This window comes from Embiotoca jacksoni, unplaced genomic scaffold (genome assembly GCF_022577435.1).
Source record: "Embiotoca jacksoni isolate LCO1_2020_lvr unplaced genomic scaffold, fEmbJac1.0.p SCAF_2, whole genome shotgun sequence".
Classification (NCBI taxonomy): domain Eukaryota; kingdom Metazoa; phylum Chordata; class Actinopteri; family Embiotocidae; genus Embiotoca; species Embiotoca jacksoni.
The window spans coordinates 3440736-3574439 of NW_027185340.1; the positions used below are offsets into that span (position 1 = coordinate 3440736).

Below are 133704 nucleotides of genomic sequence, written 5' to 3' on the forward strand. Positions count from 1 at the left end.
GGGGACTGTGAGTTTACAGTAATGTCTACATCTCCATTTTAATAGCTGCACGAACTTGTTTTTTTTTGTTTTTTTTTTTTCTCCAGGCCGATAATTAAGTCTAAATTTTTTTCGTGTATTGACTTTTTCCAGGACAGTTAGAAGACACACATTTCCTTCACTATTCACAACGTATGCCCGCTCCCACCCCTTCTCCATCAGGAAGTGAGCTGTGCGGCTGCGCTCTTGTTCTGGATCAGCTGAGTTTTTAGGATCCCGCCCAGTCATGACCACCAGCCGTCGTACTCCGGTGATGGTTGTCTTCACTCACACATCCGTGGGACAAAACAAGTCCTAAATGTTCTTCTCCTCGCCTCGCTGGCGTGGAAGATGCGCCATCGGGACCGGACCCCGTCTTCTCTTCGAGTCTGACTGCCTTTTGGAGCGAGTGTTGCCCGGCGCATCCTGCGCTTGCTTCTCCGCTGGTGAGTCATTGATGCACCTGATCGTTAGCTCATTTTGTTTACCGCGGTACAGTTTGTGCCATTTTAGTCAATATTGGAATAATAAATATATATATATATATACACACAAACATGCCAATGAAGTAATAATAAAAACCTGAAACAAATACATGAAGCCGTAAATAGGAGAACATCACAGACCTCTCTGTCAAGGCCAATTGTCCACTATTGGGCTATAATGTGGAAATCTGCAACCCCAACCACTTTATATGGCCTATCTGTGTGTTTTTTTTTTACAATTGTGCATTTACACTGGTTCTGGTTTTCGCCTGTGAAACCACTGCACATAACGGTTGCATGCTGTATTAGGTTTGAAGTACATGTGTATCCCAAATAATTACCTCTCCACGTGAGTATGGGCTGTTATATGGAGTCATCGTATATCCAGAATGGCCTATGTTTTGAACTTTACTCCTCTCCAATGGGTTTTTAAGATGGATGGCATTCAGTAGGCAAAATGCCTCATCTTGCAGTGTCAATGAAAATGATGTGTGAATCCGCTCTGTGGTTCAGACCTGCAGATTGAATGGGTCCTCCTAACAAGTTGAATGAAAATCAGTCTGGCATGTTTTTTGTAATCAAACAAACTAACCACACTGAAAACATTACCTCCTTGGTGCATGTAAACGTACAACTATATTAATCTTATTTATTGAACTATATTGACTCATTTATATTTACATATATTCATTGCCTTAGTTATTTAAGGATTTACTTCCTCGCCCTATTTACTGTATTTGTTTCATAGAGGTATTTATTTATTTAAGGATTTATTTCATATTGACCAAAATGGCATTCCATACCAGCTAGCTGTACTCAAACATATTTGACAAGTGTAAAATATCTTTCTTTGGTCTTTGAGGGAGTGATGTTGTTATCCAGTCTGAGCTCGTGCAGTTACATAATATGCTCATCGTCAGTAGGCTCCACTGATGCTACAGTAAACTCGCTGGCCAAAAGCTGCTGCAGCCAACTGTTACGTGGCCACAGTTCATGCTGCATTCACTGTCCCCCACACTGTCACATTGAAGCCTATTGTAGTGGTGGTGTCAGTCAGGTGACGCAGTCCACGACGGGGTTTGATGCTTATTCTATGCCATAGTGTGCGTGTGCACCCTCAAAGCACACATTCCTGTGATGAACAACTGCCTGTAGAAATGCATGGTTTTATCGCACTGTGGTTTTGCTGATGCACCCAATGAGGAAGTGAGAATGAACTTCTTGTTCTGCTTGACCTACACAATTTGATTATCAAAATGGCACAAGTGATTTAGCAGGGTTTAATGCTCATTTTCCTGGATAGTTGCACACTTGTTAGTTGCAGGAAGGATTATGAATATAACATCTTGAAAACATCTGTGTAGAATAGGATCACTTCAGCAAGCCAGTTGCCATTGAGGATTTTACTTCTGGCACTAATGCACCATGATATTGATTTAAATAATGTTGGTGGGGAGAAAAGCACATTGGAAATTATAATACACCAGCAACAAGGATTGTAGCCAAGATTTAAAAACTGAGGTCACGAGTCCAACATGTGCCTTTTGTGCACAAACAAGTGTGTGTGAAGTAATCAGTAGGAAGTTACAACTGCAAAGATCATTTGTAGATACCTTTTTTTTTTTTTTTTTTTTTTAAGTGATAAGTAATGAAAGATCTTCAGATTTAATAATGTTACACACATAACAAAATGTTAAATGCATAAAGCAAGTGTCTGTAAGCAATGAAATCTCTGCAATCAGAGTTTGTAATAACATGTATCACGTATTGGTAAAATGTGTTATTAATCACGTGACACCAGAAACCCCAAAAACACAGTAATAAACTGGCTATATTTCTAGACTTGCCTTTTACCGGCGGCTGGAGCCTGTCCCAGCTCGCTTTTGGGCAAATTCACAACTAAGGGTAATTTGTAGAATCACCAATTACCCTGAGATGCAAGGTTTTTTTGGACGGTGGGAAGAAGCCGCAGTACCCAGAGAGAACCCACGCAGGCACAGGGAGAACATGCAAACTCCGCAAAGAAAGGCCGAGGCCCGGAAACGATCCCGGAACATTTTGTCTGAGGCGACAATGCTAATCACTGCACCACTGGGCCGTCCTGGTCACATCTCATCACCAACAATTCATAATTTATCAAAGCTGTTTAATATTTAATTATATGACGGCTGCACCTCTCATGTTTGAATATTTGCATATTTGATGAGGTACCATAGTGTGATTATACTGACCGACACCATGTGAGGCGCAATCAGAAGTTAATCGGTTACTTCAAAGTATTTTATTTTCGGGTTTCTCTCATTCATTAAGTTAAGAAATAAACACAACTCATCCTCTCTCATTCAATGGGTCTCTCGTATCCGAGATCTGCTTTAGGCAGTGTTTTTAAAAGTCCTTTTAAAAAAAAAAAAAAAAAAATTATGTATTGAGTAATTGTTTATTCTGTAAAAAGCTATGAAAAAGTCCTGTCACATGTTATCAGAGCCCAAACTTGTGCCTTTGAGTTGCCCTTTTTGATTGAGCATCAAGGAAGCGACTGTATTAGATGCATACAGTCAAGAAAAAGAAATGGATTAAATGTGTGAATCCTGATATTTTTAAAGCTTTAACCATTAAATGTTGCGTACTTGTGTTTTGTAAATGACTTAAAAGATGAATCACGTCCTAAATTGCTTTTGATTATTCATCAGCAGATTGTTTCAGCACTACTGCAGTGTCATCCTGAGCACGTGTTGTTGGCCTTCAGTGATAAACCTCTCGGCTCAGCCCCGGGGAGTCCAGATGTCTGTACTCCTCTAATCCTGCTGTCCTGCTCCCCCACCCACCTCCTTGTTTAGCCACATTCAGATACATCACATGCACATGCACACTCATATTGTCATTTTGCAAATTGTTTTATTCTAGATCTCGTACATTTAGCAGTTGGGGACTTTGTTTCTAAGTTTGTTGTGTTTGTTGCTTACTTTTATTTCTCTGAACCTTCTTACAACTACAGTAATATAAACAAAGTCTCCGCGTCTACATTTAATGTGAGCGTGATGATGCTGCATATAAAATCATACCTGCCTATGTATTTTTCCTCATCCATTCCTTACAAAGCTGTTTACCATCTCGTTTCTTTTGTTTGCGTGACCTTTAAATGTACCCTTTGGTCCAGTTAGGTTAGGTTAGGTTAGGTAGTTACTTTATTAATCCCCAAGCGGAAATCTTTTCGCTACAGCAGCATACAGGAAGCAATAAGATAATAATATAATAATAAAAAGCAATAGCAGTTCTTGTCAGCGTTGTCTGCAGCCACACAAGGCAGGTACTTTAGCATCAAACAGTAGACATAGAAAGTTAGCAACCAGCTGATGAGGCAACAAAAAAACATTTAACTTCCCAGCAATTCCCGTCTGGTGGAGACCAAAACGGAAAAGGAGAGTGAATATTGAATTTCTATTCAAAGGCAGGGTGAAATGAAACTCATAATATACAGTATGCTGACATTGCCCTGTCTGCTGGATGTGGAAAAAAAATCACTGCTTTTAGCACGTTCCCTATAACAACACTAGAAAATGATAGGAGATCAATGTTGGCACTCAGGAGTTCAAGAAAAACAAATCAATGAATGCTGTTTTACATTCAAAGTTTAACCCTCTGTGTGATTGTGCTCAGTCCTTAACTTGTTTTTCTCTGGCAGTGCTCGCAGGGCTGCAGGGTTTGTGTCAGAAGGATTCCTTCCTCGTCTGACTGAGAGACAGGTCAATGAGCCAAACACTGACCGGTCATGAATGAGGACATTTGTCTCCACTGCCTCAGAGCATGTGTAGGGCAGTGAACAGAGCTAATTGGCTAGTTATGTTTGCGATAAACAAGCCTCAGAGGCAGAGGTGTATCCAGACGGTTTCACACAGACTGATCTTTTTTCCTCTCATTTTTGTTTTCCAGACATATTGTGCTGAACATGCTGGGATCAGACTAATGCAACATGGATCCTGAGGAGTTAGAACTGCAGAATGACTACCGTTACCGTAGCTATGCGGCAGTCATTGAGAAAGCGCTACGAAACTTTGAGTCCTCCAGTGAGTGGGCCGATCTCATCTCCTCCCTGGGAAAGCTCAACAAGGTACAGTATGATGCCTGAAGCCACAGAAATAGTGCAACTGTCCTTGACCCCTTTACCAGATATCTTTTTCTGCTTATGAATGATCAGTGTTGGAGCATTTAACTTGAACATTTTCTTCTTTGCTGTTGATACTTTGAAAGTGTCAACTTCACAGCAGCTGTGTTTCAGTTCTCTCTAGTTATGGGGAAGTTCTTGTTTCTCATTGAGCCTCCCTCTGTGTAATACAACTTTATGACTTTAGTCTTCTGACCAGGCAATACAGGTGCCACTGTTCTATTTACTTGCAGAGCAGATGTTGACTTCAGAGTGTCTGTGCACATTAATGTACAAAAGTAGGTCCTGAAAGAATGTGAAGGAGAGATTTTATCTGATTAGCATGAAACTGTACAATGATAATATGCACAAAATCCTGTTTGTCCAATGTATCTTTATGGGATTTTGTGTTTTGTTAGATGAATCTCCCAATTCTCCCTTACAGTATTAATTCTTTGGTTAATGGTCAACAGAGTTTATGTTTTATTTTCTCTCTCTCTTCTCTCAGGCCTTGCAGAGTAACCTTCGCTACTCACTCCTGCCCAAAAGGCTGATCATAGGGAAGCGTCTGGCTCAGTGTCTGCACCCTGCCCTGCCCAGCGGAGTGCACCTCAAAGCTCTGGAGACCTACGAGGTCATCTTTAAAATCATCGGGACAAAATGGCTGGCCAAGGATCTGTTCATTTACAGGTAAAGAAACTGGCCTGAATCTTCTACTGCTTTAAGGAGAGTGCTGGTGTTTTTATGACTTAACTTATGTATGTGTCTGTTTTGTTTTTTTAGCTCAGGATTGTTCCCACTGTTGGGCCATGCAGCGATGGCAGTGAAGCCTGTGCTGCTGACATTGTATGAGCGTTACTATCTCCCGCTGCAGAGGGCTTTGCTGCCGAGTCTTCAGGCCTTTATAACTGGACTCCTACCAGGCCTGGAAGAAGGGCTGGAGGTCTATGACAGGTACATTATTCAATACTGTTTCTGTCAAGAGAAAGAAGGAAGAAAGAATCTCAAACTTTAAGTTTACCCTATAGTGCCATAGTCTTAAAAAAAAAAAAAAAAGTAAACAAATTTAAAACATTGGGACTGAGTCCCACATGCTCTTTTAACATCAGCTCACCAAATTTGAAGCAGAAAATAGAACACAACAAATGTTCCTCTTTTAGTCCTGTTGTGGTGACATCGCATAAAACTACAGCTCCCAGCTGTTTAGGACTTCACTTAACGTTTTAGCAGACATTACAGACTCATTACAGAAGGAAGAAATTAACTAGTTGCCGGAACCGCAGATGATGTTGGGAAGCTTTTCTAATGTGTAGTCTTTTGCCAATAATGCAGTAGCAAAATTGAATCAATACTTTGAAGATCTTATGAAGAGAAAATGCAGGGTTATTCAAGTAGCAGACCAGCGTGAATGCTTAATAATATGGGTGTTATAATCCTGGACCTATATTATTATTATTATTATTATTATTATTATTATTATTATTATTATTATTTAAAGCAATACTGACTCATTGCAATAGATGTATACACCTCCCTTACCTTGTTCAAATATGCACTGTAAATATTTCAGTTTGAGTTTGTCCATGATCTGTTAACTTTCTTTGTTTATTTTACACTAATTTACATAGAAGTGCCTGTAGAAAGAAGTCAAAAACGAATCACAAAATATTAAACTTGTGACCAAGGTACGATCAAACTGTAAAAAGTAGGTGCCGAGTCATTCGGCCTCACATGATTGCATACTACCCTAAACTGTACTTCTCTACTGAAGCAATGGGCACTTTTGGTCAGAATTGATTGGTGTGACGTCACTAACCTCTAAATAGATATAGATTTGTTGGTGGATGTGCTGCTGGATGCATGTCGATGAGCTCTCTTCACTTTGTCCTCTCCCGCCGCGCAGGACGGATGCTCTGCTGGTCAAGTTGTCTCTGCTGGTGGGACAGCAAGTCTTCTATGGCGCCCTGTGGGGCAGCATGCTGGTCACCTCCATGGTGCGACTGCCTGCTTCTGTCTTTATAGTCACACATTTTGACCGCATGGCATCACTGAGTCAACAAACACACATGCTTGGCTACGACCACCGCGTAGTGGTGAGTGTCTGTGTTTGTCCTCCTGCACATATGAACTTGAAAATATTTACTTACGATGTGTTGTGATCATATTTCAGTCATGTTTAAGTTTTACAGCTGTCCAAACCTCCGTCTGTCTCCAGGTGAAGTCAGTCTGTCTTTCTCTGCAAGATTCAAATGTCTTGGTGCAGAGGAACACACTCGAAATCCTGCTCTACTTTTTCCCCCTCGCCACATGCCTGGTATGTACCAACATAGGTGCCCTTCATCCGGTGGTCCCCAGACAACAACTTCTCCTTTAAGTGATTTAAGTTGAATGTTTGCTTTTTTTTCTCCAACTTGAGATCAGATCCTTTCCATCTGTTTTCTCTGTAAAATAACAGCATCATTTTAATTAATTATGATAGTTGTGTAGATTACACGAGTTGCTAGAGAAGTCTACAGTTAATCCAATTATTTAACAGCAAACAAACATTAATGCTCCGCAGTTGTTTCTCGTGAATGTCCATCAGCGCTGACATTTTTGGTGCTTCAACTTTTGTGTTCTTCTCCAAATATCAGAGATAATTGGGTGAAACTGTAAAACATGATATTGCTTGTCCTCATGATCCAGCAATGTCAATAAATTATGAGCATCACAACAATTACTTGAATTATTTGTTATCATGAATGACACAAAGAATGAACAAAAATCCCCAAATTAGATTTCTATATCCAATAATGTTCATGTTTGAGCACCCTGTGAGGGCTATGCTGCCGCTATTGTCAGCTATCCAATATTTATTTTTTCATAGGGAAATGCTTTACTGTTGATTGTCAGCCAACTGTTACTCTGTGTTGTTGGTTTAGGACCCAGCAGGCACCAGTATTGCTTTGAGTGATGAAGAAATGATCACAGTCGTGTCTGCAGCTTCGCTCACGCTACTCCGAAGAGACATGTCCCTCAACAGACGGCTCTACGCCTGGCTCCTAGGTCCTCATCACCAGAATACACTTCAGTGATGGATCACGTGTATCTCACCTGTTTGGCGAAGTCAGTGGCTCTCTCTGTTCACTCGCTTGTGTTTATCTTCATGCTTCCAGGCACAGACACAAAAGGAGAAATGGTGGCACCACACCCCACCCTGTCCACCACCACGGAGGAGCACACCTCATTCTACTTCAACACCTATTCTAGAGATTTTCTTGTGAAGGTAGCTCACACATCTATTATCACACAGACACACAATAACATAAATAAATACACCGATATATCTACACTTTTGGTCTAACCATAGTTTGTTAGTGTTCTTAAAGGAAATGATTGACATTTTGGCAAAAACGTTATTTTTGATCAATAGCACTCCTATGTTCGTATGGTGATTACGAAACTAAATCTAGTAGCCAGTCAGACGAGCACAAAGACTGCCAGAAAACAAGGAGAAACAGCCAGCGTGACTCTGTTTTAAAGTCCCAAAAATCCTCTCACAAGTAAAACCAAAGCTGTGAAAACAGTATGTTGTGGTTTCTGGAAGGTTGAGGTAAAACACTGTTGCGTTAACTGGGCCTGCTGTCGCTCCAGGAAATAAGTGCACCTGGCCAAGAAATAGTCCCTTACTTAACTTCTATCAAACTAAATGCATAAACGCAAATAAGCATATTTTTCACTGTTACCGAGAGGTAACATTCACGTGTCGCATCAGGTCAGGTGAATGTGTTTGAACAGTGAATTCATGAGTGTGTTTTTCTCATTCTCATCTGTTTGTGTTTCTGACTTCAGGCTCTGATTAACATCCTCAAACAGAAGGATGTGTATAACGAGCCAGACAATGTGACTGGTTACCTCAGGCCCTTTCGCGTCATTATCAGTCTGCTCGATAAACCGGAGATAGGTAGGCAACACTAAGCAGTGCAGTGCACAGACATGGCAAAATGCTAAATTACTTCATCCCCCACTATTTGTTTTTGCCCTGCTCTAACTCGGTTATTCTGTGATAATGACCGTGTGTCTGCTCAGGTCCGGCTGTCTTGAGCAGCGTGTTGTTGGAGGTGGTCCGAGCTTTCTACAGTTACTGTCGAGAGATGCTGGGGGCGGAAGCCATCAACAGCTCAGGACTCTCAGGCAACCAGCTAGCTAGGTGAGAGTCAGAAATGGTAAAACAGATGTTCGGTGTTGAATAAATATTTAACTTAACGTGACGAAATTCCAACCAAACGAGATTAATCCTGACATAGACGATGTATGTCTCATGCTTTTCCTAAACAGTAAAATAAAAGAGAATAAGAATGCATCAGAGATTATAAAGTCGATGAATATGCTGGTGAGCTCCATGAACAGTGAATACCTGTGGGAGTACATTACTCGACGCTTCTGCACTTCTCTCAGGTATGCCAATGACACAGATTCCTTTGTTTTAATGTGTAAAGTTAATACTTCAGGTGTTGATAACACTGTAGGCTTTACAAACTCAGAAACAACTAATATAATGCAGAGATGGGTTTTTAGGGGTCTAATGAATGTGAAGGAACTTTGAAGAAAGCTAAGGGCTGAATCCAATGAATGAAAATTGCAGAGAATATATGCAACCTGTGTGTGAACCTTCCTTGTTTGCTGTCAAATATCAACTGACAAGGATCACCGTTTTTATTCCCATATCTTTTATTCTAGTGACAAAGACGTCCCACCAACGCTCCCTGAGCAGGACTGTAGTCACCCTGCTCCCTCTGTCACAGAGATCTCCATCCTCATCATTTTCCTGCTCGATGTTCTTCCTCTGGTAAACAACTCACACACCTGCCCATCAGTAGTTTATTTCCAGGGAAATTGCACAGTGCCATCTATTGTAGAGTTTTTTGAATAGATTTTCCCAAAAAATATTATTTGCAATTGTAATGGAAGAATCTAAAGAACGCCAAAAATTTTGACAAAACTAGTTGACCAAATTAGTGAAAAATAATAATGTCTTTGCATCCCTCTGGCGACAGTAACAAATACAGAATATTACCCATGCTGGACTCACTCCTGATGAAAACTCTTATCCACAAGCATCATGTTTGTATTTTTCCACAGGAGCTCCATGCTGACATCAAGTCACATTTCCTCCCTGAGATGCTGGGCACCATGCTGCGGACCCTGCGAACCCACATGGACTCCATTTCCCGAGAAGAAGTCACACAGGGTCTGCGCGCGTGCTTCAAGGTCCTGAGTAAGATCCAGATGCCTGTAGTTTACATGGACGTTGACATCGGGGCACACACAGAGGAGATGGAGTTACAGCCACCAGAGGAGGAAACCACAAAGGTTGTTTTGCACTCTCTGCCAATTTATTTTCTTTTTAAATGATACTTTTGAGGTTTGACTCATCATATTAATTATACTTTATCTAGGATGGAGAGAATGAAGGAGAGAAAGACAGCAGTGGTGGTGAGGTGAACGGGCATCGTGGAGATGAAGAGCTGAACCGAGATGGAGGAGATGAAGCAAAGCCTGCAGACGGTATTTACCCAACACTCAGGTCTGAAGATAGCGGATTGGGCATCAGCGCCTCACCATCAGAGCAGCATCTGCTACCACGGTTGAAAATGGAGGCTGAGGGAAATGGAATTTGTACAGACGCCGAGGCAGTGTGGAGAAAGGGAGGCAGCATGGACACCATGACCCAGTGTCTGCAGGACATCCTGGCCTTCATAACCACAAGGTAAACTTCTGAGCCAGTTGTAATCAAAATAGTCTTAATGGGCTGCTTTCTAAATGGTTTGAACTCCCGCTGCATTTCAGATACCTGTTGGTGCAGGTGGAGGATGTCAGGGAACCGGATGAAGAGCCCCAGCCTGACCCAAACACTACCACTGTGGAGCAGAAGTTAGTAAGCATTGGTGGACGGGAAATTAAAGACAAACTGACCGAACTGTTCACGCCAAACAAACTCAAAGCCCGCCCTCCTCCGGAGACTCGGGCCTCGGCATCCCCCACAGAGAGGAAAAAGGAGCGTGGGCGTTCAGGGTGTCTGGACTGGGCAGCTGGTTCCATGCCCCGAGGAAAGGCAGAGATCTCTGAGGCATGTCGACAGGCCTTCACCGCCACCTGCCACCTGCTGCTGGAGTGCACCACCTTCCCCGTCTACCTAACTGAAGAGGAGACTCTGGCTCTCCACAGAGACATGTTTGGCAACGCAGGTCAGCACACGGACGGATGAGGGTAACACTTCTGTCACTCACATGCTTTAACCCACAACGAGGTCATAAAAACCTTTCTGTTTGCCATAGGTGTTGATGTGGACAGCCTGCCAGTGTGGCTGAGGTCCTTGATGACACTGTGCTGCCTGTCCAGGGACTACAATGTCCAGCACACTGCAGTGGCTTCTCTGTTGGAACTCATCAACCACTCCCAGTCCTTAGCATTGGTCATTCAGGACAAGCACAGACGCTACCAGAGCTCCGACTGCAACACTCTCAGTGGGCGGCTGCAGATGGTGACTGTGCCACCCATTAACCCTGCCCTGCTCCGCGCCATAGAGGAGGGCACTGACTTCTATCAGGTTAGATTATCAAAGGGAAAATGTTGGTGTACATTAAAACTGTAGTATAAAATCAGTATTCAAAATGTCTCTTTTCTTTTTCTCTGTAACCCAGAGGGTGTCCCAGGTCCTGTGGAGTCAACTGGACACAGAGCGGAAAGAGCAGCACATTTCCTGTGTGGAACTGTTCTACAGGCTGCACTGTTTGGCTCCGTCAGCATCCATCTGTGAAGACATCGTCTGCCAGGCGCTTCTGCACAAGGACAAGGTATGCATGCCTGCAGACGTGCGAACCACACATTAGAATTTTTTTCCCAGCATACTTGCGATGTGTCAACTCGGACACACAAACAGACCTAATAGGTAATGTGACGAGTTGAGCAAATAAGCCAAAGGTTTGTATGTTTGTCTTCACCAGGCCGTTAGGCTGGAAGCCCTACACCGCTTCACAGTGCTGTGGCACCTGACCCGGGAGATCCAGACCAACAGGACCATGTCCCTCAGTCGTTCCTTTGACCGGTTAGTACATAGTTGTGGTATGCAGTTGAAACAAGTGATGGTTTGTGTCTTCATTTAAGATTTATTTTTCTAACTTCTAATTCTGTTTAGTCCGTCTCAGTACTTGTGTAGCTTACATACTCAAAATAAGTGTCACTGTTACTCTGATTGGGGATTAACCTGATACCCCTTGAAGCAATAGTATTGTCAGTGTCAGAGTTGTGGGAACAAGCACAAAAAGGTTAAGAAAAGTTCAACTTTATACAAATGTCCCTGTAAAACTGGTTGATTCCACAGAAAACAAATGGGCAGCAACTAACATCTTTTTGTCTACTCATAAGAAACACAGCTTACTTATTAAAAAATCTTGTGTTGGAAATGTGTCTCTGTCTCAGGTCTCTCTGTGTTGTGGTGGACAGTCTGAGCTGCACTGACGGCTCAATCACTGCAGCAGCTCAGTGCTGGCTGGTCAGAGCTCTGTCTCTTAATGATGTCATCCGGATCCTGGAACCTCTTCTGTTGTTGCTGCTTCACCCTTCCACTCAGCGCTGCTCCATTCAGAGCGTCAAACAAAGTCTGACTGCTGGTAAGTGTATTAGTCGGACATTGTTTCCTGTGTCCTTGGAGTAATTTACATGTGACTTTGTTAAGAGTGAAACTTTTGGCTTTGGGTGTGTGCAATGTCTGATGTGTGTTTTGTTTAGCTGACATAATGATTGTTTTCAAGGTAACCTGAAGGTCCTAAACAACAGAAGTCGAACCTCCACCAGAACGTCTGGGACATCTACAGATACCATGGCAACGGAGGTCACCACCTTAAATGTTCTGAACATTGTGGACCGAGAGTCCCTGTGGGCGGAGTTAGACAGTGTCCCAGAGCTGCCAAAACTACTGGACAATTTAGTGCTATCAAGGAGTGAGAGTGAAGAGACGGAGGAAGAGGAGTATAGAGAGGAGGATGAGGAGGCTGAGAGTGAGCACACTGAGTCAGCTGACACAAGCGGCGCCCAAGTGTCCACAGAGAACTCCAGTTCAGGCTCTACTCCGTACCGCAGCATTGACGAAGGAGGTGTGGTCAATGGCCTGCGGAGGGTAGAGTCCCAGCACACGCAGGCATCTGATTCATTGTCAAGTGAGGATGAGGAGGATTTGGAGCTGGAGGCTATAGCCAGGACTCGCCTGTTGAAGCAGGAACGGGAGAAGAGAGAGGCCATCGACTCTCTGTTCCGCCACGTGCTGCTGTATCCTGTGGCGGGCGGCTGGCGCCATCTGCTCCAAGGCTTGGTGCTGCTGGACAGCCTGCTGAGGAGCAGCGCTGAGTGCCCTCTAGTGGACGCCCTCTCCTCCACCTCACTGGATACCAGCTCTGCTTCACATCTAAACCTGGTCTCCAACCTCCTGCAGCGTCATCAGCAGTCTCAGGATGGCAAGGGCTTCTACGGCTGCCTCCTCTCCCCCTCCTCCACCCCCTCTGTGCCCCCGTCCCTGCTCATCGAACTGCTGGTGTCCTTGTGCCTGCAATTTCTGCGCTGTCATTACCCTTCCTATCTGAGCTTGAGCCCTCTTGACCTGCAGGGGAACAGGGAGGTTCAGGTGAAGAGTGTGGAGGTGCTGACTCGCATGGTGAACCAGCTCAGCTGCACAGCGCGAGGACAAGAGGGCAGCAGGGCCAATCTGGAGTCCATCCGCAGACTCCTCTCAGGGTGTAAAGTGCAGCAGTATGCCCTGCTTACACTTTCTGCATCTATGTATATCAGCCAGAGGGGAACAGACAAGGGACTATCCAAAGGTGTGGAGCTGCTAGATGAGCAGGGAGTCCTGTCAGAGGAGATTCTGGTGAATCTTGGAGCTGGAGGGGGACAGGAGCAATACCCTTTACAAAGGGAATTACTTAAACTTCTCAATGCTCTCATTGTCCTGGAATACCATGTGCGGCCAGGTGGGGCCGCCTCGGCAGCCGGGTCAGGTGGCCAGCCTGGGGAGCCTCGTGAATCCCTGCCTGCCAGCAGCCCTCTTACTCGTGAGTGGCAAACTGCAGTCCTTTTCCAGCAGTCCATCAAGGCAGCCCAGTACGTCCAGAGCCACCCCATCACAGCCCAGGGAATGTTTGTCTCTGCAGCAGCCAGGGCTCTGCAGCCTCAGTACGGCTATTCCATGCACCCCCACTGGGTGTCACTGCTGTGCTCCTCTCTGCCATACTTGGGACGCTCATTAGGCATCATTGTAGCTCCACTCATCAATCAGATCTGCAGAAACTTGGACGAGCTGGTCAAGCTGTACGAGCATGATGGAGGAAAGACAAGCCAGAGGTAGCCTGAAAACACTTTTAACATTATCACACAGTACTGCAATACCACAATTATGTATTGAACAGTTGTATGAGTTCCTATCACCTTATACGTGTTGATACAGGGGTGTCCTGATGTTACCGTGAGCATATTGTTGTATTCTAAATGAAATATATGATTTATTTTTCTGATTTTTGATCAGCCTGGGTGGTAGGAGGGAGAACATCTCCCCTGACTACCCTCTTACTCTACTAGAAGGCCTGACCACCATCACACACTATTGTTTTCTGGACCACAAGAGGGTAAGAAATGGAGCGCACACTTACATCAGATACTGTATGTGCCTTCTATGCTTACGATCACTTCATGCTCATTTTCTTCCACCTTTCTCCTTTTCTCAGTCCCTTGTTGCCTGTGATCCAGTGGATGTACGTAATGCACGCAATGCTGTGCTTGAGGCCCTGCCGCACATGCTCAGTAGCATGGCATTGTTGTGGGGCGTGGTCATAAAGGAAGAGTTTCAGAGGCGCGCATCGGACTCTGCCCAGAGCAGACACACTTCTACCTCTGTCTATTTCAAAAGCACCAAGGTGTGTGTGTGTGTGTGTGTGTGTGTGTGTGTGTGTGTGTGTCTTATGCAACACAAGTGTTTGTCGTGATGGAGCTGTGTCATTCACCCTGTATGTGTTTGATGATCCTGTCATACATGTTGATTTTTCTTTTTTTGGCAATGTGAATATATCATTATAAAAAACGCGATTTATGTTCAATGTGTGCATATTTAGATCTTGAGGCAGCGGATACTGGAATTCCTTCTCCCTCTAACTGAACAGTATGGTGTTCAGCTGATGGCTTCACTGGGAGCAGTGTGGAGCAGCAGGAAAAGTAAAAGGAGAAATAAAAACAAAGTAAGATCTGCAGTGTTTCCAGAAACAAAGAAACGGAGAAATCTAAGACACTGATTGGCTTCAGCTCTCAGGGTCTCAACGCTCCGCTCTCTTCTTTAGGTTTTACCTGTGGCCAGTGACTCTCGTCTAACCATTGTGGAGCTGGTGAAGTCTCTGAACACGCTGCACACAGATACTATCCTGCAGTTGGTCAAAGAGGTGGTGAAAAAACCACATCAGATCAAAGGAGAACAGGTACATGAACATGCATACAAAACGCTCAAGACTTGTACTCTGGAAAATACTTAAGTCCAATTTTTTTACTCTTCCCTCCATCAGAAGTCGACATTGGTTGATATCCCCATGTTACAGTTCAGCTACACATACATCCAGAGGTAAGTGGGAAAAATAAAATGCATGTACCAGTCTCAGGTTTACTTCGATCTCTACAAATGTTCACTTTTATAACAATCTCTGTGGTCTGTTTGTAGTATTTCAGCTCAGGCTCTGCAGGAAAACGTCGCTCCTCTCCTCAGTCTGCTGCGGGAGTCTGTTCAGCTCAACCTGGCCCCGCCTGGGCACTTCTTATTGCTGGGGTCAGTTCTCATCTTCATTTGGCTGAGCATTAGTATAATGTCTTTATTAATCCCACTTTGGAAAATGTTTTGCCACGGAAAACAGTAAGCCGTGTCACTGCTTAGCAAACAGATCAGAAAAACAACTGAAATGGTCCCTCATTTTTACAACAATTTTATTTTTATTTTTTTACATTTTTCCATGTATGTATTTGTTAGTGTTAGAAAAATTACTCAGAGGCTTGGTTCAAAATCAAACATATCAGACATTTTATTCTTGCAAGAAGGAGCAAATACATGCCATCCTCAAAGATAGTTTTGGGGGTTTTAATTTGTTGTTCAGTAACATTTTCTGTCTTGCAGAATCCTGAATGACTTTGTCAATAGACTCCCCAACCTGGACAGTAAGAAGGACACCAAAGATCTGCAGGTGAGATGCAACACTCCATTGCTGTTCGCAGATGTCAAGTCAATAAATTGTTGACTTTAGAAAATAAGTAAGCGCAGGTAACATGTGTGGTGATACGAATGATTAAATTACGTTGCAGGATGTGACTCAGCGGATCCTCGAGGCAGTGGGTGGGATCGCAGGGTCATCTCTGGAGCAGACCAGCTGGCTCAGCCGCAGCCTGGGGGTCAAAGTTCAGCCGCAAGTGTGCCCAGAAGCAGAGGAGGCGGATGACACCGAAGTAGAGGGGGACCACTGTGGTAACGTCAAATACTTCTGACTAACACATGCATTCATCACCTCAACTGCAGTTTCTGTCCAGTGGTCGAGAAAATTAAACCAGGGGATCAATACAACCGTCAGCCAGATTGGGTTTAGTAGAGTAAAATAAAAAAAATATCAGTCCTGTTACCATGGAAACTGCTCTTACTATACTTAAGCTTAGTGTTCATTGAAAGGACGTGACTTTTTTTCAACTTTCTTTTCAAGTGTAGAGACCCAGTGGCCCCATATGGTAACACTGTTAGAAGGACGGTCTGTAGACTTGAAGCTGTTCAATGTTACAAATATGCAGGTTTCAAAATGTATTCATATTCTATTTGCTGACACATTAAAGAGAAAAAAACAAAATAAATGGGTGGGGAAAAAATATTCCACAAAGGTATACATCCTATCATGCTGAGATGTAAACATGTTGAACTTGATTTGGGATCAGGAGAGCAAGAGGAAAAGATCTGTTTAACTTTGTGGGAGCAGTTCAGAACTTAATGCTTGTCCTGCAATGACAGAGTCTGACGACTCCGTTATAATATCGGATACTTTCTCTCTTATTATTACATGCTTGATAACACTCATTAATTATTTTGCTATTCTTTCTTTCCTTGTCAGAGTCAATGGCTCAAGCTAGCACCATGGTCTCCTCCTCCGCTCCCTCGGTTTACAGTGTGCAGGCTCTTGTACTTCTGGCTGAGGTAGGATTTTATTCATATATTGTTTTTTATGCAAATAAAATAAATAGGCACTATTTAACACGTTCTCACTCTGTAGATCTTGGCACCACTTCTGGACATGGTATATCGCAGTGATGAGAAGGAGAAGGCCGTTCCTCTCATCTCACGTCTCATGTACTATGTTTTCCCCTACCTGAAGAACCACAGGTAACAACTGTTGCAGGTTTATCTCAGTACTAACATATTTAGTCTTTTGGTACTGAGCAGATTTCTCTGACTTCCCTCCTGCAGTGCCTACAATATGCCCAGCTTTGAAGCGGGTGCTCAGCTGCTGAACAGTCTGAGTGGGTATGCCTACACCAAGAGGGCCTGGAAGAAAGAGGTCTTTGAGCTTTTCATGGACCCCCTCTTCTTCACCATGGATGCCTCCTGTGCATACAGGTCAGCATGTTTGTGTGTTACACGAGACTTTTTTTTTTTTTTTTTTTTTTTTTTTTTTTATACACGCAATTATTCACAATTCCTCTAGTTCTCAGGACTTTTAGGAACACCCAACGACATACTGGACTTGGGACTGACAGTCTCTGAGTTTGCTGCAGCAGATTGGTGGCGGCAAAGCTGATTAATGGCAAATACGTTAGATGTGGGGACTGCACTTATTTGAGATTTAAAGAAGACATTGGTTTGAAAAGTGCTGTTGAATATGGGATGGTTGATTGAACTGGATGAGATTACACAAAAATGGATAAAGAAATGCTTTTGATTGAGTGCCCAAATATTATTGGGTATTCGATTAGGTTTTAAGGAAGTGACACAGAATGTAACAAAACTTGAATCTTTTCTCAAAGTATTTGGTCTGTTAACTGTTTAAAACTGAATTGCACGGATGACTTTAAGCGTCTAATGTCTGCTGTCTAACTGCTCTGTGTTCTCTCTAGTTGGAAATCCATTATTGACCACCTGCTGACTCATGAAAAGACCATGTTTAAAGACCTTATGAGTGAGTACAGCCTCACATGCCTGATTCTAATGTATTCTAAAGTTTGGAGCTATTGTGTGATAGAGAAGTTTTATTCCTATAGTGCAATGTGTCAGAAAAGGGATGCACAGTCGTGGAGAGAATTTTTGAATGTGGTTAAAATAATGAATTTAAACAAAAGAGACAAATGTTCACCCTTCAAAGTGATGCACTGGAACCGAAGAGCAGATAGAAATTATTTTCAAATCAGAACCGTCACAATGTCACTTCCTGAAGTGGTGTTGCAAATTCAAATCACAGAGGTGTTTTTAATTATTTGCCATTTCAATTCTGCCTTCATTTGTTCCCCAGGCATGCAGAGTGGCTCCCTGAAACTGTTTGCAAATGTCGACCAAAAACCCATGCTGCTGAAACGCCAGGCATTCGCCATGTTCAGTGGTGAACTGGACCAGTATCATCTCTATCTGCCCCTAATTCAAGGTGAGGTATTGTTACTGGATTTTTATGTAGTTGTGTTCAATCTAGTTTGAAAAACAGACATAAAAGCTGACTGTGTTTGTCCCCTTCCTTTCAGAGCGTCTCACAGAGACTTTGCGTATGAACCCTAGCCCTGCTGTTTCAGCCCAGATGTTCCTGATGTTTCGTGTTCTCTTGCTGCGGATCTCTTCCCAACACCTGACATCTCTTTGGCCGATAATGGTCACAGAACTGGTTAGACCACACCCTCTGAGAACCTTTTTTTTTTTTTTTTTTCGCACACAGGGTCAATAAAGTGTAAATTTCTGCTTGAAATATTTGGACGGAAACCATTTCTTCAATTTGTTTTTCAGATTCGCTCTTTTGCACGTCTGGAAAAGGCTTTGCTGGCAGATAAAGACATCTCAAAGTGGGTCCATTTTTTATTTACAAATTCCCATTTCATCGGCACCCTGTTGAAGCTATTTCTATGTGTTCTCGTTTATCACCAAGGCTGGCTAAAGTAGTGCGCGGAGCCCTTGACAGAAATGGACCCGTGAACTTCTCTCAGGCAGAACTGGACATGTACCTCTCAGCCTGCAAGTTTCTGGACACTTCCTTGGCTTTTCCCCCCGAGAGGATACCACTCTTTCAAATGTAATAGCCCAGTTAAGAGCAAAAGGACATAAAAGGCTTGCTTACATTTCTCTTTAGATTAAGTAGTATTTATCTGTTCATCGTACAGGTATCGTTGGGCGTTTGTCCCTGAGGTGGACGTGAACCGCTACAACGGTCCAGAGTATGCACTGATAGAGGGAGAACAGGAATGCACTCCACATGTTGTCAGAGTACTGGAAGGGATACAGCAGCGCTTCGGGGTAAGATACCGGGGGTGGAAACCCTACTTATCAATAATCATTCCCACTTCAGGTGTCTTGAAAAGTTATATTGGCTAGATCCTTACAGTTACTGTTATTTACAACGTGGTCAAGTGACCATGTGTGTCCTTATTTCAAAATGTATCTTATTTCATAAAAAAATAATGTCATGCCTGAGGGAGCACAGGAGTCTCTTTTTCAACATTGTACAAATTTGAATTGAAAATTACATCAGTGTAAAAGCTACAGCACCTCAGTGGTAAATATAATCCAGAGATTCATGCACATCATTAGCTGCCTTCTCAACAACGATGGACGTGTGTCCTGCAGCTGCAGCGCCACTCCCTCTGTAGACAAATATATCCTGCCAGCTTTGAGGCTGTTTTTGTGACAGTCCAGTCATGTCTGAATGAAACCTTTACAGAACATTTATCTAAAAGACACCTGTGTGAAAGAAACACTACTTTAACAAATAAATGATGCCAGAAATACTGTGCTAGTTTCATAGAGCCGATGTGTTGCCATGGTGATTACACAATTTAAATAAATGTTTGAAGGTCACTCAGCATTAAATTAAACTGAAACGGAATATTTTGTGTTTATTCATGGGGAAAATAAGGGAAACGTTTATTTAAAAACTCACTGAAGTGATTCATTCAGGTCCTGATTTGTGAAATGATCACACTTCACTCTTACTTCGATGCCCTCTGCTGTAATTCCAGACACTGAACGGGCTGAATGAGGAGTCTTCGACGGAGCGTCTAGAGTTCCCCCTCCTCACTCAGCGCTCCCTGTCCTCCATCACCCAGCTGTTGCCTTTCCTTCGCACGCTGTGCTGCTCGTTCCAGAGCCCTCCTCCCGACAGCCAGCCTATGCGCCACTTCCCTGTCGTGGACTACCCACCAGCCAGTTCACACGCAGTCCTGAGGAGTGTGGAGCACATCACCGAAGACGAGTTCCTGGACTCCATGGACAGTTAAAAACTCTTCAACATTACGCTCTCATGAACTTTGAGCTCTTCGATCTGTAGCCAAATGCTGTAAGTTGAAAACCTAAGGTGGGCACGACCGGTGATGATGTTGTATTTTGAACAGGAAAAAAAGGAAATGTTTTCGAATTCTGCTTTTTAATGTTTTAACTTGTCTGAACTTCACATCAGTACATGTTCCTCTAAGGTGCTCGCACTCTGAATCTATACTACAAAAAAAAAAAAAAAGGGATTCTATGATACTTATTTCCAACGGTCTTTTTTGATAGCTAAATATGGACTATTGATTACAAATTACTGGGGAATGCCTCTTTCTCACTCCTAAAAAAAATTCATAATCTCAGCTGCAATTTATTCTCTCTAGACTAGAAAATGACTATTAGAAATAGTCATTATGTAAACCAAATTCAAATTACCACCTATAGTTTTTCGAAGGCATGCACCTTGTAATAGTTATAATAGTTCCAGGAAAGATCCTCAGATTTCAGATTCACTGTGAAGAACCTTATTTAGTATTGTTGGTATGTTTTTTTTTCCATAACGCTATAATCTGTAGTATTCCCACACATACGTCTGTCTGACTCTGAGAATGTAAAGGTTAAATGTCTTTAATCTTTGGTAAAGATTTATTTTAAGTTATGTTTTAATGGTGAGTTACTGAATGTGCTTTGTGTACACCAGGAAAACCCTTTGAAATATTGTTGCGTGTGCCTATGTAATACATGCTCGCCATTTTTGGTGTTCAAGGGAAATTAGCCTTTCTTCGTAGTTATCCGTGGATAGTTTTTAACAATTGCCCACTGTCTCTTTTTTTTTTCCATAATGCCGAATGTTCAATTAAGTTATTTTGGCTGTTTAAAGGACTGTGTCAAGTTTGGATTCAGCAAAATTAAAAGTCATTACATTAAATATTAAACCGAAGTGCTGTGTTTTCATTTTACAGCTGTAGTTACTCGATGTTGGAGGTTAAGTTGCTGTGGACTCGAAAGTACGATATCAACAGTGTAAGGAAATCAGCTTATTTATGCATTTGCTGAAGGTATGAATTTTGTGTTCGAGAAGAACATGTTATAGTTTACTGGAAGGATACTGAGCTATGGCTGGGTGATATATTGATATTTTATCATCTTGTGATATGAAACTAGATATCATTATAGATTTTGGATATTTTAATGTGATTAAAAAAAAAAATCCTGGTTTTAAAGGCTGCATTACAGTAAAGTGATGTAATTTTCTGAACTTACCAAACAGTGCTATTATTTGCTTTTACACAATGGTAATTATATCCACATTCCTGATGATTATTTATCAAAATTCTCACCATGTAAGCATTTCGTGAAAGCATCAACTTTCATTCCCACAATGCCATTGCAATATTGATATTGAGCTATTCACAAAACTATATTGTGATATTTGATTTGTTGATATCGCCCTAAAGATGAAAAAAAAATGTATCTTTGATTTACTTGATCTTTTACAATGTGGTTCTAGAGAGAATAGCACTTTGTTTTTGTTTTTTAAGATATTTCTCTAAATGTTTGTGTATTATTACTTTTAGTGGTTTATCCATATTGGATAATCCTGACCACCCTCTCCACCACCTGCTGCAGGGACAGCGGAGCACTTTCTCCAAAAGACTCCTCCAGCTCCGCTGTCACAAGGACAGATACAGGAGATCATTCCTGCCGACCGCAATTAGTCTGTACAATAACTCACTTCTGGCAAAATCCATCACATAACAATAACACTGTTGTCTGTGTTTCTTGGTTGTTTGTATATAATATATATATATATATATACTGTACTGTATATACTGTGCATTTTATATTTAGGTTAGGTTAGGTAGTTACTTTATTAATCCCCGAGGGGACATTTTTTTCGCTACAGCAGCATACAGAAGCAATAAGATAATAATAGAACAATAGAAAATCAATAAAATAGCAGTAAAAAATATAAATATTAAATGCACAGTATATACAGTACAGTATATATCTATATATATTATATACAACTATATATAATTTTTTTTACTGCTATTTTATTGCTTTTTATTATTCTATTATTATTTTATTGCTTCTGTATGCTGCTGTAGCGAAAAAAAAATGTCCCCTTGGGGATTAATAAAGTAACTACCTAACCTAACCTAACCTAACCTAACCTTAATAAAGTAACTACCTACCTACTTTAAGAGTCTCAAACTCCACTCCGTCCCAGTAGGTGGCAGTGCTGCATTGTGAGCTTGTTTTTCCTCGAACTCTCCGCACCAAAAAAAAAAAGGAAAAAGAAGAAGAAGAAGCGGAAACCATTAGTATTTACGGAAAGATGGCGGTCCCAACAGACCGAGGCGTCCCTGTGAGCACGGTGAGCGGAATTCATGCATTTGTTTGGGGGATTGTGAGCCGTTCAGTGACACGAGAGATGCGACTGAGATCTGCTGTTGTGAATAACGAGGTTAAATATATCTTTATAGTCCGTTATAATGACTAGACGGAGCTCCGTGGTAGCATTTACTAGGCATTAGCCTGCTGGTTGTTTTTAATTTGCATTGTTGGGATGTTGCTGGTGAAAGAGAAACGAGAAACCACTTGTAAATATTGTCTTTTTAAAACTGTAATCCACACCACGATCGTTTAAAAACGCATTATCTGCTGCGTTATCAGTAGCAGCAATAAGGGAACCACAGAAGTGTTAAAAGTTGGACGTTATCAGGTTGATCCCACAAACCCTCTTTTTTATTTTTTTTTTATTTTCTGTCTTTTAAAGCCACAAACGAGGACATAAAATGAGTAAAATACAACAGCATGAGATTCAAATGTTCAAGTCTGAAGCCAGTTATCTCCTTCAGACCGGTCATCATCTCCCTCACGTTGTTCTGCTGGAGTTTGGCCTCCAGCTTCCTCCTGTAGGAGTCCCTGACCTTCTCCTTCTCCTTCTCCTGAGCTCCTCTCTGTCCCCAGACCTTGAAGGCTGTGTGCATCCATTTATGGCATTAGCCTGCAGAAGATCCAGAGTTTTATTGTTCCAGGTGGGGTAGTTAACACACCGGTGCAAAGTTTGACAGTGCTTTATCCAGAGTGCTGCGTTTAAAGTCTCCAGTAACTGGCAAAAAAAAAAAAAAAATGCACCCGGATGCTGAGTCTGCAGTTTGGAGCAGATGGTGTCCACCCGCTGCCTTTTGTCAGCTGATGAAGGAACACAATCAGCTGATCGGGAGAGTAAAACAATGGCTCTCCGTTACAAAGAGGGGAAAAAAAAAAAGTTACGGTCTATTGCCTGACCGTCACTTAAACAAAACGTTAAAGGAAAAAAAAAAGAAACTCAGAAGGTAGGTAGGTAGGTATATACTTTATTAATCCCCGAGGGGAAATTTTTTCGCCACAGCAGCATACATACAGAAGCAATAATAGAACAATAGAATAAAATAATAGAATAGAATATATAATAGAAAAGCAATAAAATAAAATAGCAGTAAATAGTAGTAAAAAATATAAATATAAAATGCACAGCATATACAGTATATATACAGTACATTAAATATATATATATTATATACAACAAACCAATAAACACAGTCAACATATATATATATATGTATATATATACATACAGTACAGTATATATCTATATATATAATATACACATAATATACAAGCAACCAAGAAACACAGTCATCAGTGTTATTGTACTGTGATGTATTTTGCCAGAGGTGAGTTATTGTTCAGTCTTATTGCAGTGGGCAGGAATGATCTCCTGTATCTGTCCTTGTGACAGCGGAGCTGGAGGAATCTTTTAGAGAAAGTGCTCCGCTGTCCCTGCAGCAGGTGGTGGAGAGGGTGGACAGGATTATCCAAGATGGACAATAGTTTGTTCAGCGTCCTCCTCTCCACCACCTTTTCCAGACTATCTAGTTTGCAGCCAATGATGGAGCCGGCCTTCTTAACCAGTTTGTTAAGTTTGTTGGTGTCACCGGCTCCAATGCTGCTCCCCCAGCAGACCACAGAGAAGTACAATGCACTGGCCACAACAGACTGGTAGAACATCTCCAACATCTCGCTGCACACATTGAAGGATCGAAGTTTCCTCAAGAAAAAGAGTCGACTCATCCCCTTCTTGTAGACAGCGCTGATGTTGGTCTTCCAGTTCAGTCTGTTGTCGATGGACACACCCAGGTACTTGTACTCCTCAACCATGTCCACCTCCTCTCCCAGAACTCTCAGCGGTTGTGGAGCCGTCGTCTTCCTCCTGAAGTCGACCACCATCTCTCTGGTCTTGGCCACGTTCAGGAGCAGGTGATTTCTTCCCGCCCACTCCACAAAGTCCTCCACTACTGCCCTGTACTCGTCCTCCCGTCCATCCCTTATACACCCGACCACGGCAGAGTCATCAGAGAACTTCTGCAGATGGCAGGACTCTGAGTTGTACTGGAAGTCAGTTGTGTATAAGGTGAACAGAAAGGGGGACAGAACAGTTCCCTGAGGAGCTCCAGTACCACTGACCACCGTATCAGACAGCACACTGCCCAGACGGACAAACTGGTCTGCCTGTCAGGTAGTCATTGATCCAGGAGACGGTGGACGCGTCCACCCCCTCCACCCCCACCACCTGCAGCTTCTCACTCAGCAGCAGTGGTTGGATGGTGTTGAATGCACTGGAGAAATCAAAGAAGGTGATTCTCACAGAGCCACCGGTTCCATCCAGGTGAGACTGAGCTCGTTGCAGCAGGTAGATGATGGCATCGTCCACTCCCACACGGGGCTGGTACGCAAATTGCAGAGGGTCCAGAGAAGATTTCACCAGCGGCCTGAGGTGGGCCAAGACCAGCCTCTCCAGCACCTTCATCACATGAGATGTGAGGGCAACCGGTCGGTAGTCGTTGAAAGAAAGAGAAGAGAGAAGAGAAGAGAGAAATAAAAAAAAAAAAAACAGTCTTAAAACTGAAACGCTCACCGACAGGCTGCCACGAGCAGGCGCCAATTTGAACAGATGGATTCATGAAAACGAGGTCATTTTGAAAATGTATTTATTATGTGAAATGTACATTTTTAGCTTTCGCCAAAGTTTCTTCACACCAACTCCACCAGCCACACCCGGCCCTTCAGCGCCATCGCTGAACTCATAGGTGAGTCATCATCACGCCGTCGTCTTTTCAAATAACAAAGAAAGCTTCAGTTAGTTTCTGTTACTCCATACCGGCGATGTTCCCAACTGATCTGCACAACACGATGATTTTTGTAACTTAATCTTGCTGTTTTTAATTTTACAATTTTTACCGTAATGTTGAAGGACGCCGTGTTTTTATTTGTTGTCTGTTTTTATTTTCTACAGTATTATGGTCATATTGCGACACACAGGCCTGTGGTAACCAAGGTCATATTTAGTGCCTGAAATACCGAACCACCACGACAAGCCTCTTCGATATGTACATGTTAGAAAAATTACTTGGAGGCTTGGTTCAAAATCAAACATATCGGACATTTTATTCTTGCAAGAAGGAGCAAATACATGCCACCCTCAAAGAGAGGTGTCCAGCATGCTCCCAGGTCTCCTCCGTAGGGCAGCTTTTTACACAGTTGACAAATAATTGACAGTCACCCCCAATTCCTTTTGTATCTGCTTTCGTATGGTAATTCATAAGATAATAACACAGGGGAGTCGTCATTTAGATGTGGAAAGTAAAACAAAAAGGAATCACTTGCAAATAAGAGAGATAAAACGAGAGACTTTTCAGAGCCTGCTTGACACTTGACTTTCCGGAGCCACAATGCAAACAAGAGGAAGAGACAAATCTTTTCTTTCCATCAGTATAGTACGTTGTATGTGTCTGAAGCTGCATGCAGCTGAACTGTTGTTTTTGTTTTTTGTTTTTTTCAGACAATGCCTACGATCCAGATGTCAGCGCCAAACAGTTCTGGATTGATAAGACTGTGGTCAAAGGCGAACAATGTCTCAGCTTTATGGATAATGGAAATGGACTCGACCTTGAAACAATGCATAAGATGCTCAGGTACAAATGCTATGATTTGGTATTCATGGGAAATCAGTTGGAGCTTTTTCATAGTCACAATTAATGAACTCACCAACGTATTGTGTTTATCCCCCTCCCCTCCCCCCTCAGCTTCGGGTACAGTGACAAGCCTGTTATGAATGGGGTGGAGCCAATTGGAATCTATGGCAACGGCTTCAAGTCTGGATCCATGCGTCTTGGCAAAGATGCCATCGTCTTTTCTAAATCGAGGAGCACCTCGTGCGTCGGGATGCTCTCTCAGACCTACCTGGAAAAGATTGGTGCCGAGCAAATAGTTGTACCAATTGTTTGCTTTGAGGAAAGAGAAACCAAAAAGTATATCCTTTTTCTAAAGAATCAATACTCATCACATATAATTATTTCTACAGTGGTATTTGTAGTCAGCTGAGTTAGGCAGAGGAGAAGTGTACCATTATTGCATATTTACCTCATTTCAGTTATTTAAGCTGACTGCAATTATTTGGCATAACCGTCGGAATAATTTGCATTCATCTGTATGAAAACGGCTGAATGTCATATTTCCATCAACATTTCCACGTCATTTTCCAGTGTTTGAGATTTGACGAGAGCTCTTTTCATGACATCATCTTTTTTCACCCCCTACCTCTGCTGTGGTTTAATGAAGTGGACAATCAGTGCCATCACGGTAGTGTTTATTTTGATTGGTGGTACCAGTCATTGTATGTAATTCGTTTATACATTTCATAATGTGCTTTGTGTATTTGAGCTGTTAAGTCATAAGCTCCGTGACATTTTCATTGACAAAGCCTGAAGCTTCGTCCTGACAGCCGTTGTTGCAGAGAAACCTCAAGGACAGGTGTTAACAGTTTGGATGTAACCTGCGACGTTTGGAGCTGAACCTGATTTGATAAGATTTTCAATGTTTTGCCTTGTTGTTAAAAGGGTCTAGATGTAGTATGTTATGTGGGCTGGGACCTGTTTTAGAGAGCTAAATTGTCTCTCAAATAATTCATCAGACAGTCATATTTTAATTTGTCCCCATTTTTTTGTTGGAATTGTCCTTAATGTCCTTTTCACTCTCTGTGAGAGAGGAGCACAAACTCAGCCTGCAGGCCATTCTGCGCTACTCCCCTTTTAAAACAGAGGAGGAACTGCTCACTGAGATTGATGTCATCAGCTCATCCTGGTCCACAGAGAAAACTGGCACACGGATTATCATCTGGACTCTCCGCAGGTTGGTCTTTAATCCACAAACAAACTCGCACAGATGTATATCTGTCTGTCTGTTCAGAGGCTAGGTGCTGTGGCTCGAGTTAAAACCTTATATTTGTACACTCCAATAACAACTTTGTTCACAAATGAAAATGAGTATTGCCAACTGGACACACAGATCGGTTCTGATCACTTTCTATGGACTCACAACTGTCAGATAACCACAAACTGTTCGTATCTGATCTTCATCAGGACATCTACTAAACCAACAGAGTTTGATTTTGAGAAGGACCGTTACGATATCAAAATGCCATCTGAGATTTATGAGACGATGAATGACCCCTCTCAACAGCCAGACGGGGTCAACTCACACATCGCTGAGAGTGTGTACTCACTGCGGGTAAGGAGCAGTAATGCGCATGTCTGAAAATTATTCATAATGACTCTTTTGTAGTTCCTAGATCCAGACTGGCTCTTAGGGTCGACTAGCTTTCTTAAAATCAGCTCTGAAACTTTGGAAAGTCCTCCCCCTCCAGATCAGGTCATCGGCTTCACCACCAGTGTTCAAATATTAATTAAAAACATTTTTGTTCTTGCTGGCCTTTCCAGATTAGGCCTAGTTTTAAATTTCTATTTTATTCTTTACAGCATTATTTACTGCTCATGTACGCCTTTGGGTTTTGTTTTGGCTTAATGTTGTTTTTAAGGTCTTTTAATTTTTGCCTTACATTTTTTTTTTTATTTTTGTTTGTATGAGTATTTTATTTTGGATGGCCTGATTTGTTTTAATTCTATCTGATGGGTTTTAATTTGGTCTGAGGTTGTACGGCACTTTGGTACATATGTTGGGTTTAAATGTGCTATATAAATAAAGCGATTTCACTTATAGCTCCTCTCCACTCAAACATGTGTATTTCTTATTGTTCCATCACTGGGATGTTTGATTGTCACTGTACAGGCAGAGGAATGTGGTAAGTTTGACTTGAAAAGGCTGTATTCACATTCATCTGCTGAGGAGGCGAAGTTCCTCTTTGCTGCTCACTGTTGTTCCTGTATGAGCATTATTTTGTGACATTGCAACTTGTTTGGATGCAAATCACAGTCCAGAATACAAATTTAAGATCCTTCCATCGAAGTAGCAGGCTTCCCGTGTCCAGCAGTTTATGTTTTGAAATTGAAAGTCATAGATTCGACCTTTCAGTGAGAGAGAAAGTCAGGGGACCATTTCAGTTACAAATTATAGTCCCATGTCTGAAGTAAGTCTGTAAGACAACATAAAGCCAAAACAAGTTGTACATGAGCCGTAAACAACGATGTAAAGAATAAAATTGAAAATTTTTGAAGTTTTTGGTTTTTCCAGATCCAAACTGTTTTGATACTCCCTTAACCTTATGATTCTTTGTCACATTACTGTTGATTGTATACATTAACTAACAGCTGCTTTTCTAATGGCTGTAGGCATATTGTAGCATTCTGTACCTGAAGCCTCGGATGCAGATCGTGATTCGTGGTCAAAAGGTGAAATCTCTGCTCATTGCGAAGAGCCTGGCGTGCATCAGAAAGGACCACTACAAGCCCATCAATCTTGTATCCTTCAATCACCGGCTTTCTGGAGCTGGCCTTTCTTTCAAACTTTTCCCCAATAATGTCTTTTTTGTTGCTGTTGTTGCATTTTACTTAAGAGTTATTTCAGAACAAACGGATTCCTATAACTTTTGGATATAACCCCAAAAGTAAAGACCAGTATGGTATCATGATGTATCACAAGAATCGGCTCATCAAACCCTACGAACGTGTCGGCTGCCAGCTTAAGGTGAGTTTCTGCTCTTTTGAGTAAGTTTGTTTGTTACACGTGTTTTCAAGGGTTTCTAAATGTCATGCTGCGGTGAACCTTTGCCTTCTGCAGGCCAACAACAAAGGTGTTGGAGTCATTGGGGTCATAGAATGTAACTTTCTGGATCCTACCCACAACAAACAGAGCTTCAATGAGACAGATAAGTACAGGTAATGACATCAATGCTGCGTTCAGTTGTGATCATAGAGGTTTAAAGATCTAAATGAGCAGTTGGGATATAATGTTTGTTTGTTTTTGTTTTTTTAATCATTTTCATGTTCCCGGATTCCCTGGAAATCTGACATCCTGAATTTGTTGGTACAGGAAAACCATCAACAGTTTGGGGGTCAAACTGGAGGAGTACTGGCAGGAGATCCGCTACAGAAAGTCCAGAGAAAATCCAAACAGCACCGTACCAGTTGAAGATACCATGTTAGTATAATTTTGCAGTGACTGCCATCGTGGATTTGACACACATTTTTGCTAAACCATGTTGACTCCTCCACAGGAAGCGACCAGATCAAAGCTGGGTGCAGTGTGATGGCTGTTTGCAATGGCGTAAACTCCCTGACGGGATCGATTGCAGCAAGCTGCCCGATAAGTGGTACTGCAGCAGCAACCCTGATCCCCAGTTCAGGTAACCAGAGCATCATCAATGCACCTGAATAATTACAATCAAATGAATAAAATAACAAATATAAATCTGTGCTTGAGTGAGAGTAGTTTGAAGGTACATTAAGTCAGGTCTACACTGCAGGGCCCTTAACGACAGGTCCAAACATTATTTAACATGAATACTGGGCTTCTGTAGGAATGCTCACCCAACTTTTACCACATGTCACTATCTATGGATGACTGGAAGCACCAATAGTCTTTCCCAAAATAAAGACACATTATAGAAATCAAGGCATTTGGTCCAAGTCAAACCCAAACGTAGCTTGCTAGTGTTTTCACGGTGTCAAATTAACCATCACAGGAGCTGCCAGGAGGAGGAGGAGCCCGAAGACTCCGATGACGATCAGCCTTCATACCGCAAGACCTATAAGCAACAGTGAGTCTCAAGTTTACATTACCAACACGGCCACAGCCGTTGACGAGCGTAATGAAATATTAAGATGCAATGATATTAAGCTTCTGACTGGCTGTGGGTGTGACTCAGCTCTGATTTGTTACAGAGAGAGGGAGGACAAAAAGGAACAAGAAAAGAGGCAGAAGGTAAGGATACATAGTGTGCTGGAAATCATCCACCAGTTGTCTCCCCGCTAATTAACGTTTCCACCTCAGGGTACCTTGAAACACACTTCTAATCAAAAGTTCTGGCACCACTGAATTTCCAAGTTCCTATAACAGAATATTTTCAAAAATATATGATAATTAAATCTGCAAGCAGTGATATGCAGGATCACGCTGCATGCCGGGGGATCCTCTGTCCTCCCCCGCCCTGTCCTCACATTCCACAACAAGAGATAGCGGTGGGTATGGAACCTTTTCACCACCTCCCTGGATTTGCCAAGCTTCCTCTTTATAATACAAACGTTAAACCAAACGTCCGGCCCGAACAATAGACATTTGATTCTGATTTTGTAAAACTTGTTAATTTGCATTTATTTCTGAAAATATTCTAAATTCTGTACTTAAAATTCAGGGGTGCCAATTTTTATAGTTATTTTACTGACGGTATTCATTTAAATTCCCACGAACATTGACACATTGTTAACACTGCTGTTGGTCCTTTTTTTTTCTTTGCGGTTCAGGAGGATCAGAGGCGTCAGGAACAGCAGCGTCTCACAAATAAGCGACAGCAACTGGAAAACCTGAAACAGCGTGTGCACCAAACGGTGCGTTTTCTATTTAACATTATAGAGGCAGGAAGTGATGGCTCAAGTTGGCTCATTTGGATTTAAGTTATGATTAGTGTTGAGAGGTCTCATCATTGGTTTGAAATTACATGACAGAAGGTGTCATTTAGAAATATTAATAATTACAAATAATATACTTTGCCTGTTTGTTTTCTTGTTTTTTTTTCTCTTGCTGACAGACTGTTCATCCCCCTTCAACTCCCACAACCCCGAGGAGTCGGACGCTACAAGGTGGTGCTGCGAGGGCTGAGTCCTCTGCACTGAGGTCCTCCACCATTTCACAAGCTGGTAAGTGTGTGTGTGTGTGTGTGTGTGTGTGTGTGTGTGTGTGTGTGCGTGTGTGCGTGCTTAAGAAGGAATGTTTGAGAGATTAAAATGTTCCTGTATTGTTTCTTTGCAGCCTGCAGCCCTTCCAGTAACAATGGTCTTCCAGTTATTTCTAATGTGTGCTCACTGGCAACAGCACCTGTGAGGTATGAGGTTATGTTGTTTTTTTAGCTCAAGTGTATCGCTTTGACTTCAATAAAAACGTCCATTAACTCTGTTTTGTGTTCACTGCAGGGAGAAAAGATCACATCCTGTTACCCCACAAACAACACCAAAAAGACAGAGAGCTAATGGCTTCAACAGGAGCGCCTCAGATACACCCTCATCAGTAGATGTGAGCTCACTGTGCTCCCCATCTCTGGCCATTGTTAGTGATGATGTTGATGTTGATGATGATGATGATACTACTGATGATGACCTTGTCATTTTGGAGACTGCGAGTACCCCCAAGCCACAAAAGCCCGTCTCTAATTTAAAAAAAGTGAAGATCGAGGAAGAGCAAAGCGATATTCATGTGAGCATGGTGTTGGAGTGTAGCGACGACGCTGCTGTGGATGATACCTCTGACGCGAATGCTGCTGGAACAGGATCTGCAGAGTCAGCAGCAGGGGAAACCAGTCATTCCCCGGCGCCCCCTCAGCAAGTGACCAGCACCACCACTCAGACCGAAGCGCATCAGGTAAAGAAGGAAGTGGGGGATCGCATTCAAACTGACAGGGAGGCAAGAGCAACACAGAGTATTTGTGATAAAGGTGGTAAAGAACAACATGTCGGCAGTGTTGAGCAAAGAGAATTTAAGCAGGAGGACAGTGGAGACACGCAAAATCGAGGGCCGCAGACGTTACAGAACGGAGGGGCACACTGTCTGGAAAGTGATGAACAAGCCGGACCTTCCTGCGCAGATATCAGAAACTACTCTTCCGCTCCGTACCCCAGTATTACTGAGGTACAGGAACAACAAGACCAGCTGCTGGAGCTCATGGAGGACACTGCTCAGGAGAGAGACTCTCTGAAAGAGCAGGTTCATAAACTCACTGTCCAGCTGCAGGAAGCGCAGAGCAAACTGCAGGAGCTGCCTCAGAATAACATCAAGAAGGAGTGTCAGCACCAAGCCTGCCAGACAGAAGAAACGGGGAGGAAGAAGGACTACAAAAGTCTGTTTGAGAAGGCCAAACAGAAAATCAATGAGCTGATTAAGGACAAACGGAATTTCATGGCAGCTACTGAGGCAAGGGCCAATGTCAGTACTGCCCAAGATGAGGAACATGACATCGATGAGATTGCACTGCAAGTTGACCATCTGGTCCGAGAACTAGATGAAAGAAACAAGGAGAGGAATGAACTGCGTTTACAGGTCAGTGGCTCAGCTCAATATGTTTACTTCCTTTTCATAATCGCATGCCAACATTGAAAGTGACTCCTGCTGGCTGCTATTGTTCACTGGTTGTGTAGAGATCAGTTCTTGAAGCAATTTCAGTGATGGTGATGACAAAAAGCTTTCAGAAGTCCATCTGAAGTCAAAAAGTGGCTTCGACTGTCTAAATTGGACAAATCTCTACAATTCCTTCTCTTCAAAAAGTCCCTCTTTGCATGTGGAAACCGTGTTTGTACCAAAGTAGTCTTGAGTTTAACGCTCTTTTTAATCACATAATGGAGCAAACTCCGGTGTTTAAGTGGGATTTGGAGATTCGAAGACCCTGTAATGCAGTTAAAACTGCTGAAAGTGGACTTGATATTTTGATATACTTAAAATTTCCAAGGCAACCAACTGTGCCTCAAACACTTTTTAGGATTGTAAATGGATTTGTACCCCAAAAAAACTTATCCAAACAAGAATCTCCCAGTGCACTTTTTGTTTGTGTTTTTTTCAGGGACAATGCACATTTAATCTACATTTAATTTAATTTAGTATTTATTCCGCTCATGGTAATGCACAAAATTCTCCAGGAAATATAAACAACAAAATGCGACTCACAATCAAAACCCACGGCTGTAAATGTGTTGGTGTCAAATAGCTACTTTCCGACTGTTTCCAACTGTTCTCTCATGATCAACACAACAATAAAACAACAACATTTAAATCTAGAAGAAGTAAAAGCGAAAATAAAAACGAGGGTAAAATTCTTTGAAGAAGGAAGTAAGCAGCCTGCAATGCAAACAGTTATCGGACACCAGTAAACAGACGGGACGGGCAGTTAAAGTGCAACAACTTAAAATGTAATTACGTTACATTACAGATGATGAAGGTAAAGACAAAAGGAACACAATATGACAAACGGCAACAAAAAGCAAATGAGAGCAGATGGGGAAAGTGTGCAGCGAGTAGATATGATGGCAGGTCTGGTCCTAATGTTAAACAGTGTAAAAGTACAAGGAAAGAAAATGTGAGTTTCTATGTTTATCTATATTCAGTCCATGTGTGTCATTTACCTGATAACTTCTCTAGCTTTTGGAATTCGTTTTAACCGTTGTTTTATTGATTTTGATCTGCTCCCTCTTCTTTTCATTTTTCTTCTCCTCCTCGGGTTAACTATGGGCTACGCCACCAGTTGGAGAGTCTGGAGGAGGAAAATGGAAACCTGGCGGCGCAGTGTGTAACGCTCAGGTTGGGCTTGCAGAAGGAAAACACTCCAACCCCACAAAGAGGAAGAGATTCTACCAATCGGACATGTCGAGCGGACGCAGGAGAGTCCGCGGAGTCCAGCACGCATTCAAGTTCAGATACATCCAGAAGGTTGGACTGCTGGGGAATCAATCTCCTCGCATAATACTGAGTCACTCTCTCAAAGCCATTTATCAACTCAACAATTCATCAGAACAGTGATGTAAATCTGAACTCTCTCTTTGTTTTTTTTCCTATTCTTTTTATTCCTTTCTCTTAGTTTGATTGAGCTTCGGCATAACATCGGGCGCCTTCTCATCTCCTACGTGCCTGCACTGGACCTGGAGCAAGTTAACTACGAGTGCAACGTCATCGATGAGATCCTGGAGCAGGTTCTCACTAATGAGGGAACCGTTGGAGGTCTCAGGCTGACGGACAGTGGAGGAAATGTATAGAGAAAACCGTCATATCCTGGAATATGGTGCAGCAGCCCATTCGTGAATAGTAGATAGAGCTCTTTAATTAAAGGAAATGAAGTTGGATTTATTTATAGGAATGTAGATGTTTACATAATATATTGATGCATTGTAAGTTCAGTACTGAATGAGCTGCTGCACTCCATCTTAAAAAAAGAAGCAACCGCAGGATGAATGAATGTTATGGGTCGTCTACTTTGCTTCGATAAATCTCTGGGTTGAATCATAGAAGTAACCTAAGTTGTTTGACTCTGCTTCCCGATGACATCTTGTTGTTTTACTCTCTGGTGTGTAGCATATTTTGTACATATTCGGTCAAATATATTTTTATATTACCTGTCTATGTTTGGGTAAGAAGTGCTATATGTAACATTATCTTTGGTATTCCTGTGAACATTTCTGATCGGCCAAATATTAGACCGGAGTGTTGCAAACTGAATGAGTGAACACAAACGTCCTCCAAAGCTGACTGAGCTCAGTCTTCATGACCAGTGTGTAATATAAATATATATATAAATCTGCATGTTGTTCCTGCAGGGAAATTGATTTGAAAGGATTGATCTCGACTCATCCAACTGTCAGTGTTTTATCGAGGTCTGATTTTCCACAGCCTTTCAAATCACACTGGCTTACATTGAAGGGACTTGAGTATATAATATTGAGCTTTTTAAAAAATATTTATTCAGGAAGATCAGGAGATTTCTTCAGAGGCCTGATGAGAAATTGCATAATCGAGATCGCAGACGAGATAGCTACAGAAAACATTCATAAGACACAGAGACATTAAAGTAAAACTCCGTTCTAGTGAAGTTCCTCATCGAAGTGAATGTTTTATTTACAATAATAATACCGCAAAAGGGTAACACTCGGCTTTGAGAGAAACTTAACAACTTTAATTATCCTCTTAACGTCATGGTTGTTTCGTTAAAACTTGGTGTTCCATATTTTGGCCGGACGGCTCACAGGGCTTTACACTTTAGAGGAAGACCCCTATATTGAGTTTGGATGTCAGCGACAACTATTCAAGCTTTTCATGTCACTGTCGAGTGTAATAATGGGACTGTTAATGTGTCTGTTGTTTGGGGCGGCAGCATGAACATACAGTACAAATCTCTGCTACTGAGTTAAACAGGAGATTTGTATTTTTCTTTGAAATACCAGCTTTGTAATTTAGTCAAGGGACACAACAGCAACTAAATACAGTGTGAAGATGTTTTGCCATTTTTTTGTGTGTGTTTGTTTAAAGATAAATTTATCAGTTTTCAAAAAGTGGGTGAAAGGTTTAGGGGTAATCAAATATTGTTATTTGAGTATGTCACTTAGGAGCAGATTTTTAAAGTACTTGAATAATTTTATTTTCAAATTTACTTTCTTTTTACTTCAAATGCAGATATTGTATTTTTACTCTACTCATCATCTTACTTTTAAGACTAAGATTTCACAATCATGCAGTGTGAGATTATAAAATACAATGTACTTTTTACATATTAAACCTGTGGTTTCCACATTATTGAATGCTTTGGTTATTTTTTAGATTAATAGTATAAAATATAATCAAATAAACTGTGATGTAATATTATTATTATCTGCTGCAACATTGGTGTCATCCTTTCACAATGACAGAATCTTAAATCAGGATCCAAAAATATAATTCATATTATGGGCAGTTTTAATTAGTAGATTTTGTTTTCATTATCTTTACAAATTTTAAAAGCCAAGACTTTTACTCGTAAGAATGTATTTGTAGTTCAATTTTACTTCACAAAAAAAAATGTGAATACCGAAAGCCTGTAGAGGACTACATTAAAAATGATTATATAAACTTATAATTTTCCACACATTTATGTGTTATTTGAGTAAGAATTGTAATGAATATGCAATATTTTTTATTTGCCTTTTCACATAATGGTATGGCAGTTATATGACGTTGATATTAAAATGAAAACAGAAAAGCTGTTTAACATGAACCTTTCTAAGCCACCGTGCAGTGGACATTAAATTAAAATGTAATATAAACACTAGCCTTTCAGGTTTACATTATAATTTTGATATAATTCCCGATTGGCTTCTATGCAAATAATCTGAGAGGGAAAAGTTTTACACGGTAACTCAAAACTAAACAAACAAATGAATTGTTATGTGCAGAAATTCAACATGTGAACTTTAAAATGTCGATGATGCCTTTATAAACCGTATTTATCTGCAAAATGGAACGATTCCGTTAAACGCCGCCCCTTCCGGATTTTCGTCCAATCACCGCCGCGTACGACACCGGAAGTTTTGAACGAACTGTACGCGGGAAAAATCACTACCACCGAGTGAGCCGGACGACGGAGGAGGTAAAATACGAAACTTTCTGTCACGTTACTTCGATGAGAATAATAATAAACAGACATGACTCGCGTGTATTTGTGTGGAACGAGCTGACGGTCGGTTACCGGAACGTTTTGGACGTTTTGTCGGTAGCTTCATTTAAGCCTCAAATCTGCACGAACTGCTACCGGCGTTTGGCTAGCTGTCGGTTTTTAGTAACTGTGACGCCAAACGAGCTCTTTTTATTTTTTTTATTTTATATATTTTTTTTTTTAAATCAAACTGTTTTTCTCTGTATTTTCCCCGCACCGAGTCAGTTTATGGCAGCTTCTAAGTTCAGGCCTTTTAACAATGTTTGTACGTTTAGCGATACTTAGTGACGTCATCAACTGTGTCCAAATGTCCCTTCGTGTCCTGAGTCCTGATAATAATCTCGGTCTCTGTAATAAAGTAAAACATCTTGGTGTTTTTATTTTTTTATTTTTATTGGAGAATAACATGAATTCTCTCATGCGCTTTTGGTATGTGCGCAGATTTCTGTTTGTATTGTACATTATTCAAATTAAAAAAAAAAAAAAAATAAAGCTTACACAGGCTTTAAGTTGCTTAAGTATGACTTGAAGAGACCGAGATGGTGCAGAAGCAGGTGAAATGTTTGTGGCTGCAGGACACTTTGCATTTTGTGCACTGAAATCTCATGTGTACATTTATTTGTCGGCTTCACGACTCTGGAAAATGAAATTATCTTGTTTTTTTTTTTGGTTTTTTTAATCACAGGTGTTGTTTAGTGTGACACGCTACCAATGTCAGCTCTGAAGACGCTGTCTGGATTCTGAGTCTGTAATGAAGTTTTGAACTGAACTCAGTCCACTTTAAATTAGTTGAAGTGTTAAATTTTTATTTATTTTTTTAATCCCCTTGAGGTCGGTGTTGGATATAAAACCGGAACAAAATGAAGGTGGTAACTTGTGAGATTGCGTGGCACAACAAGGAGCCGGTCTACAGTCTGGACTTTCAGCACGGCTCAGAAGGACGCCTTCACCGACTGGCCACAGCCGGAGTGGACACCACAGTCAGAGTGAGTGGACACAACAACAACAACAACAACAACACACAGGACAAAGCAAAAATGTTACAAAACATATAAACATGAATTCGACCGTAAATGTCGTCAGTGTTGAAAACGTGGAACGTGATGATAATTCCAGTTTACGTATTTAATTTGTTTATTTAACAAACTTTATTCCGCTAAAATACAAAATGAATTATAATGCAGTGACGTGTTTTATTTGATGAAATCATTCATGATGAAATTGCAGCGTAATATAAGGCAGGTCACCCATAAAATGACAACAAGAGTTTATGTATGGTGTCGTAATGAGGCCGACCCGGTTTACTGAGTGTGTTTCGTGACCCAATTCCCTGATGTCGATGCAGCTGTGGCGGGTGGACACGGGTCCAGATGGGAAGGCGGTGGTGGAGTTTCTGTCTAATCTGGCTAGACATACCAAGGCCGTCAACGTAGTGCGCTTCAGCCCTAACGGGGAGCTGCTTGCTTCAGGAGGAGACGGTATGATGACGTATCACACGCCATAAACAGATCAAAACTGTATGGGTCTCTATTTGAAATAATGTGGTGATGTGTTCTATAAACTGTAATTATTTTCAAGTAGAGAATGTCTTGTAATATTATATATATCTTTTTATTTTTTTTTTATTTGTTACAGATGCAGCAATTCTGCTGTGGAAGCTCAATGACTGTAAGGAGCCTGAGTCGACTCCTGTGTTCCAGGAGGATGAAGATGCTCAGCTCAACAAGGAGAGCTGGTCCGTGGTGAAAACACTGAGGTACACAAGAACCTTACTTCGGAGGAGGATAATTGTAATTCTACTGTTCACCTCACTGTTGTGGAGACAGAATGAACGATTCCCCTCGTGATGACATAAAACTTAGTGTTGACCGTGATTTGACTCGTGGTGGTGCAGTGGAGGACTGTTGCGCAAACAGAGACTCGTGCAGTTTCGAGGGGGAGAGTGTAACTCGTCATTTTCTGTTGCTACAATTTACTGATGTCCCCTCAACGCCTCACACGGTAGACGCAGTGCACACGACTCAGACAAGCATGTGGCCAATAATATGTTTAAAACAGTGAAATAAATGCAAGATTTTTCTGAGTTTGTCACTCAGGGATTTTTTTTTTCCACCCGGGCGGAGCACAAATCATTTTGTTTTTATTCTCTGCAGGTTCAGTCTCCATAGAAATAATGTTCCTATTTCAGGGACACTGAGTTGAAATGAAGCTATGACTGTGTTTGATCTGGTTTTGCTACAAAGAGAATTGGTGTCATTTGTTTCAGGGGGCACATAGAGGATGTTTACGATGTCTGCTGGACACGGGATGGAAACTTCATGGTGTCTGGATCTGTTGACAACACCGCTATTATGTGGGACATCAACAAAGGTTTGTAGTCATGAATTTTGCATGTGTGCGTTGCACAATTGTCTCCTTTGTTTCCTCTACTATGTGAACTAATGCATTGATGCAAGATGTATTATTTTTAGCTTATTTTGGTTTTGTATTTATGTTGTTTGTAACTGCTTTTTGTGTTTAGGACAGAAGCTGTGTATCTTGAATGACCACAAGAGCTACGTGCAGGGGGTGACCTGGGACCCTCTGGGGCAATATGTCGCCACTCTCAGCTGTGACAGGTAGAAAAATAAAGATTCAAACATTTGGTTTCAGACCACTCTTCAATTGATTGTCGGTCTTCAATGTATTTGCTTTCTGCTGTTGTTAGACAGTGACAGTGAGGTTTCATCAGCCTGATGTTTTTGTTTTTCCTCCTCCTCAGGGTGATGCGCGTGTACAGCACTCACACCAAGAAGAAAGCCTTCTGTATCAGTAAGATGAGCTCTGGGCCGCTTGCAGAGGGAGAGGTCAGTGGATATTTTCTTTGTTTTAGATGCGGCTAATGTCAAAAGGTTTTTCTCCAATCGCATATCAGTCAGGTTTCTTTTGCGGTCACATCAAATATTCTGACCCTGTTAATCTCCCATTTAACAAATACGTGCACTGGACCCTAATCAGTCTCTTCAAGATTCCTCTGTCCCATTCATTAACCTCAATTCCACCAAACTCTGCAATAAGTGCAGGAGCTTGCAAACTTTCTACAATTTCCCCGCTATAAATGTCCTCATTTACATTCAGCAACTAAATTATTTCCAGCTATTTCTGTGATTTGCAGTCTGATTATTATAATAGGAAAAGACTATATATGACCCTTACTTATATAGGAGAAGTCACAATTATAATTTGTTTTTGCGTGACATGTAATTTTTGCAAATTTCTGCAATTTTACTGCATGACATCACATTCATTTTTGCAAATTGCTTAGTAATTTTGGGAGAAAAGCTCCTGCAAAATCAAGCTTTTCTGATTCCAACAATTAAAAAGAACTCTGCAAGTATCTCAAAGGACTGACTGATATCTTCGTTCTTTCCTTTTGCATGGACTCATCTTCTGTCTGCGGCACCTGTTGACTGAAACTGGTTTCATTCTTTATGTTTGGTCTTAAAAATCTCTCCGACATCTCAAGACTCTCCAGCAAGCTGTCCAATAAATTGGACATGTTACATAAACGCTTACAGTGCTGTTACTTTGCAGGTCAAGCAGTACAGAATGTTCCATGATGACAGTATGAGGTCGTTCTTTCGCCGTCTTTCATTCACACCAGATGGGTCGTTCCTTCTCGCCCCAGGTACACACACCGCATACTGAATAGGAGGCTTTTTCCTGGCATTTATCTGGTAAACAAATGTCCAAGTAAACAATATTTATCCAACTCAAATTTCCTCTTCTGTTGTCATGTTTTTTTTTTAAACCTCAGCTGGATGTGTAGAGATTGGAGAAAACGTCATAAATACCACCTACATCTTTTCCAGGAAGGGTCTAAAGAGGTAGCTGTTGCTGGATGTACAAGTTATTCAGACTCTTGATAATACTTGTAATTAAATTCCAAATCTCTGTCTGTCTTTTAGACCTATCGCCCACTTGCCATGTCCAACTAAAGCTACACTGGCTGTGCGCTGCTGCCCCGTCTACTATGAACTCAGGACGAAAAAGGAAGAAGGCAAGGCTTTACAAACAAGACCGATTCTGAAGGCCCTCCTTTCTGGTTGTTTGTGGTCCTATTGTCTTCTTTTCTCGTATGTGTTTTTTATTTTACTCCTTTTCTCCCTCACAGATGGCTCTATCCAGCCTCTTCCCAACGTATTCCAGTTGCCGTACCGCATGGTGTTTGCGGTGGCCTCCGAGGACGCCATCTTTCTGTATGATACGCAGCAGAGCCTCCCGTTTGGCCTCGTGTCGAATATCCACTACCACACACTCAGTGATCTCACATGGTAAACAGGCTCGTCCTTCTTGTCTTCTTTTGTATGGAATAGAATAGACACACACATTTTTGGAAGCCTAAAATGTAGGCAGGCCGTGAAAGCAGGAAATAATAGCGACCATAATAATTTTCATTGTGCAAGTGGCCATATAACCCTAACAATATTAGAAGGATACATTTCTAAAACTGTGTCTGACAGATGTTTTACCATTCCAGTGATATGGTTTTACTTTATCCCGCTTAGGTCTCGTGATGGATCCTTCCTGGCTGTTTCCTCCACAGACGGCTACTGCTCCTTCCTGTCGTTCGCTCCCGGGGAGCTCGGCACTCCGCTGAAGGAGCCGCCCACCTTGGAGGTCTTTGTCCCAAACAGTGGTGTTGAGAAAAAGGGCAGGAAGGCATCGATGTCCAGGAACACATCTCCCGTATCCCAGGCAACGAGCTCAGCCCCGACTCCCGCCCCCCAAATCGGCCTTGCCAAAGAGGCCGCCTCTGCAACCCCCCCTGAGGAGAAGAAGAGCACCCCGAGTGCCAAATCTAAACCTCAGCCCCGTAGGATCACCCTCAACACTCTGCAGGGCTGGGGGAAGCCCACTACCCCCAAAGCCACGGCTAACTCGGCATCACCGACCCCAACATCTGGGAGCACAGGCGCACCCTCCACTCCCCAACCACGCATTGCCCCCCTCACTCCCTCCACACCAAAAGCCCTCAACAGTTCTAACGCCGCTGGGCCCTCCACTCCGAAAGGGACAACCACCCCAAAGGGTCCCACTCCTAGGTAAATATTAGAGGAGGTGTCATGTGGGCTTCTGTTATGGTAACAGAAAGTAACACAATTCATATTTTCCTTAGCAATGGTATGCTTTGATTCTTTTTTTTGGGTGTGTGTGAGGGGCGGGGGGGGGGTAGTTCTTCTTGGCGTGTTGGGATAAGTGTATGTGTACCAAAGCCACAACTGCTTTTTTTTTTTTAATCCAAAACAGATATTTTAATTACAGTGATGTGAAATTGAAAACTGAAAATCCTCATGCTTGAAAGAGTAAATACAGACACTACTGCTTGATAAGGTCTTAAAACAATTAGTTTCTATTTTTTTTAAAGTTAAAGACTTCAACATTACTATTGCTTAAGAAATACAAGGTGCGATTAAAAAACAAGTTCAAAGGCTGTGGCTGGTGTTCACAAACCAAGCGCAGCACAGCATTATGTGAGCGGGCATGTTGTCATGCTGGAGAGCCCAAGTGCCATTGCAGCACATTTGCAGCTGAATATTTTCTCTTCTAAACATCACAGAAGAACTCGGTGTTGACAGTCTGACCCTGTGGAACACATTCACGGTGCATTTCAAGGGTGTCCATCGCCAATTTCCTGAGTTTGACACACAATTTCTCTGCTCAAGTTTTAGGTCCACGGTGAAATATCAAATGTCAATGTTTCAACGGTCACAAAAACATGTAACTCAGGTGCTGGTGTTGATCAAGCAGCTTAATAGAATACTTACTGACGGAGGTTGTTGCCTCCTCTACTCACGCCGCTGCTCTCCGTTCTTGCTCCACAGGAACAGTCTAAACTTTCTGATCGTACACGTACTTCGTTGATACTGTTTGTGGCTGTGCTTTTCATTGAATAACGTCAATTTTCAGATGTTTTTATATTAGTTAGGTTATAAAAAGCTTGAGAGTAAATATTTAAATCAAAGAAATGCAAAAAACAAAACAAAAATTATAAAAGAATAACAAGAAAACACCAGTATAACCCTTTAAGAACTAATATGGATTTGAAGATTTTTTTTTTATTTTTTTTATCTGACCCTCAAAACAGATCCAATAATCTTGATCAATAATCTAGGAGCCAGGACAGCAAAAGCTTTGTCACTAAAAGCCTTTACCTTTGGGCGTAGTACTTACTTTTATGTGGTGGAGCCAAATTTTGCATACAATCCTACATTTGACAGGAAACCAGCTCCAGAGTGATGTAGAAACGAGTAACTCTTAAACACGGAATGTAGAAATAATTTAGTTTAACTTTATTTTATTTACTTGCGTTCGCTTTGGGGTTTTAAAAGTTCAATGTGGATTCACTGTAAGTGGTGTGAAGAGGGAAGGTGTTCCCACATACAGTTTAACATATGGAAATTCATGGAAATAGTTGGAACTATTCAAATGTTTTTTGACTGGAGTCACACTGACTGGACACACTGCTGCCACCTCCTTCCCCCCTAATGACCAAAGTAGCTAAGCTGATTAACTCCAAATATATAGTTTACAATACAAACAGTAAGATAGAGCACTGTGTACTTTAAAATGTACAGTATACATTTTACACTATACAGTATGCCTTATTTAACATACTGTAAAATATTCTTTTAAAGCATTCATAATTATAAGTAGTTCGACTGAGGTTGTGATGTTTTTGTCAGTTTATATGTGCCTCGGTTCTGCCAGATTAAACAAAGCCCTGTCTGGTTTGGGGGATTCGTTGGACCCCCCACTGGCTATAAAATAATAATCACTCTGACAGACTGCTCTTAGACAATGGCAGGTCTGTACATGCTTTTGTATTCGTTCTTTTTCTTTATTTGGGATGTTTGTCTAGTTTTTACTATTAAGAAAAACAACTCAATGAAATGAACAAACAAGATGATAAAGACAATGGAAACATGATTAATTTTGTTTCCTGTGCGTGTTTCCGTATTTTCTGCTTGTGTGTTTAATTGATCTCGTGCTCAAAGCCTCTTTATCACTTGTGCTCTTTCTGTTTGTTTACAGGAGAGTGTCCTTGACTCCCGTTGCATCCCGATCTCCCGCCGTCAGCTCACTTTTCAGCAATCCCTCTTCCACCGAGAAAGCCAAACACGGTTAGTGAGGGAAACTTTTTATGTTGCAAATATCACAATTAGAAGGTTTGGTGCTGGAGAATCGTGTGTGGTACTTCCTCCATCCTCACTGACATCCTTAACCACATTAATATGACTTCTGTTATGATTAGCGACCAATTTTTCTTTCCTGACATCTTTTCCAAAATGCTTAAATCTGTATCCCTCACCGCAGATTGCTGGGAGTTATTAATGATTATTACTTTTACGAATGGTAAAATGAGCTTGGGGATTGTTTTGGCACTGAAAAATAAGTCTGGACTGCCAGGACTGAATGAATGCTGCTGAATGGGAAATAGTGACTATTTTTAATGATACTTACAACAAAGTGTTTTCTCACATCACATCAAGTCATGATCCATTGAGTCAGGTCAGAATTTGAGTGATCTAACAGATTGAATTGGTGTTTCCTGAGTTGTAATCACTGTTTATTGTTGTGCCTATATATACTGTATTTGAAAAAAAAAAAAAATCTATTTTCCAATTACCTCTATCACATGTATTCTAGGAATGTCAATGAGCTGGAGCTAAATAAGTCTTCATCCAAAAGATTTTTTTAAGGTGCATCACAACTTGGGTCTTATTGTAGTAGTTTCAGCCATCAAAGTTATTAGTCATGATGAACATCGTATTCACAAAAGTAGTTGTTGTTCTGCTTCATGTATATATGTTGACCAACGGTCTTCATAACACATTCATGCATTCTGAAGCCACTTTTCCACCACATGGTTCGGCTTAACTCCACTCTAATCGCCTTTTTTGGGTTTTTTTTGTTTAGCTGCTATTACCTGGTAATTATTTTGGTAACACCTCCATTGAGGTTCCAAGCGAGCTGAGCTGATACTAAAAGCTGCCGTGAAAACACTGCAGACCACCGAGAGAGTTGTCCCTAGAATATTATCGCGTTACTTCATGCATGACAAGAAACATCCTGCAAAAAAACAATTCAGTCAAGTCTCTGGTACCAGAAGCTGTTTGAGTTCAGCCACGTTGTGCCGCGTAGTGGAAAAGCAACTTTACATCTCGGCAGAAGACGACACAAAAAACAGGCTATGAAGAAGTGTGACCTGGTGTTCCTGATCCCTTCATTTGTATTTCAGCAGCGCGTCCTTCCCCCCCCACCGATCGAGTGTGCCAGCCTCCAGAGTCCAAACGGCCCAAGACCGATGACCCTCCAGGAAAGACCAGTGCCACCCAGGATTAGTGTTTCCCGGGAACAGTGTGGTGCTATGAAATGAGACTACAGTACATACAGCAGAGACTGGCAGCTTCAGTGTAAAAACCACTGGGGCTCCCCATGGATGTTACACCATAGTGCAATAGCATTGTGTTTGTGCTGATATTTGTCATCTAGATGTGGCTTAATACTTCATGTGATATACTCGGTTAAAGAACAAATTGCGTTGCAGTCACTGTTCTTGAATTGCTTCTTTTTTTCTTTTTTTTAGTCGTGTCAGTAAACAGGTAATTGTATTATATTTCATTTGTGACATTTAAAAGCTTTTTTTCCAGATGTAAAAAGGAAGTTTTTGTCTTCTCATCAAAAACGTGATTGTGAAAATAAAACTTCACCACAAACCTGAAGAAGGCAAAAAAACAAGCGCTTCAAGGGTTCACGCTTTGTTATATATAGATTTGAATATATAACATGTTCATTTCTGAAGACTGGACTGAGATCTTGAGAGAAAAACTCAACATTGTCAAGCATTCAAGATACATTTTCTGACTGTCTAATAAAGGACATTTTATATTACACTGGTTTGTCACATGGTGTCTTTTTTAAAGCAGCTGATACTTATTTAAAATTTTACAGGTATAAACACATTGTCCTGATAGAAATGAGGTTTTCTATAGTAAAACCTGAGTTTACACCTTTACAATTGTAGTGACTGTTTTCACACGTTTTGCTGTGCAAACCTCTAAAAGAGTCAAACTAACTAAAGAATAAGGACTTATTCTTGAAGCACAAAGTCAATATAGATGCAAACCACTAACTACCTTTAAAAAAGCAAAACAAAACAATGCAGCTTTGTTAGAACCAACTGTAAAGCACGGTGGTGATAAAGTAATAATTACGAGTTGCTTTTCTGCGTCAGGGACTGAAGGTTGTCGTTGAATTCTGCATCATATCAAAGTGCTTGACGATATAGTGAAATTGAAGCCGAAGGGGAACTTCCACAGGAACCACTCAAAAAGAGGAAATGGAGATGTATGGAATAAGAAGGCCAGATCTGAATCTCATTTCCATCGCTGTTTTGAATCGATCCAGCACGTGCTTGCAGGCGCTTTTCTGTATTTAAACATTGTCCCGTAGAGGAAATGTCCGCATTGTTGGTGTTGATTGTTCTGTTTATGCTTTCCAGCATTACAATGACCACATAGCACTGTAAGTTTACCTGCCTCAAAGTATAAAGGACAAACTTATTAGGCACAGGTCAAATACAGTAAGCGGATGCAGGGAAGACCCTTTACAGCCATTGTTTTGTTTTGTAGGCAGGTGGTGGAAAGTCAGACTGAAGAGCTCTTCATCTGCATGTACAAAAGTACAGAAGATTCAATGATTTAGATTTAAGTTTTCAGAAGTCTTTACATCCTTTAAAACATTATGTGCCTTTTTTTTTTTTTTTTTTTTAACTGATTATGATTTGTAAAATCTTGAGGAAGTATTGTTTTAATGACAAAAGGTTACACTTGGACAGCAGTCTTAAATAATAAGTTTATTTTAAAATGCAACAAATATATATATATATATTTATTTAATCAGTAATTATAGGCCAAGTACAATGTTGTTATTTTGCCCTTTGTGTCAAACGTTTTGAAATCTTTAACACTGTGAAAATGTAGCAGAAACAACTGTAAAATAGATATAGACTAGTAATTAAAGATTTCACTGTAATTGAGATTATAGTGACAGCTAACGTTTTAAAATGTGAATTAATTCAATGGTGTTTGTTGTCGCTAATTAACGTCAGGTTATTTTAACAATATAAATATTGAACAACCTTCGCGTAGTAATATTTCATATGTGAATTAAAATAAACCGGGTGCATCAATTTGACTTGACTTTGCCGCAAGTGAAGCAAATACTAGTCGACTGGCATCGTGAGCGAGCAACCTACCTTGCTGCCAAAGGGAGGAAAACCGACGTGAGTGGCAGTTTTGTTAACCAATCACGGTCCGTCTGGGAGCGACTCTTTAAAGCTTCTGCTAATGGCCTTTGTGTGAAGGCGGGGAGGAGTTGGCTCGGTTTAGACTCGCTGTTAAGCAACAAACAAGAAGGTTACGAGTTTTTGGGGGAGAAAAAAAATAAAAAATAAAAAAAAATGGGAGTAATTCACTCTTAAGACTCGGCTTTATCGGCAAAACAAGACCGGAGTGAAACTATGTCGGGTGTCTAACCGGAGCTCGTCGGCCCGCTTTCGAGGGAGGAACCGGCCGGAGATCTGCAACATTTCGAGCCGCTTCGGAGACACACAAGCCTCCGCGTTCAGGTCGATGTGAGCTGATAGCTGCGTCATCATGTTGCTTCCGACTCGAGTTGGCGAAAAGAAATCTCAAGTTAACGCCAGAGGTGAGGTCTGCCCGCCGCCCTCCGGCGTCCTAAAATAGATGGAAGACGGACTGCCGGTGCGGGGTTGGCGGTGAAAGCCTGTCTTTGGGTGCTCCGCTTGTGGGGGACTTTTTTTTTTTTTTTTTAATTTTTTTTTTTTTTTTTTTTTAAAAACATCACTTGGCTCGGCGTTGTTGGCGCGATATATATATTTATGAATATATATATATATATATATATATATACTCTCCTTGGATGCATTTATTATCCACACATCACATGGATGGACTGGTCTTAACGTTTCCACCGATGCTGCTAAGAAATATGACCAAATGTGTTACAAGCTGAAAGGGGACGTGTGGGCCCACAACTGTTTGGATAGTTGGGAGGTGATGCTCTCGTTGACGACACAAAGCAGGACCATCCGATGAAATGCTGCTCGTTTCACATCTGACAAAGAAACAAGCCATAATGAAAGACACTGGGGTTGTTTTTTTGACTGGCTGGCTTTGTCAGACTTGTTATTAAGTGTGTGTGTGTGTGTGTGTGTGTGTGTCAATACACCCACGTGGACTTTGTTTCGGGTCGGTGGATAAAGTTTGTAGCTCCCAGCCTTGACAGACCTGGGGTGAGCCAAAAATAATAATAATAATAATAAAAAAGAAAGCCTCTCGGTGCTTTAGAGAGGAAGTAACAGTGGCTTTTTTTTTTCATAATGGACAGAATTAAACAGGTTAAAATGGAAGGGGACTGCACCCACTCCAAAGCTCGGTATACAAACACGGAGACGTTTTGTCCGTCCAAACCGTGGTGGGATGGAGACCAAAAGCGACCCGGCCGGATGGAGGAGTCAGCCGGGAAGCCGAAAGGGCACGGACCCCCCGCACAGTGGTCGCCCAACTTTGAGGTGATAGACGGGCTGCTGTACCGCAAGAAGCTGGAAAGGGGCTTCATCAACTACCGGGAGGTTTTGAATGAAGACCGGAGACATGAGGCCGTCTCCACCTTCCACCGGAGGAGACCTGGCCAGCGCCACCTCTCTCTGGAGGAGACCTATAAATGCGTGGCTGAAAACTACTGGTGGGACGGTATGAACTTCACTGTGTGCTTCACGTCTGACTCTCTAGACTTGTACACGGTTTTCAGTTAGTCTAACATCATCATCTGACCTCCTACTGATCATCTTATCTGCAGACAAAGTAGACTTGTTTGCTTATTATTCAGAAGTTGCAGGCACCTTTTGAAAGACTGATGATTGACTCAATCAAAGATCAAGAAATGTATTCAAACATGATTGATAGGTGTTTATTGTGGTCACTTTCACCAGTGTCAAAAGATAAGCTGTTCAGCCTTCTCCAGGCACCATTATATAGCTGTACTGAAATCCCTACCTGTCTTTATTTTTGCCTTCCCCTCTGATTTTGCACGTTTTTTTTTCTTTACAGGGATGTTCTTCCAGATCAGAGACTTTGTCCTCGGCTGTCCGGAGTGTCAAAGTCAGCGCAACAAGAAATCAGAGGTAAAGGCAGGCGATGGTCCAACTAAACTGTCCCGAGGCCCGTTTCCTTCTGTCAAACTTTCAGCTCCTCTCCGTTTTCTGCCTCTCGCACATTTTTAATTCACACTTTCTTGCTCATCCTCACTTACTATCACAATCGTCTCTCGCAAGCGCTTTCTCACACACCACACTCCTGTAATCGTGCATTTCTGTCTTGATTTTTTTGTCTTTGCCTCTCAGGAGATGGTCGGCAGAGGATGTGTGACAAAGACGATGGCGTCGCACAGCGCCGACATGCTGAGCAAGCTGAGGCGTCAGAGGGAGGCGGGGCTGTTCTGTGACATTATCCTGAGGACAAACGGGCGGTCCTTCTCGGCCCACAGAGCCGTGCTGGCAGCCGTCAGCGATCACTTTCAGGAAATCTTCACGGAGTTGGACTCGAGCATCACAGCAGACATAGATCTCACGGGTAAGATCGGACAACTGAAGGCCAAACTAACCCAGATAACATCACTGCTTGAGCCGTGTTTCATTTTAGGAGCTGCTTGTGGTCCTGAAGCCCTCACAGAGGCAACGTCAACGGTAATGTGTTTTAGTTTTAAAATGGCATTTTAAAACCATGTCCACACCAGCGTTTTATCACCCGTGCAGAACCAATCTTTGTCCATACTAACACAACTGAAACTGCGTAACACTTGACCATTCACGTACACGGGGCACTAAATGCTAAACTGGTCATGCGCCGTATGTGGTGACCCATCATATTCTGTGACCTGCTGTGTTGGTTAGGGTAAGAATATTAAGGCAGGTCAGAAAATCTGATGGGTCAGCAATTGTGATGTGACAGCGGTGCTTGATGTAGGGACGATAAGACTGGAACTGTAGGGAGTCGCCCGAATAATCGCTCTTCTGCATGTGAATACAGAATTTAGCTGCCTTTTGTTATGCATGTTGAAGTAACTACCGGTGATCAAGGCTGATGTGGTTTGCTCTCTCTTCTGAAAAGGTGATCAGCGTGTGACCGATTAAGAAAGGACATGTCGTTGTGACTGATTAGGTCCTATCAGGAAGTGAAAAGATGTGCTCCCAATGACAGGCGAGCACTTTGTTCCAGAAATGTGAATTAGGATGCAGCCATTGTCTGTGCTATAGTTAACTTGAAGTGTCCATGATTAGGTGATAGTTGCATGTTTACACTTCGCCCCCTCCCGTCCTGCTGTGTCTGATTCTTTGTTTACTCGGAGTCACTTTCATGTCCGGTATCTCACCCACTGATTGGTCCAGATTCGGCCAGTAGAATTAAAGGCTTCTTTATCTCCCCAGGTTTTAGTGAGGACAGCCTCCTGTCTCTGCTGGATTTCTCCTACTCCTCCACTCTGTGTGTTCGCCAGGAGGACCTACCCGAGATCATCACGATGGCCCGCCACCTGGGCATGTGGCCCGCAGTGGAAGCCTGCTCTGCCCTCATTAAAGAGCAGGAACAGCAACTTCATCCTGGCAAGAGCTTTAACTCGACGTGTCCTGGTGCGTGCCACGAGCGTCATCACCAGCAGAGGGAAAGCAAAAGGAAGAGGGGTTTTGGACTGGAGGACAACATGAACAGAAGCTTCAGTCTAACTCTGGAAGCATCAGATGAGGGGAGTCCCAGGCGCAATCTGCGCAGAATGTCAAAAGCCCATAACGGCCTCCCTCTGAGCCCCTCACACAGGATGAAGCTCATGGACTTCAAATCTCCGTCTTACAAAAAGGCCATGACGACTCGACAAGCCATAGCCGCCCCGCAGTCCCGGAGTTATTCGCCCATATCGCCATCAAACACCCGTCTCCTCCGCTCCACTCCTGGAGCTGCCAAGGAGGTTCAGAGATTTCTGCCCGTGCCGGAGACCCCTCGAAGAAACAGGAAATCTCACTCCATCACCCAGCTCTCGTGCACCTCCAGAGCGAGGCCCGTCCCTGTGTGCAGTCCTGTGAGGGTGAAGCAGGAAGTAGAAGAGGTTGCAGAAGATGAAGAGGATTATGCCAGAGCACAGGAAAAGTACAAGTTGATGAATGTTCTGGGCTTACAAAGGACGGCGCTCCTCCCCAGACCAGAAGATCTAATTGGCTGGAGACAGAAGAAGCGACTGAGGAAGCTAAAGGCCAACAACTATTCACTGACCAAGCGGCGGAAACCCCGTTCGTCTTCCCCAGTGCTACCGTACGGGGATGTGACGCTGTCGCTTCCCCTCTGCAACCTCGTGAACACGCACCTCCTCAACAAGTCCGTAAAGACGAAGCCTGTGGGTCCAGTCAGTACCAATCAGATTATAGCTAAGAGGCCCAAAGCTGCCCAGAAGTCTGTTCCCCCCAGTGACAGGAGCATGCGAAGTAAAGTGGTGTTAACAGACATGTTCCAGCCTGCGCCCTTCGGAGGAAGGGATCTCAGACGATCCGTGAGGAAGGCCGACGGCGCCCACCTCCGTGTCCAGCAGCCTCTGCGACGCAGCACCAAAAAGCCACTCGTGAGCAACGCGGTCAGGATCAAATCGGAGCCGACTGACTACTCTATCTCAGGTCTCCAAAATCCATCATACAATCACTTCGGCTTCGCATCTCACAAATCCACACCGTCACAGAGGAGGCAGAATGGAAATGAAGTCCCCGCAGAGACGGTGAAAACACCGCGCTACAACAGCAGCCGGCCGGCGACGAAGGCCAAAGCCAGACGGGGCCGCACAAAGTGTCGAGACGAGGGAAGGAAGATGGTGAGCCAGGGGCCCCGGGGGGTCACGGAAGCTCCACCAAATGTGAAGGATAGTGAACCTGATGGGCTTCAGTTTTCAGAGCACGCACCTACGCCGTCCATTTACAACCATCCTCTATACAAAGTCATTAAAGAGGAACCGGCAGACCCCGTGCCAATCGTCGAGCCTTTCCCCGATCCTCCCTCACCAGACCTGGGCAAACGCCAGAGCAAGCCCCCCATTAAATTACTGGACTCGGGCTTTCTGTTCAGCTTCTGCCGGCCAGCGGTGGTGCCCATGGTAGGATTGAAGAAGGAGGAGGAGAGCGTGGATATCTGTTTGACACGCTCTGTGTCACAAGTTGGCCAGAAATTTGAAGCGGAAGAGTTCCCCCAAAGGACACTGAGAGCCAGAGGGCCACCCATCCTGCCCGTGGTGAAGAAGGAGAGGAAGGAGAGGAGAGTGAGCCAAGGCAAGACTCTGAGACCGAGGACAAACTCCAGAAACGCCACTCTGCATGTGGCCAAATGTGCTGAACCCAAACCCCCACGGACCACGCCAAAGGTAACAGGACCGTTAGTGTCGTGCGATAACGCCTGTGATTTCTTTAGAAGATCTGTAAAAGCAGTACATTATTTGAATCTACAACATTTGCGTAGACTTAACCATATTATATGTCATATCTCCAGCAACAAGGTAAACTCCTTCCTCCGAGCAGCCGATGTGTCATGCCGGATGCCGTTCGTCGAGCGCGGCTAAAGCAGCTTCGAGGGCCTCGCAGTCAAGCCCCCAAAGTTCCCAAAGCGGCCCACGCCTGTGTGCAGTGCCCGGCCGCCTACAGCGACTGCGATGCTCTAATTATGCATCGCCTCAGGCACATCGAGGGCAAGCACTGGCCATGTCCGGTAAGTACTGGCTTTCCGAAGCAATAAAAACTAAAAAAAAAATCGCATGACTATAAATAAAAAGTAAACACAAATAGCCACGTGGTGCATATGTTGTGTTTAAAATACAAAGTCTTCATAAAGGTCAACATGTATGCAGATACGATATATCTGTAACGGGCCAATTTCGTGAATCAGCCAACTGATGAATCTGTCGGGCTCTACCAAGGATCAATATTTCATTATACAACTAAAGAATTAAACCAGTGTGCATGCAACATTTATGAGAGAGTCGGTCAGTCTGTTGGCTTGACAATCTCATTTTGCTGCAGTACGACTGATTGAAGTGAGATGAAAGGATGAAAACTTAATTGTATTAGATACAATATATGTTGACAAAGTTTTCCTTTTCGGGGCATAATTTAATTTAAAAGATAAAAAGGGTGATTATTGGCAATATATATGTTACAACAATACAGTGGAAAAAAATACAGCGTTGAAAGTAATAGATCAAACTGAATATTTGACGATGTCTACTGCTGCAAATAAAAAAAATAGGTTTAACCGCTTTCATAAATGATGACGTTTTATTTGAATTTGGTTATAATTTCATTTATTTTAATCAGTGTAGCTCACAACTTCCCCTCTTGTCCTGCTTTGCTCCTTTCTTTGCCGTTAACTCTTCGTCATCTCCGCAGCTCTGCAGTAAGACCTTCTTCCGACTGAGGAATGTACGGAATCACATCCGCACCCATGACCCCAAGTTGTACAAATGCCGGAGCTGCATCGCTGCTGGTTCTTGAGGCAGCCGGAGGGAGGGCCTTCTCGAGCACTGAGACAGAGGTGGGCGGACGTGACACCCGAGCGACACTTCCATTACTCGCACATCAGCCGTCTCGTCTAATGATGAAGTTTTGATTGCGGAGGAGATGAGTGTGTATTTCACCGTCACTCTTCATCCATCTCTCGGACAGAGCTATCAATACGCCGCAGTGCAGCGTGATCACATGTACTCCATACCAGCATTGATTTTCTTGAGAGTACCTTGTCTGTTTCTTAACACTCGTGTTTATTTTGCAGAATGGAGACTGTCAGAGTCGAACACCAGCGACCGAGGCTGAAGCCAGAGGCACATGATCGATCAGCAGCTTGTACATAATGCATCCGTCACACACAAGCACAAGGGTCTGTGGAAAGGCGTAATTACTCTTAAGATTCGAATCATTGCCGTTGTCAGTGATCGCTTATGTTATTTAATATAACCAAACTACGGTTGCTGTTCCTGTTTGCTTTTCCGTAGCTACAGAAGGTTAAACTTGAACATTACACTCAGGGGGGGGGCGGGGAATGTGATGCCACGGTAAAAAGTGATTTAACATCACGGTTGTGTACAAAATGAAATGTAAAGTGATTGTTATAACTATTACTTCTTCTTATTGTTATCTTTATTTTTCTATGTATAGATTAACTTTGAGTGCACTTATATCATAGTTTATGTTGTAAACCTAAGAAGCGGTGATGTAACTGAAGGTTTCGGAGTCCACAGCGGGAATACTTGAAGTGATGCAAGTGCTGGAGGGAATACTTGAAGTCGGAGGAGGTCTTTAGAGTGAGACTGTCCTTTGGGTGTTTCGGTGGGTCTTTGTCCTTTGGTGTGCTAACTTTTAAATGACTTGACGAGCCTTTCCCTCGGTATCGATCTGCTAACCTCACCCGGCCCACGAGCCGGGCTTGGTAAATGGTGATACCACTGCATGTGTATTTGCAGGCCATTTGTAGTCCGCTGTCTTTTCTAAGGCTGCCAATTTAAAAAAAAAAAAAAAAAAAAAAAAAAGATTTAAAAAAAAAAGGGAAACGTGTCTTGTTTTTAATGTGAATTTCTGAATAGTAATCAACACAAATGTGTCATTGCAGATGTATTATTGATCTCTTCTTCCACTTTAATTCAAGACGAGACACTCGTCTTGTTCTCCTTTAAATTCAACTCCTACTGAGTAAATGCAATGTGTGCACATAGAGATGTTCATGTTTCACAAATTGAATTTAGAAATGAATGAGCCGTCTCTCGCTATCTGTTTAAAGATTGAATTAAAATTTTGCCTTTTATGTCCTCTGATTCTTGATTTCATTACATATATTTTGATATACTGTTAAGCTGAAAAGAAAAGGGGGTCGAGTAGGCAGCAACAAATGATTCAAACCGTAAAGTTGAAGTTTTATACCAAAAAGTACAACTGACCTAAAATTCAAAGATATCCTTTCTGTGGAGGATTTTTTTTTTTTTTTTTTTTTTTTTTTTTTTTTTTAAATTGCCTGAGAATTTGGGTATGTTTTTTTTTCCCTCGACTTATTTTATTTTATACCAGTAATTATTTGGGACCTTTATGAAATGTTTCAAACAGCAATCAGTCAGTGTATGCAGGGAATATCATTCGTCTGGAGAGAAATTATTTCTAGGAGGTGCGAGAAATGAGTTTTAAGACATGAAATCAACTGCTTTTTTTTTTTTTTTTACTCATCTCCAGTAAAAGTGAAGATCTTGTATAGATATGTGTTAAACAATTTAAAGGAAAACAAAGTACAATCTGTGTTGTTCTTTTGCATCTACATTTGTGTGCTTTATCTGATACCTGTGAACCACTCTTGGATTTGCGTACTTTTCAGTCAATTAAAGCAACTTTTTAGGTCTTTGATAACTCGTCTAAAAATATATTTATAATAAGTGCAAACATTTCACTCGATTGTACCTCGCGAAACGATAACCTGATCTCTTCTCGGATTTATTTCAGTCTTATTACCAACTCTTGATTTCAGCTGAATAAACAGCACATTTGCTGTAATATTTTACTGATTTTTGCATATTCAGCCTGAAGTTGAAAACAAAAAAGTGTTGCTTCATTGACCCAACAGTACCCAAACCTGACACTAGATGTCAGCCTACACCAGTGGATAACAATGGCTGCTCGGTAATAATAAAGACTACAATGCAAAATGGTTCCAGCAATATGAACCCTCACAACTAAAAACCTCGAGACAACCCAAAAGGAGGAGTATCTGAGTGAGGAGGGTGTGATTATTTTGTAAGTAGAAAACCTTCCATGACTTTTTAGCTTGACGCGAAACATTGCTTGATGTTCAATTATTTAATTATTTGTAAAAGCCATCAGTGATAATTATTTAAAAAATAAAAATAAAAAAAAATAAAAACTGCCAAAGAAAAGATGAATGATTGTGCTTTAAGCTCTTCGAGGTCACCTGTTTGTGAGATGTGAGTGGCTTTGAATAAACTGTCCTCGATTGCAGGAAAGCAGCACACAAAGGTGATAATGCATGTTTGACACTGCACAATGCATAATGAAGACCGAGGCTGTTAACAGTGTGTTGGTGTTTGCATTGAAGAACCAAAGGGACTGAAGAAAACATACTGCACAGTTGACAGTAACCCTGCAATTGCATTAGCCTCGGTATCTGTTGCAGCTTATTATAGAGTAAAACTCTCCGTGGCTTCATGCTGCAGCATTATTCGGGGGGCCGGGGTGTACTTTTTCAGACTCATAACCAACAGGGCTTACTTGGGTTACCCCCTCGCCCCACCAGCGACTACATATGTGGGCCTATGTGAGTTTAGGGAGCCGTGGAGAGTACGCCCAGGAACAGCTGACAATTTATGCTAGTGGGGCCCCCACATTCTCAGAGAGAGAGAGAGAGTGAGTGAGGAGAGGAGAGAGGGGGAGGGAGGAAGACAGGAGAGAGGAGGGAAGAGAAGGGGGGAGGGAGGGAGGGAGGGAGGAGGAGGGGATTGAGAGGGTGCAAAAAGGGTGAAGAGTGAGGATGGATGTGAGCAGACCTGAGCTGTTGGGGTGAGTGAGAGAGAGAGAGAGAGAGAGGGAGAGGGAAAAAAGGGGGGAGAGAATGAGAGAGAGGGAAAGGGAGGCTGTCTTGTTTGTAGCTTGTCAGCAATTGCTTGAGACAAGCTTCCCCTCCATGTGTGAAAGCTACTTGGCAGGAATGCTTGGGCCGTACCAAGTGCGACCAGGCGAGAGGGGGGTTCCACCAGAGGAACAGACCCGGATTGAGGAGGCAGTGTGTGTGTGTGTGTGTGTGAGTGTGTGTGTGTGTGTGTGTGTGTGTGTGGCTGAAGTAATCCTTCGGCAGTGTCGGCTCTTTGATGTTGTATCTTTGTGGATGTGTGTGTGTGTGTGTGTGTGTGTGTGTGTGTGTGTGTGTGTGAGGGAGGGAGGGAGGGAGCGGTGTGTGGGTGTGAATGGGGCTGGAGAGAGCTTTCTGTATGGATATGTGCTCTCTCTCTCCCCAGCAGCAACAAAAGAGAGGGAATGAGACACCCCCCTCACCCCTGGTCCCCCTCCCCCTCCCTCACCGACTCTCAAGAGAAAGAAAGCAACAAAAAAAAAAAAGGAAAAGAAGATGATGAAACCTGAAGTGGTCCTGCAGTGTGAATTGTGTGTGTGTGTGTGTGTGTGTGTGTGTGTGCATGTATACAGACACAGATGTTGATATGTTCATCTGCATATATATGTGTGTGTGTGTGTGTGTGTGTGTGTGTGTGTGTGTGTGTGTGTGTGTCCGTCAGCCTGCATGCCAGCGGATAGCTTCCTCCAATGTAATCTATTTACTAACAATCTGTGCGAATCCTGTTTGTACTATTTATGTGTGTGTGTGTGTGTGTGTGTGTGTGTGTGTGTGTGTGTGTGTGTGTGTGTGTATTGAGCACCGTCTGTGGGTGGGTTTCTGCATGCAATTGTCCCAGTGTGCCTCAGTGTGTTATGTGTTTCCATCCCCAGTAGGGGCTGTTATTGTCTTAAGATTGTGTGTGTGTGTGTGTGTGTGTGTGTGTGTGTGTGTGTGTGTGTGTGTGTGTGTGTGTGTGTGTGTGTGTGTGTGGGGTCAGTCTCCAGTAGCCTGTTGCTTTTCTGCTTCCGACTGCTCTCTCAGCTCTCCATCAGGAGGAATGCAGACTGAGATGGATTCCTGCAGGATTCCTCCTCCCCGGCTTCATTATTCCCACTGCTGCCGCTGAACAAACACACACCAGCACACACGTTTCTGCTATTTGCTGACACAAACTGGAATATCTTAAAATCTAAACTGGCTCCCGTCTTAACGAGGGAGGTTGTTGGGTCTATTTACTCCCCACAAAACTTCCACAACTTTCCGCTCTCCTCCTCACTTTGCTTCTTATCTCTTCCCATTTTACCCACTCACCCTATCTCACATTCTCACAAATGCACTCTTCTGTCGGCAGCCACGGGGTTTTACTTCCACACTCATCCTTTGTGTGTGTGTTTGAAAGCAGTAAAGTTTGAGAGCGTCCAGTCAGCAGCAGTATAGGCTACCGAGGAGCAGTGTCCTCTGTGTACAAGGAACTAAAAACTCCTCTCATCCCTTCACCCCCGCTCATCATCTGTTTCCAGGGCCTGTGGTTAAAAAAAAAAAAAAAAAAAAAAAAAAAAAAAAAAAATGGAAGAGGCCAAGAAACGGAATGCAATTTTAAATGAATTAGGCCGTGAATAATTTTCAGGATGTCAAAATGTATTGGGGTGAAGGCGTTTATGTAATTGGAGCACTTGGTTCACTGGTATACAGCTTAAGAGAGGAAATTCTTTATTAGGCCTGCAGCGCACTGCACACACGCAACCTGCAATTAGAACACACACACACACACACACACACACACACACACACACACACACACACACACACACACACACGCACAAGTTCATGGACTTGCATGTTTAATTTCTGCACGTGTGCGTCGGCACACACCTACGCCAACACCTGAGTGATGTGGTTGATGCGCTCGGCTGTGCTGACCTCATTTACATGTCCTCTTGAGGGGGTGTACTGTAAAGAATGGGAAGGGACAAGGCAGAAGGAGGAGAGGAAGACGATGGAGAGATGAGGAGAGGAAGAGAGGCGAGGAGAGGGAAGCAAAGGAGTGCAGAGAGGTGATGTGAAAGGAGGAAGAGTCGCGCAGTGTAACGTGAGGCAAGAACGAAGGGAAGGAAAGGCTTCGATGTGAGGAGATGATGAGCAGAATAAAGTGTGCGAGGTAAAAAAAAATAATAAAGGGGAGAAAAGGCTAAAGGAACGGGGAGGGAAAGAGGAAGCGAGGGAGGGCATTTGGGGAGGAGAAAAAGATGGGGTGTAAAAGGGTAGATGAAAGAGAGGGAAAGTTGAAAGGTAAAAGGGGGTGGAGAAATGAATGAAGACTGGCTAAGGAAGGCAGGGATGGAGAGAGGGAGGGAGGCTGGTAGAGGAGGGAGGTGGGGGGGGGGGGAGAGAGTGAAGGGAAAGGGAGGAGGGTTGATCTCTGGGGTTTGAAGCACATTAGTATTCATGGGGAAGAGGAGGCCACAGACAGCAGAGAAACAGAGGGACCAGACTGAGAGCAGCATACCACACACACAAACATAAATACACTCGCACTGCATGTAAGCAAGCACTCACACATCTCTCTGTATACGTGCCCACACACACATCGCTCACGTGTTGTGTGGTCTGAGATGCTACCGAGGGCCATAACCACCCCTTGTGCCGATACCCACACTGACAGCCTGTGTATATGCTGAGAGGCAGCGGAGACAATCGCGCTTCCATCTTGTCTAATATCTGCAGGTTGCACATGTTAATGTGGATGCAGGCCCTGAAAATCCTCCCCGGAGATGGTTTAGCGGTTGAGGCCTCCGAAACCGCACACACCCCTGCTGGCCTCAGATCGAATCCCGCTTCAGAAGTGTCTCTCCTGTGTTTTCACCGCTTCGCATCCCTTTTCCTCCCTCTTTCTCCGTCAATAAAAGCAGAAGATACCTGAGGGCTGTAGATGACATCTGCCATGCTTTGCTTTTTCTCTAAAAGAAGAAAAAAAAAGACCTTATCTGCTACTGTATACATACAGACGTAGAGAGGAGCGAAGGAGTGCAGGTGATTCATTTCACTGTGGGAGAGAAGGGCTGGGCTGAGCTCTGGGGAGGCGGTGGAAGACAGAGAAAAGATTCCTATCGTGTTGGAGGCCACTTGAAAACACCTCCGATGGTGGCAGGAGGAGAGCAGAGAGAGTGAAGGGGAGGAAGAGGGAGAAAAGCGGCAACTCTCTTTGGGTGTTCTATTCTTAGTCTCTCTCTCCTCAGACTTTGTGTGTGTGTGTGTGTGTGTGTGCACGTGCGTGCGTGCATGTGTGTGCACAAGCATGTGTGGGCGGGCAGGTGGTGTACAGCTGACAGTTGATTTGCTGTGACACCAGACACACTGGCTGCCTTGGACTCCCATGGCCTAGATATCAGAGTCTCCTGGAAGCCCCTCACACTTTATTTCACACACACACACACACACACACACACACACACACACACACACACACACACACACACACACACACACACACACACACACACACATGCACATACTCAATCACATGCACACACTCATCTGTGTCACCGTTTTTCTCCCTTTGCCCCTTTCTCTCACTCTTAGACCGATATATCATTTTCTGATTGGCAAGTAGGTGGTCTTTAATGAATATCCTAAGGGTTCTGTATGTGTGTGTGTGGGGGAGGGGGGGGAGAGTTGTGGTGGGACGCACAAAGCGAGAGGACCTAAGGAAGAAAAAGGGGATTTTCAAGACAGAGGAGCAGAGAAATCGTGAGGGAAGAGAAGAAAAAAAAAGAGAAAGAGAAAGAGAGGAGTGATAAAGTGCAGGAAGCTGATAGAGAGAGATGGAGTGAGAGGAAAGAAGAGAGTGAGATCCCATCATGTAAACAGACTGAAGCACTGCATAGAGATGGAGGAGGCTGTTGCCATGGCGGCAGAGGCTGCATCCTTTTGTTAAAGATGTCACTCAGGGGGAATCAGGGCTAATGAGGAAGGACTTTGCGCGGGGCGCGTGTGTGTGCGCACACGCGTGTGTTTAGTCAGTGTGTGTCTGAGCAACACGGTCTGCTGGTATTCTTGAGTATCGGTGGTTTAATGGTTTTCACTTCAGGAAATATATAGATTTAAAAAAAAAAAAGTAGAAATGATGAGAGTGGGAAATGCAGTGGAGAGCGGAAGGCTGAGTGTAAAATTAAAAATAGAGGAGAGTCAAACAGGGGTTACACAGTTCACGTAGAGAAATGTCAATGTCATCGGTGAGAAGGGCGCGAGGAAGTGAACCGCGGATGAATGTAACTGTGTGTGTGTGTGTGTGTGTGTGTGTGTGTGTGTGTGTGTGTGTGTGTGTGTGTGTGTGTGTGTGTGTGTGTGTGTCAGACTGAACTCCATTGAGAATCAGGCGAGGGATGCGTGTGCGGTTTGGTGTGGCACTGTGCTGCGTAGGTGGTTTGTTCTCTGTGCTCTTCATCTTGCTGCAAATTAGTGAAGAATCAAAGGGAAACAGGTTTCATTTAATCCTAGCCTCTGTCTCCCTCCGTCTTTCTTTCTTTTTCTCTCTCTTTCCCTCTGTTGTCTCTCGGTCCTCAGCAAACAGCCTTGAGCCTCCCACAGAGTGAATGCAGACATCTGCCCGCACTTTCCCTCTCTTTCTCTCCGTCTCTCTCCCTTTCTTCTGTCTTCGAACCGACACACACACACGTGCACACACACACACACACACACACACACACACACACACACACACACACACACACACACACACACACACACACATATGGAGCATTTGTTTCGCTGTCAGCACCATCATCAAAGAGAGCGAGAGAGGTCTTTGCACCATTCTTCCATTCTACTCCATTTCCCACCACTCACTCATTTTTTTCTTCCTTTCTGTTCCCCTCTACCAGCCCCGTTTCCCCCCCTGATCTTCCTCTCCTTCCCTCTCTTCCTCTTCCTTTATAGACAGGGATAAATAATTTGATCTGGAGGGTTTTGAAATTCCACCACTCTGAGAGGCGTGACGTTAATCTTTTATTATCTGCTCTCTCATTCTTCCTCTCCCTTTCTTTTCCATTCCTTTTTCTCCTTATCTCTCCACCAGACCCTCCCACCATCCCCCCCTTTCCTCCCCTTCTCCCAGCCTGTCCTTGCAGTATTCTAATGATTCATATTTCACATCCACTGCCTTTTCATTTAGCCTGTCTACACCGCTTCAGGGACAGCTACTCACGATCTTAATTGACTGAGGAGATAGAGGGGCTGGGTAGGTGGCAGACGTAGCGCCACCATCCAACCCCCTCCCAACCGTACACAAACAAACAGATATATGGGAGGGTGACACAGAGAAACGTGTGTGCACATATACCCTCTCCAGCGTCCTCACACTTAGACAAAAGCACATCAATGCACTGGCAGGCATGCAGATTTGCCCACTGTGGTAATTAAGCCGTCGATTTTTCTTAGGGTCAAGGGAGTGACGCAGGAGAGCAGAGCAGAAATGATGATGTGAAGGAAAGGATGCTAAGATGAGGAGAAATGAGAGGGCTCGCTCCCTCCCTTTCTCACCTCTCCCTCCATCTCTGCCTCTCTCCTCCCCTCTGTATCCCCCACCCACCCACCCACCCACCCGCCCGCCCGCCCGCCCCCAACCCATCTCTCTGTCTGTCTGTTCCTCTCTTTGATCTCAGCCTCTGTCCCACACTGCATATTAAGATGCCCGGGCCCCTGTTTGGTATTCTGAGGCGGGCACCAAGATGCCAGTCTCCATATCCTCTCCTCGCTTCTCTCTGAAAGAGAGCAAAAACCCCTCTGTCTGTCTCAAGATGCTTATCCCACTAAATGGGTCTGAAATAGCTGGAGAACAGGGCGGGGGAGCGGTGGTGGCGGCAGGGTGGAGAGATCTGCACGGAGGGGGAGAGGGCGGCAGGGGGAAGTATTAGACTCACCACAGACGGGTGGTGGTGGTGGTGGTGGTGGTGGTGGTGGTGGTGAGGAGGGAAGCAGGGTAAGGGAAGAGAAGCAGAGTGATGGGGCTGATTTTAGCTGAGAGGATAATTAAACGCTATTATCACAATGGGCCAGCAATACAGCCAGCCTGTACATAGAGAAGCCAGCCCTCCCATGTTTGCTTCACTAAAAGGAGGGAGGACGGAATGAGGGAGGAGGGAGAGGGAGAGGAGAAGGGAAGCACAGATTAATAGGCGGAGGAAGCGCGAGAGAAACGGAGAGAGAAAAACAGAGAGGCACTGAGAGTGAGAGAGGGAGACAGACGGCGAAATAAGGCAAACAGAATTAGAACTGGAGAATGAGTGGGAGAGTTTAGCGGTGGGGTGATTGCTCAGTGTTTGGGATTAGTATGACTCTCCCTCTCACCCACTCTCTCTCTCTCTCACTATATGCATCTCCCTCTTTCTTTCTCTCCCTCTCCTTCCATAAGCCCTGGGGATGGCACAGCTTTAGTTAAACTGCTCTATTAAACGGCGCCTGCTGAGAAAATCAAATTATAACTTCCTTTAATCAGCGAGTATCAGTGGCCCACACAGGAGCAGCCGGCTCTGACAGCACAGAGAGAGGGAGAGAGGGAAGGAGACTGTGACTGGAGACCTGAGGGAGGACGATATGAACCTGTCTCCCGTCTGCTTTGGTTCCCATGGCAACAAGATAGAGTGAGGGGAAATATGGGTTGTGGAATGTCTGCATCTATCGTTTCCTCTCGCTAAGCATTCATACACAAAGATAGGAGAGGAGAGAGGAAGAGAATACGCTCTGTGAGTCAGGGCGTTCTTCTGTCTGGGTGGTGTTTGAAAGCAGAGACACACACACACACACACACACACACACACACACACACAAACTGTGTCCGCCATCCTCTGTGTGACCCGAGCAGTAAAATAACCAACGTGAATTTTACTCGTGGACAATACTTAAGCACAATCCTGATTTATACTTTACTTGATTATTTTCGGCCACTTTACTGTATAATTTAAGATTTAAGGTTAAAGACTTAAAAGATTTTTCCTGAGAATAACATGATATGATGATACAATGCAATGTTTGAGAGCTTGTGACCTCTTAGGACAAAAACTGTTTTCTTGGAATCTCTCATCACAATTCCAAACTATTATGTTTATAATGTTAAATTGTTTTTCCAATCACGTAATCACATTCGTGCTGACGAACGCAAGAGCTGCCTGGATTATGTTCACGTAAAAAAATGTTTTGGAGTGAATGAATCATCCCATAAATTTGTCTAGTTACGTCTGTGGTTAATTTATTCAACAAAAGCATTTTGGTTAAAGCTAGAACAGCTCTTAGCTGTTTTTCATTTTTTTTCTTAATGTTATTAACTACATCTCATGATTTCAATCAGTGTGGACTCTTTTTTTTTTCAAACCAGACCATAATCTTTTGCTGTCCTTAACCACATGGTTACATATAACCATAAAATAGTTGAATAATGCTGTAGTCACTACAAGCTTATATTGTACTGCAAGATTGGATATTTTCAGCAGAAAACAAATGAAATGTTGTCAGTAAAAATTTCCCAGATACATGCAGGATCAACATTTTGTAACTTCTTAGATAAATAACAATTTTCCTTATTATGTGAAATAAAATGTAATCAGCCAGCATTTTGTTTACCTTTAAACACATTTGCCATAAAATGAGGTTTATATAATTGTAATCTCTAGGAGAAGAGTAGGTTGTATGTTTCTGTTTGTTAGTTATTCACCGCTACACTGAAAAGACTTCTAAACTTATCAAAGGCTTTAATTGAAGTAGTTGTTTAAGGCCCTTAGAGGTCTGCAAGAAAACGGAAAAGTACAAAAAAATGTATATAAATTAGCACAACAAGACTTTTTCTTCTTTTCTACGCCATTAATCACTTCACGACTTCTCATTTTTATCTTGTGACCTTTTGGGTCTGATCCCTCAGTTGGAGACTCATCAACTCAAACAAAGTAGTTAAAACAAGCTGCATCTCATGGATTGTAAATACGGGACTTGTACTCTGAGTATTTTTATACAATTATACTGGTATCTGATCTCTCGCCATTGGACCTGAACTTATTTCCTGTTGTCATTGTAAAGGCCTCAGCCATATAAACATAATAGACTGGCGCAATCATAAATCCTTCTCGTTAGGAGGCGATGCAATCGCTCTCGCCTCTGATTAGTCATTAACAGTCCAGTTAGTGAAATGGTGAGACGCAGGTGGGTGGGCAACTGCTTACATCTCCAGGGTCTGCCTTGACTCGTTAATGATCAGTTAATTAACATTGTTTCAGTCCTCCAGCTTGTTTACACTCACCTGCTATGGGGAAGAGTCACAAAACATTGCGGCAGGGGACAGTAAACACAGAGGAGGGGAGAACACAGCAGGGCAGAGGGGAGGAAAGGAGTGGAAGTGGTATTGAAACTTCTCATCAAATACATTGAAATAATTCGCTCCAAAAGTTCAACTTCAACCAGAAGAACACGTAGAGAGATGCGAGAGCGTCCTGAAAAGAGATGGACACGTGGTGCAAGTGTGGAAAACAGAACAGACCAAGAGGTAGCATCTCAGTCCATCAGCCATCATTAGGGATCCATGAGGCAGTGCTTGTCTCTGTTACTCATAGCAACACTGCATACCATGATAATAGGCTGACTGATGATTGGTCCGGCTGCCACACTCCAGTAAGTGACCTCACTGCTGTGTGAGTGAGCTCACTGTCTCAGTATTTTGATAACCCAGCCAGCGCTGCGTTCTTCTCAGCATTGCCACCAACCCTGTTAGAGAACGAACCCGAATACAAGCCGCTTCTCCTGCTGTGGGCCAACACAGGAGCCCTGAAAACACACAAAGCCCCCCCTCCCTCCTTCCCTCCTTCCCTCACACACACACACACACCCCAGTCTTCCCACAGCTGCTGATGTTGGACCAGCTGCGAGTCTGTTGTACGGGGTCTTGTAAATATCCTACCAGTTAATTTGTCACAGTTGCCGCCTTTTAATGCGCCTCCAACCGACCACTTCATCCTTTCTCACTGTGACTACAGTGTGTCTCTCGACCATAAGACTGTTTATCGAAGCTTTAAATAATGCAGATGGTAATATGATAAGTGAACAGTCAATGTCGGTGTCCTGCTTAAACACACACACAGATGATGCATGCACGCCAACGCACGCAGGCAGGCTGACGGACGGACACGCGCAGACATTGCTCACAGTGGAATAAAAACAATTCGCTTGTTCTTCTGTTGTTGCATAGGACGGAATCTGGATTTTGTATTGCCGCTTCCAAAGTGTTCATGCCAGAGACTTGCAGTGTTGGAGAGCCAGAACATCGACCTGAAGAGCTTTGCTAGTGTGCATGTCTAATGCAGCCCAGTCTGGGAATACTGCCAGTCTACTGTTACTCCACCAGTGGGGTTTATCACACACACACACACACACACACACACACACACACACACACACACACACACACACAGAGCCAGAAGGAGTGTAGGTGTGTTTTAGAGAGAGAGACAGAGCTTTGTGTTGTGTCACTGATCTCTGCTAGCGTGCACAAACATGTCCAACGTAGCCATGGCCTGCTTGTCAAAAGTCACAAATATGCAGCTCTCATCCCATAATTTTGTGTCCTACGTACAGAATGTCAACACATAATGGCTCAGCAAAATAACTACTTCACGTACACACACAGAGCTACATTGGGAGCTAGTTTACATCAGAGGTAAGTCAAAATTGGACAAATCCAGGAGCCTTGCGTCTGAAAACGTAAGTATTTGTTGGTTTTTGTCCTCTGTGTCTGTCAGCTATACTAAATTATTGGGTTTTAGAATCCTGGTCTAAAAAGTAGCTTGAGCTTTAGGAAAGTCTGATGAGCATTTTACAATATTTTGTAAAACCCTGTTGCTCACTCAAATCTAGTGACAAGCCATTTCTTAAGAGCTCAATACACTACCAATTCTGTCCTTGTACATTTAAACTGTCATGCACACCAAATTGAGCCCTCGCTCTCAAACTCCCTCTTGAAGAAGAATGCTCTCGCTTTGCAAAAAACATGTTCACTTTGAAACTCTGAATCAGTTCTCACAAAGACGGGAAACCAGACTGCACAAACACACACACACAAACACAATCAGGCCAGCTAATAATGTCTGCACTTAAACACCAATTCATGCAATCTCTAGTTGTCTTGATTATACATTTGGGCTAGATTTGAAATGTATCGTGATTAAATATTAAGAAGGACCACGCTCGCATTGCATGTCCTTAATGTTTCACTTTTCCTCTGAGGCTTGTAATAAGTCACTCTATGATAAGTGTGTGTGTGTGGGTGTGTGGTGTGTGTGTGTGTGTGTGTGTGTGTGTGTGAGTGAGTGTGTGCGCACTGTAGCTGAACATCATTTTATTTATCAAGTGGCATCAGTCTGTTTTTTTTTTAATGTCATTAGTTATGTGACTCAACCTGAACACTATTAAATCTGCGTTACACTGAATAACTCCTGGTTATGAAAAAGAATGAAGGCCAATGTATTGACAAGCTTCAGAAATCCACTGTGCTAATTTTAGTCTTTCTTTTTAGTCAATATTATGATATTGAGCTGGTAAAGTATGCGTATCATCAATGATGATCATCCTTCAATAGTATCAATTCAGTTGGACCAAATATTGGAAACGGCTGTCAGTATAACACAATACAATTCAGCAGCACGATAAACCTTCTGCTCCTCTTGTACAACCTCTTAGTATTATAGGATGCATATACTGTACACATATCAACCCACAGCTCATAGGTATATATATGTCTATTTGAGCTTGTTCTATAAACATTTCTCTTGATTTATTTATGTGAGGGTTTATTTTTTTTTCTACATTAAGGACAGGTTTGTCTTTCAGCAGTGGTTATTTGGTTTTTGAGGAGTTTGTACAATTAAGCCCACATGCAGTTAAAACCCTGTGAACTTTCATGCTTTTTGACTACAGAAATGGTCAGACGCTGCCCACACAATGCAATGTTGGAGAGGTGTAAGTGAAGGGGTTTGTGAAGCTATCTGACCATCCGAAAAGCACTTCTGAAAGAGTATTTGGGCCCTTAACTTGCTGAAACTGAGTGCAACACCATCATATTAAAAGATATTTAGTCTCTTCCTCGTCTGCGATGACATTAACAACCTTAAAAGTTAGTTCACTCATCATCAGAAGCACCACTAGGCCTCTGCATCAGTGAAACCAACTGTATAATGTCTTCAGAGAATCCAAAGAGGACTCGTTCAAGTCTGAGAGATCAGGTTTATCTGGGGTTGCACCTAAGGACTACGAAGGTACAAAAGAAAGCATGTGTTGGATAGATATGGACACTTACCTGGTAGGGTGGCTATAAAGAAAAAAATGAAGGATTGTAGGATCCACAGTTTATGCAACTTTACCCAAATTTTGGGTAAAAACAATCTGGATATTCCAGCCTTTGCCGCTTTGATTTCAATCTTTGCAAACTTTGCTCTTCTTGCAAAGTCCCCGAATTTTATAAAACCGTCCTCCTTTAATATATATGCAAATGTAGCCAAGTAAGTGGTTTAACACTGGCTGTTCTTAAACTGACAGCTTCATTAAGGTAAAAACATATCTGGACACAAAAGAATCAGAATAAATATCAGTGACATTGACACCAGGCTATAATTAATAATTTAATCACCCAATCATTTTCTTGATTAATAGCTTGATAGTTTCTTAAAAACATGCCTAACACAAACTGTTAAAAAAAAAACCAAGGCGACATATCCATTTTTCTGGATAAACAGTCCGAAATCTTAAAGTGTTCAATTCATTATTACATAAGACAAGAAAAAGCAGCCAGCCCTGGAGAAGCTGGAGAAACTGTTGGGTGTTTTTGTTTGGAAAATGACTTCCATTGAGCTGATTAATGTCATCGTTTCATCACACTAATATATATTTATTTTTAAATAAAAAGATGCCTGGACACGAGGGGTACATCCGCACTTAAAACTTCCATAAGTTTGATGCTTAACTACGCGTCCGTTCTTTCCTATGGGGAAGTTCGAGTTAACAGTAGCACTCCGCAAAACACAAATACACAACGTTTCTAACATTAGTTGTGATGTGATTGTCCTTCTTCTCTGTGCTCGTGTGTGTCTTTTACAGTGTTTACCGTGTCCACGAGAGAGAGAGAGACAGAGAGACAGAGATGGACATCGGCGTCTCCGGGCTGTCCGACAGTAACATTCTCACTGGCACACAGACCTGACCTAGAATTGCTACTTAGAATTCGGGCTAAACCATCGCGCTTGGAACGGAGGGGGGGGAGCGGAGGGGGGCGGGGGGGAGGAGGAGGGCGGGGAGAGGGGTGGGGGGTGGGGGGGTTAAGAGACGACAGGAAATCTTGACTGGGATGTAATGGAGTAGGACCACTGAAAAGCTCGGGCGAAAGGGGGGAGACATATTCCTATTTTTACAATGTTACCGTGATAATGTTGTGATTTGATACGTGCGCGGTGTAAATTCGTCGTCCGACCACAGCGGAAATGAAGCAAACATTCCAGGTGAGTGTTCCCCCCTTTTCACATCGAGCTGGAAAGTGTCGGCACCACGGCTCGCCTCCTGGCAACGGGCACACGCGGGTCCTCCTCCCGGGGACATCTCACTCCGGTATCCGTTCTTCTCTGCCTCTGTCCCCCCCCCCCTCCACCACCACCACCACCCTCCACCACCTCCTCCTCCCACCACCACCCACCCTCACCCCCTTCCCCTCCCCACTCCCGAAGGCTGGCTCGCAAAAAAAAAAAAAAAAAAAAAAAAAAACCCACGTCGCGTCTGGCCTTGGCAGGACAGTGAGCGCCCTTTCGGCCATAAATGCCGTTTTTTTTTTTTTTTCCCCCGAGCGCAACAAAAGCGGATTATTCACGATGTTTTCGGCATGGTATAAAACCCGCGGAGAAACACTGGGTTTTGCCCCATTACACCGGAGGACCGCCCGTGCTTGGTGAAAATGAGAAAAGGGATACAATGCAGCATGCATGTTCTGCATTCTTCGGGAGCCCCACGCCGTCGGTATTGTATTTCTTTTTATGTAAAATGTGTTTGATGTGATTTACAAACGCGCAGCGGAGATGATAGGCCTCGGCTCGCTGATTGTGTCGGCCAGCCCTATCATCTGCCGACCGATTTAATTGTTACATTGTTAACGGGAGCTAGCAGAACTTGGGGGAAAAATGAACGCTGGCCCGAGTTGTTTTATTTCGCAAACAAAAGCCTCCCCCCCCCCCCTCCACCCCCCTTAAAAAAAAAACAACAAAAAAACAACAATCTCGTTTGTGTTGCGTGTGTTTTTCGGTTGTGCTTTGCGGCCGACGTCGTTGTTCTCGGCTCTCCGCCGCCGTCCACTGCCTCCCTCTTCGGGGAAGACTTTGTTTGCGCTGGTCGAGGCTCCATGAATGCGAGTGCTGAAGTCCTCCCTTCCCCCCCCCCCCCCACCCCCACTCGTCCTCCTCCTTCTCCTCCTCCTCCTCCTCCTCCTCAGCTCTCTGGCGAAACAGGAACAACTTCTTTTAGGAAAAAGAAAAAAAAAAGTTCCTGGAGTTTCAAGCGCCATGGAATTACTTTGTCCGCCAAGAGCTGTCCAGTGAGGCGCTGAGATTTCATGGGGGGGGGTGGAGGAGGGGTGGTGGTGGTGGTGGTGGTGGGGAGGGGGGAGGAGGAGGAGGAGGAAGTCTAGTTCCTGTAGCTCTTGTGTGCTTTACGTTTATTTGCAGAGGTTTTAAGGTTTGTAGATGTCTGTAGATTTTAGGACGACTTCCTTCCTCGACTAGGCCCGTTGGTGAGTAACTTGTGGCATTGTGCTGTGTTACCTTGGCAAGAACCAGAGAGAGCTAAACATGGCAAAGAATGTGTTCAGCCTTCACCAATGTTGTTTAACTTGACTCGTCAGTGGAAAGAAAAAGAAAAAGAAAAAAATCCACAGGTACCTATAGTGTAAAAATGTTTTAAGTAAAAGTGAGGTTGCTCCCCTGATGCAAAAAAAAAAAAAAAAAGAAAGTCCAGGGTTTTTCACTTTCATGCCTTTATCCAGTAATTTGCTTTAGCCCATTTAACATTTTTGCACAGATTCAAAAAAATTCTAATAATTTGGCATCATATTGGTTCGATGGGATGTTTTCACCTTCATCATTTTGAAGATAGATCTCGGGGCATTTTTTTTTTTTTTTTTTTTTTTTTTTTTTTTTTTTAACGCTTTGTTGCATTTTGACTTTTAGCCCCTCCATCTGATGCTGTTATTCAGACTCGAGTTCAGAGTGAGCAGTTCTCCAGTGTCTTGTCCGAGGACACTTTTGGAGCACACATACCAGTTGCTGAGACTGAACCTTTCTGTTACAGGACTCCGGGTCTCTTCCATTGCTAGGCAACACTGCTGTCTGCCATTAAATGTGAATCTGTTGCATAGTATTTCGGCTGTTTCTATGCTCACTACTTCTTGTCTTTCTTACTTTGCAAGGTGAAGGACTTAAAAAATAAAAAAAATAAACTCTTTAATTTTTGCTCAGTGGATATTTGGAGGAATCCCTCCAGTATGGAAGGACTTGACAGCGTAGCACAGGCTGTCTTGTAATCTCTTGTGTGCACACCGGTCGATAACTGAAGTATAAATGAGTGTCTTGGTTAAAAAGGCCAGCTGTAAACGTAGCTCCTAATGACCTCAGCTTTGCACAGGTTATGTGTGTTTGGTCTTTTTCTTGCCATTTTCTTCTTTGTGTTTCACACAAAGTTCTTTCCCTCCCTCCCCTCCCTCTGTTCCAGGTGTGAATGACTTGTGGCTGTAGGTTGTAGTGAGCGGGCCAGGTTCCTGCACAGCCTCCGTGGCTGACTGGGAGGAGTCGAGTGGAGAGCAGACATCAGTGCCCAGGGGACCTGAGGCCTGGTTCTCCATATGAGGCCCTGCTGAAAGGGCAGGGGGGCTTCTGAGGTAACCCAGCTCAACTCTTGTCTCTCTCTCCCTCTCTCTTTTTTTTTTGTTTCACATTTTATCACACAGAATCTCTCATTCACATCTTCTCCTGTCTTCTCAAAAGTGCATGACCAGGACAGACTCCATGTAAATAGTTTTTTTTTTTCCATCCTCATTGCTTTCATGGCTAAGTAGCCACCATAACAACCATAAAGTATGACAGGATCATATGAGCTATGTTTGAAATCACTCTCTTTTTGTTATTTTTATGCTACAGTGCATTGTACGTGGAGTTTTCAGCATTCTGTTTGTAAACTTCATTCTCTGTTTAGTCCCCTCAATGATTCCTGCAATGTGTTAAATTTTGTGAATGCAAAAAAATGTTCAGTCATGTGGCACAATACCGGTCAGACATGACAGACAATTATGTGTCCCTGAAACTATTAGAAAAATAAAAAAGATTTACTGCTCCCTGTGGAGCGAGCCACACAAGCAGGAGTAGTGAATGAGTGAACAAGAGAGGGATTTTTAGACACAGTCATGGTGTAGCAGTAAAGTCTGTGGTTTCAACCGTGTGCCAGCATAAGAAAAAGAATGAGACACACTTGTTTTTCAGCATTCATGCTTTTACCACACTACACTGGTTTGTGTTTTGTTTTTAAACACCGCGGCAACGTTAAAATACAAACAACAAACATTGCATTCGAAGACTAACTGGTGCCACAAATTGATAGCTTAACAGTGCTGTGATGCAACAGTAACAAGGCAGGCACAGGCTCTTCCCAGCATTGGTCACTATCAGTTTGACATTTATCTATGGAGGTGCGTCCGTTCTGATGAGAGAAGCCTTGAATTGTGGAGCACATCAACCCGCTGTTGATGCTCGCGGAAGCCGCTTGAGGAGAAAGAGCCTCGGAGCCGCACCGCTCCGGCCTATCAGAGCAGTGTTTGGTCTCATCCTCTGATCTGCACATGCTGAGGACACAACACGGTCAGGGCGCTCTTCCTGAGAACGCTTTGCACACTGTTTATTTATCTGCTATCTAATCCGAAGCGCGTTAACCAAAAAAACCACAGCGAGGTGAAGGACGCAGGGAAATGGATATTGATGTAAAGCAGCAAAGGATTTATTTTTTGCCTCTGCGTATTGGCTTCTCATGTGTCCGTACATTTGTTTGCTTCATGGGTTTTCTAATTAAAACTCGCTTGTTGTTGTGTTGTGTGTGACATGGAGGGATGTGTTGGAGAGGCGGTTTGTCTCTTTGCCTGTGGAGTGTGGGAGGCAGGGGGAGGGGGGGGTCCCAGTCATGCAGTAGATTAGACCCTGGTGTGTCTGTTTTTCTAATGCTTGAAATGTTTATTTTCACTCTGCAGGATGCTTTTCTGTTCTCCCCCAAACAAAGAAATATTTACATTAATGAAACGTATCAGTTTTCATTTACCTGAGACAGTCATTCACAACTGATCAGGGAATTTTGTCCAGCCGCTGAGTAACTCTTGACACCAGTCAGGCCTCGGAAATACAGTAATTATTTAGGATTCCTCAAGGAGAAGGAAGACTACAATTAGGCATTTAAATGTGTATTTGTGCAGTTTTTGCCTTAATATACCACGGCGGGTTTACATGTAACTTGTTTGGAGGTGATGTTGAATTATTGCTATAGTGCAATGAAACTGTAATCCAAGTGCTTGATATATCAGTGTGACCTTCAAGGGATCCGAAACGCCTCAACATCTCCAAACTCTTGTAAAACATAAAGTTGTGATGTACAATTATGCACAGTCGACTTTGACATTTCCCACAGACCATGAAAATATGATGGTTGTAATGTGCTAAGAAAATATAATTCTCAGAGATGGAGGCAGGACTAATGAGATGCCCTTTTCTGTCCTAAATGACATCAGCGCATTGAAAACCGTGAACTTCACAGGGAATGTAATAACTATAAACACCTATAGATTAAAACTTAACAAAAATAGAACAATTTATGATTTACCCCAAGCATCTTTTTGCGGTAGTTTATAAATCAGATATATCTGTGGTAGCCCAATACTGTCCAATAATATCAGCCAACAAATGAGTCACTCGGCTGAAATTTGTTTGTCCCTTGTAATCAAATTTTGTTTTTATTAGGTTCCAAGACAAAATGGCTTGATAGAAGACAGTTTCTCACACTTCACTTTGTAGAAGATGGTTCAAATCCATCAGGATATAATGATCTAATTAAAAGTTGTCAGCAGATGAAGATTAAAATAAACTTTCTGATTAGTGGGGCTAGCAATTTATTGATTTCTGTAAATATTGCCCATTTTCCAATCCAGCAATCATAACGAGCAATTGACACGTCTTCTATGTCAGTAGATATAAGTATTGATCCAATCTGCTGCATTAGGTCAGTATTGATGGCTGTCGCAGCTTTATTAATTAATCAGGTATTGACCAGGTGTGACTGATTCATATCAATGCTGTTTCTGTCATTTTCAGTGTAACATTAATACCACACAGTTTTAAAAAGCTCCAAAGCACAATATATATTTAACATCAGTAATCGGCCCCGATCAATGTGTTACACAGATTTTTATTTGAAACGTTAAAACTAATGGCATTGGACTGACAATATTTATCAGTAAGAGACTTTAGGCAGCAGAAAATTGGCATTTAGTGAAGAAAAACAGGAAGAAGGAAATCTTTCTTTTGTATATCACTTGTCAAAAAGTAAGTTACGACCAGTAATTGTAAAATGTAAAACACGATAAAATAGATGGCAAATGGGAGACAATAATACAATGAAGATACACCAGGATAGATAATGGATGGATAATAACGTGATGGTATTCAAACAATACAAAAAAATATCTGTTGCAGGAGTATCAGTTATTTAAAGCTAAAGCTAGTGTAAACTGCTTCTAATAGATGTTATGACAGAATTTTCTACCACTCAATTTAAAGCCATTCATGCCACAGACTGTTTTCCGTAAGTACAAGAATAAGTGCAATGGCTGTGTTTTCTTTATCCATTTGATTAGTTTCTGTGCAGGTCATTACAGATCAGTCATCCGTTTGAGCCATTCTGACAATATTTGTGATTACAATAAAGAAAAAGGGCTGCAGATATGGCTGAAGGACGTCATTTCAAAATACATCTCTTGGGGGCCCTGAGGACGAGCTTCCAGGAGTCTTTACAGCCTTGTCTGCCTCTCCAAACAGTTGCAGCTGTGTGTTTTTCTAATAGCTGTATTTCATATCTCTTTAGCGTAGGAGGTCACAGTCTTGTATGTGTGGATGTGTGGTGGGATCGTTGCCCATACAAGATCCTCAGGGATGTGTCTGGCTGAGTCAGAGTGTACCAATCAATCCGCTTTCATGCTTCTCTGCCGTGATGGACAGTTGTGGCACAGACGGGCTGCTTCAAGGGGAGGGAGGGGTCCTCTTAAACAGAGCTGCTGTCAGGAGCAACCTGGGGGCTGATGTAACCGGCATTAGCCCCCACCATCCATGCTGAAAAGCCACGACAGAGGTTAAAGGCCTCTGCAGCTACCAGATTACTGTTGTCACTAGTTAGCCGAGTTTAACGTAGCAGCACGACTCAAAGAAAACCAGTAAGGGTTATCACGTCCACCAAAACAAACGCTGGATGTTGATGACACTCGGCAATAATCCACATCTGTCCACCAACTTTTTAAGCCCACATCACTTCCTGGAATTTGCTTTATTTAAAAAAAAAAAGAAAGAAATATTGCTATAATACCAATTATTTTGGTCCATGTGGTTTATCCAACTGGAAGAAAATAAGATTCTTGATATTCTCCATTTTGTCAGTTAATCATAAAACTTGGTGCATGTGACAATTCAAAGAGCGGGGTTTTAATTTGAGATCTGTTGGGCGATTTTATGAGCCAGTGATAAGCATCAGTCTCGTGTGTCAAATCATCATTATCAAGTGTTCTTTGACTAAACTGTCAGTGTAAATGAGATGAAGCTTCTGGGTCTCAAATCCTTAATGTTTTTTTTGTTGTTGTTGAGCTCCTGATAAGTGATGGGTGTGATTGTTTCAGAGCTTTATAGAAAAAATGTAATCTTTCAAATTAGTTCGTGAGAAATGAGCAGAGCTAAATATAATTTGTAGAGCTAAAACGATGAGTCTACTAATCGATTTGTTGATCGCCAGAAAATAATTTAGCACCTCCATTGATATACAAATGACAATATATCGTAAGTAATTTTCAAGCAAAAATACGAAATTCACACAAATTATAGCATCTTTGCTGTCACAGTTTTGTAATCTTGATTGGACAAAAGAATTGAGTTACCGTCACTAGTTTTGACATTCCATTGATCAGAAGATCAATTGATTAATCAAGAAAATTAATAATGAAAACCATTTTTAGTTGAAGCCCTGATTGTCTGCCTGAGTCTCACTTTCTGTCTAGTATAAACTTTTATGATTTATTTTCTTTTAACTCGAGCGCTCTAAGATCTTTGGTGGAATTTTGAATGAAGTAATGATTGGAACTTTGAAGACAAACCTTTGGGCTTTTAATGCGTTCATTCACTATAATTTAAATAGGAAAAGAAGTCGGGACAATATATGGATATTATATCGGTAATGTGCTGTGAGACTAGATAGTTTATTAGGTATTGTAATATTGCTATATTGAATAAGTGTTGTCTTTTCCTAGTTACAGTAAAGTGATGCTATTTACTGAATTTACCAGACCTTTCCAGCATTTCTATTATTTGCCTTTATCCACTTCGTTCCTATATTTACATGTCAGATGATTATTTATCAAAATTCTCATGGTTTAAATATTGTGTCAAAGTACAAATTGTCATCCAAACAACAGCAAAATTGAAGTATCATCCAAACCCAAATGCTTTGCTTCAAAATGGACACCACCTCTAATATCGTCATTGCACCATTTACACCTCAGTACAGCCAGAATGAGCAAATTGTCTCATTATGCGTCATGGTTTTGCATTGTGTAGTTCCGTTTAATTCCCTGACTGAACTATGATAAAGTTAATGGTGGATTTTTATTTTTTTTATTTAAGTAAAACTATTACAATGGTGAGTGGCATTTCTAACTACTTTGTAGACACTTGCTGAATATAGGGAGCTGACGGGAATATTGTTTTGCACTCAACTGCCAGTAATTGTGGTCAATCCATATGTTGTGGATGTGGCACAGATTACATGTAATTTTTCATTTCGTCCTATCAATCCATAACTACACAAAGGAATCAAAAAGGCCTTTAAATATAATTCTTCAGGTCCTGAACTGACGTTTATATGGGTTCTTCATTGATTCTCTTATTCCTTGTTTTCAAATCCAAAGTAGTGTGTTTGTGTTTGTTTTTGTTAAGTATGGAATAATTTAAACTGTCCACTCCTGGTCAGGTGTTGATCTTCATCAATTTTACCAACCTTGAATTGGTAAATAAATCGTATTTTTTCCTCTTCTCTTTGAAAGTTTTAGGAGCAACAGCTTGAGCTAAACAATCATACTATGCTGAGACAATAAAGAGTTTGTTCATAGATTATAATCTCCTTTTACTGTAAGAGATACGATGATGTGGGTAGGGGAGGATGTTCAGTGTGTCTTTCATATTAGGATTATTGGGATTGTGTTTTTAGCCAGTTCTTTTGGGATAGAAGAGCATTTTACTCGAAGCTTTCACCATATTAACATGTGGTTAGTCACAGGGTAGACATGCCGTGTGCGCTCATCGTTTTGGGGGAACCTTAAGGAGGCTCAGACAGAAACGAACAAGCAAACTCTGACTCACGGGAACAGTACATGCCATAAACTTAGTTTCTCCGTTTTGGGTGCATCGCAGACATTACGAGGATGGCTAAGTACTGCCGCATGTGGGTATTTCTCCGTGCACTCGTATGACTGCGTGTATATTGCTTTGTGCCTATATATTTAATTGGGCAGGTCTTAGCCAGTGTCTTTAAAATTCCATGGGAATGACACAGCAGTGTAAACTGGGGTAACTCAGGGACACAATCTGGCTCATGTTCTCTCTCTCTCTCGCTTAAGAGAGTGCTAATTTTGTAGTACGATAAAGGAGAGGAGACAGAACATCTATTGTGTACGGTTTGTTTGTGTGAGCTTCTTTGAGGAAAATATAGCGTTGCTTGCTTGTTATGCCAGGTCAGTAAAGACAGCTGAGCGGCGTCACTTGGTTTGTCGGGTTGGAAAGCCGGTTGTTTCTGTTTTGTTTTGTAATGTACAGAAAAAATGTTTGGGGAAAAAAATATATTGGGCAGCACACAATGCAAAATGTTGAACTCACTGATGCTTGACATCTCTGCTGTTTGTTTGGATGTTCTGTATCAAGATATGATAATTGCTAGTAGCTTGCAAGCAGGGCCTTTTGACCAGCAAGCGAGGAAGGTAAATTTCTTACCTCGGTTTAAATTGCATTTGAAAGGCCGTCGGGATTTCCCACAATGCTTTTAGTCACAGGGAGACGTCCTCCCAGCATGAGCAAGGGAGGAATGTGGCCTGAGTGTGGGAGCGACCGTCCGGATGGAGGGAGGGAGTCACGGACCAGAGAGCATGGTCAGGGGAAGGGAGGAAAGAAGGGGTCTGCACAGAGGTCAGCAGAGCTTCTCTTAAGCGAGTGGAGTTTCTGTTTGACTCCTCCTGTGAGATACAAATAGGATAAGCATGGATGTATGTGCGTTTCCAGTAGGAGTTTATTTACTATATACTGCTAAAATCTCTGCAACCACCACTGATTTCACCGGGCATTATTAACACAACACAACACAGCACAGCGCTCCTGCCTTAATTAGCAGTTCTACCGGAGGTCTTCATGGGTGCAGAATTTTAATCCTGTGGAAAACCTGCCATAACCTGGAAAAATAGCATCAAACCAAAAGGCATCTGAAAAGATTCGTACCCAGTCTGAAATAGACCTTAGGATAATTGGGCTGGATCCAAAATGCAGTTGACCTGAACAGACCCACCAACAGTTAATTGGCAGCACAATGCACCACCAATTAACGAGCATTCGTAGTCTTAAACAAGGGCAATATTTTCAAATGTTTTCTGTTGCCTTAAAAATGCATCAAGTGTTACACAACACATTTTGCTGTCTGAGCTAAAAGCAAATGTGCGAGGACACATTTTTGTATCGGGCATATTGATCCATTGACCCAAACCAGATCAGGCTGAATATAATTTGGACGTGGCCCAACGTAGTTCCAGGCGCGGGTCTCTCGTATTAGTATCTGATTGGACCTATGAAGACCTCGGCTTTTTACTGCTCAATTACAGGCAGACAAACAAACTGCTTCAGCCAGACGGTGAAGCAGATTCCCCGACCTTCCTAATAGCTACTGTGGCCACATCTTGCTTTGTTAACATTAGCTAGTCAACCTACTGAACTGCGACCAGTTCGTGGTTGCAAAGTTGTAATACTACTCGAAAGAAAGCATTTTTTTTTTTTTTTATGTGATTGTTCGAGAAGAAATCTTACTGCCCCAAGACTGCGCCCATCGTGTAAGCGTTTATCTACACTAGTCATGGTTTTTCATTTTGGTTTTGATTTCTTGCACTTCCCCATCTAGTGAAGAAGAGCAAGACCAAGACCCAATTTGTTACGTGCTTCTGGTGTTGGTCTGCACTACAGTGGGCAGTGTGAGGGACTGATGAGAGCTCGGTGTCGCATTTTTGGTTAAACGACTATTAAGAATTTTTAGAATGATTTTAACTCTTTACACCCAGTAGCTAATTTCCTATGTAATTCCACATGAATGTGTAAACTTGGGTGAGACGTGGACACGATGCGGCATTTACTAATGTGCTTAAAGAAAATTGTTAAACTTCTAAAAAGCAAATTTCTTCTTGTATAAATGTTGTTTTATGTACTTTATCTTAATGCTTTATTTAGATTCTGAAGACTGTAACATCTAAAAATGCAAGTTAAACATGGTGCTGAATAATTGTTCTGTGTTTGACAAGTGTGAAATATCACATGCTCTTTACCATGATATTTTTGAATCTTACTGTCGACATTGTAGATTGGCACACCCCTAATTCACACCCACGCTTGTTGTGTCAGAGAAATAATGGCACGTGGTTGCCAGTTACCAAGTCTCTTTGTCTTGTGTTCAGTAAGAAAGGTGTGCTCGCGCCTGTGTGTGTGTGTGTGTGTGTGTGTGTGTGTGTGTGTGTGTGTGTGTGTGTTTGCGAGCACAAGACACACCCACTTAGACAGAGCAGCAGAGACAGAGGGCAGATGGACAGAGATGGAAGTGCAGGGTGAAGTGTGCGAGACGGAGATCAGAGCAGGCCAGAGTGCTGAGTGCCAGTCCTGCTGCTGGAGCTGGCCGCCACACATGGCACCGTGCCCAGGCTACGCCAGCAGATGTGTCACTAGTGAGTCAGCTGTGTGTGTGTGTGTGTGCGTGTGCGCGTGTGTGCACGCGCGCGTACATCTGAGACACAGACACCCACCCGCAGACTCGGTGAAGAGAGCGACTTGTGTAATACCTCCCCCCTCCCCTCCCTTTCTACTAGTAAATCTGTATCACACCCACTTACCCATCCTCCTGTTTTCACTGCCACTTCCATCATTGTGATGGACACAGTGAGGCTTCTGTCACCACGATATGATATGACAGAATGTGACATTACACACATGTTGCCTCCCTGGGGACGGAGGGGCATCGTCTGCCGACTAGAGGAGAAGATGAAGTGAGGACGGGGGAGCGGGGAAGGTTGTCGTGGAAATGCCGGACAGACAGACAGACTCGTCTGATTCTGTGGTGAACAGAGTGAGCGGGAGACAAAACCTGGGTGGAGAAATGTAGACGCTTGTCCTCTGAGAGCAGTTCATTCTTTGGAGAATGCAGAAAAGTTTTCAAGATCATTGTAAATATTTGTGTGCCTTGGTTTCAATAGAAACAGGGACCCATTCATACTTGTGTGAGCACTGTTGATGTGCAGGCGCCCTTGTTCCTGTCACGCTGGATGTATTATGTCAAATGTTACATCTGTGGCGTCACAGCTCTATCTTTAGAGACACTCGGCATTCCTAGCATTCAGTGTGTGCCAAGTGTGAATCATGAGTGCAGTGCAGGGTGTGGCGCGTTGGCTTAGTGTTGCCAGGAAGTCACCTCATCAGGTGACACGCAGGTGTTCCCTCAGCCGCGGTTAATGTGAATGCCCAAAAGATTTCTCTGCTTTTCACATTTGTCTTTTAGTAAGAGTTGGTGTTGTCTGTTCTGTCTTCAGGTCGTTTTTGCTTCACTCGCAGTAAGTCAGGTGTGTGTGGAGGAAGTACTTGATTGATAACTTTGTGGTACATTTGTACAAACGGTACTAGTTTAGGTTTAAAGTTTATTTATTTAATGCTGGCCTTTGTGACTTCACAATGAAGAAGTACTACAAATGTCAAGTTTAAATACTAACAATAAAACGTACCCGTCTTAATTTCAATAGTCTCTGGCTTTGTTGTTTCAGCCTTTAGTGTTGTGCTTGTTCAGGAACGACCCGTCGCTGTTTGCTAACTTCTGCTCAATATTGCAGTGTAATGGATGTAACTGTGTCACTGTGGTGAGTTTGTGAGTTTGCTCTCTTAAAAGATAATCATACCGGTTATTTAATCGCAATATTGTGAAACAAAACACGTTGTTGTACCGACTTGTGCTCAGGCCCTAAGGAAAATAAATCATGATTCGGATCACAATTAAAAATAAATAAATACACAGCAGTAGTGCCTCACAGGGAGACTTGATGGTTGTTTTCTGATTTTGGTCTTGCTACACTTGCTCCCAAGACACCGGTGACAAAATGAAAGCATTGACTCTAAAACTATTTTTTTTTTTTTTTAAAGTACTGAATTTCAATGTGTCACAGTCCAGTAATTACCACCTGTGGCTTCTTTTCAACAGAAGTGACTCTGCTCACTTTGAGATTTGTCTTTATTCTATTGTTTTGAAGGCAGTCTTTTGACTCCGCCTTTGAACCATTTTCAGAAATGAATTCAAGGCATATTTTAAGACGAGATGCACAAGTATTGGTCAATCCATTCAGATTTAAAAATGCATATTCTTTTCATTGGGTTTTGTTGCAAAGCTTTGACCTGACTTGATTTGAATGACGTGTATATTTACCATTAGCTGTGCTCTTGTGTGAACAGTCGCAGAGGTTTTTCTGGTACACAGAGTTTGCTGCTGCTTCTTCAGACTGCACAGTTCACTGCTGATGGCTCTTGTGTTTTTTGTATATTCTTGCAGAAAACCACGAGGAGAGGTGGAAATAATGCTTCTGATATTTGCCCCAAACAAATAATACGCTAAAGCAATTCTTGAGATGGAGGCCGAGCAGACGGAGAGCGGGTAGGGGAGCTAGAGAGCGAGAAAGAGAGAGCAATACTCCATTGTGACTGAACTGCAAAATGGGATTTGCATAAATAAGGCTGAAACATCAGCAGGCCCTTTTACAGCCAACAGCAGGGCTGAGATGAGGGAAGAGATGGTTTGTGTGTTTTGTTTTTTTCCCCTCTTTTAAAAAAAATAATATCTTTGTTGCATTGTTGTGTTAGAAATTTAAGCCAGGGGACGAGGTTGGCAGCAAGGTCAAGGTTCCTTTCTTCTTGTTTATCCCACACCTTACCAGTGGATACTATACTGGTACGAAGCCTCCCACTCCACTTCAGAGGAATTTGGGTGACGTAGCTGGGAAGGGTCTACTCTCTAAGCAGGCAGCGTACGATGATTGTTACATAAGCAAGAAATAAAACGCTCCCTTTTAGTGCCACCCGCATTGGAAAAACCCAAATCTAATTGAATTGAACTATTTTCTGCCCTCTTTTTATGTGGAACCTCATATTTATATCAGAGGCAAAAAGCTCATTTTTAGAGCCTCATTATTCTGTTTCCCCATTAACTTGTGTGCACTGCAGCTCCTCGTGTGCGGCGTGATAGGCAGTTCAGCGTCTTTTCTGGAGATAGAGGAATATAAATCTCTGTTATTAACTCTCTGATGCTTTGTTGTGTGTATCTGCAGCACGCACGCCTGATGTGTGTGTGTGTGTGTGTGTGTGTGTGTGTGTGTGAGTCAGTGCATTCCTTATGACAGTCACGTCAGCAAGCTCTCCAATTAGTGTCTCGTTAGCGTGCGATTTGAGGGAACAGGTGATCGACAGTTGCAGCTGTTTGTGTCTGTGTGCGTGCACATACTCGCGTGACACGCATTTGTGTATGATTACGGTTTATGTTTGGATGAAACGCCTTGAGGGCATACATGCTAGTTAGAGCTGAATGGAGGAGGAGGCTGTTTTTTTTTTTTTTTTGATATCGTATAAATTATATCTTCTCAAGTGAACTAAATACATTTTTCAAGGGATTGTTTCGGTACCTCTGAATGATCGTCTTCTGGTTACTCGTTGGGGCTCTCCTCTCTGTCCTCACTCAGAGTGGAGAAACCATCCCACCACACCCGTCTGATGACAATAGACGAGGCTTCATCTGACAATTTTTTTAAACTTTTCACAAACCACAGTCGTGCTTGGTTTATGCAAGAGTTGGCCGGGTGTGCAAACCAACGGAGGCAAACACTGTTTGTACTTGTGTGTCTGATTTTTACATTTTTCACTCTGCTACGTTCATCAGTTTTGTATGTTCATATGAGTGACCAAAGGAAAAATGTTCTGAAAGTGTTTTTCTCCCCACTGGTGTCTCACCCATCTCTTATCACACCTGGCTTTTCATTGTACCTTTGAGTGTGGCCGTTCTTAACAGCCATCGACATGTCAGACAATGTCAGAAGAAACAATGAGCCAGTTAATTTGATACTTAGCCTAACATAACATTAAGCAACGGCATTCATTAATGTCTCATTTACAAACAACAGCACTTTAAGTATTTGTACTGTAGCTCTAAATTTGCGATTAGTTTGCGACATCTGATGACATCTGTGCGTTGTAGGGCTGCTCCCCGAAAGTCTCGTCAAATGATGTCACGCTGTTCATTTCTGCTTTACAATTCTGCGTGCTGTTATTGCCAGTGATCGTCTGGCTGGTCTTTTCCATTGAGACTTGGACAGAGCCAGAGCTTCACTTTGATGAGCACATAACAGTCAACAGCAAAACTAATCTGCGTCTGTTTTTAACCTTTTTCCTGCACACATTGTCATCCTTCCCATATTCTGAACTCCGCTCTCATAAAAACCCAAACTGGAGCAACAACGTACGAGGTGTCGCCAGCAGAACCTGTTGTACTCTGAATGCCTTTTCTGCTGATAGTGTGTAATTATTTAGACACACAATTTTACTTTCATACCAGGCCCCTTGTCTGAGTGTGAAGTTCCAGTTCATTTCAACACGGCAGCAGAATTACTTGTATAATTGTGTATTGTGGTCCTTCTTTTTGCAGTTATGTATCAAAAGCCTGTTGTTTCACAAAAAGAAAAACTCAATGGAGTTCTTTCAAGCACTTGTGCTGTAAATAAATACCCAACAATGAGCCTGCCACTTGTCTGAAGAGCCTCCACTTCTCTTTCACACAGTATGCTCTTATACTTAAAGGTTAGTCTAATCAGTTTAATTTGGATACACAAGCCTCCTCTGTTCGTGTGGAGAAACCAGCCTCGGCTTGTGTGCAGTAGCGATCCGAAGCCCTGACAGTTGTGAAAACACTTCTCCTCCTGTAGACCAGTGAGAGACGAGTGTTGCTGCTGTAGCAGGAGTCGGTGTGTTCGTCTGGTTCCCAGTGACACCCTCCCCAGCCCCCTCAGACTCTCCACCTCCCTCTCCCCAGGGCAACTCTGGAGCCAGTTGCAATGTTGAGTGTTTTGGAAAAGCTCCTAAATATTTTCAGGATGACAATGTAATCTGACTGACTATGCTGCTCCCTTGAGCAGGATTCTCATGCAACTCTAGTGCTCTCACACACACACACACACACGCACAGAGTGGTGGGTTTGGACCACACACACACACACACACACACACACACACACACTTCACGTCATACCCCTCTTAAGATCTTTACAGTATCAATGACTAACATAAGTGATGTTTTTTTTAGGCCAATGGTAATATTGATATTTAAGGTGTTAAAATATCTATTTATAGTATATCATGATGTTGGCCAATTGTCTTTTTTTTTTTTTTTTTTTTACATAAATGCATTACATAGAGAAATAGTTTTTAAAGGACCCCTTTAATTTCAGTGTTCACTGATTGATAAAAACTGTGGCCAATGTATTCATTGGTAAAACGTCTCTAAGCTACTGGTGTGTTCACGAGCAACTTGGAGGTGAGAAAATACACCTGAACGCCTGTTGAGCTTTCAATATCCCACTAGGAAAGTGGATGTTTTTTGAGAGCTCGGAGAAGTAGTTTTGAAGTCACTTGTGATAAAAGGAAGAAACGTACATGCTCAGACAATATGGTGAAATATCCAGACTCGGTTAGTCTAGCCTACCGAGTTTGCTCGCTACGGTAAATTTGAAAAACAGCAGTATATCAAAATGTGTAGAAATGTTGAGTACATATAATATTGAGCTCCATTTTGCCCGTGTTGGTTTATATGGATGATGATTAGGTTGTTTGCAGGGTTTTCCTAAAGTTTGTGGAAGACTTTGGCGCCAGAAAAATGTCCATTTTTCAACTAAAAATATTCTACTTCATATCATTGTTCACCAGTAAAGCTCAAAGAGAAAATTTGCTAAAGAAGTCCACAACTCCAATGCTAAATGTGGGAAAAGTAATTTAGTTTGTTTCGATTCTTTTCGCAATGATTTTACATTTCGGCGTAGGTGGTGCCCATAACTGCTTCGGTGTCTAAGCCCTATAATGGTAGGAAAAACCCTGTGTTGAGGCTGCCAAGTTGCCGGTCTGTGAACACTCCACACTCGAAAGTGGGACGTTCCCAAATGGGAACTTACCCAATTCCCAGCTGCCTCAACTTGCGCTAATATTGACCAAGTTATCGTCTCTCGCAAAGACTCAATTCAGGGTTTAAAAACATCTGTTGTAGGCTGGCAGTTTAGCATTTTTGGTGTTTTACAAACCCAAATATTAAAAAAAATATATGGTTCGTTAAACTCTCTTCAGTTTCTCCTGTTAGCTCTGGACCTTGGTCACTTTTTATAATAAGGACATATGAACAATGTAAAGATTATCCTGCAGGAGAGTAATGTATGGTTTTTTTTCCACAGCAGACATTTTGGCTTTTTATAGCCAGAAAAAACAAAGATGGTCGGAATAAGAGTAATGATGACTCAGGTCTGTTCAGGTGGCAGAGTAATCGATTTTATTGGCTTTCCTTCTGAGTAATGTCTAAATGTGTTCAATTAATAAAGGCCTGTTGGAATCGATTGTCGCTTATATTAATTCTTGTTGACCAAAGCCTCTGTCATACAGAAAACAATCAACTTTTTCCCCTCTGTCATTCACTGTAAGATTGACACTAAAAATACTTTTGATGCAGGGTCACTTTTGTTCAGACTGCTGCCCCCTTTTCCAGTTTTGCTAACTGTCCTGTTTCTCCCTCTGTTTTCTCAACAGTGTGCCCAAGGGCCGTTGAAAGCCCCCTTGGGGAATTTCATATATACACACTGAACAAGAAAAACCTTCTGGACTATTGTTACTGTTTTCACACACTTTCTCCCTCACACACACACACACACACACACACACACACACACACCCACGTGCGCACACACACAACCACACAGACAAGGACATAGAGAGAATGTTGGAGGTCCAAGAGGAGAGGCCAGCGGCGGCAGGTACAGCAGCGACACATTTCAGCAAGAAGGAGCGAGGGAAGAAAGAGAGAGAGGAGGCCAAGGACGGTCGGGGGAACCTGTCCAACATCGGGAATCCTGTTCCCGGCTCCCGGAACGTGCGTGCAAAGGCGCCGCTCACACACACAGGCAGTCCTCACCAGCTCATCACTCCACCCTGTTCTGTAGTCCTGGGAGCCCCATCAATGCACTCCAATAGGCTAAAGAACTCCCCGTCCACCAACACACAGAGGTGAGTGGACTCCTGTGGGTCAGGTGCTGCTCATAAGTGCTGGTTTGTGTTTCAAATGTGTGTGTGACGGATAGCCAGATGATTTTAACAGCCTAGTCAGCCAAACACTGGTCTGAATATTGATTAAAACTGTCTTCAATCCAGACTGCTTATGAACAGCTGCACGGGAAGCAGAAGAATTCAAATGTGAACAGAGCCGTGTTTAACAGATTCTTTTAACTGTGAACACTGTTGGTTTTCCTGTTTGTATTTGGCTCCTCTGGGAAAGCTCAAACTTGTGTCCCAGACAAATCTGTTTCAAGTCATTTTTGAAAATCATCGCAATGTCAAAAAAGACAAACATTAGCTGTTAGTGGCTGTTAACAGTTGGGAACCGTCTGCCCTCTATTCAAAAGAGAATGAAGTAAAATAACATGTTCTCGCTCTAAAATCAGAAATGAGGGCATGAGCTATTTTTTTTTTTTTTTACCAAATTAAAAGATTTTATGCTGTCCAGTAGAGTTCAGATGCCATTTTAAGTAGACTTGTTGCTCATATGATTGGTTGCAGAATGACGTGTTTGGTATGTTCTGAAACTCTCATGTCTTTCCAGTTGCAAGGTGCATAAAGTGCTGAATTTAGATTTTTTTTTGAAAAAGCCTATCGGAAACAAAACCTGTAGAAAACTTCAACCATGGCACGTGGACAGCATTTTGTTTCTCATATTTTAATAATCCTTATGGTGATATGTGCTCCATCCTAACTATTAAAGTAGAATATGCAACGGTTCCTAAGACTGGTGACTTGGTCATTACCAAAAGACAGTGTGCAATATTATTGAACATGCATGTAATGTGGGAGGAAGTATAATGAGGACTTGGTGGAAAAAACATGTAAATTTCAGGAGAATGAGCATATTCCTTACAGGAATGGCCAAAGCTGAGAACTAATTATTATTATTATTATTATTGCAGTCATTGCAAGTTGTTGCCAAATATGTCCATATGGTACGTAATGAGTAGTGAAATTGAGCCTCAGCAAAGTTGAAAGAAACTTGATAACTTTGCCTTATCTTCGCAGTGTGGAAATGATGTGTAAGTCAGGTGTAATGCAGATCATCTCTGCTTTAATTGCTTACCTGAAAGGACTTGATGTGTGATCCAGAGCTGTTCGAGGGTCAGGGAGTACACTGTGCTTGGAAGGTGTCCCTGCTGACTCATGTATCTGGAGCCTCTGGAAAAGGCTGTCTGGACTGCCAAAACTCTGGCTTTGCTTTCTTTCTCTACTAGCTGTGTGTCTGTGTGTACGTACATGAAGTGTGCTGCGCTGTGGCTGTACTTTTTAGACATGTTGGCATTTGCTTCATGCTACTTGTACAAGTGTGCGTCTCTTTGTGTGTGTATGAGGAAGAGAGACAGAGAAAGAGATTAGGGTGTGGTAAGGGAGTTCTCTGCCAGTTGGATGTGTCCTGCCTGCCTGAACTGAACTGCTCTCATGACTAGCGAGCAGCAGTCATTTGTAGACGGCCTGTTTCTCTGCAGTCTGTTCCAGGTCTAAGTTTGTGCACTGAATTCCCAATACCAGTAATCTAATCTTACATTTAAAGACATCTATGCCAACTGTTGGATGTCATAATGACATTGTGTTTAGCGGTTGCAGATGGAAAAAAGGAGGGCAAAAAAAAACAACGCATTTTCCTCTCGGTCCGCTTTCTACCACCACTCCTGGGTACCACAGAAGGGAACAACTTGTTATAATTGGGTGCTGGGGGATAGCAGACCTCATAGATAGCCAGCTGTCTCAGTCTGTACCACTCATCTTGCCTGGTTTATGCCCAATTCCAGAGTATGATTACTGGATAAACTAACCTAAAGCTTTGGGCATTTTGCTTGATATGCCCCATTTCCCTCTTGTTGTATATGTTTAATGACTGGAGACAAGCTCACAAATACATGAAGCAAGACAAAACAACATTTTGAAGTCCATAGAATTTCATGTTCCGTCTGAGGCAGGTTTGAGTGGACAGTTGTGTTAAAATGTATAATATACCCATTGTTTTGCACTGTTTTCATGAATGAAAACATGTCTGACTCTATTGTATAAATGTATTAATTTTGCCTGTGATTTTATTTATTTTTTTCTTTAGCCCTAAACCTAAGACGGAGGCCATGGTACGATCACCTCCTGTCATGTCCCCCTCCACTGCCGCCCAGATGGACTCTAAAATGCCCAATCAGGGTAAGCCAGGAAGCACGGGCAGCCAATCACAGCCCTCACCATGCGACCCCAAGACGCTGGGTGCCAAAGGGGCTCAAAATGTTGCAGGGGGAATGGGGCTGAAGAACGGCCAGGGCCTGACCTCTGGACAAAGCTCCAAGGTGAAAGTCAAAAGGGAGAGAAGCACCTCAGTGGAGTCATTTGAACAGCCAGAGAGTGGCACACCCACCAGTGAGGAGAAAGGTAAGGACCGTCATAACGTTTGCTGTGTTATCCGAACATTTATCGTCTGTATTTATTTTCCCTTGGGTATGCAACACAATCCACTAAGAGAAAGCAACAAATGGACACCTTGGAAAAAAAGGCTTTGCAGTCCCTCATTGTCACTCACACTGATAAACCAAAGCTCACTGATGTGCGTGTGTCGGTACAGATAGTAGCAGGGTGAAGAGGATGTGTGTGGCAGAGAGGAGGCAGCCGTACAGTGGAGCTGACTGGTGCTCTGGAGGAGAAAGTGACGAAGATGACAAAGGATTCTTCAGTAAGTGTGTGCTAGCACCTCCGCCGATCAACTTGACTTCATGACAGTTCCTCAGTAGAACTACATTTCCCATGAGCCTGCACTGCTCCTAAAGCCCATTGTCGTCCTTGTTGTTTCCCTGTAGACTGTAACTCCAGCGATGTGAAGCCCCAGGATTCTGTCACACATTCTACCTCCAATGCTGGACTCAGCCGCTCCTCCACGCCCTCCCACAATACGCTGGGAGGCCAAGGCTCCACAACAGAACCTGCTAGTGGCCAGAAACCAGGCTCCAAACTTGTTTATGTCTTCACCACAGAGATGGCAAACAAGTAAGGAAGCTGGGCGTTTTTAGCAGTTTTCACTGTTGTTTAGTTATGATGAATTATTATGTACTCATAGTTTTAAGTTTGTCTCCACAATTTAATTATTAATGTGCTCGGAGAGTCTAATTAAATCATCATCTCAGCACTTTTTTACATAAGAAAAACATACACCCACAACGAAACCCTTTGTTGAATTGCAGTTCAAAATTAAATGGAATTGCCAACAGTGTCAGTTGCCTTAAGTGTGTCTTTGTGCCCCTGTCATCAGTGGTTATTGATGTCTTTGATGTTTGTTGCAGCTGTTTATGTGTATGGTTCTAAGAAACTTGCTTCCTTCCCTCTTCCTTTCACAAACTTTCTCGGTCATGTTGTGTATATCTGCACAAGCATGCGTGTTTCTCATTGTAAGCTTGGCTTAGATTGACACTGTTGGGAATTGGAGATCAAAAATGTGCATGCTTTGTGTGTGTGTGTGTGTGTGGGGGGCTTGCTTAGTCCGTTGACTTTGGCATTACCTTCATGGTCTTATCTAGTACTCATTCATCTGGCTCACCATCTCTCAAATACACACACACACACACATATACTATTGTGTCTGATGAGTGATATCTGACTGTCTGCCTTCTTGTCCTCAGGGCAGCTGATGCAGTTCTTACTGGCCATACAGAAAACATCATTGCCTTCCACATGAAAAACATCTCCAACAGCAAGGACAAAGCTCACCTCCTCTTGGTAAAGACACACACACTCATTTTATGGCACATATATGCTCACATACACCGACATATTGCAGAGAGCATGCACAACATCCTTTTGAGAGTGTGATGACTTAATCCTGTTTCTGCCCCTCTCTGTTAAAGAACAATGCAGCAAACGTCCTGCGAAATGACTCCAAGCCTCCCCAGCAACCTCCGCCCCATGCCCAGGATCAGAGCCACCAGCCTGGATCCAAGCCGTCCTTACCTGGCATGGCAGAGCCAGTCCCACCACAGCCTTCAAATCAAGGGAGCCAAACCGGTGTTCTTCCGCAGGAGGGGTCCTCCTCTGCAGGCATGGAATCCAAAAATATTCCTGGCAGTAGCCCTAGTAACACTACAGCCCAAGTCGACCAGGCCCCTGTCACCCAACCTGAGGCAGGCCTCAACCCTCCAACATCAGTTGAAGGAGGGCAGGGTGGAGGTTCTGGTGTAGCAGGTTTGACCCCCCAACAGCAGCAACAACAGCAGCAGCTGGCCCAGGAGCTGTTGAACATGGAGGCCAACACAGAGGGTCTGTCCCAAGAACAGTTGGAACATCGCCAGCGCTCCCTGCAGACTTTGAGAGATATTCAGCGCATGCTCTTCCCTGATGACCGTGATGCCCCACAAGCTGGGCCCCCACAGTCTCATGGTGGACCCCATGATGGAGGCCCTGATGGTGCACCCCGGAGGTCTGAGCAGGGCCCCCTACAGGCTATGATGGCACAGTCGCAGAGCCTCGGACCACCTGGTGGACCAGGAGGACCTCGTCCACAAGGTCCACCCTTTGGCCCACCCCATGGTCCCAGGGACATGCCCCCATTTCCACAAGATGAAATGGGTCCACACATGGGAGGCCCAGTTGGCTGTGGAGACGGAGATCAGATGACCCCAGAACAGGTGGCTTGGTTGAAGCTACAGCAGGAGTTTTATGAAGAGAAGAGGAAGAAACAAGAAATGCAACACCGACCACTTCCGCCTGACATGATGATGCATCCTCATGGTCCCCGTGGTATGATGCGAGGACCCCCACCTCCCTACCAGATGGGCCCAGGAGAGATGTGGGGAGGACCAGGTGGTCCACCAGAACCCTACCCGGAGCGCATGGGCATGGGTCCTGGCCCTGGCCCTGGCCCCAGGGGTATGCCCCCACATATGCAGAGGATGCCTGGCTTCTCCGGTATGATGAATCCTGAGATGGAGGGTCCCCCGAGGCCTGGAATGGGCTGGCCTGATGACATGCCTCCACGGATGGGAGAAGCACGAGGCTTTCCCGGAGGACCTGGGGGAATGTTTCCCGGTCCGGGGGCTCGAGGTGAGCGTTTCCCAAATCCTCAGTCAGTCCAAGAAGCAATGTTCCACCAAGGAATGGGTGGAGAGAAGGGCCTCCCTCCTGGGATGATGATGGACATGCAAAGGATGATGGGGCACCAAAGAGGTGGAATGGAACCTGGTAATGGAATGGGTATGTTTCCCAGAATGCCCGGTGATGGTCCCATGAGTCCATCCTCTAGGCTCCAAGGAATGGGGGGCAGGGAAATGGGGCCTGAGTTTGGCATGGGGCCTGGCCCTGGGCCAATACCTCATATGCACCCTTCCAAACTACGAGATCCTCCCATGAATATGAGTCCTGATGAGATCATGAGGATGAGAGGAAGTGGAGGACCTCCAATGGAGAACATAGGCCCACAAGGCAGGCCGATGCAGGGTCCCCCCTTCCCTGAGCAGTCACAGTCAGGAGACTTTCCTATGGGGCCTGGCAGGCCCTTCCCTGGGGGTCCTGTAGGAATGAGGGGTCCACATGTAGACCAAGCCTTTGGTCCAGAGCACAGATCTACACCAACAGGAGGTAATGGCCGTATTAATCATCTTCCGTCTGCTGGTGGTCCTGCACAAGGTCAGAGGGGCCGCAAGCCAGCGGATCTGAATGTCCAAGCAGGAGGGGGGAACTCTCCCAGTGTTAACCCACTTAAGTCCCCTCCTCTGAGGCAAGTGCAGTCCCCCATGATGGGCTCTCCATCGGGAAACCTTAAATCCCCTCAAACACCGTCCCAGCTGGCTGGAATGCTCTCTGGTCCCACAGGCCCCAATGCTCCTCCAGCTCCCTCAGCTTCTGCACCAATGAAGTCTCCCCACTCCATGATGGGATCAGCAGGTGCCTCTCCTGTTCATATGAGGTCTCCTTCTCTTCCTAACCCCTCTCCAGGATGGGCCTCCTCACCAAAACCACCCATGCAGAGTCCTGGAGTTCCCCCTCAGGGTGGAAAGCCTCCCCTCAGTATCACCTCACCAAACATGATGGGAGGCATGGACCAAGGTATGTATTTCTACAATTTCCTGTGTTCATCACACCTCTGCCTTTACCTTATCTTTCAATATCTAATTCCTTGTCTTTTTTTTTAAAACTAGTATGTCATTTCTTCTTTTCATATTAAACTAGGAATTCAAAATGGGAAACGAAAAAACAACTTGTGTTATTTTGCTATTCATTCATGAAACCAGCCCCAAAAAACAAATAAGGCTTTGTTTTTTGTTCTTTCAGTGTTATGCTCAAGTCAAAAATATCAAATGAAAAAACGGGTCATGGACCAAAATTGCATTCGATCATTTATCGGTTTGATTTGTGTGACCAGGAAGTTCCAGACTTCTTCATGTGTTGCACTTGATAACTTTGCAGCTAATACTCGAGGCCGATGGCACTACCTGATTTAATGCAATTAATATGAGCTTCAACATCAATACAAGTGTTTCTTTTTTTCAGCAAAGTGTTTTGGAAAATGTCACATTAAAAGTCTGCACTTGTGCCAAAAGATATTAACTTTAGCACCAAGAAGTATAGTATTGCCATTGATACAGTGTGTTAGACTGTGGGCAGCAACACGAGCACCGTTTTATATTTGTTTAAATGTACAAGTTCAGCAGTGTTCCCGTCCCAGGACTCGCTGTGTGCTACAAATTGAGCCTAGTTTTTTTAGCCCATATGTTTACATATCTCTGTCGTAATGATGAGATCCTCATGCACACTTTCATTCCTACTCCTGATTATGAGACAGTTTTCACATAATTACGAGGTAAGTACATCAGACTATTGGGGCAGGAACAGGAACACCTAAAGCGCTTGCCTGAAAATCCAATAGTTTTTAGGATTTCTTCATTATTAAAGTGGTCAGTGCATCCAATGACTTCATTTTACAAAATGTAAATATAAAACTGTTCTCAAGTTGCCGCTTTTAGTCTTAACTTATTGCCTCCATGGCAATGTTATACTTCTTATTTTATGTACAAGTTTACATCTGTTCAGACAGGTTAACACTTTTAATGTTACTTTTTCCAAAATACTTTATTGAAAAACAAACCCATACATTTTCAAGCTCATGCTCATTACATTAAATCAGGTAGCCCCATGTCTCCAGTGTATTAGCTGCAATGTTATCACATGACTTCTTTGTGCAACACACAAAGAAGTCAGTGACTCCCTGATCACACAAATTAGACAGATTAAAGATCAAAACCAAATTTGGCCCGTGGCTAGTTTTTTCATTTCCTGTTTTTGACTTGAGCATAAAAAAAAATAAAAAAAATGAACCAACAAAAACCTTACATCTTTCTTTTTCTTTTTTTTTATGGTTTCATAAATGAATTTTGAAATCAAAAATACTTTTTTTCATTTTACAGTTTCAGATTCCCAATTGAATATTTTCAGATTCACTATTTTTTTCAGTTTGTTGATGATACGGGATTTCTTTTAATGGTTTGCTGTGGAATTTTCTTTGAGATGCTTTTTCAGCTACTGGTCTCCGTGATTGTTTACGTCACATGTCAAACATTTGACTCTGACTAACTGTTAACAGAATTAGTCTACAAAACTGAAATATAATTTATGTGATATGGTGGCTATTATGAGGTGCATTACTCACTCAAATTGACACATCTGTATGAGGGTGGGGTTGGGTAGCTTATGGTCCAGTGGCTCCCTCTTGTGGTCACATAATTAAGGAGCCACATATTAAGCCTCCACATATATTGTAAGGGAGTATCATATTGCTGTTATCACTTATACAATAATCCAGAGAATGAACACTTTCCACTGCTACGTTTTATCATGTCTTTGTCTTCATGTCGTCCTCTAGGTGGTAACGGTCCTCCTTCAGCCCCTCCTTCATCTGGGGCTCCATCTGGCTCCATGTCCCTCCCAGGCAACGTCCCGTCTGGCAGTCCGTACACCATCCCTCCTGAACCAACACTATCCCAGAACCCTCTTTCCATCATGATGTCACGCATGTCCAAGTTTGCAATGCCCAGCTCCACCCCACTTTACCATGATGCCATTAAGACTGTTGCCAGCTCTGATGATGACTCGCCTCCGGCTCGCTCCCCTAACTTGCCTTCAGTCAACAATAACGGTAAGACATCTAAAATACCTTCTGTTTGTTGTCTAATTTGTAGTTTCACTTCTTCTGACCTTAGGCTATACTTACACTGTTCTTCCTTTTGCTCTGCTTTCCAACTGCTTGTACTGGATGTATAATCACTTCTTTTTGGCTTACAGGTATGGCAATGAATCACCAAGGTAATCCACGTATGATGGGACCTGGAAACGCTGGACCCATGCCTGCCCTCAGCCCTCTGGGTATGAATCCAATGGGATCCCAGCCTCTTTCCCATGGTATGCCCCCACAGATGCCCTCTCCCAATGCCCCTAATATGGGCCCAGGCATGATGCCTCATGGCATGATGATACCACCAAATCCCCAAGACCCTGGTATGGCGAACCCTCAAATGATGCCCCAGGGACGCATGGGTTACCCTCACCGAAGCCAGGGATACCCGCTCACCCAGTCACCCTCCCAGCAAGGACCTTTCTCCCCGCACAATGGTCCTGTCCCCCAAGGTTTCCCTGGCCATCCCATGGGATTCCAGGGAGAGGGAGGACCTATGGGAGGACGGATGGGAAACATGCCTCACGGGCCAGGGGGTGATGGGGGTATGTGCAAGCCCAACACCCCCGGTGGGCCTGAGTTCAACAACATGCAAGGTGGATTCAGTGATGCAGACCTTCATGAGGTGATGCGGCCAGGAGCTTCTGGCATTCCTGAGTTTGACCTGTCCAGGATAATCCCGTCGGAGAAGCCCAGCCAGACTCTGTCTTACTTCCCCCGAGGTGGAGGAGACAACCCAGGGGTCAAACCACCACACCCCTCTGGCTTTCCCATGCAGGGCATGATGGGCGATGGTCCACCGAGGATGGGGATGCCCATGCAGGGGATGGGGGGGATGTCAGGGGGGCCTGGTGGGGGAATGGGCCCCCAAGACATGCCAATGGGCAACCCTGGCCACAATTCGATGCGGCCACCGGGATTCATGGGCCAAGGCATGATGGGCCCCCAGCACCGGATGATGTCCCCCGGGGGTCCAGGAGGGATGATGCAGGGGAGACAAATGGCACACCCAGGCCCTGGCGGCTCACCTAACATGATGATGTCACTGCAGGGCATGGGGGGCCCCCCACAGCAGACAATGATGATGGGGGGTCAGATGAGGCCACGTGACATGGACATGGGGTTCAGTCCGGGCCCTGGAATGTTCTAATCCAACAGAAACCTTGTATCTAGGATGTTCTCGGACAATACGTGAGGATGGAGTAAAGATCACGGCGTGTGGAGAGCATTCGGAGAGCTGACGGACTCAAATAAAGGAGTTTAATATGAGAAAGGGTGTGCCCAGAAAATGAACAGAATGGAGCTAACCAGTCACCCAGTAATGTCCTGTGGGAACTGTTCCAATGGAGACTCAGACAGGCCCAGATTGGAGTACTTTTGCCACAAGAACATTGAATTTTGACTCATGAACTTCAGAATGTATGGGATTGTTGTGCATCAATTTCGCAAAAACTGTTCGTGTTTTTTGATTATCTGACTATAAAGATGACTTCGACATCAAAGAGGAATCAACCTAACTAAAAGTCAGCGTGGAGATGCTACAGTATATGTCTACTTTTTTCAAATTTAAAAAACAAATTTGTCGCGAACGTGGTATGGAACAAGAGAAAGGAAGAAGAAGAATTTGTGCTTTGTGAAGACTTTAGTGGAAATCCATCTTGTCTCTCGCTCCATTGTTTTGACTGTTTCTGTACAGTATATACGTGAGCGTGAGTGTGCGTGCTTGACAGATTGTATGTTTGTGTGGTATGTATGTATGTGTCTGTATGTATAGGCATTCTATCAGTGACCTCTCAACTCCTCTTACCCAACTTTCATTGGGGGAGGAATGCCCCCTAAAAATACTGTACTGTTTACCATTGGTGGGCTATTCAAATTTTAGTCTATTTTAATTTCCTTTGTAACTCCAGTGTATAACAAACCAAACTATGACCTCATTAAGATAATAGTATTATTAAAAAAAGCACAAACATGGACCATCTGCAGAAAGCGTCTTCTTTCTCTGTTTTTACCATTGAGAGCAACACAGTAAGTGTGAGGATCCTGGCAGCTTTGCAGCACCACAATAATCTCCAGTCCATTTCAAGTTGTGGATGACATTCGACTTTGTGCTCCAAAACTTTCAGGACTCAACTTTTCGCCAGCGTGAAAAATATTGCTAATACCCAGATGTGCTAGTGTGTTCTTCTTGTTCCTGTTGTGTTCCTGTTTTGTTTTGACTCTCTTGTTGACTCTGGGTAATAATCATTCCCACAGCAATAATCCCCCGATGGTCAGCAGAATGGGACAGGAGTGGCCGAATGTGCCACAGCAGGTATGCCAGGTATTATAGAACTAGAGCTAGGTAGATCTGGTAAAATTTAGTAAGGCAGGTGTGGTGTCCGGAGTGAGACACAGAAATGTAAACACGTACTGCTTACCATCCAGTTGACTTCCTCTCTTTTCTCTATTGTATAAGCTTGTCATGTGTTTCTCCATTGGCTTTGGTGCAGAATAGCCTACCAGGGCTGTGGTGATGGACTACAAATAAAAGATATTGTTTTGGTATATACATGTTGTCTATGCAGTGTGTGTGTGTGCGCGTGCATGTGTACAAGTAAGTCTCGACTATTCACATCGAGTCAGTTCTGTGGACCAGGTGGTGTCATTGTCATTGTACACGTCAAACCGGCTTCTCAACATTCAGAACAAGGAGAGCAGCTCATTGATAGGTTGACATTTTATCAGGAGGCACCGAGTGAGAACTATTTTCAAAAGGACACCACCCTTCCCAAATACTCTCGACAAAAATATCAATACACTTTTCGCTACCATTTTTCATGAGGTAATGTTAAAAATCTAAGACTTCTTTCACACAAACAAAAAGGTTTATATCTCTCGAATGTATTCAAAAGATTTGCTCAAATCTGTGTTTGTGAGCAGTTCATCGTTACCAAGATAGTCCATCCACCTGGCAGATGTGATCCATCAAGATGACTAAACAGCAGGATGATTACAAAAATGTGCCTCTTGACAGGTTACAATTAAAGGCCACTTGAAAATGTGCAGTTTTATTTTGAAAGCAAAAATCACCAGTGACAGTCCATCACCTCTGATCATTTGGTGTTCAGAATAAAACTGCACATTTAAGAGTGGCCTTTAATTGCGACAAGTCCAAGGCACACCTGTGCAATTACCCCCCTTGTTTAATCAGCATCTTTATGTGCCACACCTGTCAGGTGGGTAGATCGTCTTGGCAAAGATTTAGGGCTCATTAGCTCGGATTTGAACAAATTTGAGAGAGAAATAAACATTTGTGTGCACAACAGAAGTCGAATACTTTTTACTTTAACTAAAAAAAAAAAAATGGAAGCAAAAACAAAAGTGTTTCTATTTTTGCTGAGTGAAGATATGAGCCATGTCCGTGTGTTCGATTGGCTCTAAACTCGTTGTGCTTTTCAAATTGGCGTTTTGAAGTTTCACTTGGCCGGTGGAAACACGGCGGAGCCCCTAATGTGACGTGACCCAAAAGAAAACAAGACTGAACACTTGATTAAAATCTGTGTTTATGTCTCACCAATCCAAACCAAATCATTACATGTGAAGCAACAGGTCAGGGGAAACTCCCACTGATGAGGTACAAGGTGTGTTATTTTAACACAGTAACACTCAGGTCTAGAAGATGAGTATTTATTAATGCATACATTAAGCTATGGTCTGATGGTGACAACAAATCCTGATGAGAAAGGCAACCTAATGTTTCACTCATTAAACACAGTGCAGCACAATTACTCTTCTATGAGGACAATCACGTACTAATACACAATTTACTTTGAGTACACTTTGATGAATAAATATTTGATACAGTACATGAAATTCTTAATATCACCCTGAAGATTGAAATGGTTGAATGAGCAATATTTGGTTGTGAGCTCAACCAAATTGACGGAAGAATTGCATCAACAATCAGATAAGCATTGAGGCCACATTGTCCGCCCTTTACGACGTTGATATTTCGGTGTGAGAACTGGGGCACGATGCCTGCGTTGCACTGAACTAATAGTGCTTTTCAAAACACAACCGGCACTAAATTGATCTGTGTGTGTTATCTGTGTAAGCCAAGCCTGATTTAGTGTCTTGCTCCGTAACGTATGACATGTTTTTGTATCAGTCCGCAGGTGAAAATTCCCTCACAAATGCACAATTTATTCCCGTTTAAGTGCTCAGCAAAGTAGTGTCTAGCTGCTGTAGGAAATTACTGTGTTGATGAGATATTAAATAACTTCAGCTTTAATCAATAAGCCAAACGGAATGAGTGTGTGAAAATACACACTTATGCATCTGGTATCAGGCATACACAATACAGCAGAATCATTCTGCACTTAACACTTGTCACTGTACCTTTACCAAGCTACCTAGAAGACGTGGTTGCTATGGTTACAAGATGAGGAATCATGAAATTAGCTGATGTAAACTGAAAGCTGGACAGAAGTGGCTAAACTCCATTGTAGTCCACCAGTGAGGCATAATGAGTGACGGTGGCCGGATGGAGAGACGTGAGGATGTTTCAAAAAAGAAAAACAAAAAAGAAAAAAAAGCATGATGTGTGCTTACTGTCGGAGTCTGATGTCATGAGGAGCACTTTGTTCATATGAAGGTCTGTGGAAGGTTCACGGTTGGGTCAAACCTTCTGTTTTGTTACATAGCGACTTATAGAGTTCAGAGGTCAGCGAGTATGTTGAGAGGACCTGTTTGAACTCCTTCAGAGGGCAGTAGACTCCACTGCAACCTGGTATGAGTTGATCCTACAGGAAGAAATGCAATTTATTAACTTTTTACAATTTAAATCCAGCTTATTTACTAAACGTAGACACTTTCTCACACCCTACCTCGCCCATGTATGACACCTTAACGAAGGCCTCATTGGTCTGACGGTTCTGATGCAGCTCCAGAGTGACATCAGCGGCATACGGAGGCCATTTCATGTCAAAAATCCCCAGAGCCATCAGACAGGGAATCAGAGTGGTGTCGTGTGCGGAGTACAGAAACAACTTCCTGTTTTGAGAGAAGTGGGGCTGTTTAACGACTGAACAGTCAGGTTTGTGTATGAAATGGGTGTTCCCACACTGAGGTGTCCAACCTGTTTGGCTCTGATGAGGTTCCCTGTAGTTTCTCCTCGATGTTGTCTAACAATATGTGCAGCAGGGGGCCGATACACAGCTGCAAGTTCTCCCTGCAAAAGAATTAAAGCCGTTCTGTTAAACTCCATACAAAAAGAAGTGTTTGGAGCGTCTCCTTTTGGACACTGATCTGATTCCAGCCTTTTCAAAAGCCTGTTCTGGTGCCTTTATTTAATTTAACCTGTTCTTGGGTTCGTAGACATGGTAGATCATGTCCACAGCTCTCTGGTCCACTTTATTCCTCCAGGTGTCCAGCGCTGGTGGGCAGGGCAGGCCGTGTGTCTGTTCACACCAAGAAACGCGTCACAAATTGGAAAGAAACACGACTCAATTTTCTGCTCAATTTTCCACAACTGCCATCGTTACATGATGAGATATTTGTCATTTTCCCTTCATCCTATTTTCATTTTTAAATCGGGTAAGCACACAGCTTATAGTAAAGGGGGTACCAGTATGAAACTCTTCAAACCATTTAAAATCTTCCAGTAACTTTATTTTCTGTTTGGTTGGAGGAACCCAAACATACTCAGCAAGATAGGCAGAGTTTCAGTATTTGTCTTTGAGTAGTGAAAAAAACAACATGAAGGCTGGTTTAATAAAGATCTTGTTGTGTGCGCACATTCATGCTGAAAACATTTCCCTCTAAAGTCTGATATCACCCCATTCATTAAACATGGCTTTCATTTTGTAGTCAAGCAATGAATCCATTTCCGACTGGTTTGACATCTAGTTCAAAATATCTTCAAATTTTGGCAAATGAATATATACTGTCAATCTTTAAACTCATGTCCCGCTGGATCTCTCAAGTCTTAAATGGTTAAAATCTCTACAATCTTGATGAAATGTGTAACAGAGTTTCATCTTAGCAGCTTCAGAAGTTGCAGCCTTGCATGAGGCAGTCGTAAAAAAAAACCCAAATAAAAATAAATCTGTATTCTGATAGCATGTGGTGAGACCCCGACAAAAAGTCACATGAATGACGACGCGCCAGTGTCACCTCTCTGGCAACTATGTCATCCCTAATGAGGATGAAGTCGACGTGCTGGTGAGCAGCGATCCCCAGTGCGCTCTGGATGCTCTGCAGGTCGGCCGCAATTTCTGGCAGAGTGGACGACTCTGCCCAGCGGTGGCTGCAAAGAACACACACAGCGTCAGCCGCGAGACACAGATACACCATGACAACCTGTCATGGGCATCTCAACTCTGCTTAGAATTTTGCGCAGCACATTATTCAGGATTCCAGTTTTCGGTAGCGAGTGCATAGGATGGTCTCGGCTTGATGTGACTCGGCGCCTGGTGTGAAAATAATCTCTACGTACCTGCCAAGGATTTTGAGCAGCTGGCATCCGTGATAGTTCGGATACAGAATTTCAGATTCTGCCTCCGTTGTTAATATGGGCACAATTTCTACAAGTGGGGGAGAAAATTGTAAAAACAGATGAGATGAAAAATAGGATAAATGACATGATGCACATATGGGCTTCTACTCTACCTTTTTGTTTTTGCTGGAACAGCCCTGCAACCAGGCACTTGGCAGATTCAATGGTCCTCACAATGTTAGTGGAGCGCACGCTGAAAATGGAAAAAAAATAGGTCATGGAAGGCAGCCAGCTTTAAAATAGTAAAACATTTAGGCTGCGCTGCACTTATAAAAACCCAATCTATCAAAAGTGTAGCAAGGTGTTTGTGCTTATCGTCATGATGTGCAGCACTTACTAGACCTCAGCGGGGCTGAAGGAGGAATTAAGGAAGGGCCTCTCCTCAATGTAGCTCCTCCTTAGCCTCCTGCCCAGCTCATACAGCTGCTGCATGCCCACTGTGGTCAGCTGACCCGGGAACGTGCCGCCCTGCCAAGTGCAACAAACAGGATCAAGTTATGCTTACAGATGTGGCCCGAAGAACCCGCACATGCGATCGCAAGCGGGAGTCTTTGGTACAAACACGGCCAGAATCCATATTGTAGGATTTTGTTTTCTGAGCTAAATCCGGTGCAGCTAAACCTCTTTTGTAAAGTAGCTAAGTCAGCACGGGAAAGTAACATTTCCACAGACACGCTGGCCGGCAAATGGGACAAAACAACTCGGCAGCATTACTGTAAGGAGGTGAATGACTGAATCCAGTTCAGGAATATCTGCAATGACTCCTTTCAGCCACTAGGGGGATAAATTCGAAGTGGATGGATGGGTTAATATGAGAGTTAAGTATTTTCTGAATCCACAGGGTGCTTCATATCCACAGTCTATAAAAAGCACAGTCACACACCTTCATTGCACACAGGCGCATTTACAACGTATAAAACTTAACTTATAAACTTGTCATAGCAGGAAACGCAAAACAATATGATGACTCTATTGCATTACTGCCTTGGGAGGAGTCAAAGTCGGCACAGGCACACCTAAAGTGGAGTGACATCATCATGTTAGTAATCATTACATTTGTGCTTAAATGTCTGCCATAAAATAGGACCACAGTCTATATTTGTACATTAGTTAGATCGATTCAAAGAGGTTATGTTTCATTTTAAAATGTCTCTTTTGCAAGACAATCAATTAAGACGATTCCCATTTGTATTTGTTTACACGTATTTATTTATTGTGTTCCCGCAAAGCGCCCTATCGGGAACCAGCTGCACAAGTTGGTACAAGTACCTAAATAAGTTCCTTCCGCTCTAGTCTCGTCCGATTCATCATCACGACAGAGCACACCTACTCACGGTCAGTATGTCTTTCCGATAGCTGTCTTCTACAGGAGCCGGGGGCCTGGGACCGCCGTCCAGATCTGTCACCACGTAGCGGATGTCCGTGTGCGGTGGCGGCTCCAGCAGCGTCGGCACCCACTGAACCTGCGCGGATACGAAAGTGTACAAAGAATTGCACAGATGTTATTCCCAGAGATAGCGTGAGATCCCTTCTTCTGCAGACACGGGCACTAAATGAGTTAATGAAACACAAACAGAGAGGTTTTTTTTTACCTCCATCACATCAGGTATTGACTTCAGCGGCGTTCGAGCACCATGCCGGAACAAAACCTGGACTAGTTTGAGTTCGTACGGAGATCGGGGGGTTGCGTCAGCGGGGACACAACTGGAGGCGAATTGGTCCGATTTAGGCTTCTGCTGCGACCACAGCATTGAACCAAAAGCCACAGACACTGAACCCAACACACCCGCTGTGCCCCAAAGACTCCTCATGGCTGCGCTGCAAACAAAACACACAAAGAGTGAATTCACTGCACAGGCATCAAGCTCAACTTCAAGAGGAAGATAAAGGACTCGAAAACGTATCAGAGCGACGGCAACATTACGAAATTAGAGGAAGCCTTACACAACATTGTTGTTGCAGCTCAGGTTTCCTCATGGTGCATTTGACCGCCAGTTATTCTAAGAATGTATTTTCTCTGAAAATTATTAATTGCATGTTCAATGACATGCAAGGGAATACTAAAATATTCTTAAAAACACTTCAAATAATGATTAAAAAAAAAGACTACAAACATCAGCAGAAGATACACATTTGTAAAAATATACAAAAATAAATAAATGAATGATAAGTTGTTAAGATTGCTGCTGATAACATTTTCTATTGAAACACAAACAATACTTTGTCAACTAATCCTTTGAGCTGGGGCTGCAACTATGAATACAATCTTTATTTTTTTAACCAAATATCTCGATATCGAGACAATATTATAGGGATTACTATGGATGGCTTCACAGGATATTTACACCATAATAATTGAATTAAATAATCATCAGTAATGTGGATTATGACTAAATGAGTACAAGCAGAGCAGCTTGGTAAACTCCCCAAATTACAAACAAAAACTAAGACAGTTTACAGTCTCACAGCTTTCTTGCACAGCACAAGATGCAACCACTGATTATTTCAATTATCGATAGCAGATGATATTTTTCTCACATTTATGTTTTACATACCAACCTGCGTTTTTAATAGATCAAATTTAACTTCCTGCCGAGTCCAGTGACGTCAGGGACGATGATGATGGTGAAGTGATCTGTGAGTTAAAACAAAGCGGAGTTAATACAACGCAGCGTGGTCACCAAAAAAAAACAAAAAACATCCTGCAAACTTGCGGCAATACCGGACACAAACACGAAGTGACCGATTCTGCAGCTTAAACTGCAAGCCACGAGAGACGCTACCAACACATATGAAACTACTTACGTTATTATTATTATTTTTTTTAATTTTTTTTTTTTTTTTTTTTTTTTTTTTTTTTGTTAACCGGGAGATAAAACACAATGCTGCCCTCGAGAGGAGATAGCACAGTGTTCAGCAGCTACATGAAAAGTACAGTTGGCACTCGACAGCTTTTTAGCAACCGGGTCAAGACCGAAAGGCACGCTGGGAAATGTAGTCGTTTTCCAGTAGAAACACGATGATAGCGACGCGAGTAAAACAACATTTCCCAGCATTCTTATCAACGTAGTCCTTGTTGTTGTCTTTTATTTTAGGATCCACAGCGGATCTGGTGCTGCCCTCTACAGGACAAAGGTGGATCTGCAACTCACAACAGACCCGCCCCAGTAAAACTCAACAATGAGTTTTCAGAATTGATGTTATTTTGATAACCAAGTTAATCGTTTGCCCTGTAAAACTAACACATATTTGTGGGCTCCAGATCCTTAAATGTGAAGATTTTTATATTTTAATTTGATTCTTAATAACACCAGAGGAGGAAGGATAAAACACAAAACTTCAGTTGAATTTTCTTGAGTCCAACTTATGCTTATTGTACTTCAGAGGGATATATTGTATTTTACTCCACTGTATCCCTTTAAAAATTACGTTTTAAATTTACCTCCAAAAGACAAATTTGTGTCTCAAACATCTCTTTATAAAGGGTTTAAAAATAGCATCTCCTTGACCTATGATAACGTCACTGCATTTTATTGTACTGATAATTGCTCTGCGCATTGACAATAAATTAGCATTTAATGTAACTGAATTAGAATTCTGCTGACCTGGTAATGCATTACCAATACTAATCTACCAAGTGTTTCTACGACGTTAGTAGGTTTTGCTTCTTTTACTCAAGCGAAGGATATCAATTCTTCTTGTTGGCTGCCAACTCCTCATTTCTATTTGCTAATCTGAGGGTGTCGATCAGGCAAAAATAAATCTCAAACAGGTTTATGCAGTGTCTCTCAAAACAAGAGAGCCTTACAGACTTAACACGCAAATCCGGGAAGCCGCTCCCATCTTGAAATCCCATCTTTGTTACATTTTTAAATAAATAAGGAGGGTCGACTACCACAAGGGCCGACAGAGCATAAAATATTCACCCACGAGTATTTTTTAAAGAAAGGAAAACATTTTATTGAACGGCAAAATGTCAACATTATCGTGACTACTGCTCTGAGTCAAAATACACAATATCCTCTGCAGCATATTCTCATCAAGAGATGAGGGCAGCTTTGGAGAGGTGAACTTGTTCCACAAGATGATAATAATGATAAAAAAGAGAAGAAGAGCATCTTCCGCCGTTTCTCATTCAGTTTCAGCTCTTCAGCTTGTGACAGATCATGTTGGATACCAGCGCTCAGCTTCCTGGCAGACAAGGCGAGACAGTCTTTGTTCGTGTAAACATTGCTCATCTTCCTCCATCTGTCTCCTACAGGTCCTTTTTTTTTTGTGACAACAGAGTGAAAAACCCGAGCAGTGATGACACTGATCTAAAAATGGAAGAAACTCTTTATCTACATGTTCCTCATCACCACACAGTTGGTAGTTGCATCTGCTTGTCTTTATTGACCTCTATACTTTTGACACCAATTCTGCACTTCCTGCGTGGTTTTGATGTAAATGTTGATGTAGAGAAATCAGAGGATGACAACGGATTTAAAACATTAAATGTACCACACACTTTGAGAACAACGGAGCAGGCTGTACAGTTGATGATATACTTATTTGTTATGGGTAAGTGACGGTGTTTATTGCACAAAGGTCTGTGTGGAGGAACCAAAAACTGCAGTGGATATACCATAGGCTGAACAAGATTTCAGTTTTTAAAATGAATGTTTGCAACATGTGAGGTGAAACTATAAACGTCCTGTAACGAGGATAATTCACAACTGTGGTTATAAAAAACTTCTGCACGTGGTTAAATCTAGACACTGAGAAATGAAATCACATACATTCAAAGACATCAAATGAAATATACACAGCACTGGAAAAAAAAAAAAAAAATCACTATTCACACAATGGCTCCAGGAGAGACACTAAAAAACACAAGTGCATTGTTGCCACCTATTGGCTGAATCTGCTCATAACCGGCAACCAAACAAGACCTTTTCCTTTCCTTTCAAAAACCTTAAAAAAAGCCACATTCTCGCATCACTTCTGCACATAAAGGCTGCTGACAAATATACGACTAATAGATACAGTTTTACTCACATGCTTTAAGATTGTAAAGTCATTATTCTTGAGTTGCATTTTATGTTTGTTGACCTGCTGGTATAGTGCAATCAGGTTAGCCAGTCAACAAGTGGCTCAATTTACAGTCTTTACAAAAAAAAACAACCCAAAAAAACCATAAAAAAAAAGCAAGTTAGAAGGAAATAGATATCTTTTTCACACGTAATCAGGCACTTTATCTATATTTACTGCAAATGAAAGCTTCACAGTTTTTAGCATATCAGGTCCCGCTTTTTATTGCCACTCTAATGTTCTGCAGTTGTGAAAAAAAACTGTGGTTTGTGCTTTTTTTTTTTTTTTTTTTTTTTTTTTAAGTGATAGCTAATGTGTAATTAACTGAGAAGTTGAGATGTGCGTGATATTTCACTTAATATTGAAACAGTTTCCTAAGTCATCTCCCATCGCGCACCGTGCATCACGTCACTCATACTCATACTCTCCTTCTGTTTTTGGCTTTTAAAACATAAAATGTGTGACAGTCAGGTATCACACCTGTTACCCTGTTCTCACTGTTCTCCTTTTGCAGTTTGATTTGCATGTTTTTTTCTCAGCAAGCTTTGCTCCAAAGCTCACACGTCAAGTTTACGTGATCCACTCACAGAACTTAGTGTCTTAGCTCATCTTCTACAGTCAAGTGTCAGGCCTCAGTGTCACAGTTTGCATAGTTAGCCTGTGCTTTAAAATCAGACCCCTTACTTTGTCCCGCCTGTGTAAATTGATCTTCCTGGCTTTTCTCTTTGGTTCTTCGTGTCCTCCTCCCCCTCAGCCACTCTTTGTGGATCTATACTGCCAGGTCATCTTGGCGTGCCCGGCTGCTGGTCCCACTGATCTTGCTCAGGCGCCGTTTGTCCTTCATGTAGCCGGAGTGCAGCAGAGGCAGTGGGGAGCAGCTGTTCGGCAGCTCCGTGGGTACCTGGTCGTATCTCATCCTCAGGAAGTCTTCCTCGTCCTCCAGGTTGTCACAGCTGTGATGCCGCTCGGTGGCCAAGTTGACCGAGTTCTGCTGCAGCGCCATCCTGGTGTTGAAGGGATGAGAGGCAATGGAGGTCATGGGGGTCATGGAGCTCGGGGCTGTGAGGCACTGGTTGAAGTCAGGAGGAGGGGTGCAGGAGGCCGAGGGCAGTGGTGGGCTGTTGGGCTCCAGAATTGCAGACACGGCCACCGTCACGGCTCTGTGGTTGTTCCTTTGCGTCTCCTTCTTGCGGACACATTTCCTGATGCTCTTCCAGCCAAGATGGTAGAGCTCCAACACAGAGAGCAGCAGAGACACACCAGCCACCACCAGCATGAAGATGATGAAGACGTTCTTCTCTGTGGGCCGAGACATGTAGCAGTTAACTGGGTTGGGGCAGGGCCAGGCCTTGCAGAGGTACAAGGCCTTGAGGAACACCCCATAGATGAGATACTGCACCACTATGAATGTCACCTCCATCACTGTTCGAATCAAGATGCTCAGGATGTAAGTCTGCAGCAGTGCCCCTTTTAGGCGGACACGGCCAGACCAATCAGACATCCCCATCTTCCTGCTCTCCTTCTGCTGGAGGTACTCCTTCTCCCCCTCCAGGTCTCCCTCACCTTCCCCTCGTTCCTCCCTCTCCTCCTGCTCCCTCCTCCGCTGCTTCTCCTCCCTGCGCACTGTGTGCATGGCGTGACCCATGTAGATGAGGGACGGCGTGGAGACAAAGACAATCTGTAGCACCCAGTAGCGGATGTGAGCGATGGGGAAGGCGCTGTCGTAACAAACGTTGGTGCAACCGGGCTGCTGGGTGTCACACAGGAAATCGCTCTGCTCGTCCCCCCAGGAGGACTCAGCCGCTGTGCCAAGCACCAGGATGCGAAAGATGAAGAGGATGGTGAGCCAGACCTTCCCAACTGAGGTGGAGTGTTCCTGGACCTCCTCTAGGAAATTCCCCAGGAGAGTCCAGTCGCCCATCACTGCTCACAGTCCGAGCACACACCTGAGACACAAAGACCGGGGAGGGGAGGCAGGAGAGATGGAACGAGGGTGCAGCAGAGGTGAAGATGTGGGGTCACTGAGGTGGAGGGGAAAAGGGAAAAAGAGAAATACAAATAATCAGTGCAAGATCTCTACATTCCTGCTAAATGGAATGACCTGTGTGTGTGTGTGTGTGTGTGTGTGTGTGTGTGTGTGTGTGTGTGTGTGTGTGTGTGTGGCATATGCATGTAAATATCTTCTCTGCCTGTGAATTGGTTCGGGACTGGACATTGTGGCATGTGAACAACTATTTTCCCATGAGAGAGGGACTGAGAAAGATGGGAAGAGGAAGTTTAGGAATCATGTAAAAGCAAACAATAAGGTTGTTTTAAGAAAAGTATTCGATATTATGTCATATTTGTTTACATTCTCTCTTGTCCAATTTTATATTATGAATGAGAGACAGACAGAGAGAGTACCAGGCCACCAAGGGGCAAGTCAATGCCAGAAAACTTTGTCCTTTGAATGCTGTGACCTGGCTTGAGCTGAGCTGCACAGCCTCCATTACGCCTGTGGTTCATCACCAGCAGACTTCACTCACTACGACCACTGTCCTCTCTGCGATGATGAAACCCTCCTACACACTGCAATCTGGAGCTATCGCTCAGATTTCTTCCTTTATCCTTTCATCTCACGACTCAAGCATTAGTGAGTGTCTGGATAGGAACCCAAACATGGCAGTGACAGGCTGGCTAGTCTCAGCAGAGAATGGCCCTATAAGGCAGTTCACCGGACAGCTTTATGGGAGCCATAAATGACCCTCATCATTACGAGGTTAAAAACCATCCATCAAATTCCATCAAGGGATGACCTCTGACTTCTACATGCTGCATATGCACCGGGTTACATCCAGCGTTGACCAGACAATTAGAGATCAAAGACAGATGAGTTATAACATGAGGAAGAAGGGCTGAATAGTAACAGTTCGACAGGTTTTTTCCAACACGTCACACATTTGAAGTTCCAGCCCTACTTGGCAAGGTTGTGGAAAATGTATACATTCCTCTAAAGCTGTCTTAAGCCGAGTAGTTACGTTAATGGCGTGCAAGGTAGGAGAGGATATACAGTGTAATCACTACAATCAGAAAGAGCAAAGAAAGCCAAAGTGAATTGATGTTCTCTCTTACCACCTCTCATCTGTCCCTGAGCGTAATCCTTGAGCGGCTGCTTCCATAGAAAGTAACTGTTTAGTCCACTGTGCGGAGCTTTGAATTGGCTGGCTGACACTAGTTATGTGTGAGAGAGAGAGATGGTCTAAATGATAATGACCATCCGTCCCCCTGTCTGTCCCTCCTCCTCCCTCAATGTCTCTATGAAGCATATATATGCCAATAAGATGCAAAAGCAGAACATTGTGCTTTCTGTCTCTGCAGCGTGAAGAGGCAGGATGCTAAACACCCTTATGACAACATTAAGGAGAGGAAATATCCAACCTCTATCCACGCCCAGGGCTGATGCTCCAATACACAATGTAGGAAAGTTGGTTTGCTGCTTGTTTTCCAGCATTATACCTGCTACGGTTGGAGACCAGTTGGTGAACCGGGTCAGGCAACTGGCTCCAAGCCTCGCCTGGGATAAAACTGATGATCTTTACTGGACGTAAATCACAAACAGGCTGAGAGCTGGAGGAAGGGAGTGAGAGACCAGCCAGCACAATAGCAGGAGGTTGCACATTAAAACAGTCATGCTCTTATCAGCTGATACTGACTACACAGGCTTCCCTCACCTGTGCAGACCCTGGTGAGACAACATCTCCCTCCGGACTAATTCAATGTTCAACTTTGAGATAGTTTCTTTTTGGTTTGGATCAGTATCATGATATTATATATTTTAAATAAAGTACAGATTACAGCAATTTATGTCAGAAATTTAGGCATGACATAACAAAATCATGTTGGAAAGTAAACACTAAAATATCTTAATTGTTTTATTGGTCACTCTAATGGTGGTATTTATAGTACAGTGTTAATCAGATCCCATCGTAAATTGGTTTAATGTGTAAATGAGACTACAGCTCCACAAGCAGCGCCATAAGGCTCAAGTCAGTGTATTAACATGCTCATAATGATTCCACTAACATAATGTGTAATGAGTTTTCCAGGTGTTTGGTCATTAAGTATCACAATAATAAATTTCGTGTCCTGGTGAGGTTGCTAAGACAAAAATTCAAGGGACCCACAAAGTTATTACAATTCATTAATTTATAACAATTCAGTGTAAAATATTTGATATTTTTCAGTCTAAAGCATATGCCAACCTCAGCTTAGAACTAGAGGAAAAATTAGGGGATCACCAAAATATTCGTCCTCTGAGGACCATGAATGTCTCTACAAAACTGAATTTAGGTCCATCCAGCAGTTATATTTTGGTCCAGACCAAAGTGGTAGAAACATTTTAAAGCTCATGTTATGTATGCAACATCTGAATTTAAGAAACATTTCATTGGACCAGTACCTGTAGTTGAGGACAGATTACTCTTAAATGCAGTGAGAAGACGAAGCATAAAGTAATGTACGTTGTAGAATAGAAACTCTGAAGAAATATGAGTGCAACACTGTACATAAGTACAGTACTTCAGTTTATGTGTTTCATCAGTCTGGGCACATACATACAAAATACTTACACTTCAACTTGCATTTGTCATGAGAACGGAAGCTTTTCTTCTCTGGCAGACAAAAGTGGAATTCAGATGGATCTCATGGGGAAAGGCAGGGGTCTTAGTCTCTGTCTCGTCTTCCTGCTCTCAGAGGAAGCAATCTCAAACAATATAATTTCCTGAGGACAAAATGACCAAGGTATTAAAAGGAGTGGGAGGGAGAGGAGCTGAGGATGCAGCTGAGCTCTTCCAGGGAACCTCTTTGCTATAGAGGCACCTTTGGCCACCGCTGGCTGTCTATCATACCTGTGCTGCTGGCAATAACCACAGATTTACTGTGATACATTGTGCCCTTTGCTGAGCGTTCTGGTTCGTCTGTAGACCATCGTGGCTGTCAGGTTTGTTTATAATCTCAGTGGCAGAGTAATGGAGAAGTAATGGGCAATCTGGTTATAAGGGATTCAGTGCAGCAAACTGCGCAAATGAGGCATTATGCATCTGTGACTTATTTCTCTCTGACGCTGATTCAAACGGCACGGATGATGACTGAGTCTTTCCTCGTGTGTTTGTGTGTGTGTGTCCTTCACAGTGAATGTTGGTGAGCTGAAGAGTTGCATGGAAAAAGTTGATGGTGGAAAAAATTAGTAAGCAAGAGAGTAAACTGTGTATGAACAATAGCCAAGAATGATGTCTTTTCACCACGTCAAGGTCACCTCATACTGAACTCAATGTATACATCTGCATTCACATTTCTGGTCAGATGTGTGTGTACTGACACTGAGCTGGTCTGGACAACAGCCAGGCAGCTCAGAGAGGTAAAGAGACAAGGAGCAGCTACTAGGCTGCCTCACTGCAAACTCATGGCCACTGCTGTGACTCGCTGCAGACCAACAGCAAAAATGCTGTGTTTTCTCTTCCCCTGCAACACAACGATAAATCCTCCGGCCTATTAGACACTCCTGAGCATTTCCTTCAAGGCAATTTACAGGACCATCGACTTATGCTAAGTAGTGCAACAGCTTCAAATTTAATTCTCTCACAAAATCAAAGTGAAATGTGTTGTGTCAAAGCATAAAAAAACAAAGACAGACCAATTTTTCACATGTCCTTTTTAGTTTGAACTATCAGAACAGATGAAATGCTGCTCCTGATATTCGGCTGTCGAGCTGATGAGTTTAAATACGTGCTGTCTTTTTCCATCACCTTCCAACAACACTATCTGGTTCCCCTGAGCCTGTTGTGTATCCACAGGCCAGGAACAACAGGGGGCAGGGTTGATTTAAACATTCCTTCAGTGATCTGCCCTTTCAGCACTAAGCCCTGTTTGACAGACTGCGGATCCTCTTAGAGGACCAGAATACACTGCTTGCTCTGCTCTGTCCTCATAAACACAATTAGATGGTGGGGTCTAAATTTGCTTGACCTGCTTCCCTTTAATGGGACATTTTTAGACTAACATCAGTGGAGCAAAAGGTATTTAGACCGTGTTATACATTAACTATTGTGTCATGAGAGGATTTACTGGAAACATGTGAAAAGCATATACAGTATTTAACATAGTGTGTGTCTGTGTGGCCAAAGAGACAGATTTGGCCACAAAGACACATACTGGAGATACAAATTTTTTTTATGGACAGCCACATTTGTTCTGATATTTTATGGATAAAACCTTAAGTTCCTTTTTAACTGTTTGGTCAGGTCAGAAAAAACTCATTCATGCGGGCTATGTTGTGGAATTTGAGGTTATTTCATTGTCGTGCATGAATTACAATAACAAATGTTATGCTCGATACACTCCAAATCATCTGTGTTGAGGTGTTTTTTTTACCTGTTAACCATTGACAATGATGGAATATGACACCCGTGGCGGGAAATGCGATCACTGCTAAAAAAGTAAAACCAGCCATTACGCTGTCACTGTACAGCTGAGGCTTTCACTGCATCTCCGTGAAACAGGACCTGCTCTTTATGTATATAGAAAGGTTGGTGCTAGATTGGATCAACTGAATGGTCACAAACTCTAAATCAAACCTCAACTCTCCCACAACGTAACAACCAATCATCAGGCAGAGCATCCCTCCCATGGTTTCAATCAAGCACCAGCCAGATATGAAGGTCTCATTCAAAGGTAAGAAAAACACAATGGTTCTTAGTTTCAAATGATTAATGGACTAATGAAAACAAACAAAAACACAATTATCAACATTCTATTCTTGTACTGGAATAAAAACTGTCTGATTGCATAAAGTTTTTAAGTTTGAAACACGTTATATTACAACTCATTTTAAATGACCCCAAATTAAAAAGCCTCTGCCAGGAACTCTATGACCAAAATATCTTTGCCAGTAAGAGTTTGTTTTGTGGGTCTGTTGTTGTGACAGCTCAGTAACATTTCAGTGACACAACCACAGTGGAAAATCACCAGAGAAATGCTCTGTGCTTAGGAATTCATACACGAGTCTTGTCAGTCTCAGTTGAAACAGACATCAACAACTGAGGATGCCAAACACACCCAGGTTGCAGTTATTCAGCCCAGTGATGGTTATTTTTACTCTCTGAGTAACTCATGATATTTTAAGAATTTGCTGAGGTATAATGGGCAAATTAATAAAATGAAATAAAGCTTACTTATTTTTTCTAGTGACATATGTGTCAAGGTTCAAGAGTTATATTTCAAGCATGACTTTTCAACTTGAACTTTTCACACGTGTGGAGAGTCAATTCTCGTACTGCAGCAGCTGTTTGGGTGCAGGACTGTTGTGCGCATCTTTCCCATGGGTGCCAGGATTATTATCAAGGATGAGCATGTTTAAGTTTAGCTATAGTGGCTTGGTGGAGGGGTGAGTTAGGAATAGTGTGACCTACAAAAGCAGATCTCATGTGGAATGAGGGTGCACATACTCCCTACTTATGTGAGTCACCTGTTGCCACCGCCAACAGTCCAGCGCGAATCTAGCCTCCCTTGTATCAGACTCACCAGCAGAAGCCAGCAGGCTGACACGCTGCCTGCTACCTTACATGGCTGTATGGCTCTTCATCTGCCCACAACTGTACACAGACCCACAGCCCTGTTATGATCTATTGTTTGGCTGCATATGGCATTACACTGGAACCTTCAGGCCAGACAGCTGTAAGGTGTTTCATGGAGGAAAATTGTGACTAACACACTCCTGATGGTAATCCCCGGATAGCTGGTATTTCTGGGGGGTGACAGATGAGATGTTTCACATGGTTGTATCTGTTTTGTTTTTTAATCTTTTTATAATTTTAAGACCGTCTTCATAGTCATTGATATACAGTACATTCGTGTTTGGCAGCGGAAAATGCCTTTGTATTCACAAGCCTATAATCTTTATCTTTAGAGACACATTTACACAAATCTCCCTTATTGTTTAGCTCATAAAATTTGATTGCATTGACATGTATAATCTTCTTTTATGGTGATGCAGGGAGTTTGGATTTGTGCTGTATCTTTAATGTCAAGCAGAAACACACTAACAGAAACTGTGGTTTAATAATCGGATATTATCTCATGCACAGTAACAGAGATGTTGTGGATACTCATTTTAGTTACTGACTAAAAAAATATCTTGCCCGGAAACACATGAAGCTATAAAACTATAGTTCTGAAAACAGCATTTGTTGAAAGACAGTGGTTGATAGTTAAAAAGAGAATTTACTCCACTTTACTTTTTTTTTTTTTTTTTTTTTTTTTTTTTTAACAATGCATTATTATTCAGTAAATTAAGCCTCAATGGAAAATAGATCAAAATAAATGTATCACCTACACCATAAATGCCTCTTACTTGGAAGGCTTCTGTGTTTATACTGGAGTAACATTTTGAACGCAACAATTACCTGTAAAGGAGTATTTCTATGCTGTTACAGTAATACTTTTACTGAAAGACCTTGAATATTTCTTCCACTACTGTTGAGACATTGGTTTATTGAACATCTACCTATTAGAAATATCCAAAATCTGCAGCTTTTTCTTTACAGTTAACTGCTACTTACAGGCAACTAATTAATTTAATAGTACTACAACTACTTTCTCTGTGGAGACAAGAAACTTTGGGGGATTTTTGTGATAATGTTAAATCAGGATTTTAAACTCCAGCCCCTGAAGCAGCACTGACACAAGAATCTCTCAGACTTCATTAAGTGCAGACATTGCTGGCGGCTCCATGCTTTACTGTCCCCAGTGCTGCACTGTGTTGAGTGTATGTGTCTCCTGTGAGAGTTATGTGGAAAGAAGAGAGCTAGAGAAAAGAGTGACAGGTTGAGGTTGACAGCTATACCTGCTGGGAAGGACAGCGGCTTTAACACATACCAGGCCTCCCACTCCATCATCCCTGCTCTTTAAGATGTATCATCTCTCCCTCAGAGACTTCATCACTATTTGTCTGCACTATGTATAAGTCCACAGCTTTAGTAGGATACTGTAGGGATTCCCCTGAGAAACAATCACACTTTGATCTACCTAGCTTACCTGCTGTTCTGCTTGTCTGGGATGCTGCTTCTGATCAGTTGGAGGCTCCTTATCCCCTGATGAGATGAGAAGTCTTCCCTAAAGTCTGGGGACAAATGGCAGGTGAAGATGCAGAGCTGAGCAGTGCGATGGTGGGACTACCTTCTGGCTGTCGACTTTGTGTCGTCCCAACACCAAGTTGTTAGTCCACACAGGGGGCACAAGAAGAAAAGCAGTGGCATCATGAGAGAGTGTTTTCCCCCCATGGACCTCCCTTCTCACTCCTCCTCCTCCTCCTCCTCCACCTCCTCCTCCATCTCCTCCTCTTCCCCTCCCCACTCCCCCTTTCTTCTTACATCCCTGGTGCTCTATTTTTTTTGCTGGGAAGCATTCTCCGGCAACAGAAGAGGAAGTGGAATTGTTTTCTGGGATCAATGGCAATTGCGCTCAGAGTAAACCAGAGTGCTGTAATTTACTGTGTGGTCCTTTAGGCTTACATCTCTGTTGCCTGTGTTTGGGCCGGCCGTAGTGAAATTCCTACAACAGAAAAAGAAAGTTGGTAAATTTATTAATTGATTATCAGCCCAAAGTTTTAGCCCAAATTTATGTTTTTACAAGCTAAAATTCAACCAGTAAACACCAAAGAAAGTCATCGAGTTTTGGCGAAACTGTCGTACCTACTTTGTGCTTCTGTTCATCTCTTGGTCTCAATTCCTCTTCTCAAACTCGTTCTGGTTGACACCTCTTCCTGAAGTTTAGGATGCTAACAAAGTATCAAAGACAAAACTCAAAAGTCCTCCGAACTCCTCTGTCCTGCCTTTCCCCTTGTTTCCCTGTTTGTTGTATGTGGTGTGAGTTTCAGCTCAGGACTCTCAGCTCCACAGTCTGCCTGCAGATACTGTACATGTTGCATTAAGTAACGGGAATCTTTGAGGTTTAATTCCTCCTTGCTGAAGGCCACAGTGCATTCAAAAGCATTCAAATGCTGGTAATTATGTGATGAGGGCAAACACATGCAGACAGCTTGTTTTAATGCAAAAACAGATCTGACTTATTTGATTCATTCTTGTCATTTTTGGATTTGACCAACATCGCCTCTCTCTTGTTCTTAAGGTGAATCACATTTGCTCCGGATTTTCTTCCTGTTCAAGTTTTCAGTTTATATGAATAGTTTTACATTTGGGGAAATATGTTTATTGGCTTTCTTACCGAGAACGATACAACTTACATGCTTATAATATGAAACTATACCACCATATTCTCAACTCCAGGAGAAATTCCTGGAGTTGAGCTAGGCCAGGTAGCAACTATTGATTGAAAAGAAATAGTACAAAGATTTCCTTTTTTGCTTTGTTTTTTACTTCAGTTGCCCAGAAATTTGTTGAAGTTCAAGTTCAAGAATCTTTGGGTCAGTTTAAACCCACGGATATTTTGAACCGTGCCTGTAGGTCAACATAGACAAACACAATAGATCCGTTGGATTATAGCTCTATTTCCTGATCATATCCTAGGCCTTACCTATAAAGTGCTGGAAAAGTGGATTGCAAGCAACTTTGTAAATTTTTTTAATAAGTTCAAACTATTTTACAATTTTCACTCAGATGGTTGAAAACGTTGATTTGTGTCAAACCTTCACGTAGTTAGCTTTATATTATAAAAAGATTCAGAATTGATAAATTAAAAACATAGATAGCACATAAGCTCATTTACCAAAAATATTCCATTAAAGAGTATTTACACAGGTCTTGTCATTTTACTGTAATCAAAGACACCCATAATCTTCGTTCTTGTTTAGTAACTCAGTTCCAGTGTCATGGCCTAATCAGTGATCTGAATAGCTAAATTCTCTCCTCAACAACTGTGCCTTTGACCGTGGAGCAGAGAACATTTCTTTGCATGTATAAATAGCAGAACGAACCAAGTGATAAGAACCTCATGACAAACTCTTAGACTTCTGGCCAGAAGCAACCTCTGCTGTATCTCTCCCAATGTATTCATACTGTGTTAATATTTTAATGTCTCGGGCCTGTATTGATTCTGTGGTTTTTACTCTTACAAGACAAAACACAGTTGTACAATCCTCCTACAACATGAGATCTCTTTACACGCAGCATGTCAAGGCTACCTCAACACATGCTAAAAACATGTTGTTGTTTTTTTATTCTGCATCTTGCAAAGGCTGCTGGTCATGAATAAAAAGAGTTCGCTGGGATTCCTGCAGTTCCCTAAACAAAAGCCTATGGAACATCTCACATCCCTTCAGGCCTCAGTCAGTTTTTTGGAGGAATGGAAAAGCTGCTACTAATTCCTAATTGCGCAGCCTTCCTCAGTTTAAATGCTACTCTGACGTTTCCATTGTGCTGCTCATCAGGATGGATTTAGAATTGGACCAACGTTCACACAGAATAAGAGCATGAAGTGATTTGTAACAAAGAAGTGATGTTCCACGACTTCATTTAATCTCATCCCTTACAGCTTCTCTGCAGTTCCAGGATGAGATGATGACTGTGTGTGTGTGTGTGTGTGTGTGTGTGTGTGTGTGTGTGTGTGTGTGTGTGTGTGTGTGTGTGTGTGAGAGAGAGAGAGAGTGACAGTTAGCTCAAGAGCAAGAGAGGGAGAACACAACTGCATGAGTTGTGTGTACTTGAGTGTCTAATGGAAAAAGCCCACACTGTCAGCATGCATCAATGTAAACCTCCCCAACAGCCTGCCAGCCTGACCCCTGCCATTCTCCTCGTGGCACAAACCTATTTCAGCCCTGCCTCACCCGAGTCCGAGGGAAGCCAGGCTTGATGGACACTGAATGGTCATTACAACCTCATACACACCCTCGAACTCTGTAATCCACTGATGCTTGCATTGTCTACAGTCAGAGAATAGGATGTTTAAAATTCTGAAATCGTAGCATCAAACTACAGAGTGGGAAATGTAGAAAAAAGAAACTCAGGGTTATTTAAATTCAATTAAAATTATTCAAATTGAAAACGCATGCACTTGTATATACTACATGTCACACATGTCAAAGCACAAACAGTGTCTCACTTACTGACAGAAGTGATCCAAAGGATTGGCACATTGTGACAGACTTCCTGTCAATCAGCCCTATGTTCTCTAATTTGCACTGACAACTGACATGCAGCCCTCAATGAAAAACAGCTCCAAAATAATTTTTGGCCTTCTGTCAGATTTTGTTTTTAGATTTATTATTTAGAGCTAAAGCGGAGAGGGACCATCCAGCCAACATCCGTGGTGGTGCCGGGGTGTATTAGAGCACATGGTGTAGCGAACAACGTCTTTTTCAGGGAAGACCTTTTTGTATCTCAGCAAAACAATGCCAAAGCATGGCTCCGTAGTCGCATAGTCCAGGTGCTAAACTGGCCTGCCTGCAGACCTGTCACCCATTGAAAACATTTGGCACATCGTGAAACGAAAAATACGAAAAGAGAGACCCGCGACTGTTGAGAAGCGGAAATCATATTGCAGGCAAGAATAGGACCATATTTCACTTTCAAAACTAACAGCAACTGGACTCCTCAGTTCCCAGTGTTGTTAAAATGAGAGGTGACACCACACAGTGGTTAACATGCTCCTGTCCCAACTTTTTTTGAAACGTGTTGCTGGCATTATTTCAAAATAAGCATTACGTTTTTGATAACAAGGAAATAAACAATGCGTGGCCAATCAATTTATTGTTGAATATTGAAAATATAGAAAGTCAGACACCAACCTTATTCTTAATATAAATGATTGATTTAACTTTCTTCACCTAAGTAATGTAAAAATAGGAATGTGGTTGAGAGACCGTTTTCCCCTGACATGATCAAGATGCTTCTGTTCAGGTGGCACATACTGAATTAGTGAGTTTACCCGTTTGGTCTCAGTGTAAAATAAAGTACAACACCACCATCAGTCCTCACCCTCCTCTCATCAACATTTTTTATTGTGATCTATGAGTTATTATTAAACCACTTCTGCTCTGTTGACAAGCCGACCGAGAGAAGAGAGCACATAAACGGGCAGTAAATGATTTGTCGTGCTGTTTGCTCATTATAGGGTGACAAAGCTTTGGCCGAACAGGTGAGGGATTGCGAGAAGCCGACATGGCAGGCGGTCAGTCAGTCAAATGTATTTTAGACTTGTGTCTTTTAAGTCTCCACAGATATAGGCTGTTGCTATTCTTACCAACTGAACTTTGACCCTAACTGAAATGCTGTCCCAGACTGGAGGTGCTGATGCTGAATAGGTTATGGATACATACATGGATCATGCACACATTCTAATGTGGGTCAAGGATTAAAATTTCCATGATGGTTCTTTGTTTATCTATGTTATTTCAGCGAAGCACTGTTTCAAATAGATAGAGTCTTAAAGGCAGTAAACTGATCTAAGTAATGCAAATTACACATCAACATGCTATATCTACAGGTTTGTTGGCACTGACTAACATTAACTACTAAAAGTAGCCTGTCCTAATACCAAAACCTAAGCTGTGATCGAATATTAAATGTTATTGTTGCAACCTAAATTTACATTTAGTGTGTGTCCAGCTGAAACATTACATGAAACATTTGCATTATAATCGTTTTTCTGACGCAGTTAGTAACAGCTGTGCAGACTACAATGTCAAACTGTCTGCTGTGAAAAAATGAAGTAGGTCCTCAAATATTAGTGATGCTTAAAATCATCTAGCAGTGTTTTAATTCCAGGAGTTTTTATAAGATTATTGCATTTCTGAATGTTGAATGAAAGCAAACAAAACGCAGACACTTGACCTTGTAAGTTCCTCCCCCACCCTACTAAGAACAAGGTTATCAAGATGTGGAGAGAACCGAAGGAAACATGGACTCTTAATTCCATATTTTCCCCCTCGTCGCCACTGTGGAGTTACAGCATCTCAGTTTGCAGCCGACGTGGAGGAGAGGCCCAACAAACGCAGGAAGAGTGATATCTACAAGACCCTTCATCCAAGACAACCAACTAACTCAGACATGAGGACAGACGGGTGCTGTGTGTGTGTGCGTACGTGTTTCAACAGACTGACTTTGTCCAGCCTATATGTTTTATGTTTGCATGGTGACTGAAGACAGACAAGGGGTGCATTTGTGTATGCCCCCCATACATCCCTGAAAACAAACAGGCCATGAAAGAACAGCATTGTTCATTAGGTCCAGCACAAGTTCGACATGCAGTCACCAGCCAAGAGCAACGAAAAGGCCATTTGTGCTTACAGAGCTGCTTTTTTCTCCCTTCTGGACCTGGGACTGGAAATAAAAAAATAAAAAGCAAAGGGCAGTTTTACAGCTAATTTGACAAAATAAATAAAATCATGAATGGTTTTGGTGTATTTTGGGGGCAGGGGTCAAGCATACTTTATGTCTTATACAATTTACTATGTTTTATGACTTCCTGTTTGTACTGCTCATTGTTTAAGTGACTCGGATTCTTTTGAGGAAACAACATTAAATTGTAAATCATTAGCTACTGAGCATACACATGTGAGAAACTTTCTTGGATGGTTGACCGTGTGTGCTAGCACTCATATCCGCAGATAACATTGTGTTGGGCGGCTGGCTGACTGAGGGGACCTGCAGGCATGAAATCATCCTGTGTCTGGCCATGTGTTGCCCTGATAGAGACACAAAGGGTGTTTCTCTCTACTGAAATCTACCTCCAGCCTTTCAGACAGCTCTTCCTGTCCTGAGCGACACACACACACACACACACACACACACACACACACACACACACGGTATTCCTTCTTACACTGCTCTTCTCAGAACCTCAGTCACCCTTCATGTGCTTTTATAAAAAAAAAAATAAAAAAAATAAAAAAAAAAATAAAAAAAAAAAAAAAAAAAAAAAACACCCTATTATTTTCGTCTCCTTTTGTTTAATTTCCTCACAAGTTTTAAAATTCAATAGTAACACCTGGCTGATTCCCAGGCCCAGTGAAAGACGATATTCATATTAAGTGTCTCTAAATCCTGTACACTGCTCCTTTGGAACTGTCTTTCAAATTTAATTTTGAAGATGCTGCAATCAATATTTTCTCCCTACTCTGCAGCTCCACTAAGTACATGGAGGCCTCCAGTATTTCTCAGCTAATTGTTTTAGTTTTACAGCCCTTTTTGCTAACCAATTAACCATATAAACTGTAGTGCTGCACAATCCAGAAATCTACGAAATCCATCATTGAAGGAGCTGAATTGACTATTTCCTTACAAGTCCATGTGAATGTAATGAAGCCACAAGTAATGTTGCATCCTGGAGGTGGTCGACAGGCTGTGGGAAAGTGGGTGCACTAAACAAAACAAAAAGCACAAGTCAATCTGAACTCCACTCATCCCAAACTACAGTCTGTCTCTCATCCAGGTTTTACATCCACTCACACACAGCACTTACATCCTTCCTCCATTCACGTCTCCTGTCTGCCCTCTACCTACCCCTTCTCCATTGTGTGCACATCGATTCTCCTCTCTCTCCCATGGTGCCTGGCGTTGCACAGAGAGGAAGCTGCCCTTCCACTTCCTTCTACGCTGGTGAGAACAATTCGTACCTTGTCTCTCACCCCGTCAGTCTGACTCACTTTCCCCCTCTGTGTCACTCGTTCTTAAAGGGTCAGACTCCATGGGGCTCCCAGGATTTCTGGTTTCCAGACACAGGGCTCGATGCTTTAACCTTGTAGAAAACTCTAGTAAAAAGTCTCAGATTGTCTGTGACTTATACATCCAGCATGACTCAAGAAACTAGAAAATTGTTCTGGGAAAGCGTGGACAGTTAAATACCAACATGTCTTGTTTAGTTGGTTTTAATTTTATTTAATATTATTCTATTTTATTGTATATATTGTGCATTTTTATATTTAATATGTTTACTGTTGTTTTATTGCTTTTCCTGTATCTATAATGCTGCTGTAGCGAAAAAAATTTCCCCTTGTGGGATTAATAAAGTAACTATCTATCTATCTATCTATTACACTCATAGCAACCAGAAACTGAAATACATGGGATTCAGAATACAATTAGTCTTAGTATTTTCTGAGGTTAAAGTTGTGACTCTTTTGAAGTTGGTGATGTGCCAGAGATCCCCACTCAAGCTTCACAGTAAATAATACAGCACGGTGGCACAACTGGACTAAATGTGTGAAACTAGGTGTACATCTGTGTTGCTCCTATTTTGTCCTGCAGATCAGGCTCGGGATATTAACAAACCAACCCTGATCACAGGTTACACATCTCCCTCTTGTGATGGATCAGTTCATCTTCAAAAGGATCAAGAAAAGTTATTCATTACATGTCACCAACAACTGTCTGATGAATGTGTCAATGAATGACATACAAAAAACAATACATAGAAATACCAACAAAAAAAAAACACAAGTTATGATATTTTAACAATGATATGAATATCAAATATATAGGTGACTATAATGAATTTTAAGCGAAATATACTAAACCACATGACTTACACGTAAATGTACCATGTTCCCCTTAACAATAAGACTGTACAGATAATTAATGTTTTTTTAATTTTTATGATTTGCATTTAATGTTTGGTGATGACAGGATTTCAAATCTTGCTTGCAGGCTCTTACAACGCGACCCTTTAAGTACACACCAAAAAAACACGTTTACCATATCACAAATATTTGAGATCTGAAAACCAGACATCCAAGTCCCCTCACAGAAACAGGAGGGTGGTGTGTGCTCATGCTGAAACAGGACATGGAGGGGGAAACCTGAAGCACAAATGCAGGTAGTGAGTCCAAACACTCCAGACTTCTCACCATTTAAACACACTGCTCTCTTTTATAATCTTACCAACAATCAATCTCTATTTAACTCTTCAACAAACCGTCATACAATAACCGGTAAAAAATATTTACTAAGGAACAAACTTTAATTCTTGTGAACTACTTTTCCTTCGTAATGACGCATTTCAATTTCTTAAAACCCAAAATTTTATGTATTTGAGTGTTTATGTTTGCCAGTTCCTGTAGTAAAGTGTGTTTAACAGGCCTGGTTATGCACTTTCAGGCTAAATGACCAAATCCCATGAGACTATCGTCTGTGTGAGCAGTTGAGCACATGAAGGACAGTGGGCTGGTCCAAATTCAACAAATCTGACCTCCCAAATACAATGGCAGAACCCAAGTCCAGCTGGGCGACAAGGACTCAGCCCTCAAAAACACAATGCTATGGCTCGGGCCCAGATGTGACACATGTTTTAGGGCTTGGGTGTGTGTGCATGTGCATTCATGTAGCTTATGTTAGAGTGTCTGTGTCTACTTTGTGTGTGTGTGTGTGCACATTGCTGCGTTCAAATGGGGTCGTATCTACCGTGTACGCGAGAAAAGTCCATATGAACGGCCACCTCTTTTGGTATTCACGTTATCACGAGTTGTGACGTGTTTGCTGATGTGTACGGAAATGGCAGAGGCCATGGAAATTAATGTTATAATTTTAGTCGTGTAAAGTTTGTCTTAATAACTTAGATAATAGCCTACATACAGTATGTGCAAGCATAGGTATCTAAACAGCTTTGAAAAGGGACAAATAATGATGGCTAGATGATTGGGTCCGAGCATTTCCAAAACAACAAGTGTTGTGGGGTTTTTACCAGTTTACAGTACTTGGTACCTACCAAAAGTGGTCCAAGGATGGACAACCAGTGAATTGGCGACAAGGTCATGGGCTGATTGATATGCATGGGGTGTGAAGGCTAGTCCGTGTGGTCCGATACCACAGAAGAGTAAATGTAGTTCAAAATGGCTCAAAACCTTCATAGGGGTTTTGACAGAAACTTGTCAGAGCACACCGTACATTGCAGCTTGCTACCACACTGCAAAAATTGTTCAGGAGTGGTTTTAAGAGCATACCAAAGAGTTCAAGGTGTTGGCCTCCAAATTCCTCAGAGCTCAATCCAATGGAGCATCTGTGGGATGTGCTGGAAAAACAAGTCCGATCCATGGAAGCCACACCTCGCAAATCTCCAAGAATTTATGACCTTAATGTGTCTGATATCAAAGGACATCTTCAGAGGTCTTGTGAATTGCATGCCTCGATGGGTCAGAGCTGTTTCAATGGCACGTACACAATATTTGATGGGTGGTTTTAATGTTTTGGCAAATTGTATGTGTATTTAAACTCACTGTGACTGACTGGCACACAGTTCGGCCACAGCCTTTATCAATCCTCTCACCAGTTTCCGTCGGCTACTGAAGTGAGTGGCTGCAATGTTGCCCATGTTTACTAAGTACGTTTTTAATGCCTTATTGAATGGTTTTGACGTTTCTCACCACTGCAGGAAAAAAAACAACGACTGCTGGGTTTTCAGAGGAAATTCGAAATTGCCTGAGAAGAATGTTCACACTTCAAAGTGAGAGAATTCTGTGTTTAAAGTGGCAGCTTAACAATGAAAGTTGCAGCTAAAATGTTGGTATCTTGACATCTAATACCTCCATGCCAAACAACAGAAGTTGCTCCAAACAGATGACTCATGAAAAAAAATAAAATACACTTACAAAGAGAAAAAGGAAGGCTTTGTCACTGAGGCAGTAGGTCACATAGACACAAAGAGAAATGATGACACTCAGAAATATTCACACACGTATGTATGGACTTATGTTTGCACACTAAGCAAACAAGTGTTTAGAAACGAGTGTATCTCTGTCTTTAAACATAAGCCTTACGCTATTGAGGTCTTAGTGTTGTGCTAATTCATGTGACATGGCGCTGCCCCCAGGTCATGTTGTATCAGTGAAGGTCATCGCTGATACCATCTCTTTAAACCCCTTTGTGAATGCCTCCTCTGTGTATGTGAACCTATGTGTGACATAAGCGATTGATTTGAAGTTCATGTGATTAAAAAAGTGAGTGTTAGAAAGACACAGAAACATGTTTTCTTCGAAATGCTGTGTGATCAACTCAGTTTTAAAGACATCGTTGTACAAATTGATGGTTATATCAATAGCTATTTTTATATGATATAATCCTATCATATTATTTAGGCTAGATGTTCCAGACCTATAAAGGGTGGAAGTGGATCATTTTCATAGATGAAGCAGAACAAACATTATAAGTTAAAACATCATCAAACAAATAAAAACTGAGCATGTGACCACAGCATAAAAAAAATACAAAGTAGTAAAAACTAGCAAGAGAAAGCTGTTTCTATTGTTTCTACAAAACTACTGTGACTGAAGTAAGGACAGTAGGTTTGAAGCTAAGCCAACAAAGAAGGGCATTTTATCTAGCATAGCATTTTAAATAATGCACAAATCCAAACAACCTGACCGCAAGCAAACTTGTGTTTTGGGGTTTTCAAAGCTATAAAACCATTTGCAATTGTGGTATGGACATTCTATGTATGATATAAAGTGAACGACACAGTAACTCATGTAATTGACATCAGCTCAGTTTTTGGTTCATAAACTGTCACTACAGTTGCTGCTGCAAAGCTGGCTGGTCAGAATTTAACGTCACAAATGTGACGCGGGTAGCTACCCGCTTGAGACCAACCAGTTGGGATTAGCTATCACAAACATTAGCCAATGGGACAAAACAATACTGACCTATTGGTTTTGTGGAACTTGGCAAAACCAAGCAGCGACCAACAGTGACGTCACTCATTGGTTTAATGAACTGCTGTTTTAAAGCCTGAACTGTGACATTTCAGCCATCGCCATCTTAGTTTTTTGAAGATCAGAAGTGACCATATTTGGACGAGCTGGGGAGGATCTGACTGGGAACCAGAGGACACTACGCCTAAACCTATAGCGGAAACCTGACTGCACGCCACGCCTGTCAATCAAACTACTTGTAGACACCTCCCAATATACTGCTTTTCGAGGCCTAATATTTTATTATTATGGCATTATTTTCAGAAGGACCTTCAGAACAAGAAATACGAAATTCAAATCAGCAAATGACACCATAATGACTTGTTGAACAAATTAACAGACTTTGTATTTCACGAGATAAATTTGAATCGGAGTCTGTGGAGCAGGAGGTTTTTGGAGCCAACAACTTGGGACCTCAGTAGTATTGCACTTTAAGGCACTTGTGCATTGGCTTCCCTTTTCAGACCCAGATGCTGTGTGCACTTTTATATAGAGTCTTTAAGCAAAACTATTGTTATCCACCTATCAAACCGAAACAGAGAAACTCTCCATAGTTGTCTTCATGCCTTTCACCTAGCGAACTTTCCAACGTTGAAAAGTCTCATCGATGTGAATGTGACTTTTCACCCTTCCCTTTTCATAGCACTTCCTCAATTTTGGTCCTTCTTTACAATGTAAAGTCCCTCTTGCTCACTCTGTCCCCATTCCCTCCATCTACTCTTACTTCTTACCCCTGTCCTGTTCAAAAGCACAAATGTTGATTGGCTGGACTATTGTTGTGTCGCTCAGTCCGAGACACTTTGTTTGTCACAGCGCGCGCACACAGTATGGACTGCTAGGTGACCGCGAGGAGATATTTGCTGAATTTGACAGTGCATTGGAACAGAACAACAGACTCAACGTTTGGATAGAAGTACAAAATTGTCAAAGTGTGACATTTATTACCAATAAACTTTGCAAGCAAGTCCAGGACGGTGACCACAATTGTTTTGATTTTGTTGAACTGTGAATTAGTTTGATTTGAATGTCATAAAAGCCTGTCTATAGAAGTGCATTTACTGTTAAATTATATGCACTCACACAGTGTATTTTCTTTCTCTGATAATATTTTAAGTAATTCGTATGTATAGTATGCATATTGTATTTTATAATACATACACTTGCTAAAACAAATGCAAATACTTAATTTTGTGAAATTAATCGGAAAAGTTAGACTGAGAAAAATGGAAAAGCCAAAAGTGATGATTATAGTCGCTGCATCACGTGAACAGCAGTAGTGCAGCTGATACTGTAAGATCCTCCTAAAGCTGTGGCTTCAGCTCAGAAGATTAAAGTAAATATAAATTTTAATGAAAGGCGAGGAATCTCTCTGACTTCAGTAATCTCTGTCTTTTCACCTTATATTAACTGTTATTTGGAGAGGTTTCAAAATCACAGCTTCAAGTGACAGAACATTCTTTGCATTAGCGGATGTGCAAGTTCAAACGTGATGGTTACATGCCCTCTGTTGAGTAAAGCATGCCCCCTATCAGCTTCAATAGGTTATTCAAATCAAGTTTAGAGTGTGTAATGCATGAAGACTGCTGTGTCTAATAACCTAAGCATTTTCAGCTGACTGCAAATCCTTGAGGCCTTCAACTGTAAATCCTCATAAAAGTAGGAGAGCAGAATAATAGCAAGGCTAAAGAATAAAGCTGGGGTGATTCAGTATGTTTGTCAATTCCCATGAAAAATGTTATAAAAAAATTAATTGCAGGTTTCCTGTTTTTTCATTTGGTTTGTTGACAATAAGAAATTTTGTGATGTTGGGCAGTGTTATCCCTTTAAATAACCTTTCTGACGAGCCAATTTTGTTTAACCCTTTTTTATACTTTGTATTTTGTGGGCTGTGCATTTAATCAGATTTTTATATGCTCTCTTGTCTGTCAGTTTATCTAAAAGTTTGCCTGCTCACTTGCACTTGGCAATTGTCTCTGGACTGCAGTCCTTGTTGAGGGTAGCTCCCTCAGAGAGGGATGACAGACCAACCATTTGCTGCAACAAGGATGAGATCCTCTCATGGGGCCAAACCAGAATCCTCTGCTTTCATGGCAGATCAAAGAAATCTATTTATTTAGAAATGGACATCTTCCATGTGGCACATACATTAAAAATGCTATTTTCAGCCCACTATGGTACTGCTCCTGTGTTTTTTCTCAGGGGGTGGCGGGAGATGTTCATTGTGTGGGAGGTAAGAAGGAGGCCAAATCAAACCAAACCCCTGCCAACATGTGCTAGAATCACATAATGCATATTGTTAGATGAAAGACATGTCTAATATTGCATCACATTGATAAGGTCATTACAAAAGTAAGATTTCAGTTACTTCCTGTCTCCCAAAGGCGTTGCGAGCAGGAAGCGCGTGGCACCATCGCGCCGTAGGCAGATTGCCGTACGATATGTTTGTTAGCGTGTTAGCATTCTGATTAACGGCCAGTTGGTGCCCTGCTTCGGAGGTCTAATCTGGCCTTACGCCTCACTGCACATGCTCAATAGAGTCCGCACCCTGCATCATGACATCATGTCTTTGTGTGAAATCCCGGTGCCATTCACGGGCCCACCGTAGGGCTTAGCATGCAAGCGTCCACTATACCAACACACAGCTCTTTAAAGGGAGTCCCCTGGTCCCCCAGCTCAGTGGATACACCCTGATGCCTCTACACAGCTCTGAACATGGCTTCTATCCTCCAACACAACCGGCTGAGCCCATGTGCCATCCGGGGGCCAGTGGAGAGCAAGTGTTTCGGCTTTTTGTTCGGGACATTTTTATATGAGAAGATATCACTGCTCCTGGATGTATGGAGACTAGTTGTATCCATTCAATCAGCTAACAATCACACAGATGTTCCTGGAAGCCATGTCAGTCAGAGAGAAACTATAGCAAATGATTTGGGGGATATTGAAGACAGCAAGATAGTGCCTAACACTGTTTTTTTCTCTAAGATTACGTCATTCATTTGTGAAAAGCTGTGGGATCAGTGAAGCACAGTTTGGAGGCCAAATCTTCCCCCAACCAACAGATCAGACAGCAGAAATCGACAGGTGGACTTTCAAGGTCGAGTGTCACCTAGGATTGTGAACGCTATTGGTTGAGAGCCAGTTAGAGATGGCTGTAACATGGAAAGAGCGTAGATACATCCATAAAGGGAGTGATGACTTCTATTGATTAGTGATTGTTAATTTTGACTACTGATTTATCTGTCCCATGTGGCCTTCTAATACAGGTTCCCTTCATTGTCCATCTGAGACACTCAATAAAATGTACTTTAAAAAATAACTAAACAATGATGTTGTATTTCTTTCTTTATTCTTTCATTTAAAAATTGTAAACTAAAAGCTATTTTGTGTTAATTAATTAATCAATCACATGGATTCTGATAAAGTGAAAGTGTATCTCGCCTATAAAAAGCATCAAACCCTAGACTCTAAAGTTTTTTTTTAATTAAAGATCCAACAAAAATATGCTGAAAAGAAGCTTTATGGATAGTTTTTCAAGTTTTAACTTATAAACAGCAGTTATGTGGGCGTAGAGGCCTTCAAAGAAAATGCTATTGTTCAGACACATTTCATTTGGTCCTGGGAATAAACAGCAGTTGTGGAACTTGGAAATTTGACTGCAGACGGAAATGAGTTGAGTAACTGTAAATAAACTGTCTGTTTCTGACTGCCGTGTAATTGTTCTGTTCCTTCCTTTAATTTGGTGCATCAGTGATTTTACCAGGAGAGCATGTTTACAACAGTTTAGATAACAGACAAACAAAAGCGTTCTCCAAATAAACTTTTCCAATGTCCAGAGTGTGGTGTAGAATAAAAGCACAAAATGTTGGCACAAAGAAATCTCATTGTTGAGCCACAGTAGGTCTTTTTTCCATCATAGTAAAGTTCTGTATTTTTACACAATGTTTAGTATGTAGAACATCCTGTTCCTATTTTCTGCTCGGCTGATATTCTCATATGGAAACATATGGACATAGGAAAACCTTTGTTAAATGGAAATAAAGCCAAAGGTTCAAGTTAAAACAATCAACAATGTTAGCCGAGCAGAAAGTTGTCTGTCCCGTTTTCCAAGTTAAGCACTAAAGTTACAACTTCAAACCGCCGATCCTCAAACACCTGTCTAAAAATGATTGGCAGTTTGTCATTAAATGTTGAAATGATTATAAACTAAAGTATGTGGATAGATTCCTACCAGAGTAGTAAACTTGATTTTGTATCCATTGGTTTTAACTTGGGGGAAATGCACTAGATAAGTACAACACTGTTTTCAAAAAAATTGGGACGCTGTGTAAAAGGTAAATGAATGGAACAAAGAACAACGACGACATATCAAATGCTGAAACTGAGAAAAGTTATTGTTCTGTGACAAATATATGCTGATTTTTTATTTGATGGCAGCAACCCATTTCAAAAAAGTAGGGACAGGGGCAATAAAAGACTGAAAAAGTTGGGTAATGCTAAAAAAAAAATCCACCTGGTGGAAAATCACAACTAACTAGGTTAATTGGTAACTGGTCAGTAACTTTATAGGAGCAGGCCAGAGAGGTAGAGTCTCTCGGAAAGGAAGATGGGAAGGGTTCACCACTCTTTGTAAGACTGTGTGGGCAAATAGTGCAACAATCTAAGAATAATGTTCCTCATTGTAACTGCAAAGAATTTGGGGATTTAATTATCTACAGTTCATAAAATCATTAAAAGATCTCCACTTTGAGAAAAGATAATCTGCACACATTTCTGTACTTAAGGGACAAGGCCCAAAACCAATATTGGATGGCTGTGATCTTCAGGCCCTCAGGCAGCATTGCAATAAAAACTGAAAACTGAGTGGAAAACTGTTCTATGGTCTGACAAATTCAAATTTGAAATTTGTTTTGGAAATCATGGACGTCACGTCCTCCAGGCTAAAGAGAAGACGGAATATCCAACTATTAAAATTCTATTTCAGCGCACAGATCAAAAGCAAACATTCGTAATGGTATGAGGGTGCATTAGTGCACATGGCATGGGCTTCGGCTCAACCAGTTTCTGTTACATCCAGTTAGAAAATGCCCTCCATATTTCAGCCAGCAGAACTTTGAGTCCATCCACACAAACTCCACATAAACTTTTTAACGCACCACTCCTCTTCCTTTGAACTCAAACTCCCTGATCATATCTCAAATGGTCAATGACTGAGTTGCATCTGGGGATTCTCATTAATCTCTGAAGCAATCTTTTCTTCTGTGTCTTTGCTGTTGTTTTTTATTTTATTCACAATGATGCCTATTATATCTTTCTGAGTCTGCTTTCTTTCCTCAGTCACAAGTCCTTGATTTTTAAACTTTGTGACAATGTATTAAACTGTGGAGGAGGGACGATTGAGTTTTTAGCCACAGTGGCATCTTTGTTCAAACAAAAAGTTGAATTTGCCATTTTAAAAATTGGCTGTAACCAACCAGCTTCAGTGTAATTTAAGTTGCGTTCAAATGGGGTAGTATTTACCTTGTACACGAGAAGAGTCCATATGAACGTCCCCCCTCATGTAGTATTCACAATGTTAAAACTCAAAATGTTCTATAAGTCCCAAGTTCACGAATTATGTGTTTGCTGACGTTTACCAAAATGGCAGAGGCCATGGAAATTCATTCTTCATAGAATGTTAAGTTAATAAATTGGTATTTTTGGTCATGTAGAGTGTCTTTATAATTTAAATAATAGCCTGAGGAAAATGTTGATCTTCCCAATGGCCTCATCTTTCCCCTCGCCATTCACATTGACGTTACCTAGCAACAGTTGTTTTACGACTTAGCCACCTGAACGCCAAGCATACAGTGCACATGACTTCCCATGTTGCAAACACAAACTAACGAGTTCCATTTCAACGCGTGCAGGTGTCACTTGCAGAGTAAACACTCATCACATTACCAATGGCCATGTTCCTGTGAGTTTCACCAAGCAGAACTGAACAGAACATGTTTTTTGCCATCAAAATGGTTATGTTCATTATTAGAACACATTTATTTAGAGTTGTACAAAGCATCTTTGTCTACGGATAACATACCAGTTTATCTAATATTTGATGAAATAACTTTACGAACATCAGGTTTGCTAATAGTTAAATTGTCCCAATACTATTTTTTTCTTCCCAGTATTCAGTGAAAATAAACCTCTTTGGGCACTACGGCAGCTTTTCCTCTGTTCAGACATCTGTGGAATGATTCCGAGATCAAAGTTTGCGGCTGAATGTTTTTCTATCCTGATCTGGGAAAGTTTGACTAACCTCCCTATTAGGCCCATTTCAGTGTGTCCTGTCACTCAATGGTTCACATTCTTCACATTCCAGCTAAGTGACAGAGATATGATGATATACACACAAAGGGATGGACAACACTCTGCCATGTGGAAACTCACATTTCAGAACAGGGTTGAGTTTGTTTAATTTTCTTTTGCAAAGAGTGAAGATTTGAGATGCAGAATTTGTTCACAAGTACCGCCAAAAATATTTTTACATCAGAGAAAGATCACAATAAATAACAAAATGCAAACAGTGAGCACACTCGCAAACAAAATGTCCAGTCCTGATTTAGAAAGCAAAACTAAATACATATATGCACAATATATACCGTTGGTCTTTCAGTCATATGTTAAGAACTTATATTTTTCTTTTGGTTTTTGAGAGTTTCAGGTTTAGATATATCAATGAGGAAAACAGAATATGTGAGCTGTATGATCTGTCCTGGGTTTTTTGTACTTCCAGTTTTTGTCAGTTTTTGATGGAATGGCTCAACAAAGCACTCAAATTTGGATGCGCTTCATTTTGCCACCTTTGTCTCAAAAGCCTAGAAAAATAGCTGGGATGGAAAAGATTATTAATATTTACTGATTGTCTCCATAGTATTTTTTTCTATACTGTTTAGTAAATGTGAACCATGGAGATACTATTTACTCCATAGTAAACATTCTTGTCAGTAATTTATTAATTTTGTTCATAAATTCATACATTTTTAAGTCTAAAAATGTTGTAAAAATAGTTGTTTTTTTTTTGTAGTATTGTTTGAAAATGTATACACAGCACTCTGTATCTGAATATATTGTTTCTTTTAAAGCCTATGCAGAACAGGCAACGTAGCATGCCTCAATCAAATGAGAAATACCTCGCCACCATTTCCTGAAATTGGGCAATCATTTCCCAGATTCACTTGGCAAGCATTTATCGTATTTGATCTATTACTAATAGCTGAAATTAGCCCAATGCTTCCTACACTGGATAGTATAAACAACAAAGTCCAGTGTTACTGTACGAGGACATGAACTCTCCTTCATCCCTTCCAGAGCCTCTCTGCTCTCATGGCAGAACAGCTGGAGGCACATGCTGCTGTTGTTGTTTCATCTACTGTATCTGTGCTTCTATATGCAGAATGTATGTATGAGGAAGTTGCATGCACATAGCCTGACTGCTCCGCTGTGGACCCGGTGCCCTGGCCGTACGGTGTCCATGTTGGTGTGGGAGCCTGAGGCCTGCTCCCATACATCCCCGCTCTGGCTTTGTTGATCCTATTGTCTCCTGCGTCACCACACGTCGCCCGGCAAATAAAGGCCGTCTGGCTCCAAGCTTAAATATTGCAGCAAACTAAAAACCAACCATCAGAGCCGATT

At 42.4% G+C, this 133704-nt stretch overlaps 7 protein-coding genes across 16 annotated transcripts; 5 read left to right on the top strand and 2 right to left on the bottom strand.

The window, feature by feature from the left end:
* Nucleotides 1-248: 248 nt before the first annotated feature.
* dop1b (DOP1 leucine zipper like protein B) lies at nucleotides 249-21075 on the top strand. The gene is made up of 38 exons (XM_069153979.1): nucleotides 249-464; nucleotides 4434-4611; nucleotides 5153-5334; nucleotides 5428-5598; nucleotides 6548-6737; nucleotides 6860-6958; nucleotides 7566-7689; nucleotides 7800-7909; nucleotides 8476-8587; nucleotides 8713-8833; nucleotides 8962-9081; nucleotides 9364-9472; nucleotides 9766-9996; nucleotides 10083-10393; nucleotides 10474-10871; nucleotides 10962-11233; nucleotides 11328-11480; nucleotides 11631-11731; nucleotides 12106-12296; nucleotides 12438-14019; nucleotides 14201-14300; nucleotides 14400-14588; nucleotides 14784-14906; nucleotides 15006-15140; nucleotides 15225-15280; nucleotides 15377-15481; nucleotides 15824-15890; nucleotides 16009-16168; nucleotides 16797-16879; nucleotides 16956-17065; nucleotides 17150-17299; nucleotides 17797-17858; nucleotides 18189-18317; nucleotides 18412-18548; nucleotides 18668-18723; nucleotides 18807-18950; nucleotides 19039-19171; nucleotides 19894-21075. Exons 2-38 carry the CDS (start codon nucleotides 4474-4476, stop codon nucleotides 20149-20151), a joined length of 6912 nt encoding a protein of 2303 aa, XP_069010080.1. The 5' UTR covers nucleotides 249-464; nucleotides 4434-4473; the 3' UTR covers nucleotides 20152-21075.
* Nucleotides 21076-22460: 1385 nt separating this feature from the next.
* morc3a (MORC family CW-type zinc finger 3a) lies at nucleotides 22461-35960 on the top strand. Of its 2 annotated transcripts, none has more exons than XM_069153980.1 (19): nucleotides 22461-22520; nucleotides 25206-25278; nucleotides 26031-26163; nucleotides 26275-26501; nucleotides 27223-27379; nucleotides 27610-27757; nucleotides 28816-28944; nucleotides 29051-29170; nucleotides 29264-29361; nucleotides 29516-29623; nucleotides 29700-29828; nucleotides 30168-30242; nucleotides 30367-30406; nucleotides 30946-31029; nucleotides 31230-31338; nucleotides 31451-31523; nucleotides 31612-32731; nucleotides 33927-34111; nucleotides 34260-35960. In XM_069153980.1, the coding sequence occupies exons 1-19, from the start codon at nucleotides 22482-22484 to the stop codon at nucleotides 34432-34434; spliced, it is 3222 nt and encodes a 1073-aa protein (XP_069010081.1). In that variant the 5' UTR covers nucleotides 22461-22481; the 3' UTR covers nucleotides 34435-35960. The 2 variants fall into 2 exon arrangements, with proteins under 2 accessions (XP_069010081.1, XP_069010082.1); XM_069153981.1 differs by having other exon boundaries at nucleotides 22506-22520; nucleotides 22923-25278.
* Nucleotides 35961-36750: 790 nt separating this feature from the next.
* chaf1b (chromatin assembly factor 1, subunit B) lies at nucleotides 36751-45788 on the top strand. The gene is made up of 14 exons (XM_069153577.1): nucleotides 36751-36794; nucleotides 37692-37846; nucleotides 38206-38338; nucleotides 38496-38616; nucleotides 39127-39230; nucleotides 39382-39478; nucleotides 39622-39706; nucleotides 40434-40527; nucleotides 40657-40726; nucleotides 40808-40899; nucleotides 41014-41173; nucleotides 41408-41944; nucleotides 43935-44023; nucleotides 45145-45788. The coding sequence occupies exons 2-14, from the start codon at nucleotides 37721-37723 to the stop codon at nucleotides 45243-45245; spliced, it is 1809 nt and encodes a 602-aa protein (XP_069009678.1). The 5' UTR covers nucleotides 36751-36794; nucleotides 37692-37720; the 3' UTR covers nucleotides 45246-45788.
* A 1471-nt stretch (nucleotides 45789-47259) lies between these two features.
* On the top strand, nucleotides 47260-54802 carry LOC138200954 (uncharacterized). 4 transcript variants are annotated; one of them, XM_069153984.1, is made up of 8 exons: nucleotides 47260-47612; nucleotides 48315-48679; nucleotides 49037-49110; nucleotides 49330-49558; nucleotides 50413-52376; nucleotides 52502-52717; nucleotides 53395-53539; nucleotides 53777-54802. In XM_069153984.1, the coding sequence occupies exons 2-7, from the start codon at nucleotides 48331-48333 to the stop codon at nucleotides 53497-53499; spliced, it is 2937 nt and encodes a 978-aa protein (XP_069010085.1). In that variant the 5' UTR covers nucleotides 47260-47612; nucleotides 48315-48330; the 3' UTR covers nucleotides 53500-53539; nucleotides 53777-54802. The 4 variants fall into 4 exon arrangements, with proteins under 4 accessions (XP_069010085.1, XP_069010086.1, XP_069010084.1 ...); XM_069153983.1 differs by lacking the exon at nucleotides 47260-47612 and adding an exon at nucleotides 47778-48219; XM_069153985.1 differs by lacking the exon at nucleotides 48315-48679.
* A 14151-nt stretch (nucleotides 54803-68953) lies between these two features.
* Nucleotides 68954-97307, top strand: bcl9 (BCL9 transcription coactivator). Of its 2 annotated transcripts, none has more exons than XM_069153987.1 (10): nucleotides 68954-69132; nucleotides 71384-71549; nucleotides 86065-86538; nucleotides 88664-88977; nucleotides 89168-89275; nucleotides 89400-89586; nucleotides 90216-90312; nucleotides 90441-92634; nucleotides 94448-94720; nucleotides 94867-97307. In XM_069153987.1, exons 3-10 carry the CDS (start codon nucleotides 86252-86254, stop codon nucleotides 95904-95906), a joined length of 4500 nt encoding a protein of 1499 aa, XP_069010088.1. In that variant the 5' UTR covers nucleotides 68954-69132; nucleotides 71384-71549; nucleotides 86065-86251; the 3' UTR covers nucleotides 95907-97307. The 2 variants fall into 2 exon arrangements, with proteins under 2 accessions (XP_069010088.1, XP_069010087.1); XM_069153986.1 differs by lacking the exon at nucleotides 68954-69132 and adding an exon at nucleotides 69364-69640.
* Nucleotides 97308-98283: 976 nt separating this feature from the next.
* Nucleotides 98284-104207, bottom strand: acp6 (acid phosphatase 6, lysophosphatidic). 4 transcript variants are annotated; one of them, XM_069153989.1, is made up of 12 exons: nucleotides 104100-104207; nucleotides 103854-103929; nucleotides 102887-103112; nucleotides 102629-102757; nucleotides 101632-101762; nucleotides 101408-101487; nucleotides 101235-101322; nucleotides 100913-101045; nucleotides 100097-100197; nucleotides 99876-99968; nucleotides 99625-99790; nucleotides 98284-99540 (listed from the first exon to the last, which is right to left on the bottom strand). In XM_069153989.1, exons 3-12 carry the CDS (start codon nucleotides 103103-103105, stop codon nucleotides 99406-99408), a joined length of 1275 nt encoding a protein of 424 aa, XP_069010090.1. In that variant the 5' UTR covers nucleotides 103106-103112; nucleotides 103854-103929; nucleotides 104100-104207; the 3' UTR covers nucleotides 98284-99405. The 4 variants fall into 4 exon arrangements, with proteins under 4 accessions (XP_069010090.1, XP_069010092.1, XP_069010093.1 ...); XM_069153991.1 differs by lacking the exon at nucleotides 104100-104207 and adding an exon at nucleotides 104017-104098; XM_069153992.1 differs by lacking the exon at nucleotides 104100-104207 and having other exon boundaries at nucleotides 102887-103107; nucleotides 103854-104092.
* A 1080-nt stretch (nucleotides 104208-105287) lies between these two features.
* Nucleotides 105288-109558, bottom strand: gja5a (gap junction protein, alpha 5a). 2 transcript variants are annotated; one of them, XM_069153993.1, is made up of 2 exons: nucleotides 109476-109558; nucleotides 105288-108385 (listed from the first exon to the last, which is right to left on the bottom strand). In XM_069153993.1, the coding sequence occupies exon 2, from the start codon at nucleotides 108283-108285 to the stop codon at nucleotides 107134-107136; it is 1152 nt and encodes a 383-aa protein (XP_069010094.1). In that variant the 5' UTR covers nucleotides 108286-108385; nucleotides 109476-109558; the 3' UTR covers nucleotides 105288-107133. The 2 variants fall into 2 exon arrangements, with proteins under 2 accessions (XP_069010094.1, XP_069010095.1); XM_069153994.1 differs by having other exon boundaries at nucleotides 109479-109532.
* Between the last annotated feature and the right edge of the window lie 24146 nt (nucleotides 109559-133704).

What these genes read in the sequence shown, in the direction of transcription:
- LOC138200954 (XM_069153982.1), top strand. Translation starts at nt 48,307, where the DNA reads ATGGACAGAATTAAACAGGTTAAAATGGAAGGGGACTGCACCCACTCC. An exon ending in AGCGCAACAAGAAATCAGAG is followed by an intron (nt 49,111 to 49,329) that starts GTAAAGGCAGGC and finishes TTTGCCTCTCAG; the next exon opens with GAGATGGTCGGCAGAGGATG. An exon ending in AGCAGACATAGATCTCACGG is followed by an intron (nt 49,559 to 50,412) that starts GTAAGATCGGAC and finishes TTATCTCCCCAG; the next exon opens with GTTTTAGTGAGGACAGCCTC.
- bcl9 (XM_069153987.1), top strand. Translation starts at nt 86,252, where the DNA reads ATGTTGGAGGTCCAAGAGGAGAGGCCAGCGGCGGCAGGTACAGCAGCG. An exon ending in ACCCACCAGTGAGGAGAAAG is followed by an intron (nt 88,978 to 89,167) that starts GTAAGGACCGTC and finishes GTGTCGGTACAG; the next exon opens with ATAGTAGCAGGGTGAAGAGG. An exon ending in GATGGGAGGCATGGACCAAG is followed by an intron (nt 92,635 to 94,447) that starts GTATGTATTTCT and finishes GTCGTCCTCTAG; the next exon opens with GTGGTAACGGTCCTCCTTCA.
- morc3a (XM_069153980.1), top strand. Translation starts at nt 22,482, where the DNA reads ATGGCGGTCCCAACAGACCGAGGCGTCCCTGTGAGCACG. An exon ending in AACAAGAAAAGAGGCAGAAG is followed by an intron (nt 30,407 to 30,945) that starts GTAAGGATACAT and finishes TTTGCGGTTCAG; the next exon opens with GAGGATCAGAGGCGTCAGGA. An exon ending in AACAGCGTGTGCACCAAACG is followed by an intron (nt 31,030 to 31,229) that starts GTGCGTTTTCTA and finishes TCTTGCTGACAG; the next exon opens with ACTGTTCATCCCCCTTCAAC.
- dop1b (XM_069153979.1), top strand. Translation starts at nt 4,474, where the DNA reads ATGGATCCTGAGGAGTTAGAACTGCAGAATGACTACCGTTACCGTAGC. An exon ending in CCCTACCTGAAGAACCACAG is followed by an intron (nt 17,066 to 17,149) that starts GTAACAACTGTT and finishes TCCCTCCTGCAG; the next exon opens with TGCCTACAATATGCCCAGCT. An exon ending in GGATACAGCAGCGCTTCGGG is followed by an intron (nt 19,172 to 19,893) that starts GTAAGATACCGG and finishes CTGTAATTCCAG; the next exon opens with ACACTGAACGGGCTGAATGA.
- gja5a (XM_069153993.1), bottom strand. Translation starts at nt 108,285, where the DNA reads ATGGGCGACTGGACTCTCCTGGGGAATTTCCTAGAGGAGGTCCAGGAA.
- chaf1b (XM_069153577.1), top strand. Translation starts at nt 37,721, where the DNA reads ATGAAGGTGGTAACTTGTGAGATTGCGTGGCACAACAAGGAGCCGGTC. An exon ending in GAGTGGACACCACAGTCAGA is followed by an intron (nt 37,847 to 38,205) that starts GTGAGTGGACAC and finishes ATGTCGATGCAG; the next exon opens with CTGTGGCGGGTGGACACGGG. An exon ending in GGCCGCTTGCAGAGGGAGAG is followed by an intron (nt 39,707 to 40,433) that starts GTCAGTGGATAT and finishes GTTACTTTGCAG; the next exon opens with GTCAAGCAGTACAGAATGTT.
- acp6 (XM_069153989.1), bottom strand. Translation starts at nt 103,105, where the DNA reads ATGAGGAGTCTTTGGGGCACAGCGGGTGTGTTGGGTTCAGTGTCTGTG. An exon ending in ATCGGAAAGACATACTGACC is followed by an intron (nt 101,763 to 102,628) that starts GTGAGTAGGTGT and finishes TGCACTTGGCAG; the next exon opens with GGCGGCACGTTCCCGGGTCA. An exon ending in GTCTACGAACCCAAGAACAG is followed by an intron (nt 99,969 to 100,096) that starts GTTAAATTAAAT and finishes ATTCTTTTGCAG; the next exon opens with GGAGAACTTGCAGCTGTGTA.